The 133440-nt window shown below is 41.1% G+C and overlaps 2 protein-coding genes across 13 annotated transcripts; one reads left to right on the forward strand and one right to left on the reverse strand.

Moving 5' to 3' along the window:
- Positions 1–312: 312 nt before the first annotated feature.
- On the forward strand, positions 313–71367 carry Luc7l2 (LUC7 like 2, pre-mRNA splicing factor). Of its 11 annotated transcripts, XM_058575722.1 has the most exons (14): positions 3740–3889; positions 6519–6618; positions 9592–9716; positions 11515–11591; positions 14347–14417; positions 16005–16099; positions 40914–41012; positions 43966–44076; positions 48348–48491; positions 56879–57055; positions 58836–58927; positions 61850–61879; positions 66508–66699; positions 70382–71367. In XM_058575722.1, exons 5-14 carry the CDS (start codon positions 14360–14362, stop codon positions 70557–70559), a joined length of 1176 nt encoding a protein of 391 aa, XP_058431705.1. In that variant the 5' UTR covers positions 3740–3889; positions 6519–6618; positions 9592–9716; positions 11515–11591; positions 14347–14359; the 3' UTR covers positions 70560–71367. The 11 variants fall into 11 exon arrangements, with proteins under 11 accessions (XP_046290198.1, XP_046290189.1, XP_046290195.1 ...); XM_046434235.2 differs by lacking the exon at positions 3740–3889 and having other exon boundaries at positions 3954–6618; XM_046434232.2 differs by lacking the exons at positions 3740–3889; positions 6519–6618; positions 9592–9716; positions 11515–11591 and adding exons at positions 328–772; positions 3631–3714.
- Positions 71368–101821: 30454 nt separating this feature from the next.
- Klrg2 (killer cell lectin like receptor G2) lies at positions 101822–127517 on the reverse strand. Of its 2 annotated transcripts, XM_046434195.1 has the most exons (7): positions 127447–127517; positions 117415–118456; positions 110619–110720; positions 110133–110278; positions 104127–104230; positions 103560–103717; positions 101822–103341 (listed from the first exon to the last, which is right to left on the reverse strand). In XM_046434195.1, the coding sequence occupies exons 2-6, from the start codon at positions 118196–118198 to the stop codon at positions 103597–103599; spliced, it is 1257 nt and encodes a 418-aa protein (XP_046290151.1). In that variant the 5' UTR covers positions 118199–118456; positions 127447–127517; the 3' UTR covers positions 101822–103341; positions 103560–103596. The 2 variants fall into 2 exon arrangements, with proteins under 2 accessions (XP_046290151.1, XP_046290152.1); XM_046434196.2 differs by lacking the exon at positions 127447–127517 and having other exon boundaries at positions 117415–118505.
- Positions 127518–133440: the final 5923 nt, after the last annotated feature.

Below are 133440 nucleotides of genomic sequence, written 5' to 3' on the forward strand. Positions count from 1 at the left end.
GAGTCTCTGTCAAACTGGTGGGCACGGTCTCTACTTACTTCGTCGGGCTAACCTCTGGCACATTTTGCTAATTGGGGTCTGGCCCGCCAGCACAGCCCTAGTCTCACTGCAGCTGTGAGGTCCGGGTTTGGCGCCTCGGGGCAGATCCGGCTGGAGAGTCGGTTAAAGTACCAGAGTCTCGCGAGATCTAGAGGGAGGGGGAGGGGGCAGCGCTCGTGCACGCGCCCGCGAGCCGTTAGGGTGGAACCCTCGCCCCGGGCCGGGCGGGCGGAGCGAAGACAGTTGGACGCCAGTTGGTGGAGGCCCGCGGGAAACGACTCTGCGCGAGGAACGTGCGCGCTCCCGTCGCGACGACGGTGGCGGCGAGCGGCGTCACAGCTTGGAGGGGGGGGTTTGACGGCTTCTGGCGGGTGGCGGTGTTGGAGGCGAGAGCTTGCTTAGCCCGTGTCGCGTCTGTTCCTGGAACCGGACGGAGAGTGAGGGCACGAGGGTCTCTTTCTGGAGCTGCTGTCTTCCACGTACACGTCGTCGTGAGGAGCGCAGCCCGGACTCTCCCGCGACCCCTCCAGCTCTCCTTCCGCACGCCTCGAGGCGGCGGCTGCGGCGGCCACCAAGACAGCATCGCACCTCCCCCACCCCTTCCCCTCATCCCCCGCCCGAAAGGGCCTGTCTGCGCCCCACCCCCGCCCGTCCGTCCGCTACGTCGTCGCCATGTCGGCGCAGGCCCAGATGCGCGCGATGCTGGACCAGTTGATGGGCACTTCCAGGGACGGTAAGTGTCTGCCAGAGCCCTGGGGGTGGGGGAGGGGATGGGGCCGACGTCGGGAAGGGGTCCGAGGGCGCACCTGGGCGCGCGCGTGTGGCTGAGTAAGGGGCTCCCAGATTGGTAACACGAGGTCCCCGGCTCCCTTCCCATCCAATCAGGGCTTGGCAGGCGGGCTTGGGGGGCGGTGACCGTGCGGATTGGCGGGAATTGCTGCCAATGGGACTAGGCGGGGCCTGGGGGCAGAAAGGAGAGTTTGTGCTTTTAATGTTGACTTGGCTGGGATGGGAGAGCCCACGTCTCTCTTTGCGTAGTCGGGCGGCCAGTTTTGTTGCTGATTAGGTACCTGCGGACCGCTAAAGCCCCCGCTCCCGATCTAGTTCCTTAACCCAGAGCCTTGGGTCGTCCCTCGTCGCCGTCCTCCAGAGTCCAGAGAGAATCAACCCGCCCCCTCCCCCCGCCCCGGGCGAAGGAAAACCTTACCCCGTCCCAGAGATGCACCATCTATCCCCACAGAATCAACCATTTTTATGGAAAATCTGACCCAAACCATGGTTTCTTGAAGTGGGTGTGTTTGGCCCCATTTTGTGAAAAGAAAAAATGTTATGGCCTGTTTTTCCGAGAGACCTCCATTTTGTTAGACAATTTAATAGAGGCTTTGTTCAGTAAATATTGACAAATCTTACATGCGCCCCAAATAGGACCATTTTGGAAATTTGATGCCCAGTGAAGCAGATTCGAGGGAAACAAAGAGATTTTTAGGCACTTAGGTTAGAATCCGTACAGAAAGCAACTACGTGCTGGATTATCTTTTGTCATAGCGAATTTCTAAGTAAAACGAAGAAATCTGTTGCTTTTTTGTTGATAATAATTAGTAATATACTCTTTCAAATTCAACTTAAATTCACGACAACGTGGAGGAAAGGTCTAGTTGAGTACTTTCTTAAAAACCGAAAATCCTTGTTTTTATATGTTGATTGTTTTGGCAAATAGTTTCTTAGCCATTTAAATGCTTTTTTCTTGAGAAGTTATTCACGTTGCTTGACTTAGGAGAAAAGGCCCTTGAATTTAGTTTATGATAGTTGCTCTTATGATTTACTTGAGTGATTTGCAGCAAAATATGTGAGTAGGAAAAAGAACTTCATTGCATTAAAATATTTTTAGCAATGCTTATTTAGAATGGCATTTCAGCGTTAACGGTTCAGTGTTAATAAAAACCCACACTGGAAACTTTTCTTTATAGAACATTAGGATAAACAGGTATAGATGACAAACTGTGGTTGTATAGAGAGAAGGGAAAGATTGGGAAGAAAATAGGTTTATTTGTGTAGTAAACTCTTGAAAATTAATGTTAAATAAAAATGCCATTGGAGTAATTTAACTGTTATCATTTTCCATGCGTAGATAAGAATGGTTATAACTGCAGCATGTCTTTAACATTTCTCTTTTTCTAGCATAAGAGAGGGTATTGGGAAGGGGTTTCATCTAGGATCTTAACTAACACAATTTTTTAATAAAGTCATAAGACTTACTTTATGTGATCCTTTTAATCCCTGACAGATACCATTTTGGTATTTTCTGCATAGATTAGATTTTCTGATATTACTGGCAAGATAATAGTTGGATCAAGGTAACCATCACCTGAGAAATTTCTGAACTAGGCAGCTCATCTAGTATTGCAAAGTTAGAGTAACACATACATGCGTGTATGTTATTGGATGTGTAGTCCCAGCAGAAAACTGGATTTCTTCAAATCCATTCTGCTTTGTATACAAATAAATTTATATTATGTGTCTGTCACTGGACTTTTTTTCTTTTGTTTTTGCCTCCAGACTTAGAGGATTTATGAATGAATTTATGTCTACGAGTCCACAATAATATTTAACTGAAATAACAGGACTTTCACTGCTATATTGGGTCAGAAGTAAGAAATATACCACTTTCAAGGAAAATAATTTTTTTTTAATATATCCAAATTATTTTATTTATTTGATATAATCAGAAATTATTTTCCTTCTAACTAGATATTTAGTGAATTTTACACATTTGATATAATTCAGGATATTTAAATAATTAGACTATTTTTTTTTAGCAGTCAACTGCAAGTTATCCAGGGATAGGGGAACATGGAGACATCTCTGAATAACATCATGAAATTTGAAACCATATAATGAGAAGTCTTGTATTAGACACACAAACTGTTTCTGGGAAATGATGTTGGGTGTATTTGGAAGTGGAAATGGGGATCCAGGAGGTGGGAAAGAGATGGAAAAGATAGGTAGGAGGGCATTTAAGGCAGCTTGGTCCTATTTTTTTTTTTTTTTTTTTAAACCCCAGAGACTAACTATGAAGCAGCCATTTTCTTTTTTTGGTTAGTGAGGCTCAGGTAGCCATGATCCCCCTCAATCTTCAGTGTCCCATCCTTGAAAACAGCTGAAGTGGCACAGGAGTCCTGGGGCTCTGGAAAAATGTTAGTTTCCCTTCCAAAATATTTCTTCCCTCTCCCCTTCCCAACAGAGTTTTTAATCCCTTTTAAAATTCCTTGGAGATTTAAGTCTGTGAGTTAAATGTACCTTATCTTGAATTACTTAAATGAATTAATCGTTTAGATTACCTAAACTTCACTGGAATCCTCAGGAATAGGAATTTTGGTGTCAGGGAAATGGAGAGGTAATTTTTGGATCACTGGGCACTTCAAGAAAGGACAGTCTTGGGTGAGTGTGGAAGTGGGGGGCTTTGAACAATTAGTGGGCAGCATGATGGTGCTGGGAGGCTGGGCAGGGGGATGACCAGGAGGTGGGAGAGGAATGCATAATGGAGGTGGGAGGGCCAAAGACAAACTTTGCCTTCTTTGCAATTTTGCCTAGGGCCCTGGTGGTGGCAACCGCCTGTGTGCCACTGAAAATCGTGCCGATGCCTGGCATACTGCATAAATGGAAGCAGGGTACCGCGTGAGTTGAAACATTGGTCACACTATATAAAGTTTGTATATGTGAATCAGTGTAACTCATACCCATGTAACTGGGGGTCTGACTGTATTTGGATTTTTCTGATAAGGCATCATGGGCTAAGGAAAAGAGCACTGAGCTGAGACTCAGGAGACCTGGTCTCTAATTGTAACCTTGGGTAAGTCACTTAACCTTTTTTGCCTCAAGTTAAATCTGTAATTTGTTCTATGGGAAACCAAATATTTTCCTGTTAACCTCAGAAAATGTTGAAAAGTAAATACATTTATTAAAGTTTTTAAGAAGGGAGGACCATAAGTAGATATTAATTATTAGTATATTTTTTCATTCCAGGTTTAAGAGTCAATATATTTTGTGAATACCTTTCTGTTTTAGTTATTAGCATTAATAGGAAGGAGACAGATATTCCATTTGGTAGCAGGGAAGAGCCACATAGGAAAACCCAAGAAACAGTTTGAGAATTGTCTGCATAACAGTTGGAGAAACCCTGTGCCCTCGTACAGAATTTTTACCATGGTAATTTTTACTGGATTGAATCACTTGTAAGGGTATCCCTTAGCAGAAGCCCTTTTGCTAACATATAGTTTGATTATAATACATTTCTGGTTCTGATCACTGAAAGATCTGAGAAGATGCAGGGAATAGGAATTAAACAGGGTGTGAGAGTGTGAATTTAGATTACATCCTAAATTTAGAAATTAGATAGGTTACAGAGGATAATTTGTTCTGAGGGTTCCAGATCTCTTAGTTGCATTAAATGGGAGCAGAGTTCATCTCTTCAAACAGACCAGGAGTGAAAGTACACCCTCAAAATAACCTGTAGATTGACTTTAATAGACTTCTTTGGCATCATGTGTTGTCCATGACTAAGGATTGATTGCATTTGGCAAGTTAAAGCTTTCAGATAATTTTAGCTATTTTTGGTGTTAATCTTACTAAACTATATGATACCCTTCCTTGGTTAATAGAGGATATTAATTGTAATAGTCTTCACTAGTTATATTTATGTTATAGTTTATACAATATGAAATTGAAAGGATACTCATCTTTGGGGATACCCAGAAGATACAATTCAGGAAGTAATTTACCTACTTCTAACATATTTAGTTATATCTAACTTTATCATCTGTAGGACAACATAACATGACTGCCTTTCTGCAAAATCAATAAATCAGAGATTGAAGTAGTGTTTTTTCCCAGTGGATTTTCTTCTTTATAAAATCATCTTTAACCTGTGTTTCTTGACTTGTCATGAACATTGAATACATTTTCTCTTAATTTTCCTTCATTAATGTAATGAACCATATTTATTTCTTGGTTAGCTATAAGTCATTCTTTTATTCCACTTGGATCATTCATTTTAAGTGAAGGAGGCGTAGCCTTTAATGTACAAGCACACATTTTTTACATAATGGGTACATGTTATCCTAGATCTTGTAAATTATTTAACATAAAACCTTTGGCAGTGGAGCCCAGTGGCGCATGCCTGTAATCCTAGCAGCTCAGGGCTAAGGCAGAAGGATCAGGAGTTCAAAGCCAGCCCCAGCAAAAGTGAGGCACTAAGCAACTCAGAGAGACCCTGTCTCTAAATAAAATAGGGCTGGGGATGTGGCTCTGGACGAGTGGCTCTGAGTTCAACCCCTGTATCCCCCCAGAAAACAAACCTTTAGCAAACCTAAGGCTAAATAGTAGTGTCTCTGAATTTCTATAACTTTGACTTCATGGTTCCAGGCATATCCATAACATTAAAGCTCTTTTAGCACCCGTATAGTGAGTCAGTTAAATTTTTCCCCTCACTTTGAATTTTGAACTCTAATATTTTTATCTATAGAGCAGCCCAGAAAACAGTAGAAATATTACCTCATAGAACCCTGTGTTATCCTTGGATTTTGTACAGTTGTTTAGTTCTCCAGTAAGCCTATATTTTGAGTCATTATTTCAGGTAAAAAAATAAATTGAAACAAAATACTTATCTTTGTATAAGCTATAAGCAGGAAGTAAATGCTTTGATTTAGTTTAGATGTGATGTCGTGAAGAAAAAGAGCAGTGAGCTGCAGGTTCAAGACAGGGAATTCAAAGGCAAGTAGGTGACATGGGTCAAGGTCAGGTTTAATGAGTCAGTCTTTAGTCAGTGAAGCTTCAAGTTGCAAAAGGTTCAGTCAAGCAGAGGGACTAAGAAGATAGGTATCTTGAAAGTGAGGAACAGTAAGTCTGAGCAAGACTAGATAGTGAGCCAGATGCTTCTCAAGAATGGGATTCCAGAAAGGTGCTTGGAATGGACTGAATCCTTAAAGCCGAATGCTATATTAATATTTCTTGAAGAAATATAAATAGTTCTATCCAACTTAAATCAGTTTACTAAGAAATTGTAGACTGAGAAGATGAAGGAAGTTCAAACATCTTGTTGGTAATGGAATTAGGGAATAAAAAAGAATAAACTTATAGAAATCTTATAGCTTCAGCACCTGCAGAAAATTCATTGTCTTTTGGTTTAAATTCTCATGTACTAAAAGCTGTTAGGGCAGAAATTAGAAGGCATGGCCAAATAGATGAATTTTAAAAGATTGAGGATATAGAGAAAAGTAGTTTATAAGAACTCTGAAATGGTCTACAGATTAATGTTTTAACTGAATATGACTTTGAAAGGTCAAAGACATCAGAAAGGAATATGTAGTTTAGTCATCTGCATAAATGTTATAGTATGCTATTTAACATTGGTCAGAGAAAGGAATTTTAAAAACTTTTCTAAAAAACACTCACTCAATATTGATCCATATGTTCTAATTTAGTTGTGAACCATGTACAACTGATGTTTGACCTATTTGATTCAACGTGAAAAGAATTAACCAGCTGCCCTTGCTGAATCTTTTGTCATGCCTTCTGAATATGGTAAATCGTTTTGCTTTTTATTTTCTTGAGACCTCAGATTTCTGCACACTTAATTTTCTCTTTTAGAGTTAAATTTTGCAAGGCTTTGCTTTCCATTAGAAGAAGTCAGATATTTATTGGATAGCTTATATTGCATACCTAGTTCTATATGTATTCTACCCTAAGGATAGTTTACACTATATACACTTTTCAGTGCTTGAGGGTATGTTTTAGATAAGGGGCTGATTCTATGACTCCCTGCTGTTTGTAAATAAAGTTTTACTGGAACACAGTTTAGGCCCATTCATATACATATAGCCTATGACAGCTTTGCCTTACAGCAATCCAGTTGAATAGTTGGCAGTAGTTATATGGCAGGCAAGCCTAGAATATTTACTATCTGGTCTTTTATAGTAAAGCTTTTTTTTTTTTTGTGGTACCAGGAATTGAACCCAGGGCATGTAACCACTGGGCCATATTCCCAGCTCTTTTTTTTAAGACTTTTTTTTTATTTTGAGGCAGGGCTTCCTTAAGTTGTTTAGGGCCTCACTAAATGGCTGAGGTTGACCTTGAATTTGCCATCTTCCTGCCTCAGCCTCCTGAGCAGCTGGGATTATAGGAGTGTACCACTGCTATAATAGTTAAAGCTATAATAAAACATTTTAGTCACTGTTGTTGGTTACTGTGGTCCCCAGTCTAGATCCCTTAACATAACTTATGAAGTTATTAGAATTCAAATTTGGGGGCCTACACACTGACTCAGAAATTCTGGATATGGAGGCAAGAAGATCACAAGTTTGAGACTCAACAATTTAACAAGACCCTGTTTCAAAAAATAAAAAAGGATTGGGGATGTAGTTCAGTGGTAGAATGCTCCCAGCTCAATCCCCAGTATCCAGGAAAGAGAGGGAGGGAGGGAGGGAGGGAGGGAAAGAGAAAGAGAGACGCCTAAGTGATTCTAATGCATATTAAAAGTTTGAGAAGCCCTGTTCTAGGTAAATATTTCCCAAATGTTGGTTATGCATCACTCTTACTATTTTGTATTGTTTTCTATTTATTTAATGTTCTTTCTTTGCAACTCACTCTCTAAAATTTCAAGTTAATTTATAATGAAGCTTAAAAACTACCCTAAAAATAATTTACAGTGAAAACAAATGGTGTGTTATAGACATATAGGTAGACTCCATTGTCACTTAAGTGTTTCCTGGGCTAAAAATTAGAATTTTTTGCTGGACAGGGTGGTACATGCCTGTAATTCCACAGACTCGGGAAGCTAAGGCAGGAGATGCAAGTCTCTGCAATTTAGCAAGACCCTGTCTCCAGAAGGGATAATTGGTGGGAGAGGTGGTGCATGCCTATAATCCCAGCGATTTAGGAGGAGGAGGCTGAGGCAGGAGGATCCCAAGATCAAAGTTAGCCTCAGCAACAGCAAGGTGCTGAGCAAATCAGGGAGATCCTGTCTCTAAATAAAATACGAAAAGGGGTTGGGGATGTGGCTCTGTGGTTGAGTGCCCCTGAGTTCAATCCCCAGTGCCCACCCCCATTTGATTAAATAAATAATTACAGGTATAGCTTGGTGGCAAAGTACTCAGTATTGCAAAAAAGAAAAAGGAAGAAAAAAATAATTTATGAGGTTTATTAAATACATTACTGTTGCCAAATAGAAACGTCTTTCCAGACTTAATCATGATATTTATAATGTGGATGAACTTGTTCATAAAACACAAAATAATCTTTCTAGTTATTTGTGAGAGAGGAAACTGTTGAGCTATTGATCCCATAAATAGAAATGATTGGCTGGGAAATTCAAACCTATGAGATAAAGAGAGATCTCGGAGACTCTAGAGAAGAGGTCCTTCTTTTTTCTTTTTTTGTTTTGTGGTATTGGGGATTGGGCCCAGGGCCTTGTGCACGTGAGGCAAGTGCTCTATCAACTGAGCTATATCCCCAGTCCCAGAGGTCCTTCTTGACCTCCAGGGTGAAATTACCTCATTTGGCTTAATTTCTCACCTCTCTTTTAGTGTTTTGGTCCATGGGAGTCACTCATTCTGTCACCAGGTCTGGAGGATTTTACCAGCCAGTTCCACATGGGAGTATGAAAAGAACCCTAGAGTAGGAACTGCATTATGGACATGGGGAACAGTGAAGGACAAAACAGTTGATTCATCTCAGAGTCTACAAATCATGTATTAATTAGTATTGTGAGAAATTTCTGTGTTATACTTTAATTTGCCTCATGGTGTTAGAGTGAGTACTTTTCCACAGTGGTGTTTTATATATTGGTTGTACTTAGGAGTATAGTAATTATTAATAGCAGTGGACACTTCCCTTAGTATACCCAAGTTGCTGAGTTATTTTAGTCATTTCTTTCCTTTTCTTTAGGAATTATGGATGTATTTGCTTCTGTTTCCTTTTTGGTTCTATAATAAAATAATCCTAGAGGGCACAAAAATCTAATGAGGAGTAGAGATTTACACATAAACAGTTATGTTTATTTTCAGATGACACATTCTGTGATATTGGTTGTAGGTATCTGATTTTGAAAAAAGTACTTTACAAAGTACAAATGACAAATACCTACATGAATAAACAGATTTTGCTTTGACTATTTCTGTTAGATTTAAAAAAGTGAATAAAGCATTACAAATGAAGTCCCTTATGTTCCCCTTTATGGTCTCATTCCTTTCCAGAGGAAATACTTGTTGTGAAATTGGTGTGTATCCAGTGCGACACAGTATTTCTGCTGTGTTGTTTTTCTAGTTTTAAGGTTCACGTCTCCTTCATGGCCATCTGTTTTTCATTTTGACTTCCTTTATCATTAGGTTGTCTGTTATCTATGTCTTTTTGATATTTACATTTCTTTTCTCTTATTTCTTTGTTGGTTTTAGATTTGGGGATGCTTTTGTTGGTTTTTATAGCTGTAACCAACCAATGAGGACTTGTCTTTTTTTAATAGATAAGCGAGCCAATCACTTTTTCTTTGATTCTTTTCAGCTATTTCTTCGTAGCCAAAGATAGCTTTCATTACTTCTAATTTTGTGTATAGAAAATTCTGGATGATAGAAGGCACCCGATATCCAGAGTGCGAGTGTTACTGTATCAGAATTGCAGCTCTGTAAGTAAGTATCAAAATATAAAATTTAGCAGGCTGCAACTTTTTATTACATATATTTAAAATTTTGTATAATCTACTTTTATAACTTAATTATAATTTAATTCCTAAAGTTGCTGAAAAGCAACTTTTTAGGTTTTTATAGTGTCTCTCATATCTAAGAATAGAAATATGCTGTTAGCCTTCCTAAAGCAACTCTTACTCTTAACTCTTTCTCCACCTCCAGTATGAAGACATTGATCTCTGCTAGCTGCCAAGATGTTCCTTGTATAATGACAGAAGACAGATTTGGGGCTGGGATGAAATTGTATCTTGGAATATAGCTATATTAATATTTCTGTTCTCACGTTTCTGTCATTACCATTCTGTTAGTTCTTAAAGATCGTTTTTCTCCTACCAAGACTGTTTCCCAGTCTCATTCTTTTATAAATGTTGTTACATGAATTAAATTTTCATAGATGGGTGGGCTAGATTTCAAAATGTTAGTCTTTAACCGTATCCATCAAGAATGAACTTGTTTTGGAATTTTTTTTTTAAGTGGACATTAAAATTTTTTTGAACTTATCATGGGGATTAAGGTGGGATAATGTTAGTACCTATTTGTAATTACAAATCGTGAATCAAAGGATTAAGAGGGATTGTCTTTCTGAGCTTATAGTAGTTCCCCTTGGTTTTGCAATTTTCTGGAGGAAAGGAAAGCTGCTACTGCTACTCAGTTCAAAAAGAAATGATATTATAGTTGGAAGGCAGACTGTTAAAACTTTTTTGTTTTCTTATATAATGAATATATGTCTGAAAAGTATAATATATCAAGCTATGTTAAATGTTTTCAAAGCATCTGTGATTATATTATGTTAAGATACAGCAACGAGTTCTTTTATTATATATATTGAATCCTATACTTAGAACTGCTTAAATATGCAGTGGGTGTAACTGAGTATGTTTTTTATCAAGGAAACTTGGGAGTAAAGGAGTAATAAGTTTTTTTTATATAACAAAGTTAATTTTTATAAAAGGATTTGTGTAAGTGAATTCTAAAGGAACAACAAAGGTAGGTGGGAAAAGTTAGAGTTGGTGAGAAAGTGTGAGGAGAGTGCAAAAGTAATGAGATTGGTTCCTGAGTATAGTAGTTACCATGCAGCAGTAGTCGCCTGCATTTACCTTGGCTCCACATGAAGACACAGAGTTTACTTGTGTACTTCTTAGGGTCACTTCTGCCCTGGAGTAGACTAGAAACTGGCCATTGGTCTCTATGTAGTTCCCGTATGATCATGTGGACTCTGGAGATTATATTGGATGAAATGAAATGATAATGAGAGAGAAGGGATTTGGGGATTCAAAGAGTTGGGGAAACAAAGTATCTTTAAATTTTCAATTTTATCACTTCTCTTTCTAGCTCTAGCTATCCTGTCACTGAGAGTTATGGATCTTATGTCAGAGAGAAGGGACCTGGCCTGTCCCAAGCCAGTGGTGACATATGACAAGTCTATCTGTGGGAGGGCTTTGGTTGCCACACTAGAAAATGTGGGAGGGCTTCTCCCTTCCTGCCCCCATTTATAGATGTGGGGATGCATCTATTACTTTGTGTGCTGTTGCCTTTTCTCTTCCCTCTTTGTTTTCCCTAAACTGAGCTCTAAGCTAAATTCTGTACCAAAAAAAAAAAAGGATTGCTTTTATAAATTGCTTGCCATTAATGCCTGATAATATACAGTAAGATAGGAGTCTGCATACCATTAAATATGTCAAATATTACAAATTTTAAGGTTCTTTTGAAATTATACTAAACTCAGTTCACTTTTGCTTAGCCTTCACAGTTGTTGATCACATAGCATGGTCATCCACTCACAGCTTAAAAAAATACAGGGAGCATCGGACAGAATGGGTAAAGTAAAATTTTGATGTTTTTAAAATAGCACATAAATCTATGAAAGTTGATTTGGTTTATTGTTTGGGAGGGAAAAGGTGGGTGGGACTGGTGGGGAAGGGGTGGGTATTGGGATAATAGCATGCACCGTGTACAATGTGAGACATCACATAGGCTGAGGTTTAAGTTAGGTATTCCTACTAAAACTTAAGTATAAGTCAGTTTCAGAAAAGGCAGGACCATAAAAGGCAGTGTTGGGAATTATAATGTGATTATTTTGACCTCCAGATAGAGGATTTTGAGTATAGTTTGGACAGGTGCTGTCTATCTAGAGTGGCCAGTCTGTATTCCCTGAGTGAAATCAACTGCTTCAGTCCACCTTGGTCTCTGTTACATTAGTGAAGGACCTGGAGACGACCAATATGCATTCTAGTTTTTATTTTAAACCTATGACTCGGGATCTCAAATCAGGATTATAGTTTATGACACCCATGAAGGGGTTAGCAAAAGGGAAATAAGTGAATTGTAATTTTGAAGATAGTTTCGTGGTAGGAAGTATTAATAGGGCTTTCAGTGTTTCGAATGGAAAACTGTTCACGTGCCAAAGTTCTAAATCAAATTTATAATTTGAAAAACTTGGCATTATAGTTATATACAAAGCCTACTGAATTATTGTGGTGGTTATAGGGCAGAAAAGACCTCCATGTGCTTATAGGCAGTCTTGTTGACTCAAATAACTTGACCTAATTTTTGCTCCATTATTTAAAAAAAAAATTAGAGGGCATCAAATTTTACCCCCAAAATGTTGTTCTGGCCCTGACTTTGCTATTTCCCTACATGAAGCTCTTTGCCAACACCAGAATTTGTTTACTTGCTGTTCACCAAACCTTCATGCCTCTGTAAGCTTTGTCAAAAATATTAGTCCAGTGTGGAATGCTCTTTCTTCTTTCCTTTGCTCTAAGTCCTGTCCATCTTTCAAATATTGGCTTCTACTTAATGCATGAAGCCTTTTCAACCTTATTATGTCTTTGCTGCTCATTCTAGTCTTAAAATTTTTTAAAGGTATCTCACTTTTGGAAACACCCATTTGGCACTTGAATCAAGCTACCTGTGTTATTGTTATTTATATGTCCTATTCTCTAGCAAAATGATGGGTAGGGTGCTTGTCTTAGCTGTTTGTCTTAAGCTCTTGTCTAGCATGGAGGCATAGTGTCACTTAGGTTGATTCTGTGATTTGGATCTAATATCAGTGTGCCAAGGCACTTTTTTCCCATTTATGTATTATTTTTTTAATATATGAGAGGAAAATTATTGGGAAAATTGGCTCACACAATTTAGATTATTTTCATATGACTATATGCCCAGAAAACTGAAAGATGAAGTACATCAAATTTATAAAATTAATTTCTTATGTTATAAGGAGATTTGGTTCATATTTGTCCTTTTTAAAATTATTATTATTATTATTATTTAATGGGCGCTGTTTTTACCTAGTTTTCTTTTTGAAAAACATGGTTTGGGCCAGATACTATAATAGAAATCAAAATTACCAGTATTTTTATTTTAAAAATTCTTTGTTGATTTAGTTAAATTATGCTTCCATTGCATAAGCCCAAATAAATTGATTAAATACAGCATGGTTATGTAGCCAAATTGTTTAAAAAATCTTAGCCTTAAAAGTCCTTTAAACAGAACTTTAAAAATATCAGTAAACAGATCCTTACTTGCTAGTTCTTGGTATTTCTGTATCTCGATTTATTAGGAGTTTTATGATTTTTTTGTTTTAGAGATTTCTATAATGACTAATATTTGATAACTGTATCTGTTGTGTTTGCTACAACACATCATTTTCTATCAAATGATTATGGAGCACCCATTCATTTGAAGTGAGGATTTATTTTAAAATGCTTTTTGGCCTTTAAAAAGATTGATTTTTTTTTTTTTTTTTTTTTAATTTTTAAGCTCACCAGGGCTACCACTTGCTATATTCGTATTTGGAATTGTTGATACTTTATCTGCTAGAGTATCTTTAGGGAACATATATCTTATTATTAGATTTAATGTGATTTCTTATGCAAAAACAGTCACTGTGCTAGAAGAAATGTTTGATTAGTAATACTTTGGTGAATCTAAATTTTATTGTAGGCCTAGCTTATACCCTTGAGCCATAAAATTGAACAGAGTACTAAAATGACACTGCTGTTGTATTGCCAAAAAGCTTAGATACTTGTAGCAGGGAGACCCCTAGATATGTAAGGGTTGGGGTTCCCCCCCTTTAAAAAGTTCATAAACTTTAAAATCATTAACGTAATTAGGGTATAGATTTAAAAACAATTTGTTTTTCTTAAATGCCAGGGAGGAAAGAGCCTCTATTTACAGATTTACATTCTAGTGTGAGTTTATCTTAGTGTCCTTCCAACATGAGCTTTAGGCAGACACTCACCAATCTTGATGAAATATACTTTTTAGAGACACATTTAAAAAAAAACAAAAACCAAAACCCAGTTGGCCCAAAGGCCACTTCCAATGTGCAGCCTTGGACTTTTACTTACAGTCAGTCATATTCTTCCACACTTGTGAAGTCAGTATTATTATTAAAAATCAAACAAACAAAAAAACACAAAAGTATAAAACACCCTGATTTTGTTCACTTTTGTTTTCATATACAAGAATCTCTACAGTCAACATGTACTTCTAGATGCTGTATTGAAATTGCTGGCAGAGTCTATTCTATACAAACTGAACAATCTGGCCCCTTGTTTCATTTGTAAAGGTTCAATGTATCTATGCCTGCCTACTTCAATCTGCAAGGGAGTGTCAGAAAGGCCCCGCAATCGCCGAGCCGTGAGTTATCACTAACTTTTCAGATGTGTTAATGAATGTGGAACAAAAGCAGTTGTGTTTAAAAGGAAAAACGGACCATCAAAATAACCTTTATTATAGTAGCAGGCGTGAACACTAAATGGATTATTCCAAATCGTGTCAGAAATAACCTACTAGAAATTAGCCTTTAGAAAACCTACTGTTGAACTGCTCTGAAGCTACTATTTTAACTATAAATTATTGTTCTTAAAAATGTATATACCCTGGTTGCAAATTAGAATGATCTTTAAATCTTTTTAACCACATTAAAACAATTTAAACAAAATCTTACCCCATAGTATTGAATTTAAGTTACGCTCTTCAATATAAGACCATTTGAAGGGATAAAGTTTGAACCTTGTTACTTCACATGTGAAAATACAGAAATTAATTTAAATGATTGAATCACTTCCTAGATGAAAGTGTATGAAGTACTCCAGGCATCATGTGAACTACCTAGGTATTACAGTCTCTTTTAGTACTAACAATTTTTGCTTCAGTAATTCACCAGTAGGTTTTCATTTATCAATGATGATATCAATTTAAGGCTAAAATAAAACACCTACATTTCTTAGGGCTTATCATTCTATATAGAAAGAGGAAACATCTTATGAATTTTTCTTTTATTTTTCCAAAGAGATTCTAAGCCAAAAAAAATGTAACTAACATCTATATTTTGTTATTAGAGCTAGTTACCTTTCTTTTTTTAGATTCTTTAAAAGTTTTGAGTTGATAGCCATATTCGATAAGCAGGTTGGATGCTTCTGTTGATTAGGAGGTGTATTGTTTTATATGAAGACAGAATGAATTTAAATGTACCCAGTTTGGCAATATATAGCACAGACTACATAAAACTTGGAGGTATGGAACCTTTGGAGGCATTAAAGTTAACATTTCAGTTAGGCAATGTGCCTTTGTTTGACTGGTGTGTAAGTCCTTCTTCCAGGTTTGTACGCTCTTAAACGCGTTATTCTACCCTCTCTAACTCCTCCCGGCAGCAAAAGGGAGACACTTCAACTGGAACAAAATAGTGGAAGAAATGGCGTCTGGGGTTCAGTGGGGATTCGCAGTGTGTATGCAATGTTTGCAAGATTACTTTTTATGTTTTTCAATTAATGTAAATAATTACAAAATAAATCAGTGCTTACTGTCAAGAAGGGAACATTGTATACCAGTAGAAAATCTCTTAGTGGGTCTGTTGCAATTTGCTTAACCTCTTGGAGCCTCAGTTTCCTCACCTGCAATATGAAGGAGTTGGACTTGATAATCTTTAAGGTCCATTCCTGCTCTAAAATCCTATGCTTTTCTGAAGTCCTCTGTTTAACAGAATGCATTGCTTCCCACTTTGACTATTTGAATTACATGTGCAGTACACATATCGCAACTGCATGTTGTCTAAAATAGTTTTTCTGTAGGATGTTATGTAAAAAAAACTAATCCCTCTTGAGCTGATTTATAAATGTGTGTGAATAGAGCCACACATAAAAAGTTAGTGATACCAGGGCTCTGAGAAAATAAATACTTTCTAGTTGTCTAACCTTGAATGTTATTAACTTTTCTATATTACAGGAGATACTACTCGTCAACGAATCAAATTCAGTGATGACAGAGTATGCAAGAGTCATCTTCTCAACTGTTGCCCCCATGATGTCCTTTCTGGAACTGTACGTATTAAATCTTTCATTTGAAAATTGGTGTGCTACAAAAACAGACTACTTGATAAAGCCCTCATTTTTTTTTGTCAGATTATTAGGCAATAATTTTTTAACAGTGTCGTTAGAGGAATTTACATTCCTTACATTGTCTATTCGGATTGATAATTTAATATTTTTTAAAATTTTTTAAAATGTTTATTTTTTAGTTGTAGTTGGACACAATATCTTTATTTTATTTATTTATATGTCATGCTGAGGGTCGAACCCAGGGCCTCACACATTCTAGGCGAGCACTCTACCACTGAGCCACAACCCTAGCCCCTCGGATTAATAATTTATATCTGTAATAATAGTTTTGCTCATAGAGGTTGGTTGATATTTACAAGTTTTTTCATTCTTCAGAACAGTTCTTTAAAAGCACTTAATTGGAAAGTAGAGGCAGTTAGCATAATACAGCATTTGTACATTTAGTTCAGAAATACTATAGATGATTTTTTTTTTTGGTGCCAGGGATTGAACTCAGGTGTACTTGGCTACTGAACCACATCCCCAACCCTATTTTGTATTTTGATTTAGAGAAAGGATCTCACTGAATTGCTTATCACCTTGCCATTGCTGAGGCTGGCTTTGAACTCCATTTCTCCTGTCTCAGCCTCCTGAGTTGTGGGGATTACAGATGTGCACCACTGCATCCAGAACTATAGATGATTTTTTTTTTAAATTTTTGTTTTTAGTTGTAGGTGGACACAATATCTTTGTTTTATTTTTATGTGGTGTGAGGATCAAACCCAGTGCCTCACGTGTGCCAGGAGAGTGCTGCACCACAGAGCAACAGCCCCAGCTCCTATAGATGATTTTTAAAGTTTACTATTAAACAGAGTAGATTTTTTGGGGCGAGGCAGGGAGCACTTAATCACTGAACCACAACCCCAGTCTTTTTTTTTGGAGACAGGGTTTTGCTAAGTTACTTAGGGCCTTGCTAAGTTGCTGAGGCTGGTCTCTAACTTGGAATCTTCCTGCCTCAGCCTCTTAAGTCATATAGGCATGTGTTGTCATACCTGGCAAACAGAATAGATTTTTACCCAGAGTGGTGTACATTTTTTGTTAAGATTTGTGTAGATTTATAGCTGAGTGTTATGGTGAATGCCTGTAATCTCAACTACTTGGGAAGTTAAAGCGGGAGGATCCCAAGTTCAAGGCCATCCTAGGCAACTTAGGAAGACCATTCTGAAAATGAAATTAAGAAATGACTGGGGATGCAGCTCAGTAGAGTGCTTTGTTAGTGTATGCATAGGTTCGATCAACAGTAATGAAAAATAATATTTGTGCCCATGTATATTGTGGAGTCAGTAAGAAAAACATTAGTAAATACTTACATTCATACAGTTAACTTGAGAGTAGCGTTGTCACTTAAAATTTATCTGTATTGCTGACTCCTAATAGAAAGCTCAGTTTAGATTCAATGATTGGTCTTAAGATTTTCATCTTTTTTTTTGGTACCAGGGATTGAACCCAGGGGTACTTATCCTGGGTCACATCCCCAGCCCTTCCTTTTTTTGTGTGTGTGTATTTTGAATCAGTCTTGCTGAGTTGTTTAGGGCCTTGCTTAAGTTGCTGAGGCTGGGTTTGAACTTGAAATCCTCCTGCTTCAGCCTCTCGAGCCACTGGGATTATAGGTCTGCGCCATCTTGCCCAGCAAAGAGTATCATCATTTAAATTCAGAAGATAAAACACATAATGATGGATCTTTTAAAATGGAACAGGAATTGATTGCCTAACTTTTGGATTTGGTTGAAATGATATTGAGTTGCTTCCCTTTACAGATGCACTCAGTGGTAGTGGGGAGCTAGTAAGGGATAAACCTCAGACTGGCTTTATTTCTCATTTGCCAGAAATGAGTCAAATGAAGAAAAGATTTCCAGCTTACCTTTTCAGAAGCAGTGAGTTCACCTAGCTAAAGATGTCTAAATGAGTGGTTTCTTCTTTCAGAGGAAGATTTAAATTAAGGACATACTTCAAACAGAAAAGATAATTGGGAAGACAGTTGAAACTATGAGCCTAAAATGTTTTTAAGTAGAATACTACAGAGTAAGAAATCTGGTTTCTGAGCATGTGTATAAGAACTATGGCAGATAGTAATGGACAGAAAAGTTTCTATCTACTCAAGTTTCCAAAATTAAAATATTTTCTACTATGTTGTAATACATTTGAAATCTATGATTAATTATAATTATCTGTATATTCTGAGATTCTTCATACTTATTGTTTTATAAAATTTAACAATTAAAGTAATTTTATTTAATGGCTAAATTATCTCTTCAGATAATTTAAAGAATGAGATTAACAAAATGTCAGAATTTAGGTTTTTTCCCTTTTCCCTAATATTCTAAAGTCAACCATAGCAAGATTTGTACTTATAGTAATGATAAAAAAAAAATCTGTTATGCTTTACATCTCAAAATGTACATAATGCCTCTTTTGTGTGTGAACCCAGGGAGTCCTGCATGTTAGGCAAGATACTACTATTAAGCTGCAATGCCAGCCCTCATTTATTTCTTAAAAGATTTCTGTGACATATATTATCTGCAGTTTACAGATGAGAAATTAGCCTTAATGGTAATTAAGTAACTTAAAATCACTCAAGTCTGTTGATGTAAAGTGGAACTGGAACCAAACCCTAATTTTTTTTTTTTTTTTAACATTTGCAGTGTTTTTATTATTGAGACATTTCAAACATAAGGCAGATAGAATAGTATAATGAGCACCCATGGACCTAATACTTACCACTCAGCTTTAATAACTGGTGGCATTTGCCGCCTTTCTTCAAACTCAAGTTTTCGGATCTGAGTTTCCTCCCGCATGTTTTCTGTTTTGTTGGGAATTCTTAATCATTAATCATTCATCATGTAAATAAAGAGGATAAATGCTTGTTCTTGGACTTTCCTTTTTATAAAACTTACTGATGGCCAGGCATGGTGGTACATGCCTGTATCCCTTGGTTTGGAAGGCTGAGGCAGGAGGATCACGACTTCAAAGCCAGTCTCAGCAATTTATCTAGGTCCTAAGCAACTCAGTGAGATCCTGTTTCTAAATAAAATACAAAAAGGACTGGGGATGTGGCTCAGTGGTTAAGTGCCCCTGGGTTTAATCCCTAGTATTAAAAAAAAATTACTGATGAATTATAAAGTATACAATTTTTTAAAAAGATTTTTACCATCTCTGAAATATGGATCTTAAACTCCATGATTTAAAAAAAAAAAGAAAAAAGAAACCACCGTCTTAATTGGAAATAATTTTTCTTATGGCATAGAACGTGGAGATGAGGCTTAAAACTGAAGTGCTTTGTGTTATATGATAAGCAGTTAAGAAAAGCTCTTATAGGTAGGGTGCAGCTGAATTGTAAGGCACTTGCCTACCATGCATGAGGCCCTGGGTTCAAGCCCAGCACTGCCAAAAAGAGAAAAAAAAAAAAAAAAGAAGAAAAGCACTTTAAAGGCACCTGCAGAGTAAACTGGGAAGGAAAACTCTTGCTAGCTTGATAGAAAGAGATTGTCTTTAAAGTTGGAATTAAGTAGGTGTGACCTTCTCAGGAAGAGAGTTTTGAGGATGAGCTAAAGAATTTTTATGAGACTTTGGAGTTTTAGTGTGGTGTCCGTAAGAATTTGAAAATCATTGATGGTGTGATTCCTTGTGACCTTATTACTAAAAGGGACTGTTATTAACTTTTCATCTTCTGTATTAATGGCTTATAATTGGGGAGCTATTCTTTCTTTAGCACCGAAATCCTATAGGAAAATGCTTTTTGGTGACACAGTATAGTAGTTCACACTTCTTTGAATTGAAGATACCACTTTCCTTTTTTTTTTTTTTTCTTCAGTGCTGGGAATCAAACCAAGGCCTTTTATGCACTAGGCAGGTGTTCTACCACTCAGCTACATCCGAAGCCTTATTTATTTTCTTTTCACATGTTAGATGAAGAATGAAAGAAATTTAATTGAAAAGAATTCTAATTGTTGATTATATAATGCTTTTTCTTCTCTCTCTTTTTTTGTTTGTTTTTAACCACGTTACCACTGTAAAGTGATGTTTTACCTTTTTTGTGTGGTATCAGGGATGGGATTGAACTCAGGGGCACTCGACCACTGAGCAACATCCCCGGGCCTATTTTATTTAGAGACAGGGTCTCGCTGAGTTGGGTTGTACCTTGCTTTTTGCTGAGGCTGGCTTTGAACTTGAGATCCTCCTATCTTAGTGTCCCAAGCCACTGGGATTACAGGTATGCGCCACCATGCCTGGCTGGTGTTTCACCGTTGTGCTACATCCTCAGTCTTCTTTTTGAGACTGAGTCTCACTAAGGTTGGTAAAGGTTATCCTCAAATTTGTGGTCCTCCTGCTTCAGCCTCCAAGTCACTGGGATTATAGGAGTGAGCCACTGCACTTGACCTTTTTCCTTGTTTTTATAACTAAAGGATATTTGTTAGCTTTCTTAACTTTATTTCTTGGATCTTCCATTTCTAGCAGTATCTGGTTCAGAATCAGCAGAAATTAAGGCTCAAATAAATTGAATTGTCAAATCTTTCTCTCTCTCTCTCTCTCTCTCTCTCTCTCTCTCTCTCACCAAGGATTGAACTCGGGGGTACTTGACCACTGAGTCACATCACCAGCCTTATTTTGTATTTTTATTTAGAGACAGGGTCTCACTGAGTTGCTTAGCCCCTTACTTTTTGCTGAGGCTGGATTTGAACTTATGATTTTCCTGCCTCAGTCTTCCTGAGCTGTTGAGGTCACATGTCATAGTCAGAAAAATCACAGTATTTTATACCCAAAGGTATTTTAGATTTACTTAAATCTACATACTTAATTTTTTTTTTCATGCAACTGAGAAGTTGGGAATAGGCCAGTTTCTCCTATTTAACTAGAATTTCACATATTTTAAATATAGGTGTTTTCCATGTAGTTTTGTTTTAGAGATTCTGCTGCTCAACAATAGGGGAGTTTTAAAAGAACTGATTAGAAAATACTTAGGCACAGTATTAGGGACTTTGACATTTCAATGTCATCATTAAAATTTTATCTGTATTTTTCAGGTGATTAAATTTGTGAGTAGTTGTTATCAACGTTCTGAATTGGTTTTATGGTGCCTCAGTAGGTTCTGGGTTTTATCCAGAGTGTGGCTTTTATTAATTGAAACTCCTTTTATTGTTCCTGTAACTTTCCTGTAATGCATGGTCTACAAGTTGTTTGGTACATACAACTCTGAATTTTAAAACTGCTGTCTGTTGGGTAATAAGTATGTAAAGGAGCCGTGAAAATATACAGAAGCAGAACAAATATTAAGAAGTAGATCTGTTGGGTGTGGTGGCACACACCTATATTCCCAGCAGCTCTGGAAGGTGAGGCTGAAGCAGAAGGGTTGCAAGTTTGAATCCAGCCTCAGCAATTTAGCAACAACTGTCTTAAAAGAGCAGGGGATGATCTCTAGCAGTCAGAGAAATGCAAATCAAAACCACCCTAAGATACCACCTCACTCCAGTAAGATTGGCAGCCATTATGAAGTCAAACAACAACAAGTGCTGGCGAGGATGTAGGGGAAAAGGGTACACTTGTACATTGCTGGTGGGACTGCAAATTGGTGCAGCCAATTTGGAAAGCAGTATGGAGATTTCTTGGACAGCTGAGAATGGAACCACCATTTGACCCAGCTATTCCCCTTCTTGGTCTATTCCCTAAAGACCTAAAAAGAGCATGCTACAGGGACACTGCTACATCGATGTTCATAGCAGCACAATTCACAATAGCAAGACTGTGGAACCAACCTAGATGCCCTTCAATAGATGAATGGATAAAAAAAATGTGGCATTTATACACAATGGAGTATTACTCTGCATTAAAAAATGACAAAATCATAGAATTTGCAGGGAAATGGATGGCATTAGAGCAGATTATGCTAAGTGAAGCTAGCCAATCCCTAAAAAAGAAATGCCAAATGTCTTCTTTGATATAAGGAGAGTAACTAAGAACAGAGTAGGGACGAAGAGCATGAGAAGAAGATTAACATTAAACAGGGATGAGAGATGGGAGGGAAAGGGTGAGAGAAGGGAAATTGCATGGAAATGGAAGGAGACCCTCAGGGTTATACAAAATTACATACAAGAGGAAGTGAGGGGAAAGGGAAAAATAATACAAGGGGGAGAAATGAATGACAGTAGAGGGGGTAGAGAGAGAAGAGGGGAGGGGAGGGGAGGGGGGATAGTAGAGGATAGGAAAGGCAGCAGAATACAACAGACACTAGTATGGCAATATGTAAATCAATGGATGTGTAATTGATGTGATTCTGCAATCTGTATATGGGCTAAAAATGGGAGTTCATAACCCACTTGAGTCAAAGTGTGAAATATGATATATCAAGAACTACGTAATGTTTTGAACAACCAACAATAAAAATTTAAAAAGAAAAAAGAGCAGGGGATGTGTCTCATGTGATTAAGCACCCCAGGGGTTTAATCCTTAGTACTGCCTTCTGTCCCTGCCCCGAAAAAGGAGTAAATCTGCACAAAAGTTTTTCAACCTGCCACTAAAATGTAAGTTTTTACCAGTAGGGCTAGTGTTTTATTCAGTGCAATATCCCCCACATCTAAAACAGGGTCTATTCCTTGTATTGAATGAATGATTGAGCCATTCAAAAATAGAGCACTAAATAAACAAACAAATAAATAAATAAATGTTTCAAAACCTAGCTTTGTTTCAAAAATGAACAGTTACTAATGGCAAACCTCTTATCTTTCACCTGATAAGGAGCTGGAGAGTATTTTGGTGTTGTTGAATTGCTTATCAAAATATGACAGTAGGGGGCTGGGGTTGTAGCTCAGTGGTAGAGTGCTTGTGAGGCATTGGGTTCAGTTCTCAGCACCACATATAAATAAATGAATAAAATAAAGGTCCTTCACCATCTAAAAATGTATTTAAAAAATATAACAGTAGTGATTATACATGCAAATGTGGTTGTAAGTTCTATGTCAAAGGAACAGTTGAGCTAGAGCCAGTCCAATACATGCAAATATGAGAAATTAACTTATAGATTCTCTAGACGTAAATAATTCTTCCCCCAAAATAATTGTTTTGGGATACCTTGATATTACTTAACAGATTTCTTGGCATTAATCAAGATTTTTGGCTTGATTTTTTTTTTTTTTTAAATTTGTATTACAACATTTTTTTTTAGAAATTACTTATAGGTAACATGCTAAATAACCCAGGTCTTGCCACATTTGGCTTTGAAGTATATTGTGTCCTCTTAAGCAGATTTGTTGTGTTTAATTTTTTTCTATCTGTTACAAAAATATGCCTTCTTTAACAACTATCCTTATTTTTTATTTATTCATTTTTGGGGTACCAGGGATTGAACCCAGGAGCACTCGGCCACTGAGCCACAGTCCCAGCCCTATTTTGTATTTTATTTAGAGACAGAGTCTCACTGAGTTATTTAGCACCTCACTTTTGCTGAGGCTGGCTTTGGACTCAGAATCCTCCTATCTTAGCCTCTCAAGCCTCTGGGATTATAGGCATGCAATACTTCCCCCAGCCCCTTCAACAAGTAGTTTTAGAGACTGCCCAACCAAAAATGCTTTTGGTGTCTAGGAAGTTAGAAGTACATTAAAAGCTTCCCAATGAATAATTCAGGCTTTACTATTAAACTTTTAGAACCAAGTCCTGAGTAATTTAGAGTGTTTTTAGCAAATAGGCACATGAATACTATGAACTATTCAGTCTGAAGTAGTATGTTCTTTATTGTTTTATGTGGGTTTTTTTGATACTGGAGTTTGAATTTATACACTTTTACCACTGAGTTTCATCCCCAGCTCTTGGTTTTTGTTTTTTTTTTTTAATTTAAATGTTTAGTTGTAATGGACACAGTACCTTTATTTATTTTTTTATGTGGTGCTGAGGATCAAACCAGTGCCTCATATGTGCTAGCAAGTGCTCTACCACTGAGCTGCAGCTGCAGCCCCAGCCCACATCCTCAACTCTTTTTATTTTTTATTTTGAGACAGTGTCTCATTAAGTAATCAAGGCTATCCTCAAATTTGTAATCCTCCTGCTTTAGCCTCTTGAGTCCCTGGGATTATAGATATGTGCCACTGCATCCAGCTATTTCTTTTTTTTTATTTTTAAGGTGTAGATGGACAAAACACAGTGCCTTTTATTTTTATGTGGTGCTGAAGATCCCACCCGGGCTCTACCACCCGGGATCTTCCGATGAGCCACAATCCCAGCCCCGCATCCGTCTATTTCTATGCCCTCCCAAGTAACCCTTTTCTGTCATTCTGAATAATCTTATATCATTCATTTTATATAGTTAAAATAATATACTTGAGGCTTATGGAAGTGACCCACAGGCATACAGTTTTGTTTTGATTTAGTCTTTGTCTGTGGTTGAGTTTGGTCAGCAGGTCTGTTAAATGAATTAATGGTAGTGTTAATGTCTTCTCTTCCAAATTGAATCACAATTAGCTATTTTAAAATTCTTATTCTATATTATGAAGTCAATCAGAGAGGAATCATTTTTAACTCATTTAATAAAAATTTTACCTGGACATGGTGGCATATACCTATAAAAAAATCCCGGCTACTCGGGAAGCTGAGGTGGATTTTAAGTTTGAAACCCTCCCTAGCAGTTTAGTGAGAATTTGTCTTAAAATGAAAAAAGTTAAGTAAAGAGGACTGGGAATGTATCTCAGTGGTAAAGCACTTCTGAGTTTAATCCCCAATCTCAGAAAAGTGTTTATTTTTTCAAACATAAAAGTAGAGAGTTGTATAATGAACTTCCATGTACTCATCGTACATCTTCATTAAACACTTATGGTCTACCTTATTTAATTTTTTTTGAAATATTGATTTTTTAGTTGTAGTTGGACACAATACCTTTATTTTATTTATTTATTTATTTTTATGTGGTGCTGAGGATTGAACCCAGGGCCTTGCATGTGCTAGGCGAGTGCTCTACTGCTGAGCCACAACCCCAGCCCCATCCGTATTTAATTTATAATCACTTTTATTCTCTTTCTTTTGCAAATCTGAAATCTTTGACCTATTATTTAGATTGGCTGTTGATACGTGGTAGCAGTGACCAATTACTCCAAACAAAGCAGGAGGTCTGGAAGTCTTGTTGAAGACTTGTTGAAGCACATTGATTTTCATAGTCTTGTATTTATTTAATCTATTTCATGATCGTGTTTATTCTGAACAGTGATTCTCAATAAATGCTTATTACCTAAAAATAGGAACTATTCTTCAGTTTTCCCTGAACCCCTAGTTTTGTTTTATTTTTGAGTCAGAGTCTCACTAAATTGACCAGGCTGGCTTTGAGCTAGCTATCCTCCTGCCTTAGGCTCCTGAGTAGATGGGATTAGAGGGCTTGTGCTCTTTAGATCATTTTTAAGAGATTTTTCCAGTTTTATAAATTGCCCTTTAACAAGTCTGTGGAAACTAATGTGTTCTCTGAGGTAATTTATTAAAAAGGGAGGATGGAGTTATAAATGTGTCATTTGGAAGATATAGGATCCTGAACACAGAGCAAACACATGGTAATAAACAAGATCTTGGGACAAAAATAAAGTTGTGTACAGGTAGTTAACCACAAACACCAAGCACATTTACAAATTCTCCATCTTTAGGAATATTTTGTGAAATGTAATGAGTGCAGGAAGCAAAACCAGATGACTTAGTAAAATCCTTTTTAGTTTGACGATCCTTACTCATTAAGGAATCTTTTAAAAGGATTTAGTGTTTTGCTCCGACATACAGAATTAAAGCATTTTGGAAATGTGTTATCCTTTAAGCTTTTTTCTTTCATAGAATAAAAAATAAAGGTATATATTCAAATAATATAATCTGTAAAATTTCTTAGATGTGTTAAATTTTTCCCTCTTACTGTAATAGTATTGGAATGATGAAATTTATTGGAGTTAAGCAGAGGAAGAAATAGAAAGGGGTGAGAAGTATCTGATCAATGAATGCTGAATGGAGAAAGTTAAGGAGAATTCACTACTGTTTTTAGAAAAAAATACTTTTGCAGTATTAGGGGTTGAACCCCTGAGTGTTTTACCACTGAGGTACGTCCTCAGTCCTTTTTATATTTAATTTTGAGACAGGATCTTATTAAGTTGATGAGGCTGGCCTCAAACTTGTGATTTTCTTGCCTTTGCCTGCCAGGTAGCTGGGGATACACACATGGGCTACCGAACCCTGCTCCCTGAATCTTGCTCAGAAATGTTATTTTTTATTTTTTTAAAAATATCTTTATGTATTTTTTTGTTGTAGATGAACACACAGTATATTTATTTATTTTTATGTGGTGCTGAGGATCGAACTCAGTGCCTCACACATGCCACATGAGCGCTTTACCACTGAGCTATAGCCTCAGCCAGAAATGTTATTTTTTAAATCATCAGCAAATAAAAACCAACGTGAGCCAGTTGTGGTGGTACACACCTGTCATCAGTGGCTTGGGAGACTGAGATAGGAGTATCGCAAATTCAAAGACAGCCTCAACAACTTAGGCCCCTCGCAAGTTAGTGAGACCCTGTTTTTAAATACAAAAAGGGAAGGGGATATGGCTCAGTGGTTAAGCTCCCCTGGATTCAATTCCCGATACCAAAAAATACCCCAAAATAAAAATCCTCAATGTGAGCAGGGTGCCATGGAGCACGCCTGTATTCCCAGCTACACTGGAGGCTAAGGCAGTTTGAGACCAACAAAAATATAAAAAGGTCAGGGAATATGGCTCAGTAGTAGAGTGCCTTGCTTGGATTTAATACCTGGTCTGTCTGTCTCTCTCTCTCTCTCTCTCTCTCTCACACACACACACACACACACACACACACACACACAAAGAATGACTTTAAAAAATTAGTAATTTTAAATATAAAATTTAAAAGTTTTCATTAAAGAAGTGATTTGTTTTTTCATCTGAGAGTTGTATTGATTGCTAAGACCAGCATTCATTCATTAACAAGTACTTACTGAGTACTTACTATGTGCCATGGGTTATGCTAGGTGTAGGGATATTAAAGTAGACATGGTTTCTGCTTCAGAGGTGGGAATGTAAATTCAAATGCAGGAGCCACACCACCCAGTGTAAGAAATAATGTGGGGCTGGGGTTGTGGTTCAGTGGTAGAGCACTTGCCTAGCATGTGTGAGGTCCTGGGTTTGATGGCGTGTGCCACTGAGCATGGCCTCAGCCATTTTCATTGTGAGTCAGGTTCTTTCTGAGTTGCCCAGCTGGCCTCAAAGTGTGGTCCTTCTGCTTCAGCCTCCTGAGTATCTGGGATTAGAGGTGTATGTTACTCTTCCTGGTGATAATATAATCTTTGTGGGGCAATTCCTCTTATATATTTTTTCTAGTTATTTTTGTCCCTGGTCAGAAATGGATTTCAAAGTCTTTCCAGCTATATTCTTTAAAATATAGTGCTCTACCACTGAGCTACAGCCCCAGCCCACATCCCCAGCTCTTTTTATTTTTTATTTTGAGATAGTGTCTCGCTAAGTTGCCAAGGCTATCCTCAAATATGTAATCCTTCTGCCTCAGCTGCTGGGGAGATTGAGTGAGGAAGATTGCAAGTTCATGGCCAACCTGGGCAACTTAATGAGATCCATCCTGTCTCAAAAGAAAAAGTAAAAAGGGTGGGGGATATAGCTCAGTGGTAGAATGCCCCTGGGTTCAACCCCAGTACCAAGAAAAAAAGATGGATAGATTGACAGCAAGTAGTAGATGGATGGATTCACATGTTAAGATAAGTTGGTCCGGGCATGGTGGTGCATGCCTGTAATCCCAGCTACTAGGGAGGCTTAGGTAAGAGGATCAAGAGATCAAAGCCAGCCTCAGCAAAAGCAAGGTGCTAAGCAACTCAGCGAGACCTTGTCTCTAAATAAAATATAAAATAGGGCTGGGGATGTGGCTCAGTGGCCAAGTGCCCCTGAGTTCAATCCCCAGAACCCCTCCTCTGCAAAAAAAAACAAAAAACCTAAGCCTACGCTGACTTGGAATTTGTGTTCCTCCAGCTTTAGCCTCCTGACTAATAGGAACGACAGGTGTGTGCCACTGCCCAGCTTAAGTTACATGTTATAGCGAGTTTATGCCAATATTCATAAGCATTCTTCCTTACCTTCTCCTCCAGTATAATCTACTTTGACCTTGTGGGTCCTGCTGCGCCTTCCAGGTACTTTCAGTATTTCAGCTGTTGATGAATTGACCTATGGATATCAGACTCCATGTTTGGTTTTATGGTGCTGTGGATCAAAGCTTATGCTTGCTAGGCAAACACTCTACCACTGAGCCTCATCCCCAGCCCAGATTTCATGTTTTTATGTAATTTTTTTAAAACCATTTATTTTTTAGTTTTTTTAGGTGGACACAATATCTTTATTTTTACGTGGTGCCGAGAATCGAACCTAGTGCCTCACGCATGCTAGGCGAGCGCACTACCACTTAAGCCACATCCCCAGCCCCATTTTATGTAATTTTTTTAATGAGAGTATCTTAGAAAAATGCATGCTATAACTCAAGGAGAAAAATATAAAACTTTCTGCTTGGAAAACATTTGGATAAAGATCGCCTATAGTGAATGTGGACATATCTGTACTATACCAGACACTGCTACTTTGCTTTCTTGCAGTTTTGTCAAAGTCAGCATGTCCAAAACAAGACATTTTCCTTAACAAATCAATCCTCCCATTTGCTTCAGTTAGTTCTCTTTAGTGGCAACATTGTTTTCATGCTTGAAACCTTGAAAAAAACATCCTTTTTTCCTCTCCATACTTCATTTCTTCTTAGTTAAAAATCGTTGATTGTCACTATTATTGAGAGAATGTTGAGTTACACTAAGAATCTGATCAGATTTATAATTTGCTATCAATAGTTACATGACCTCTCTGAGCCTTCATTTTCAATATCTCTAGGAAGGTAGCATTGGAATTGATGATTTCAGAGATCCCTCTCATCTTTAAAATTCTTTTGTTTTTCTTTAGCACTGTAGTTTAGCTCCATCACCTCCTTTCTTTTTCCTCTTCTAATTTGATCCAGTGGCATTATTCCTGGGTGGTGGTAATATACGTTCTCGCCCTTGGTCTCTCTATTCTCGTCAACCCATCCAGTAGTGTGAATGATTCTAAAACAGATTTTATTGCGTCATATTTTTTCCAAGTAGTTAAGCATTTTTACTTATTTGTTTACAGAGTAAATTTTATCATTGGCTCATTTTCAGATTCTTTACTAATACAGTCAGAGGTTGCAAACAGATGGCCTATAGGCCAGAATAATCCTATATCTTGTTTTTCGACATTATTATCCCTTATCTCTATTAATAACCATCTGGTTTCATATAAATTACTGCTGTTCATCTTCCAGATAGGAAAAAAAATATTTTCCTTAAAACATTTGCTCAGGCTATTTCCTGTCTTTTTCTATGTAAATCATCTTTACTTTTCCTAGAAAACTTCCATATACATGGATGCAAAATAGTAGCCCCCTGTTATAAATTCCTTTACAATGGAAGTATTAGGAAGTATGTAAAGTTATGAGCCAAGAAAATATGCTCTTTTTAAAAAAATCATTTATTTGTTTTTTGCATACATGACAATATGGAATGCATTACGCTCATTATTACCCATTACAGCACAAGTTTTTGTAACTCTGTATATAAAGCATGTTCACGCCAAATTATGCCATATACAAGTACTTTTTGCATTACAATTCTTAATACACACATATAAAATATGTTCTTAACATAGTGCATCTATGATAATGTATGATATTGTATAGCAAAATATGGAGTGCCTTGTGTGGTGGGTTAGCTCTTTTATGGGTCTTGGGGATATAACAGTGATCAAGAAAGACTTCCTCATCAAGCTTATATCCCAGTGTAGTCAATCAGCAAAAGTAAGTATTTGACAAAGTGCATAAACATTGTATCCATACAGCAATCTTGAAGTACTTGAGAAAAGAAGTTCAGAATGAGTGAGTGAGTAAGTATAGTATTACCTATCAGGTTCTGAAAGAGGTAAAAGCTGGTTTTCTGACTTGATCCAGTGCCCCTTCTGTATTTCATTCCTTACGATATGGTACTCAAGTACAAGAGATACTCAAGTACAAGAGGATAAACTATAAAATATGAATGTTTCCTATTGTACCTCATCCCTGTTCCCAGTCCTAGATTTATAAACAATTTAGTGTACCTATTTTGCATTCCCTTCTGTGCATTCACAAGTGTGTGTTTTAACAAATGGCATTTATGTTTTTTTTTCACTTGTAATGTCATTTAGAGATTTCCATGTCAGTTGCCAACATTTAAAAAAATGCCTACCTAATATTTTATAATATGGTCTTCCTGCATATTATAATTATTATTATTTTTAAATTCTTTTTAGTTGTTGATAGACTTTTATTTATTTATGTATGGTGCTGAGAATCAAACCCAGTGCCTCACACATGCCAGGCAAGTGCGCTACCGCTGAGCTCTAGCCCTCTGCATATTATTTTAACCAGTGACTATCAATACATTAATAATTTTTATTTCTGTTTTTTTGTATACAATATGGCAATAAAATCCTTTTGTACTTCTTTGTGTACATTTATAGCTAGTGCCTTAATGTCTTGTTCTTTCTTCATTGAGAATGTAAATTCCTTGGTAGCAACATTTTTTATGTTCCCTATTGTTTTGTAACTCTGCTCAGGATCTATATCATACAAATGAGCATATGTAATATAGCAAAGCAATTTTTTTCTCTTTAGTTATACATGACAGTAGAATCTATTTTGATATATTTATATAAGTATGGAATATATCTTATTTTAATTAGGATCTCAGTCTTGTGCATGTACACAATGATGAAATTCACTGTGGTGTATTTATATATGTACACAGGAAAGTTATGTCAGATTCATTCCACTCTTTCCTATTCCTTTCTCCCCTCCCTTCCCTTCATTCCCCTTTGTCTAATCCAGTGAACTTTTGTTCACCCCCTCACCCACCCTTTATTGTGGGTTAGCATCTACATATCAGAGAAAACATATGAACTTTGTTTTTTTGGGATTGGCCTATTTCACTTAGCATGATAGTCTCCAGATCCGTTTATTTGCTGGTGAATATCATTAAATAATTCTTATTTATGGCTGAGTAATATTCCATTGTGTATATGCACCACAATTTCTTTATCCATTTGTCTGTTGGTGGGCATCTAGGTTGGCTCCATGGCTTAGCTATTGCAAATCATGATGCTATAAACATTGATGTGGCTGTGTCACTAAAATATGCTGATTTTAATTCCTTTGGGTATATATGGAAGAATGGGATAACTGGGTCAAATGGTGGTTCCATTCTTAGTTTTTTGAGGAATATCTACACTGCTTTCCAGGAAGGCTGCATTAATTTGCAGTCTCACCAACAGTGTACGAGTGTACCTTTTCCCCCATATCCTTGCTAACATTTATTGTCACTTTTATTCTTGAGAATTGCCATTCTGATCAGATTGAAGTGAAATATCAGTTTTAATTTGCATTTTTCTAATTACTAGAGATATTGAACATTTTTTTCATATATTTGTATATGATTTCTTTTTTTTTTTGGTTGGACTGGAAATTGAACCAAGGGCCTTGTGCAAGCAAGGCAAAGTGAGGCAAGCACTCCACCAACGGAGTACTTTATACCTAGTGTTTTATTGTCTTGCCCCCTGAGTTCAATCCCCAGCTCCAACTCTATTTCTTTTGAGAATTGTCTTTTTAGTTCCTTTGTCCGTTTTTTGATTGGGTTATTTTTGTTTATTTTGTTTGGTTTTGGTGTTAAGCTTTTTGAGTTCTTTGTTTATCCTGAAAATTAATGCCTTCTTATCTGAGGTGCTGGTGGCAAATTTTCTCCCATTCTGTAGTCTCTCTTCTTCATGCTCTTGATTGTTTTCTTTGCTAGAAAGCAAATGTTTTTACAATTACTTGTAACTGCTACCTATCTAGTTTATATCACTGATCTGTTCATTAACAGACTACTGCCATTAATTTACACTTGGTAGTCCTCTCAAATGTATAAACCAGTGTTTTGATTTGCTCTGCTATAATATCATTTTTATTTATTGGTTTTGGTGTGTAATTTTCACATGCTTCTGTTTCAATTAAATTGTTTTCCTCTAAAATTAAAAAGTTTCATTGATCCCTGCCCCCCCCAAGCCATTTTAAGATTGATATATCATCTGTCATTGCATCAACCAGTACCCAAAAGTTCAAACAAACCAACCTTGGGGCAATGTGTATTTCTGAATCACAAAAATGCCATTTTATTATATGTCTTTGCCACCTTAACAAGAATATAGCTCTCTCTTTTTGGTGTTGAGGATAAAACTAGGGGCACTTTATCACTGACCTATATTCCAGCCCTTTTAATTTTTTATTTTGAGACAGGGTCTTGGTAAGTAGCTATGGCTGGTCTCAAACTTGTGATTCTTCCTGACTCAAGACTCCATAGTAGCTTACATTATCTTCTGGAATATCTTTTTTTTAATGGTCACATAATATATCATTGTATTTCATGAAGTCAAACTCAAATTTGAGAGGCTCATAATGTTTCTCTTTTGTAAATCAAAAACAGCATTGTTGGGATTGAGGCTATGGCTCAGAGGTAGTGCACTTGCCTGGCATGTGTGAGGCACTGGGTTTGATTCTCAGCACTGTATATAAATAAATAAAGGTCTATCAACTAAAAAAAAAATTTTAAAAAATTGTTAAACTTAATGTTGTCTGTTTGCCTTTGTGTACTCTTTCATTGTTTCCTTAAATTCTTAGAATTCTGTAGTCCAATCATGTTCATTTAATTGTCATGGGCAACATGGGCTGTGCAAAACCTGGTCTGCTATGCAGTAGAGATAAATAGAAAAGAAAAAAGAAAAAAAAACCCTTCCCCCCCCCCCCCCCATGAAACTTAGAGTACATTTGAGGAGATAAAACTCACTTTCAGAAATTAAAAAGATAACGGTGGTGCACGCCTGTAACCCCAGCGGCTCGGTAGGCTGAGGCAGGAGGATCACGAGTTCAAAGCCAGCCTCGGCAAAAGCTGAACTCAGTGAGACCCTGTCTCTAAACAAAATACAAGATAGGGCTGGGAATGTGGCTCAGTGGCTGAGTGCCCCTGAGTTCAATCCTCAGTACCCCATCCCCCCCAAAAAAAGATAAAAATAACACTTAAAATAATCAACTTTATTAAACAGAAAGCAGCATAGAATGCAGGGGTTTTAAGAGAAGTTACTAGGATGAAGTAGAGTTATTTGTCTAAGACCTCTTCTTCATGCTCTTGATTGTTTTCTTTGCTGAGAAAGGAGGAATGGATTTGAAATGGAGAAGGCCAAATAAAGAACTGAATTCAGTTAAAAATAAGCATCATTTTTACCATTTACAATTTAACACAAAGTCTGTTAATTAAAATACTAAGAATAGAGCCAGGTGCAGTGGTAACACCTATTATTCTAGTGACTGGGGTCTGGGGGTGCTGAGGCAGAAGGATTGCAAGTTGGAGGCCAGCCTCGGCAATTTGGTGAGATTGTGTCACACAGTAAAAACAGGGCTGGGCTTGTAGCTCAGTGGTGGGAGTGCCCCAGGATTCAGTCCCAGACACTACCAAAATAAATGAATGCATACATAACATACATACCAAGAATAAACTTTTGGAAATAATCTAATTAAAAGTGTCTGGGCTGGGGTTGCGGCTTAGCGATAGAACACTAGCATAGCATGCAAGGCCCTGAGTTCAATCCTCAGCACCACATAAAAATAAGTAAATATAATAAAGGAATTGTTTTCAACCGCAACTAAAAAATATCTTAAAAAGTGAATTGTTCAAATTTTTAAAATTAAAAATCTTACGGTTTTTGTCATAAATAGATATTTAAAATCCACAAAACTTGTTAAACATTTTTTTTCAGTATTTAAGAGAAGCAGATGCAGTAGAAGCAGCAAATGTCTGAGACCTTGGTGTTGGAAGCATGTTGCACTGTTACTGATGCAGTCAGGATTGATCTGGCAGAGAAGCAGAGGCTCTGAAGGATTGGAATAGTTGATCTTGGGAGGGGTTCTATCAAGGTTCCCTCTGTGGTGACTATTTTAATTAGATGACTGGGATCATGAAGAATGTTCAAATCATACTTTCCCTTGTACTCACTTTTATAGTGGCAGATAGTTGTGGAGGATTCTTGGGGCTGCTTTGTTTTTAGAATTTTAAACTCCTCTGATTAGTTGTGTTGGTATGGACAGAGTAATATAGCTGATGGGTGTTTAGAATTCCGAAACTCTACTTTGGTACACTTACTGCTCTGCTAGGTCCCTGAAGAGGTGAGTTAAGCACAGAAGATATTCCAGACCAAAAAGTCTTCTTTAGTAGATTCTTGTTCGTAGAGTTTAGGCCCCCAAGCTACTGTGGATAGCCTGACTAGACTAAAAAGTTGCAAGATCAGTTGGCTAAAGTTAGTAATAAGCCCAAATAATCCACCTCTTAGAAGAGAGGAATACAGAGAACAGAGAGGACTAGTTCTAAACACTTAAGGAAAGGAGTCCAAGGAGGCTAAGATACCCTCCTTTCCTACCTGAAGCTCAGACCAGTTTTGTCCTGGGATGTTTCTTCACCATCTTCACTTGTTAGTAAGCCTGTGGCCCTCTGTCAGATTCTCTGTCCTCTTACTAGGTTGATTCATTCAGCAGGGTTTTTTTGTGGTGCTGGGGATTGAACCCAGGGCCTCGTGCGTGTCAGACAGGCACTTTACCAACTGAGCTATATCCCCAGACCCAGCAGATATTTTTAAAGGATTTCTGTGCCTGGTTAAAGGTACATAGTAGATAAGGCAGATAAGAATCCTTGTGGAACTCACGTTCCAGTGAGTTAATAATAATTTTTCCATGCCTATACGTTCCTCTAAGGCAGACCCCTCACCTCTACTTTCATCAAAAATTTTAGCCTACTACTGTGGAAATAATTATGTTTTTTTAATTTGTTTTGTTTTTGGATGGCATAATTGCTTTTGTTCTTTTGGTTGGTTGTGTGTTGTAGAATCTAACATTAAAAACAGGTGTTTTAAACACAGAAAAGTTGTTATTTTTATGTTTTTTTCTTAGAACAAATTGAGAAATAGAGTCAGGGGATAAAGATAATTTGTAAAAGGGAGCTTTGGATGTCTGCTGTGCAGATCTTTTTCTTATGGCATGGGAGATGAATATTATTGAAAAATACTTAAAACAATTTAGCACTAAAATATTGGAGTCTGCCTGGCAAAGTGGAAGAAATGTTAGATGAAGAATTGGTCTAACCGGGTGTACTAATAATACCCTCAAGCAGGTCATTTTTCCTGTGCAGGGGATGGGAATGAAAGTAGATCAGTGAGTGGTTGTCAGCACTACACACTATAAACACCTGGGTGGGTTTTGCAATTCAGTCTTCAAGTGATAGGGCTTGGGCCTGTTTCTAAAAACCATCAATGTGAGGTGAATGCTTTCCAGGTACAGGTTGAGAACCACATCTGACTGTGACATCTTTTTTGTTTTATGAAATGTGATACAGCATCCTGTGAACAACTATAGCTTGTGAAAATACGTAACATGTAAAGGGCATTGTTGGAGAAATTAATTTAAACTGCTGACTTATATTACAAACATTGACAACTTTCTTTTGCCATTAGATCTTTAATTTCTATTTTATTTTCTGAGATCTTGTTTTTATTTATTTATTTATTTTTGGCAGATGGACACAATACCTTTAGGTTATTTTTATGTGGTACTGAGGATCGAACTAATGCCTTACACATGCTAGGCTGGCACTCTACCACTGAGCTACACCACAGCCCCTGGGAGTTTTTTTTTTTTTTTTAAGAGTTTTTAACTTTTTCTTAGTAATATTGTTAATTTTAATTTCTACATATCCACTGGCCACTTCAGTTGCTGCTTATTGTCACTGGGAAAGTCCTCAGTATGTTAAATTGTAGACATTGGGGCCTGAAAAAATTTCTGCATGTTCAGTATAGCATTTTATGATGAAGGCTTTTGTAATTGTCATGAGAAGTCTTTATTACTTCTTGTCCCCGTTCCCCCTCCTTAAGTACCAGTGATTGAACTCAAGGGCACTTGACCACTGAGCCACATCCCCAGCCCTATTTTGTATTTTATTTAGAAAAAGGGTCTCTAGTTGCTTAGCGTCTTGCCATTGCTGAGGCTGGCTTTGAACTTGTGATCCTCCTGCCTCAGCCTCCTGAGCGTTTGGGATTACAGGCGTGCTTCCCCATCTTTATTACTTCTTATGTAATTAAGAACTGAGTGTAAGGCTAGGGTTGTAGCTTAGTAATAGAGTGCCCGCCTTGCATGTGGAAGGCACTGGGTTCGATCTTTAGCGCCACATAAAAAATAAAATAAAGGTATTGTGTTCATCTCCAACTAAAAAAATATTGAAAAAAAAAGAACTGAGGAGTGTAATAAGGTTTTACATAAAAAACAGTTTTTTAAAAGTAGTTGTAAAATTCTAGAGTTGGGGGAAAGATTAAATGCTACCTGGTTGAGGTTTTTCCTCAATTATACTAGATAAATGATTTCAAAACTGCAGGCTTGTTCCATCTTTAACACCAAGAGTTTAAAAAAAACGTCTCTATAGTCCCTTTGGACCATAATAAAACAAATTTTTGCCTCTTAATCAGAAATTCTTCCATTGATTGATGATTAGCTTCACATTTTGATTTTTCTCTTCTCTAATTACTTCTTTTACCTGGCTTTTCTGCATGGCTTGGTTTTGAGACATTTGGTCAATCTATTCATATCCCTTTTGAAGTACATTAGTGTACAGAATAATTTTTGGAAGTTAAGAGTTTTGCTTCTTTGTGTGTGGGTTGGAATTGAACTTGGGGGTACTCAACCACTGAGCCACATTCCCAGCCCTGTTTTGTGTGGTTTTTGTGGGGGTGTGGGGGTGAGGGGGAGTACTGGAATTGAACTTGGGGGCACTCCATCACTGAGCCACATCCCCATCCCTATTTTGTATTTTATTTAGAGACAGGGTTTCACTGAGTTGCTTAGCGCTTCATTTTTGCTGAGGCTGGCTTTGAACTTTGCATTCTCCTGCCTCAGCTCCTGAGCTGCTGGGATTACAGGTGTGCACCACCATGCCTGGCAGGGTTTTCTTTTAAAACAAGCCTTCAGTAGAGATTCCTCATTTGACTCACACTATATCCTTTCAAAATTAGTTTTAGTTCACATTGGTATATTTCAGTCATGCCATACTTTTTAACTAGTTATTTTTGTCTAATACTCTATTCATATCTAGTTACTTGTAAATTTTTCTCTTAGTCATAGAAATGTATGAATTCAATTTATTTAATTTAAATTTAATTGGCCTATTCTTTTGAATTTTGATCCAGTGAATTCACTGTCCTTTTTAGTTGGAATATTGCACAAAATTGATCACGTTCTCTGTTTTACACATGTCCAGATTTTTGGCAAAAATGTTAAGTAGGCAGTGTCATTTCTAGATTCCATTTGTAAAGCTAAGGCTCAGGCCTGTATGCTGTAGATACCTGTTACCAGAAACTTCCCCAATGATTGATATTACCATATTTCTTTTAAAAAGAGTTAAAAGGTTTATTTGCCTTCTATGAATGTTTTCTCTGATATGTGGATGCTAACACACAATAAAGGGGCACACAAATTGGAATGAAGGGAAGGGTCCAGGAAGCTTGGGAATGGGAAAGATAGTAGATGTATCAGACATACTTTCCTATGTTTATATATGAATACACAACCAGTATAACTCCACATTATGTTCAACCACAAGAATGGCAAGTTATACTCCATGTACATATAATATGTCAAAATACATTATACTGTCATGTACAAAAAGAATAATTAAAAAGATTTATTTGCCTTCTAAATATTTTGTAAAATTTGAAATTCTTTTGGGTTTTCTAAGTCAATTTGCTTTCACTCTTTACTGAATTTGCTGAGGCTGGCTTTGAACTTGTGATCCTCCTGCCTCAGCCTCCTGAGCGGTTGGGATTACAGGCGTGCTTCCCCATCTTTATTACTTCTTATGTAATTAAGAACTGAGTGTTAATTATCACAGATTATCACAGATTTAGTGCCATTTATTTTTGCAAAAAAAGTGGGGTAAAATTATTACGAAGTTTCTTTTTTAAAAATTGTGTTTGTATTGCTTAAAAATAATTTATTATTCATGGGCTGGGGTTGTGGCTCAGTGGTAGAGCACTTGCCTAGCATGTATGAGGCACTGGGTTTGATTCTCAGTACCACATATAAATACAAGTATATATAAAGGTCCATCAACAACTTAAAAAAAAAAGGCAACCCAGTGAGACCTTGTCTCTAAATAAAAATTCAAAACAGGGGGTGGGGATGTGGCTCAAGTGGTAGCGCGCTCACCTGGCATGCGTCCGGCCCGGGGTTCGATCCTCAGCACCACATACAAACAAAGATGTTGTGTCCGCCGATAACTAAAAAATAAATATTAAAAAATTTCTCTCTCTCTCTCTCTTTAAAAAAAAAATTCAAAACAGGTTTGGGGATGTGACTCAGTGGTTGAGTGCCCCAGTTCAATCACCCGTAACCCCCATACCCCCCACACTCCCCACCGCCCCCTCAGAAGAAAAAAGTAATCAGAAGTTAAAAATGCACTTAGCACACCTAAACCACTGAACTTTTCTGCTTAGCCAAGCCCACTTTAAACATGCTTAGAATACTTAATATCTGCCTAGAGTTGGGCAAAAAAATCATGTAACACAGAGCCTATTTTATAATAAAATCTTGAATATTTCAATAATTTATTCATTTTTTGCAATAGTAGGGATTGAGATCAGGGTTACTCTACCCAGCCCTCCCTTCCTTCCGTCCTTCCGTCCTTCCGTCCTTCCTGACAGGATCTTACTATGTCAATGAGGCTAGCCTTGAAATTATGATCCTTTTGCCTCAGTGATTTGTATACTTTTCTATACATGTTATATTTCTATAAAACTTATCAAAAGGTGTGAATATTACTGTTTTAAAGCCTATGTGTCTATTCACAGTGTAATTTTTTGTTTGTTTGTTTGGTTTTGGTGGGATGGGTACCAGGGATTGAACTCAGGGGCACATCTCAGCCCTATTTTGTATCTTTATTTAGAGACGGTCTCGCTGAGTTGCTTAGGGTCCCACTTTTTCTGAGGCTGGCTTTGAACTCTTGATCCTTCTGCTTCAGACTCCTGAGCCGCTGGGATTACAGGCGTGCACCACCAAGCTGGCTCCTTTGAAGTTTTTTTTAATTAACAGTCCAGAGACTGAGACATTTCTGGAGGTGGGGGTTACATACCTCCAATTGGAAAAAATCTCTTGCTTTTATGTGTGTGTGTATACACACTGGGGATTGAACCTAGGAGTGCTTAACCACTATGTCACATCTCCAGTCCTTTTTAAAATTTTTTTTTATTTGGACACAGGGTCTTGCTAAGTTGCTAAGACTGTCTTTGAATTTGGGATCCTCCTGTCTCAACCTCCCAAGCGGCTGGGATTATAGACGTGCACCACTGCACCTGGTACTTGCTTTGCTTTGATCACCCATTAATCACAGATGTATTTATCTTTGCATTTTACCCATTTTTTCCCCAAAAGGATTTTATCAAATTCTTATCAGCTGTCCACATACATGTAAAAATGGATAGATTTTTATTGATTTTGTCTCCGGTATGAGAAAAGCCTCTGGTTTTAAATAATGAAAATTGGAAATTTACACAGAGGAGGATTCTAGGTCAATAAGACTATTTTATTTCCCTGATAGATACTTGTGCACTTACACTGGGTCTTACTAGTGAATTATGTCTTCATGAGTTTACATGGAGTTTTGTCTAGCATCTATAAGAAGTTAACAGTCTCTGTGTGTGTATTGGGGGCGGGGGGCGGTACTGAGGATTGAACCCAGGGTCAGTCTTTTTTTTTTTTTTTTTTTTTTTTAAGGAATTTTTATTTGACAAACAGAATGCTCTTCAAAGAACAGTGACCCCCCCAGGCTGGGACTGTGGCTCAGTTGTAAAGCACTTGCCTAGCACGTGTAAGGCACTGGGTTCGATCCTCAGCACCACATTAAAAAAAAAAAAAATTGACCCTAATTCAGCAGTTTGGTTTACATAATCTTTCAGTTTTGTTTTAAATTAACTTTGAATATCCTCCTGTTATGGGAATAAATGAAATATGCTATAATATAGGAGCTTGAAACTTTAAGATTCTGAAAAGCTTTTTCTTACAGATATGTTCATAAGTTTAAAAATGTTCACTCTTTCGTTTGTAGCCAGAATTGGTGTAGTTCGTTCGTTCGTTCCTTCCTTCCTTCCTTCGTTCCTTCCTTCCTTCCTTCCTTCCAAAATCTTTTCTTATTTTTAGTTGGACAGAATGCCTTGATTTTATTTATTTAAATTTATGTGGTGCTGAGGATCGAACCCAGGGCCTTACATGTGCTAGGTGAACGCTCTACCCCTGAGCCACAACCCCAGCCCATTGCAGTTTCTTTGTAATACCAAGTTTTATACTTGTCTGTGAAATGTTGTAATTTGAAGATCCATAAGTAACGAAGCATACGTAAGGCTTAATGTATATTTAGAAGAGAATTGTAGTGATGAAGTGAATTTGTGAAAAAATGTTTTCTATTTCAATATTCCATAAGTAACGAAGCATATGTATGGCTTAATATATATTCAGAAGAGAATTGTAGTGATGAAGTGAATTTGTGAAAAAATGTTTTCTATTTCAATATTCTCTTTTTTTTTCCTCTCCCCTAGAGAATGGATCTTGGAGAATGTCTGAAAGTCCATGACCTGGCTTTAAGAGCAGATTATGAAATTGCATCCAAAGAACAGGACTTTTTCTTTGAACTTGATGTATGTGATTTTGCTTTAATGGATTATATTGTCTTTTGCAGCAAAATATCTTGAATATGAATCATTATCTTTAATAAGATAAACTCAGCTAATTATTTTTATATCATATCCATTTTGCTTTTTATACATATGTATATATACATATATAAAGACAGTATTTTAGTGTAAAACTAATAGAAGAAATAGGTATGCGAATGGGTTCCAGATGTAACTTGCATATTGTTTCTCGATTTATCTATTTATTTATGTATTTAATATGCAGAGCAAGGGCTCCAACTCAGGGAGTCACTATATGCTAGGCACTTGCTCTACACTGAGCTATCTTCCTAGCCTGTAATGTTACTTTTATATGAGAATTACTTGTCTAAAAATAGGGAAACTAAAATTTTTTTTTGCATTTTTGTGAGACATATCACTTAGCATTAAATAAAGCATATTGATGAGCTCATTTTATGGTTCCTTTTTCTTACTGGGGCTTGAACCCAGTGTACTTTACCTCTGACCTACATCCCCAGGCCATTTTTTATTTTGAGACAGGATCTTGCTAAATTGTAGAGGCTGACCTCTAACTTGTGAATCCTCTGCTTTTAGCCTACCTAGTTGCTGGGACTAAGCCCTGCTTTGTATTTCCTTTATTAGTGAACTAACAGTATACAACTTTTTTTTTTTTTTTTAGCTAATCTTGAATGTTGGCCATTTCTCATTGATTTGTTCTGTTTGCATTTTATGAAAATTTTTTCTCACATACATATTCCAAGTATTTTTTCCTGTTTTACATTTCTTTGGTGGTTTTTGGTTCTGCATATTTTTTAGTTGTCTAATTTATCAGTTTTCAAAAAAATCTATTAGATTAATTTGAAAGGCCTTCCCTATGCTGAGGTGAAAAGAGCCCTTTTTCCCTAGTACTCTTTTACTTCATTTTATACATTTAAATCCTTGCTCCATCTCGAATTTATTTGCTCTTTTAGAATTTATTCTACTTAGTATGTTTAGCTCCTAGTAACTGTTTAATTGACCCAACACTTATTTGTTGGTTGGTCTTTCTTTTCTCTTACTGCTTTAGGATCTACCCTCTTTTTTTTTTTTTTTTTTTTTAATTGGGGCACTGGGTACCAGGGATTGAATTCAGGAGCACTCAACCACTGAGTTACATCCCTAGCTCTTTTAGAGACAGAGTCTCACTGAGTTGTTCAGCACCTTTTTTGCTGAGGCTGGCTTTGAACTTGGGATGCTCCGGCCTAAGCCTTCTGACCCACTGGGATTACAGGCGTGTGTCACAGTACCTGAATTACTCTTATCTTGTCATAAGAAAATTCACATAGATTTCCATTACCATTTAAAAGATAAAGTTGACATTAAAAGAATTAAATAGCTATCTCTGTATCATCCCAGTTAGAAGAAACTTTTGAAATCATCCTTATTTCTTTGAAGAAGAATTTCATTTTTGTCCCTGTTCACTTTGAAGAAATTCTTGGGTTATCAGACTATTTTGGGGATTCCAGTATGTGCAGAATGACATTGTTAAAATTTTCCAATGGTTCATTTTTTGAAAAGTTTTTTTTTTTTTCCTGATTGTAACATTTTCATTGTGGGAATTTAAAAAAAAAAAACCAGAAAACGAGCAAAAATCATGAAATATTAAGAAATTATTATTGTTAACATTTTAACAATGTTAAACCTCTTTTTGTATATGGTTATCTTTCAATTTTTTTCTATGCTGCTTTGTTTCATAAATGTGGGATCTTATTGCATATTATATTGGTAACTTGCCTTTTATTTGTAAGTGAATCTTGAAGTGTTCTATGTCTTTAAGTATCCTATAAAAACTTTTTTAATGAAGGAAGACCAAATTTAGAATATTTATAGCTTTTTAATGCTCTAACAATGTAAAGAATGTGTTTGAATATTTATCTCTACATATTTTTGTTAATTTCTTAGAATAAAATTTTGGAAGTAAAACTACTAAGGGGATATTTTAAAGTTTTTTTTCCCCTATTTTTTTTTATTGGTGCATTATAGCTGTGCATTCCAATGGGATTCTTTGTTACCATATTTGCACATGCACAGAATATGACCATATAATTTGGCCAATGTCAGTCCCCAGTATTTCCCCCTTTCTTCGCTTCATCTTTCCCCTGGACCCTTAAAGGGTTTTCTTTCTATATATATATATATATATATATATATATATAGTTTTACTTACCACAGCTTTTTTTTTTTTTTTAAAGAGGGAGAGAGAATTTTAATATTTATTTTTTAGTTTTCGGTGAAAAACATCTTTGTTTGTATGTGGTGCTGAGGATTGAACCCGGGCCGCACGCATGCCAGGCGAGCGCGCTACCGCTTGGCCACATCCCCAGCCCTAACCACAACTTCTTGTTCAATTCTGGTGCTGAGAATCGAACCCAGTTCCTTACACATGCTGGGCAAGTGTGCTTCCATTGAGCCAAAGCCCCAGCCCCTTAAAGGGTTTTCAGTAAGAAAAATCACAGTGCCTTTTTATAAAGGCTGCATTGGTTTGTGCTTTCTTCAATAGAGTATGAAAGTGGAGGGTTTTTTTAAATAGCATTATCTTTCCTGTAATAATAAATAATTATTATTATTTAAATATTTCTAATTGTAGATGGACTCAATACCTTTATTTTATTTATTTATTTTTTTGTGTGGTGCTGAGGATCGAACCCAGTGCCTCACACAAGCAATGCAAGTGCTGTGATACTGAACTATAACCCCAGCCCCATCTTTCTGGAATTATTTATGTTTACTCTTTGCCAGTTTGGTGGAAGACAAATAATATTTGGGATTTACAATTGAAACTGCTTTTATTATTTTTTAAGATTTCCATTGTTTCTACTTATTAACATTTTAAAAACAAAGTATAGTTTTTAAATAAAGGTATTTCTGAATAAAATTAACTTTCTGGCAGTAATTATTTTTTAATTAAACATTTTAGGCCATGGATCACCTGCAGTCATTCATTGCAGATTGCGATAGAAGAACAGAAGTGGCTAAAAAAAGATTAGCAGAAACTCAAGAAGAGATTAGTGCTGAAGTGGCAGCAAAGGTAAGATTTCAGTCCTTTCATTAGTACAAAGTGTAGTTTCAACCCACTACTCATTTGTTTTACCTTTGTATTTTAAAATAATTAAATTTGTCGAGATTGCAAAGACATACACAAGGAATTCAATGTATTTTTTCTCTTGCCTTCCCCAGTCTTAAAATCTTACACAATTATAGTATATCAAAGAAATGGACCTTGGTTCAATTCTTACATTTCAATCATATTTAACCACTTTCACATGTTTTCGTGTATGCATGTGTGTATATGTAGCTCTGCAGTTTTATCATATATAAACTTGTGCATCCATTATCACAACTAAGATACTTAACTATATTAACATCACTATAAGACTTCCTTATAATTGGGCACCGTGGTGCTCCATGTAATCCTAGCAACTCTTTTTTTTTTTAAAGAGTGAGAGAGAATTTTTTAATATTTATTTTTTAGTTTTCGGTGAAAAACATCTTTGTTTGTATGTGGTGCTGAGGATCGAACCCGGGCCGCACGCATGCCAGGCAAGTGCGCTATCGCTTGAGCCACATCCCCAGCCCCATCCTAGCAACTCTTGAGGCCAAGGCAGGAGGATCATAAGTTCAAAGCCAGTCTCAACAACTTAGCTAGGCCCTAAGCAACTTAGTGAGACTTTGTCTCAAAATAAAACATAAAAAAGGGCTAGGTATGTGTTTCAGTGGTTAAGTGCCTCTGGGTTTGTTTCCCCATTACCTGCCTACCCCCCAAAATACCCAAACATTTCTTTATAATTCTCTGTATAACACACCCATATCATTCCAATCCATAACATTTAGCAATCGCTAAACTATTCTTCATCTCTATAATTAGTTATTTCATGAATATTAAATGAATGAAATTGTGCACTAGGTATCTTTTTTTTGAGATTGGTTTTTTCACTAACCACAATTTCCTTACAGTTCATCCACATTTTGTACATCAGTAGTTCATTTCTTTTTATTTTTGAGTAGAAGAATTCCACGGTATGGTTATACTACAGTTGAATCATTCACACATTGAGGAACGTTAAGGTTGTTTTCACTTACTGGCTAATACCAGCAGATCTGAAGTACCCATCTGCATATAGATATTTGTGTAGAAACAAGTTTTCATTTACTTGGAATAAATTAACTAAGAATGCAATTACTGGGTCATAATGTAAATCCATGTTTAGTTTTTTGTTTTGTTCGCAGGGGGGAATTAAACTCAGGGGTACTTGACCTCTCAGTCCTATTTTTGTATTTTATTTAGAGATAGTAAGTATCTCACTGAGTTGCTTAGCACCTCACTTTTGCTGAGGCTGGCTTTGAACTCAAAATCCTCCTGCCTCAGCCTTCTGAGCTGCTGGGATTATCGGCATGCGCCACAGTGCCTGGCCCATGTTTAGTTTTTGAAAAAACTGCCAAATTTGTTTTAGAGTGAGTGTACAATTTTACTTTTCTGCTACCAAGTGTGAATGCTGTAGTTTCTTTACATGTATTCCAGCATTTGATGATGTCATCATATTTCATTTTATCTGTTATGAGAGTAATGTAGTGGTTTTTTGTGGTTTCAATTTGTATTTACCTAATGACTAATGATGAGGTTTTTTTTTTTTTTTTCAGGTGTATGCTTGCCATCTGCATGCACTCTTCATTCAGTAAATGTGTTGTTTTATTCTTTTGCCCATTTTCTCATAGGATTGCTAGGTTTTTTTTTTCCCCTTAGTTGTCGATGGACCTTTATTTTTTATTTTATCTATTTATATGTGGTGTTGAGAATCAACCCCAGTGTCTTACATGTGCTCTTCCATTGAGCAACAACCCCAGCCCAATTGCTAGTTTTTTTAATGTTGCGTTTTGATTGTTCTTCATGTTTTGCCTAACTTGTTACTTTTTTTCATTGTTCTTTTTAGTTATACATGACAGTATTGACTCATTACTTTAAAAACACACAACAAGTTGGGAGAAAGGATAATGATACCCAGTGAATCCATCACTGAATTTCAAAGCGATCGGTTTTCTGTTATTGTTTCATTGTTGTAAATTCTAGGTGTCACATCATTTTGTCTCTTTATAAAACAACCACAATATCACATACATTAATCCTTTAATCCTATCTGATATCCAAATATGTTTCTTTTTTCCTGTGAGTCAGTTTGTAATAATCAGAATCTAAACAAGGTCCTATATATTGCATTTGGATGATTTGATAACTTAATATTTTACAACATAAATTTTGAACCATTCTGTATAATCCATTGCCTTTTACCAAAATGCAGTTCAAGAGTGTTCCTAAGGTAAAGTTCATATGACAGGATTCATATATAGTGTTTGGATAGTATGTGCAAAGGGAAATAGATTCCCTTGTGTGAAAAAAGGTTTACTTTCAGCTGGCCTTTTAAGCAGAGTTCTCTAAAGATAAGGAACTATTAAGATGGCCATCCTGAGCCGGGAGTGGTTGCATGCACTTGTAATCCCAGCAGCTCTGGAAGTTGAGACAGGAGAATAGTGAGTTCAAAGCCAGCCCCAGCAACTGCAAGGTGTTAAGCAACTCAGTGAGACCCTGTCTTTAAAAGGTCATTCTGAATTATAAGGGATATAGTATTTCATGGTTAAAAGAGATTGACAAATGCTATGTAGAGCCCAAGGTGAATTAGTTATACAGCATTGTATACTACAAAAGTGCTGTAAAACAAAACCACCTCAAAATTCAGTGACTTAGACAAGTCAGTATTTATTTAGTTCATTAGTGTGTAGTCAATTATGTAGATTAAACTTGACTATTTTTCCTGTCACATGTTTTATAGTCAGCTGGAGACTACTGAGCCATACTCAGAAGGCTAGCTTGGCCATGTTTTCATAATGGTGAAAGATGTGCAGAAACATTACACCTAGTCATAGAAGTGTTTTTCAAGACTTCCTTGGGTCATATTAACTGTCCTTCCTTTAACTGAAGCAATTGCATGGCCAAGTTGAGTCAGAAGACAATGGTACTTAGTTAACATGGCAGAGGGCAGGGATACTGGAGAGGGTGAAGCTCTGGGCATTAATGCAGTTAAACAGTGACAGATTTTTAAAGGAAAGTACTACTTTGATAAAGAGGAAAAATAGTGATAACAGAGTTGGGAATGTCTTCTAGAGAAGGAACATCTTGGGTTGAAGGAACTTTGAGATGTAAAGATTGTTGACCATCTAGTTTGTTGAGACTGGATGTTCACATCACATAAAAACCTTATTTGCTAATATGATTGGCCACATAGAGACTGAATACTTATTTTGATTCAAAGGAAAGACTGTCATGTGCCATTAAAACAGTATGAGGGAACTAGTTTCCCAGGATGATGATGAGGAAGAATATATCAAACCTAAGTCAAAAATGAATACCAATGGAAAACATGGACTCATGGAGGGAGGGTGACATGCAGGTGTTACGAAAATAATACTGCTTTGCAGTATACATACAAAGCATTTTTTTAAATTTTTCACAACTTCATGGGACAGGTATTATTCCTCTCAGATGAGGAAATGGATTCAGGTGTATCTAACTGGCTACAATTTCACATTCAGTAATTGGTTTATCAGCAATTCAGATATGGGACTTTTAAAGTATGTTCACCTCTAGCTTTACAGAGCATCCACTAGTTCATTTCTTTAATTCATATTTGAACTTATGTTTCTTGGACATTAGAGATACAAAGATGGGAAATTCAGACAGCTATCTTTAAGTTATATGATATGTATAAAAGTAATTGTGAAAAATGACACAAAGGAGAATATGGTCATTTGTGCTTACATGTTTCAGTGGGGCTGGCATGTGATGATTTTTCAGAAATGCTTCACAGAAAACACTCTTGGAATCAGATCTTGTTGAATGAATAGATATTCATTAGACAGGTAAGGGGGACATACCAGGAAGAGGAACAATCTGTGCAAAAACAAGCAGAAACAGGGTAAGTTTGGAAAACTAAAGATAATGTAGTTTATATTATGAGGAGAGGAAACAGCAAGAGATGATTTGGGAACATAGAGAGGTCCAGATCATGGGAGGAAAGGTGTTTTACACTTAAGTATACCTAAGCACAGGCTACAAAGTAGCAGTTCTATTGCTTGCTAGTATCTTTGACCTTCACTGAGGTGTAGGCAGGCAGCCTCAGAACATCCTAGTGTCCCAGTGGATGTGATCATATTTTCTTAGATAACAAATGTTTTCTGAGCATTTCTGAAATACTTTGAAGTTTAATATTCTTTTATTTTTTCATGATTTTCTTTTCTGTTTGTTTCTAGGCAGAACGTGTTCATGAATTAAATGAAGAAATTGGTAAATTATTAGCCAAGGTGGAACAACTAGGAGCTGAAGGGAATGTGGAAGAATCCCAGAAAGTAATGGATGAAGTAGAGAAAGCACGGGCAAAGAAAAGAGAAGCAGAGGTAAGTTCTTAATAGTAGTATAACCTTAGTGTCTGTTCATATGGTATATTTGACTAGAAATTTTTACAAAGTTTTAAAAGGGAATTTAAGCCAATTTGAAAATATTTAAGTGGTCTGTGCTATGCTGTTGGGTTTTATGTCAAAATTAGTGGTTTTAGGGAAGTTGGAGCCATGGATCTATTGAAATTTGTAACTTGTAGGTGTATTAAACTATCTAGTCACATACACTCAACAGTTATAGACACAGACACATGCATACTCTACAGATTCTTGGTTACTGTGACAACCTATCCCTCATTCACTCCCATGCTATAGTATTCTTGATTCTCTTCCCACCTTAGTCTAATCTGCGAATGCCTTGGAGCCTTCTCTCATTCTTTTTTCTTGGTTTCTTGGTGGTGTTTGGGATTGGGATCGAACCTCAGGGCTTCATACGTGCTAGGCAGGTGTCTTGGTATTGAGCTGCATCCCCAACCTCCTCCTTCTTTCTCAGCACAGGTCGAAATCTGATATCCTATAAAGTTCTGTTTTGATTGGAACATCTGATAGATTTTAGGAAATCAAATGTCTTTGGTAGGGATTATACTGTACTCTTTTGCCTGTGTCCACTGTTCCTAAATGATCACATCTGGTTTGCTTTACAGTAATCTGAATGGCTTCTATAGGTTGTCTGACTTATGATTACCTACTTTCAGTGTTTTTTTCCTCAACCCCAGGCATCTTCCCCAACTCTAATCTTTTTTTTTTTCTTAAACTTCTCACCAGTGAGGTTTAATTGTTAAAGAGGACAGGGTCTTTTGTGACCAGATCAAAAATGAAAAGGAAAGCCCTATCACTCAAACTGCTTTAGGGTGCCTATTCTTTTTCCTTCTTTCCTTCTTTTCTGGTATCATTGATGATCTTCAGACTGGAGAGGAAAGGCAGAATATAGGTAAGCCATTTTATTTATTAATTTAAAAAATTTTTGTGGTGCTGGGATGGAACCCAGGCCTCACACATGCTAGGCAGACTACCACTGAGCCATATCCCTAGCTCTTGGGAAGTTTTCTTTCTTTCTTTTTTTTCTTTTTAAATTTCACAGTGATTTTTTGATTTCCCACAAAATATGAACTAAAAGTATTATAGGAGTCCCAGGTCAGGTACAAAATCCAGGGCTGGCCACTCAGCCCAAATATCAAACCCAAAGGGTAATTGCAAAAAGCAGGAAAGTAACTTTAATTAGTGTAGCCACACTGGGAAGACATGTTTTTAGGCATGTTTTCCAGATGCTGACATGACCTGAAAGTTTAAATAGAAGGAGAAAGGGGCATTGGGGAAGAAGTATGCATTGTTAAGCGGTCTTGGTCAAGTTGTGGTCTGATGGATCATTATCTCAGTTCTAACACTGTAGGGTGGCTCCTGAGAAGTCCTTATCACAGCTTTCTTATTTTAGTATATCTCCTTTAGCATCTTTCCTTAACCTCCCTTAATGTTGCTGGTCAGCAGAGGAGAAAGGCAAGAATTGAGGGAGGGAGGAGAAAAGGAAAAACTATGGTGATTGCTCCTCATAGTACTCCTATAATGCCACCGTTACAATGATGACCCTGAACATCAAGAAAATATTGTTCAATATTCCTTATGATATTATGTGATTATAATAAAAATATTACTTAAAGGAAGGGAAGAAACTAATACATGTTAGATGTTTTCCACAGAAAGGAGAGAGTTGAAGGAAGACTTATGCCCAGTATATTATTTTCCAATCAGTCTTAAGTCTTTTTTTGTTTTGTTTTGTGTTGTGCTGGGGATCAAACCTAGGGCCTTATGCAAGCCCTCTAATACTGAGCCACATCCCTGGCCCCTCTAACCAGTCTTAATTCTTAATCACTTATTGATGTAAAAACTTTGTCTTTGGTTTGGTATCAGGGTAATATCAATTTATAAAACGAGTTGGAAAGTGTTTTCTCTTTCTGAAAATGTTTTTTTTCTAGAATTGGTATTATTTCTTGGGGTAGAATTTACCACAAACCATCTAGGACTGGAGTTTTATTTGTGAAAGGTTTTTTTTTTGGGGGGGGGGGTGGAACTTGGGATTTAGCCCAGTGGGAAAGCACTGGGTAGAGCACCACAGGGCTACATCCCCAGCCCTTCTTATTTTGTATTCTGAGGAGAGATCTCACCAAGTAACCCAGGCTGGCCTCAAACTTGATATCCTCCCGCATAGCTGGGATTATAGGTGCATGCCACTATATGCCCAGCTTTTCCTATTGATTTTCTATTTTGCTGTTTATTGAGAGGGGAGTGGATAAATTTCAGCTATAGTAATTGTGGATGTATATCTGTGTTTTTTTCGTTGCTTTCATCATCTGTTTTGAAGCTCTTTTATTAGGTGAATATACATTTAGGATTATGCCTTTTTGATGAATGGACCCATTAATTATTTCCAAATATCCCCCCTTATTGGGAATGTCCCTTGCTTTCAGTTCTATTTTATCTAATATTTATATAACTACCTAGGCTTTCTTGTAAATTAAGTTTCTGTTAGTTTTATACCATAAGCCCTAGAGACAATATTAGAGGTAGAAAAAAGAGCTATAGATAATAGTAGTAATAAAATGGAATTCTAAAAAAATACTCTAAAAGAAAGAAGCAGGAGCAAAGGAATAAATAATGTAAAGAACAAGTAGAAAATAAATTGCAAGATGGTAAATTTAAACCCAGTATACCAACAATTATGTTAAATTTAAATGGCCAATAATAATAGAAAGATAGAAAAAGATATACCATATAGCCATTCTTGATAATTTCAGTGTCTAAATATTTAGGGTTTCTGTAAGTGCAATTTTGTCAATCCAGAAAATAAACAGTAATTTTTAAATGAAAAGTACTTTATGGCTATAGCTAAATTATAGTTAATTTCCATGATGACTCTTAAGATAATCAAGCTAGTGAGCATTATTTCTTTTCCTTCAATATAATTGCCAGTTTCATGAATTTTTTTTCCCCTCTTTGGTACTGAGGATTGAACTCTGGGGCACTCAGCCACTGAGCCACATCCCCAGCCCTATTTTTTATTTTATTTAAAAACAGGGTCTCGGGCTGGGGATGTGGCTCAAGCTATATCGCGCTCGCCTGGCATGCGTGCGGCCCGGGTTCGATCCTCAGCACCACGTACAAACAAAGATGTTGTGTTTGCTGAAAAACTAAAAATAAATATTAAAAATTCTCTTCTCTCCTCTCTCTCTCTCAAAAAATAAAAATAATAATAATAAAAACAGGGTCTCACTGAGCTGCTAAGCACCTCGCTGTTGCTGAGGTTGCCTTTGAACTCACAATCCTCCTGCCTCAGCCTCCCAAGCCACTAGGGTTACAGGCGTGCACCACTGCACCTGGTTCTGTGAATCTTAATATATGTGTAGTCAGAGGTTTACTAATATTACACAGTAGCTTAACATTGTTAGCCTCTTATGCATATATTATTATCAGTTGGTTTTTACTAAGAATAACACTTTAAAAATTTTACTTTTCTATTATAGATTGTGCTCAGCTCTATATAATAAAAAAACTAATTTGTGGCTTAAAAGCCACAAATTTTCTCAGCTAATATTTAGGATTAGGGAAACATAATTTGACCCCATAATGCCATCCAACATACAGACTATTTCTAGTTCTATGTTTAGCCATCCTTTCTGTGTGGACTCATCTTGATGTTTATCAATTTGTGGCAGTATTGGTCTAAACTACAGCCTTACGTGAAGGAAGTAAAAAGATCAAAGCATTAAAATGGAGTTGACATGCCTTCATGTATCTGTACATGTATGTTTTAATTTAAAAATTTTTATTTTGATTTGTTTTCACAAAAGTAAAAAATAGTACAAAGACTTTCTCCTCTATCCTTTACCCCATTTAAAGTAACATTTACTTTATCATTTTTTCCCTGTATGTGGCTAAACTATGTCTATTTGTTACAGTTAAGATGCCTCTTGTCAGGCCAATGGCTAACACCTATAATCCCAGCTCTCTGTAGGCTGAGGCAGGAGGATTACAAGTTCAAGACTAGTTTGGACAACTTGGTGAGACCCTGTCTCATAATAAAATCATTTTTTTAAAAAAGGGCTGCAAATATTGCCTAATGATAAAGAGACTCTGAAAACAGATGCTTCTTTAACCCAAATACTTTGTGTTAAAAACAAAGATGTTTTATTATATAAACACAACACAATTATGAAAATCAAGAATTAGTATTTATACAAGGCTGTTAAAGACTTTGTTCACATATCATCAGTTGTCCCAATAATATTCTTTATTCTTTTTTAATATTTATTTTTTAGTTGTAGTTGGACACAATACCTTTATTTCACTTATTTATTTTTATGTGGTGCTGAGGATCGAACTCAGGGTCTCGCACACGCGAGGCGAGTGCTCTACCGCTGAGCCACAACCCCAGCCCATATTCTTTATTCTTAAAGAAAGAAAATTTTTCGTCTCCAAGATCCAGTCCAAGATTATATGTGTCATTTAGTTAGGCCTCTTTAGTCTCCTTTAATCTGGAACTGTTCTAGTCTGTCTTTGAAGAATACAGTCTTCATAGTTTGGATAAGTATTCATCAGTTATTTTGTAAAATGTCCTTTAGTTAGAGTTTGTCTTAACATTTTCTCGTAGTTAGATTTCTTTTTTCTCTTATCTTCCCTTTCTTGCTTTTCTTGTTTTGTCCTTTCTCCTTCCTTTCTTTTTTTTCCCTTCATGTACTGGGGATTGAAAAGAGGGTTTTGCACATACTGAGCAAGTGCTCTACCACTGAACTACATGTTGAGCCTCTCATGATTAGATTTTTATAGGAATACCACTGTAGTGATGTATCGTTTTGAAACATTTGTTAGTGGTTTTCCCCATTTTTGGTGATGGTACATATTTTTTTTTTCTGGGAAGTTACTGCGTTTCTCTTTTGTAACTAGTAAATATCTTGGTATTGACACTTTTAAGCCTTTGTAAATACGCTTTCTCATTCCTTTTTATCTGCAGGGTTACATCAGCCAGTGATGGGTTTTTATCTCAATTTATTTATTCTCTTTTGAAGAACTTTCCTATAGATTCTGCCTGGCAGTTTCCACTAGTATTTTAGGCAAAGTTCTGTGGAAGCTTGGAAAATGTCATATTTTTAGCTGGGTGTGTTGCTACCTCAAATAAAAGCCAGAGTCCTGTTAGTAAAGAAAAAAGAGGACAATATATAGGCAAACTCACCATTTTTTACTGTTTAATGAATTAATTCATACAAATGAAAATGTGTGAGTAAAAGATAATTTAATCTCGGGACACATTTTATCTCTTATCTTAGTAGAACTGTATTCCTTTTAGTGGGGAGACTTATCATGTGTATGCATATCCATATTTCCGAGGAGGGGAAAATAATCTTTGGGAAGGAAGTCTAACAATGTGGAAAACATGTACTCCTTTACAATTATAGGTGGCTTCTGTTTGCTTGACCCTTCACTGGTATGCAGTTTAGAGGCTGACCACATCACATTTTTAACAAAAACTATAGAAAAGAACATTGAGAAACCCTTTTCAGACTGTTGTATTTTGTATCGTGGTAGAACTATTAAGGTAGTTTCTTGGCAAAAGGTATGTGGACCTGTGACCTGTGACTTTTGACCTCTAGGGAAGTAGTCTAAGAAAGGATGTAGTGGACAGGGGGACAATGGAGAATGTATACTTTTCGTAACAAAATAGCCATGCTTTTATATTTTCTTGCATGCCTTTTTTTTTTTTTTTTTTTCAAGGGGTCAGTCTTAGAGATTTGTTCATGTACACAAACATTCTATTACTGAACCACATTCCTAGCCCTCTTGTTTGACTTTTTTTTTAAATTCTACGAATTTTAATTTCTAAGCAAGTAAATATCAGTCTCCATAACTCACAGAAGCAAAAGGCTTCTTGAGTCAATTTCTTATTATTTTGTTTTGTTATACTAGTGTTTAAACCCAAGGGTGCTTAACCACTGAGCCACGTCCACAGCCCTTTATTATTTTTTATTTGGAGACAAGGTCTCACTGAGTTGCTTAGGGCCTCACTAAATTGCTGAGACTGGTTTTGAACTTCTGTGACCCTCCTGCCTCACCCTCCTGGGATTGCTGGGATTACAGGCATGGGCCACCATATCAGCCTGGTCCTTTTTTAGATTCTTATCATGAAAGTCAGAAAGATCCTAGAGGCCAAAAACTGAGATGGGCACTGGGGTGACTGGGCCGTTTCCTGCTGTCACCTCATAAGGAGCCATTGTGAGGGAATTTCAAATACTGGCTGGATAAAAGACTGGCTGTTTTTATCTCTAAGTACAGAAAACTTTTGGTGGTGGTGAGCTGTTGGACTTCTAGATAGTGTGGTTGATAGTTGTGGTGTTTTGATATATATTTTAAACTTGGGTTTATTTTGGTTTTTTGTTTGTTTGTTTGCTTTTAATCTGGCATCCTTATTTGGTATTCCAGTGATAGGTAGGAAAAGTAGTCAGAACAGTGTAGTGCTGCAAGGGCCCAGGTGCTACAAGACCAACTTCATGGACATAATCGGATCCTAAGGGGCATTGGGCAGGGTAGCTTACATTGTCACGGAGCATGCACATGGGGGACAGCTATGGCACTGCCTCTTGGAGTCTGGTGGTATGTTGGAGGAAGAGACCTGAAGACTATGCAGGCAGGTCATATGTGTCCTGAGCTACTGCCACAAGGACGACATTGTGCACCTACACCTTAAGATAGAGAACATCCTGGAGATTGCTGGAGGCAATTTCAAACTTGTCCACTTCAGCCAGAGCACTGGATTCATGGCTGGGCAGAAGCTGAATGAGTTTGAGGGCACTCTCCTCTACCTTACCCCTGAAGTCATCCAGTGGAAAGAATATGAGGGCCCCACGGTGGATGTCTAAAGCCTGGGTGTCACTGATTTATGGCAAACACCACTAAGTGAAGAAGTTCATGCAGGCAAGATATGACAATCCCCTGCACATTTCCAAGGAAGCATGGAATGCTGATCAGTCAAATACTGATGGTGGACCCCACACAGAGGCCCACAGTAGAGCAAATAATGAGCCACCCATGATAGAGCCAGGGTGAGGAATATTTACCCAGCTATTCTGTTAAGCCTGGACCCAACAATTATGGCAATCATGCTTGACGAGGGTTTTGAGCCCTGTAATACCTGGGTGTCCCTGGCAAATCTAAATACAATGAGGAGTGGCTACATACCTGGTACCCCAGCACTAGATAATCCATGGGCATGCTTACACATTCCAGGTGAAGCCTATGTGTTGGGGAGTTAGGCCTTGCCAGGTCCTATATATCCTTTCAATATTCACTTAAAAGTGCCAGTGAGCCTGCCCTTTCTACCCTCCCTCTATCCCTTTGAGCATCAGCTACCCGAGATGGCTAAGCAAGAAGTCAGGTGGTGGATGTGCCAGTGTGCCTTCTATCTGTCTGTTTCCTGCATGTGAGGATCTCCACTCCCAGCATAGCCTCCTATCCACAGTAGTTGAGCCATAGCAGACAACAGCACATCCTCCCAAGGTATCTCTATAGGGCAGTCCATAACAACAGCAAGGGCTAGAAGGGGGTTGGTTACTAGGAGGGTAGCCACTTACGTTCAACAACTGTGTTGTTGCATGCCTTGGTTTTGTGAGCTGGCATTCAGAGAAAAAAGAGGGCAGAAACGTGCTAGATTTAGAAGCAGAGTGACTCCAATGAAAATACAGAGACAGACAAATCAGTGGACAGTGAAAAGACCCTGAGATCTGTGGATCCTGGTGTGTGGGCATCACTGTGACGTGCATGTGGTGTGCATGCAGTCTGGCTCAGGCTTTCTGCACGGATTCCGGCCAGGAGCTCGATTCTACCAGGAGTCTCCTGTCTCCACCTGCAAGAGACATCAGAGGCTCTTTTCCCTGGGACACTTTCTCCTGCCCTGCTGTTCTCTGTCCTTTCTTCATACTTCTAGGAGAATAGAGATGGTTCTTAATAAATTTCTGTTTCTCATACATTGTGTAATAAAACTAATGTTCCTAAGATTTTTTTTAAAAGGCAGATTAAAAAAAAAAAGTGCGGGGGAGGATTCAGAGCAAGGGCAATTATCCAGCAGCTGTGCTCTCCAAGGCTTCCCTCTCCTATGCAGTGTAGGTAGAGTCTTACTCTCATGGAGCCAGTGTAGACTGATTCAATTTCAGCTGGTTGCTTTGCTGTGAAAATTCTTTCTTGGTCTTCAGGCCCCTCCCTGAGGTGTGAGGAGAGGGTGGGTGACAGCTGTTGGTGAAGACACATCTGGCAAGGCATTGGAGACCCCAGAATGTTCTATGGCCTTTTGTTTGTCTTTTAATGAAATTTATGTTTTTGTTTTTGTTTTATCCCTCACTTTTGTTTAGGAAGTTTATCGGAATTCTATGCCAGCTTCCAGTTTCCAACAGCAGAAACTTCGGGTCTGTGAAGTCTGCTCTGCCTACTTAGGTCTTCATGATAATGACAGACGACTGGCCGATCATTTTGGGGGTAAACTGCACCTGGGATTTATTGAAATAAGAGAGAAGCTTGAAGAATTAAAGGTACTTTGGTAAATTAATATCACTGACTGTCCTATTTTGCTACTTATTTTTTGATCTGCTATTAGTTGTCTTTGGAATAGTATTCTCAGTTGTGATTTATGTCAACAGTTCACACTGAATAGTGTAGAATTATAAATGGAGATTCAGGCAGGTTTAATGGATGATGTCTGAGAAAAAGGCTTTTCAGTATTATTCTGTTATTCTGGGAGGTATCATTTTGTGTTGAATTAGTCATTTAAACTGGTTTCTAAACTGACCCTTTTCTACAAAATAACACCTTACCCTAAAATGTAAGGTGTTATCCTTTTCAGTAAAATCAATAATTATATATTCATATAATATTTATAGGAGAATTGAGAAAATGAGCCCAGTATGTGTTGAAATATTTTGGAGTTCTTTACTAAATATAAGCCTATAGAACCTCTAGTTTTGGGCTGGGGATGTGGCTCCAGTGGTAGCGCTCGCCTAGCATGTGTGAGGCACTGGGTTCGATTCTCAGCACCACATAAAAACAAAATAAAGATATTGTGTCCACCTAAAACTTTAAAAAAAAAATAAATGTTTTTTAAAAAAATAGAACCTCTAGTTTTGTCTACCTTCCTCCATTTCAGGAAGGAATTAGGACAGCCTATGAAAGAAGGACACTCACTATTAGTTAATATGTGTTATTGTAAAAAGGCAGCATAGTTCTTATCTCCCTAGTGCTTTTGAGGGAATAAGCAAATACATACACACAAAAAAAGTGAGGTATTTTGAAGTGGTAAAAGGCAGAGTTACTAGATATCAGTTTGCCTTTCAGCTATCTGATGTGGCTTATTTTTAAAGAATATGGTATTGTAGCCTTTTGTCACAAGTTGAAGACTGGCCCAAATATTGGCAACACTGGAGAGTCACTTTCCATGTAATTGTATCACTGGAATTGATCCCAAGATTCATGGCTTAACTTTTACAATAATGAGGAGTCAGAAAACACCCAGTGAAATCAGGTGTGGTAGTGCACATCTATAAACCTAGTGACTGGAAAGGCTGAGGCAGGAAGATTGCAAGTTCAAGGCCAACCTTCACAACTTAGACCCTCAGCAATTTAGCAAAATTCTGTCTCAAAATAAATAAAATTGGCTGGGGATGTAGCTCAGTGGTAAAGCACCTCTGCGTTCAATCCCCAGTACCAAAAAGAAAGAAAGGGAAAAAAAAAATAGGGACATAACCATATTTTCAGTATGCATTTATCCTCTCTCCATTTTTTTGAGTAGCTGGAATAAATCTCACAGTTTCTAAAAACTGTCAAAATGGGTTTCATTTTAACAGAGAGTTGATGGGCTCTGTTGATAACACTACATACTTGGGATTCTTTGCAGAAACAGACTTAGCAACAGAATCCTTTATCACTTTACTCATATCTTTAAAGGCAGCAGCATTAAAATGGTACCATTGCCTCATTGGAAATGATAAGGAATGGATATTTGTGATGGTTGATGTTCATTATAAGTATATAAAAATGCTGGGAAACATTCAGAAAAGTCTTATTGAAGTAATTTTAAAATATGAAGAAATCATGGAAAAGTTTGCGATATTGCACATTTTCCATAAAAGGGAGGAAGATTATAGAAAGTAGGGTGTGAGCTTAATAGTTACATCTGACAGGGTCAAATTGAATTTTTTTTCCTCAACAGATCTTGAAGTTAATTATACTATGTTGGGAACCAGAAATGGTAAAGTTTAAGGTAAAGATAATTAATAATTGACCTAGTAAATAAACTTCTTATTTATTGTTTTTAAGAGAGTTGTAGCTGAGAAGCAGGAGAAAAGAAACCAGGAGCGCCTGAAACGAAGAGAAGAAAGGGAGAGGGAAGAAAGGGAGAAGCTGAGAAGGTATGGCATGATAAATAGTCCAAATATTTGAAGTTAAGTTTCCTGGTTCTAAAAAGAAATTGACTGATACATGATTTTAGATGACATTAAGTCTCTTCTGGAGCATTGGAAAATTGCTTTTACTTTTTAAAAATGAAAGGCAGTTTTTATACAGACATACAGGCTGAGTATCCTTTCTCCAAAGTGCTTGGTGTGTCAGATTTGGGAGGTTTTATTTGATTTTGAAGTGTCTGCAAAAACCTTACTAGTTGAACATCCCTAATTCTGGATCTGAAATGCTCCCAAATCTTAAACTTGATGAGCATCATATCTGTGCTGAAAAAGTTGTGAATTTCAGATTAGGGATGTTCAATCTGTATTAAGCCTTAGCCATTAAACTAAAGGCAATTTATAGAATGTGTGGAAGAGTGAATAGAAAATGCTTTTTGTCTTTAGGTCTTATAAGATTTATAACAAAACTGTATTCTAGCTTTTTGGTTTTTCATATTGCACTAGATTTGTACTAGGTTGGCATAGAATTATATGAGTCACTTTACCCATTGGCAACTAAAACTGTATAGCATCATTGTGGCAACGTTCTTTGTGAGTTGTGTTCATAGTTTTTTAAGATGGATTTATGATGAACAGGCATGCTATAAGAGATTAACTTACGGTTCTAATAGGTGATGTTTCCTTAATCATAATGTGTATGATATCTCTGAAATTTTAACACCTCTCAGAGTTAGTAGATGTGCCTAACTTCATTAAAACCCTTTATAGTATGTGAGTAGATCATGCTAACTACTTCTAAGCTTTGAGCCTATTAAAGAAATTTTAAACTTTATTTGTGTTGACTTTTAACTGGTAATCCTTTTGCACTTTAAGAACAAAATGGAACAAAGCTGTGTGGATATTGTTTCTTTAGGGGAAATGCTGTCAGTTTTTCCCATTTCTCTCTGTATACACATACACAGCTAGCTATGAATATATATTTTTTTCATTTACCATAAATTTTACCTCAGACTTTTATCTGTTTGTTCTTTGGTGTACATTAAGTTCTTACGGGGATATTACTAAGTATTGTAATATTTAGGATAGAATAAATAGCATTTTATTTAACATTGGAATTCTGAATTTAAGATTCAACTGAGATGATAATCAAATGAGAACAAACATTTTTTGCAAGAATATGCTTTCACATTTGTAGATAATGAGAAAGAAAATCACCAACTCCTTTGCTTGCTGGCTGACCTTTTTTTTTCTACTTTGATTATAAAATGTATTCCTCTTTCAGGGGGCAGGGGTTATGGCTCAGTGGTAGAGCACTCGCCTAGGACGTGTGAGGCCCTGGGTTCGATCCTCAGCACTACATAAAAATAAATGAAGATATTGTGTCCAACTAAAAAATAAATATATATATTTTTAAATGTGTTCCTCTTTTAGCTGGGTGCGGTGACACCTGTGATCCCAGTGACTCAGGAAGATTGCAAGTTTGAGGCTAGCCTCATCAACTTAGTGAGACCCTAAGCAACTTAGCAAGACCCTGTCTCAAAATAAAAAATAAAAAGGGTTGGGGATGTGGCTCAATGATAAGGTACCCCTGGGTTCAATTCCCAGTGCAAATAAAAAGTACACCTCTTTCAGAAATGTGTAAAATTTTCCTCTGTGACCTTGAGAGAAGTGGTGTAATTAAATGCTAGTATAAAAGTTATAGGAGGGGCTGGGGTTGTGGCTCAGTGGTAGAGCACTCACCTACCACATGCAGGGTGCTGGATTCAATCTCAGCACCACAAAAAATAAATAAATAAAATAAAGGTATTGTTCCAACTACAACTAAAAAAAATATTTTTAAAAAGATTATATGAGAAGGGATTCTGACTTTGGTGCTAAAAAGGACAACTGAAAAACAATCCTTGTCACTTACTGGATGCCAGGCATTGTACTAAGAAATTCACTATACTAGGGCCAGGGCTGTGGCTCAGAGGTAGAGTGCCTGTGTAGCAATGCCCAGGGTCCTGGGTCTGATTCTCAGCACTGCAAAAAATTAAAAGGGAGGCTTGCAGAAATTCACCTTAATTAGTTTACCTAATCCTCATATACACATACCCCAATGAAATTTTTTTTTTTTTTGTATCCTTCTTTGTCACTGTCAGACTAATAAGCTAAGGGAGGATATATGTGACCCACTCACAGATGATGAGTGGTAGAGCCAGAATTAAAACTCATGTCTGCTGGACAGTGGTACACACATGTAATTCCAGTAACTTTTGGGAGGCTAAGGCAGAAGGATTGCAAGTTTGATGCCAGCCTGGGCAACTTACTGAAACCATGTCTCAAAAATAAAAAAAGTGACTAAGTTGCGGGTGTTGCAAATTGGTTGAGTGCCTTCCTAGCATGTGTGAGGCCAAGGGTTCAATCCTTAATACCACAAAACGCACACACACACACACATGTGATTGATTACTCATTGTGTGTTAACAGTATGCTGGGTCATGTGAAGATATGTAAAGTTGAGCTGGGTATTATAGGGATTATAGTATGAGTTTGTAGCCCCCAAATATATGCATTTCAAATCATAGAAATTTTATTCTTTTCCCAGAAGGGAAAAACAAGTGACAGAAGTATAAATAACATAATTTTTCTAGGCTAGCAAATGGTTTCTGAAGCAGTAAGGAGTGTGATATACTATTGTGTTAGTTTCCAGGAACATATTATTATTTTTTATTTAAGAGCCAGGTATCCAGTTAAGGGATCTCATATAGCAAGATGGGGAAGTCTATAATTGGTGGTACATTTGAGGGGGGGGGGAAGTGTGTGCTAAATACACACTTTGATGTTTTTAAACTAAAAAAAATTAGGAGTCAAGAAGAATTTATTTAACAGCACATTGCACTGTTTGTTAATTTATAGTCACTTTTCTAAAAATAGATATTCTCTTTTTAGGTCCCGATCACATAGCAAGAATCCTAAAAGGTAGGTATTTATACAAGATAGGTAGTGAAGTTGTGTTTTTCAACAAGTGAAGATAAATTAACTGTCTTATAAAAGTTAATGAGAATTAATAAATTATTACTGTTTCTTTGTTTTGGTTCAGTTTTGAACATTATCATTTTAGGAGAAACTGATCAAAAGATATTCTTGAATCACAAAGTTTATCAGAGTAAAATTATATACAGTACTCTGGAATTACAAGGGAAAGATGTCAAAATATTCTTAAATATTTCTTTAAAATCTTTTTCATGCTAAGTAAATATGGTAACTTTTAAAAAGTCAGTTTGTGTGGTACATTTAAGGAACAGCATTCTAAGAGGTTGTTGTACCTGTGGAAAATAGAAATACGTTGATTAGTTAGATAAATTTTTGAATGAGATCTCAGTAGGTAAGGGAAACTAAGCTATTTAGTCTGTGCCTCATTTTTGTCTTTTGTGAGTCTACCATTCTTCCCTTTGTATTGTGAGTACAAAAATATTTCAGAGGCACACTAACAGATATAAGGAGGGAAGGGACAGATAATACTTCCTTTGATTTTTTTAGTGGTAATATTTGGGGTATTTTTAAAAAGTCTTTTTCTAATTAATCGAAACATTTTCTGAGAAAGGTAGAGAAATGTGTTTTACTTCTTCTTTCTTGGTTCTTTTCTTGCTGTGCTCATTTTGTTTTGAGCCTTTCTTTATAAATCCATTCCCACCTAGAATGCCCTTTTTCATTCTTTTCCAGATTCTACCATTTCTCTTGCTCTGATTACATTACCTTTTAAAACAATTTTTGTTTCTTCTTTTTAGTTGTACATGACCATAGAGTGTATTTTGACATATACATACATGGAGTATAGCTTCCCATTCTTGTGGTTGTACATGATGTTGAGTTACACTGGTTATATTCATATTACATCACCTTTTTGAACCCTGCAAAGTCTTAAACTCCAGAAAGTAACTTTTTTCTAAGAACTTAGTCCTAAAAAGTAGAACATTTGTTGTTACGAAATAAAAACTTCATGTTTCTATTAGTTACCCCTTAGTATATTTTAGAATCTTTCAGTGATATTTTTGCTTAAAACCCTAAAAACAATCCAGGCATAGTTGTCCGTACCTCTATAATCTCAGCTACTTGGTAGGCTGAGGTGTAAGGATCACAAATTCAAGGTCAGCTGAGCCTTTTTTGTCTCAAAAAGGGATGGGTGGGGCCAAGGATGTGGTAAGTGTGGTAGTCAGTGTGGTAAATTACTAGGCGTAGTATATATTGGGGTTGAGGGGGAAACCCAAAGCAAACAAATCAAAAATTATACAAAAACTCAAGACATTAATAAAGGAACCATTTGCTGGGTGCGGTGACGCATGCCTGTAATCCCAGCTGCTTGGGAGTTTGAGGCAGAAGTATTGCAAGTTCAAAGCCAGCCTCAGCAAAAGCGAGGCACTAAACAACTCAGTGAGACCTTGTCTCTAAATAAAATAGAAAATAGTGCTGGGGATGTGGCTCCCTGATACCCCCCAAAATAAAGAAAAAATAGAAATCTGCCAAATTGAGGGCTGGGAAGGAAGCCCTCTGTAGAGGGCTTGGTTGGTTGGTTGATTGGTTGGTAGACGGGTAGGTAGGTAAGTAAATAGATGGCATTAGATCATCTAAAGGTTTTCCATCTCATTCATAGAAGTCAAAGTCTTTATTACAGTCTTTAAGTAGGGGGACCATAAATGCCAGTGTACCCTCTGATAGTTCTGTTGGATATTTTATTAATAACCCCCACCTTATTCTATATAATCGATCATTCATAGTGTCCTGGTTTGAATGGTAAAGTCATCCTGCTTGTAAGACCCTGAGGTTACCCCTACCTTAGTTAATTCCAGCAAAATAGGTTCCTCTGGTTCCTTCAGTATGCCAAGGCTTCTGCCACCTCAGGACCGTTGCATCTGTATGCTCTTCTCTAAAATGACTAATGTACTTATTCCCTTCTTTTAGTCTTCCTTAAAATGCTATCCTATCAGAAAAGCCTCTCCCTATTTTTTTTTTTTTTAATGGTTCTGGAGATCTAACCCAGGGATTCTCAAATACCAGGCCAGTGAGAATACCCCAGCCCATCTGCATATTCTTGTTTTTTTTTTTTTTTTTTTTTTGGTACCCAGAATTAAATTCAGGGGCACTTGACCGCTGAGCCACATCCTTAGACCTGTTTTGTATTTTATTTAGAAATAGGGTCTCACTTAGTTGCTTAGCACCTCACTTTTGCCAAGGCTGACTTTGAACTCAAGATCCTCCTGTCTCAGCCTCCAGAGCCTCTGGGATTACAGGCATGCCCCACCGAGGCCAGGTCCATCTGCATATTCTTTATAAAATATTACTTCCCCATTTCTCTACCCACCTTTACCCTACTCTGTTTATACTAGACAGAGGTCTATATAGAACTAAAGAGTATAAGCTCTTAGAGGCCAAGGACGTGTTTTTTTTTCTTTCTTTTTTTTGTGGGGTGTGTGTGTGTGTGTGTGTGTGTGTGTGTGTTTTGCAATACCTGTTGAACCCCAGGGTGCTCTACCGCTGAGCTGTGTCCTCAGACCTTTTTGACCCTTCTCTCCCTCGCTCCTTCTCCCCCCATCTATCTGTCTCTCCTAACCTCCCTCCCTCCCTTCTTTCCTTCCTTTTTTTTTTTTTTCGGTTCTGGGGGTTGATCCCAGGAGTGCTTTACCATTGAGCTACATTCCCAAACTTGTTATTTTTTGAGACAGGGTTTTATTAAAATCGCTGAAGGCCCAAGATGCAGAGACTGATATTAAAGTTGTGGGCCTCCTGCCTCAGTCTCCCAAGTTGCTGGATTTACAGACATATGCCACCACGCCCAGCCCCTCTTTTTACTTTTTTTTTGAGACAGGGTCTACTTAAATTGCCAGGCTGTTCTCAAACTTGGAATTCACGTGTCTCAGCCTTCTTAATAGCTATGATTATAGGTGTGTGTTGCTGTTCCTGGCTTGTACTTATTTTAAAGTTGAATAAAAATATGCATTGGAAGAAAGGATTCATAATAGGTCCAAATGAGTTTTTAAACAAAATGTTACTTGATAAAATTTTTATTTAGTGAATTTTACATTTCTTTTCCTCTGCTCCTTTTTGGAAATGCACTCTTCAGTTGTGGAAATATTCTGTTTGGCTGTGATGTTAGGTCCACATTACTTACCTTTCCTTGACTATAACATTGACAGAAATTGAAAGCTTTTCAACTTCATTTCTTATATAAAATAATCATTTGAAAATGAACTTAGTGTAAACTGTATCTGAATAATTTGTTTTTGAATGTACTATATCAAGTTATGAGAAAATATCACATTCTCAAGGCACTTTAAAAATTTAAACCACTTTATCATTTACATTCTATACCATAAGATTTACCTATTTTAAATTTGCATGTCAGTGATTTTTAATAAATTTAAAGCTATGCAACTATCACCACATACTAGTTTAGAACAACTTCATCACTCTGAAAGCATTTTTTTTTTTTTAAACTAGTGCACTCAACCCCTGAGCAACATCCCTATTCCTATTTTGTATTTTATTTAGAAACAGGGTAACACTAAGTTGCTTAGCACTTTGCCATTGCTGAGGCTGGCTTTGATTTCTGTATCCTCCTGTCTCAGCCTTCAAAACCACTGGGATTATAGGCATGCGCCACTGTGCCATCTGAAAGCAATTTTTTAAAAAGTTTTTCTTTTAATATTTATTTTTTAGTTGTAACTGGACACAGTATTTACTTATTTATTTTTATGTGGTGCTGAGGATGGAACCCAGGGTCTTGCACGTGCTAGGCAAGCACTCTACCACTGAGCCACAATCCCAGCCCCCTGAAAGCAACTTTTTAAATCAAACAGTACACCTTTCTCTCCTCTTTGTTTCCCTCAAATATTTCTGTTCTCTGTATGTCACCTCTACCCTTCCACGCAAGTGATCTGGTTGAAAATACAGAAGTGTTTTTCTGTCTCTACTCTTATATACTTATTAGTAACATCCTCCCCCACCCCAGTTTAGGTAAAGTTCTCAAAAGTGATTTTTTGCATGTTGTTTTTTTTTTTTCCTCTCCAGTTATGTGCTACTTGAATAGAGAACTACCTCGCTGTTTTAATTACACTGTGATCTATTATACTGTGGGTATTTAAAACTTACATCTGTGGTCATATAGCCTTTTCAATTCAGAGAGGATAATTTATCCCGAATAGTATTCTTTTCCATGCTTCTCCTTCCTTCTGTCCATGTCCATCAGGTACATAATTTAATTTCTAACATATTTCAAAAATTCTTAGTCTAAATGCAATTAAGTCCCTAAAGCATTTAGACATTATAATTCCTAGCATGTAGTAGTTGTGAAGATTGTTGCTCTCATTTGTTATATTCCTGAAGTAAATTTACACAATACTGATTGACCTCTCAGAATTGGTATTTTCTTGTTTGCAGGTGTTAACATATAGCAATTTATTTTAGTATAAATTGAGTTGATTTGGAATAAAATTGGCAGTAAGACAGGCTACTAAGGAATAATTTCTCTTTAAAGAATAGGCATTAGTAAATAATAAATGTATTGCTTACAACATTATAATAAAATGAAATAAAATCTTGTCTTTTTGTAGATCCAGGTCCAGAGAGCATCGCAGACACCGGTCTCGCTCTATGTCTCGAGAACGCAAGAGGAGGACTCGATCCAAGTCTCGGGAGAAACGCCATCGCCACAGATCCCGCTCCAGCAGCCGCAGCCGAAGCCGTAGTCACCAGAGAAGTCGTCACAGTTCTAGAGATAGGAGCAGAGAGCGATCCAAGAGGAGGTACTGATGTGCCAATCAGAGGATATGGAGCTACCTTGATGGTTTAGCCTTTTGTTTACTTATGTTACTTATGTTTAGAGTTTAGATTATTGGTTTGAAAACTTGCACCTGGTGATATGTACACATTTGTGTGTGGGTGTATACATTTTTTTCCTGATTATATGGGTAGTTCAGAAAGAATAAATTACATATGAGCCAGAGGAAGAAATTGAAACTGATATGTGCAGAGGTTACTGCTTTTCTCTGCTTAGTATGTCTTGAAAAAACGTATTTTACAGGCAAATAATTTTTAGATACTAATACTCTTCAGTTTTTTCAGTATGTATTAACAAATTAGGGACTCTGAGAAGTCCTTTCATTAAAAGAGTTGTTTAGCTTTGTTTGACTTACTATTTTCCAAACTTATTTGAGCTGGTGCGCTTTTTCAGAGCAGACACATTCTAGTATATTCTTGTTTAATCTGAAGTATAGGTAATGCATTGTTGTATACACTGTTGCTTGGTGCAGGGCAAATTCAGAATTTTAAGGAAGCTACACAACTTCTTGGTATAACAAAAACTACTTAAAAAGGTGCAAGGAGGGTAGGCATATTTAAGGTATGTTTAAGGACCTGAATATTTAGTGAGAACCTGAATATTTGGCTTAGAATGTGGTAGAGGAGTTTAGCACTCACAATCTATATAGACTAAACTCTCAAAACCTCAGGTCACATGGTAGCCCTCAACCCAGGTAATTTGTATGGAATATAAACCATACTGAAAATTGCTCTTTTTTTTTTTTTTTTGAACTTTTCTCCTTCCTTAATAACCATTCTTAAGTATATAGAGGATAAATATTTTTTGTGTTTCTAGTATACTTACTAATCTCACATTTTCTATGGAGTCCTTTTCATTAAATCCATACTGAATCCATGGAAAGCTGTTAAAAATATTTCCTTTATTTTGAGTCTCAGCTACCCATTCCTTGAAATCATTTACAAGCTTGAGTGATTAATAGGCTCTCAATCAATATTTTTATAATTATAATATTTCTGACCTTGTTCTAAGTAATCCTTAAGGTGACTTTATTAAGAATTATTATATACTTTCTACTACATTATGCTTAGTAAAAAAATAATATAACATAGTTGAGCAACCATGTTTAAGTTGCTCTAAGAAATTCTCTGTATGACAACACAGGACTGCCATCCTTGACCACAGATAGTGCTAACCTTGATATTATAGGGTGAGCCATCTAAGTTTAGATGAGGAAAATGCCAAAGTAATAAAAAAACAGCTTCAGGTAATCAAACTTGAATAAAGTAGATGTAATTTAATCAGGTAGGAAAGTTACTTATAATAAGGCCACTTCTCATACACTTTTGAAACTGGATATCTTGGAGGCCACCGTCAGTGCAGTGTCTAGAAATAGGCCTTTAAAAAAAATTCTCCATGAGTCTTAACCTGCACACAGAAATTTTGAGAATCATGCAGCTAGGCAGTTGAAGATCTAGATAATTTCTTGTGTTGACCTGCTCAACTGTCATTGTTTCTGGTGTTTGTGAACTCTTAAATGTCCTTATTGGTGGTGGAGATGGGAGGGCTGGGTGTGAAGTCTCCTTCTCTGAGATTGTGTCATCTTAGTCCCTGATGCTTCCTGCATTTGTGAAGTTGTATAGGAAATTTTCCCCATACTACATGATACCCCTTCACATCTAAGATTTTCAGCATGTTCATAAAGAGGCTTATTTTTGTAAAACTATTAAAAGTTTTGCTTTTCTCGAGAACTTCTCATCTTTGAATTCAAGTTACTCTTTAAAAGTTATTGTTTTAAACCAAAAATTAGCAAATAATTGCCCTTAAAACTTACTTGTTATTACACACAACATCAAGTTATTGCTACCAGTGTGGATTTAATTTTTGAAGGTTAAAGTTCCCTTTCAAAGTCTGACGTTGTGCTCTTTCCTTGCCCTGCTGTGAAGCTGTGAAGCACTGGTCTCTGATATATGTAGATTGTCTTTGTGATCTTTCCCTGGCAACATTTCCCGTGGGTCAGTGAGGACTATTTGTAGCTTTCTGCTCTTGCTCTGTGTAGAAATGAATAGTGCAGACTTCAGAGACAGACTCGGGTCTGGCGCTTTGCCCAATATCTTCATTATCCCTTCTGTCTTTCCCCATTTCTTAAGTAGAGATAGTACATATTTATTTGCTTTATTAGGATTATTGGTAGTATGAATAAAGTAGTGTATGGAAATTGCTCCTGTGTGGGACATTGTGATTTCTCAGAAAGTGTTAGTTGATGCTCACCTTCAGTTATTATCACTGACCTCTGGGATTTACCAGTAGGTAATGTCTTTATTCTTAGGTATCATTTCTATCATCTCTCTTCATATTTCATTCCCATAAAGGCTATGGATAAGACTAGTTTAAATTTGCAGTCACTATTCTTGCACTCTAATTTTTTTTAACACATCATTTTGAAATTAAGCTTACTAAAACCTTATGTAAAATGTTCAATGTTGATATGATAGAATATTTGAACCTTTTAGTTTAATCCTTCTTAACTGTATATATAAAATGGAGTATAATAGTATTTTTTTTCCCTGCCTTATGTCTTCCTGGAAGTCTCCTTACTCAGGGCTGGGGGTTTAGCTTGGCAGACACATGCTAAGTATACTCAAGGGCCTGGATTCAAATGCCAGCACATGAGAAAAGTATTATCCAGGTCTTGCCGTGCCTCCAGAACCTAATTTTGAACATGGATTAGGTGAGGTAATTATGTAAAAGTTCTGCATCACCTGTAAAGAACCAAATAAGTAATATTTGTTACTGATTAATTTAGATGTTGAGAGTATAGAAGACTATTCTAATCCCATAATATTCTTTCGTTTTCCTTCTAAATCTCTGATATGAACTTATTTGTGACGTATCTTTCTTACTGAGGATGGGGATGGGAAAGCAGAAGGTAATAAGAAACTTTATTATAGTGCGATCATCTTTTTTTTGTCTTCCATTCTGGTTTTAATGATCTAACTCAGGAGGAATAAAGCAGATTTTTAAGTTAACAAAATGGTTATTTACAAGCCATATTATTGAGTAGTTCTTTTGTCTGTGTTGGCAGACTGTTCCCTACAGGCCACACAAGGTCTATATCCTGTTTTTGTATAGCCAGCAAGCTATGGATGGTTTTACATTCTTTAAAGGTAGATGTAAAGAAAAGAATTCTACTACCATAAATACTGTGTGTCACCTGCAACACCTCAGATATTTACTGTCTGGCCAGATAAACAAACAAAAGATTTGCTGACCCCATACCAAGTTACTGATTTCCATCCAGTTTGGAATCATGTTCTTATATATTTTTTAAAAATTTGGTAATACCTTTTACTTTTTAAAGCTATTATCAATGTATTATTTTTATATTAAATACTTTTTATGAATTGGAGATGTTTTATGGTTGTCTCCAGGATACTGAGAATATCTTGACATTTTAGCTTATGCTTTTTGACCCTAGCTTTTGTTGCTACCTGTCTTGTTTTAGAGCCCTTATCAATGACCCTAATAGTGCTCTTTTCTGTCAGTAAACTGACTCCTCTGTCTTGGATATATTCTAATATATTTCTTCAGCTTTCTATTTATCCTATTCTTTAATTTGGATTTTGGGTTTCCCAACATATTTTGCTCCTCAAATTAATATTTTTCAGATCCTCAAAAGAAAGATTCAGAGACCAAGACTTAGCATCACGTGACAGAGACAGGAGTTCAAGAGACAGATCACCTCGTGACCGAGATCGAAAAGATAAGAAGCGGTCCTATGAGAGTGCTAATGGCAGATCAGAAGACAGGAGGAGCTCTGAAGAGCGCGAAGCAGGGGAGATCTAATTAGCTGTGTATATATCTTCAATCCTTAAGCTTCCTACGGAGTTACACACTATTGTTTAGTTTACAGCTGTTCAGGGTGACAGTGAGCAGTTCCAGACACTGATCCAGCCAGGCTAGATGTACAGTATCTAACTTGATCTGAACTGAACCTGTTTTCCTTGAGAAAGCCTAAAACTACATCCATAGTTTCTGGTGAACCTGTAATACAGTTCTGAGAGTGCAGTTTTTTATAATACGACATTGATCTCTTTATTCTTTCAAGTAGGAGTGATAGTGAATGAATTGTGTTACTTGCCTTGGGATTTTTTGAACATTTGTAAGACGCTGTCTTCCTTTCTACTCCAAGCAGCAGCTTTGGGAATTTTTCTTTTTAATTCTTCTGTCTCTGACTTTTGTATCCCTTAATACCTGTACCCTCCAACTGTAAGAGAAAGGGTCAGGGAAGCAATATAACTTCTGTTCTAAGGTTCTACTCCCATTAATTACTAGCTAATTACAGTTCAGAGCATTTATACTGGAATGTGTGCTGGAGAAATTAAAATACTGGGGTTTGTTGGATGGTGCCTATTTAGAGTTGGAAGTTGAACAGCTGTTGCATTACATACTTTTGCTTTTTTATTGAAGTTTTGAAATCAGACTTGTCTTGATTTTTCTGTTCCATCAAATTGCTATGTTCAGGATGTTCTGAGGGGGGTGGGGGCAGGGACTCTTTCGTAATAAGCACTTGTTTTATTTTGTGTGTGTGTGGAGTATAAAGGCTACACCCTTATTGTAAAAAATATTAATAATAAAATGAAAGAAACAATCACCACCACCATCATTAAACTGTAACTTGTCTAGTAAATTGTCACTAGAACTATTTCCTGTGGGTATTTCCTCTATTCTGTCACATGGTTAACAGGGCCTTACTGTGCAAGGCACCAAAGGAAGTGAATATGTATTTGCAAAGATTACAGAGGAACTGTGAACAGCTCTGCCTACACCCTTGCTGACTGTACTCCACTACTTCAGGGCTGTTTGTAACAGCTGCTGTAGAGAAGGACTGGACCTGCAGAAATAATGGGGGATTTCTTGTTTTCTTGTTTTTCTTATTCAACAAACCTGAATAAAACCAGTATGTAACCAACATAATGAAACCATCAGTTTCTGCATTAAAGAGCTATATACCACCAGGTGTGGTGGTGCATGCCTTAAACCCAGCTCCTCAAGAGACTAAGGCAGGACCATTCCAAGTTTGAGGCAGCATGGGCAATTTAGTTAGACCTTGTCTCAAAATAATATATATATTTTAAAGAGGTAGGGATGTAGCTCGGTGGGAGAGTGCTTGCCTTGTGTGAGGCCCTGGGTTTGGTCTCCAGCACTGCCAAAGGACAGTATACCCACTAGTGACTTAAACATAGTTGGCAGGTATCACTTGTAATTCTAGAAAGTGTGAGGAACACGGGAGCTGGGGTTGTGGCTCAGTGGTAGAGCACTTGCCTAGCACATATGAGGAGGCACTGGGTTTGATCCTCAGCACCACATAAAAAATAAAGTTTAAAAAAAAAAAGGCAAGAAATGACTTTTAAGACAAAGTATAAGGGAAAAAAATACATTAACTAAAATTAGTGTCTGTGAATATAATTAAGATAACCTTTCAAGAGCTGTTTCTGTGTAAAGCTTGTTACATTTGACATGACAGGAATATGGGCCTCTGTGAATATGAGAGAACAGGAAACTAATGCCATTCTAAGTAATAATAATATTTTTATGTCAAAAAGGGACGTCGATGGGGCTGTGGTTGGCTCAGTGGTAGAGCGCTTGCCTAGCATGTGTGAGGCACTGGGTTTGATTCTCAGCACTGCTTATTTATATTATTATATAAATAAATGGATAAAATAAAGGTCTATCAACATCTAAAAAAAAATAAGGAAAAAAAAGGGGGGACATCAGTGTTCCCAGTTTACCAAGTGATGCTTGAGGTTTTACACGTTTGTTTTATACAGAGTTTAGCCTGAGAGGCCTATCTATGTCCATGGCTCATTTCCCGCTTTCTACTTTAGGTTGCTTGTCTAAAGCCAAGCATGCATTAGACAAATAACTGGTTTGTGTCTGCTTTGTTCCCAGTGGCTTATGGTATTCTCCTAAATTCTTATGATGTCTTTGAATTTAGTGTCTTGGATGTGAATGTAAGATCAGAGGGATTAACTGGTAGTGCAAGGAAATATGTCTGTGACCTGAGCTGTTATAGTTGGTGATATATCTGGGGTTAGGTATTGAACTCTGAAATCATACTTTTAAAAATGTTTTGCATCCTAATTGTACAGTTGGAATCAAATACTTGGAGAAGTAATACGTATCTATTAGCAGCTGTTACTATATTTGTGATTTGGGGAGAGGGGGTAGTACAGGCCCTACAACAAATAGCTGTTGATCGCCAGTGTTACACCTCCACTGTGGATCACTTCAACTGCACGGTTCTTCATATAGATGATCCACTTTAAAAAATCCTTTTCGGCTTTGTACATTTTAAGTAAACATCCTTGAGACAGGCCAGTCACTCTGAATTAGAAGAACCCTAAACTCAGTATCTCTCCCACCTACACACACAATTTGCTACTTCTGTGGTAGCTGGTGGCTGAAATAGAAAAGTTAAATGAAGTCCTGTTTGACAAAAACCTTTGATCCTATAGGAGTAAAAACACGCCAAGTGTTTTTACCTTCAGCGGGTCCCTTCATTTCACCGCTGTGTTATATTCCCACAGAGCTCTTTTGATCTGTGCCAACAGCATCAACTGGAATAAAACCAAAAGGCTTCCATTGTTAAGTGGATTTGCTTTTTTCTGAGGTGTTTGTTTTGCGTTTCTCAAGCCTTTAACCAAAGGTAACATCTTTTTCAAGTTCCTTTCTCCCTCCAAGTAAAGTATTTAAAATAATAATAGTTTTCAAGGTTGGCCTATTGAGCTACACAAAGCCAAACATGCATTAGACAAATAACTTTTGCCTTGCAGTAAGTTCTCCTTTCAAAGTAGTTTTTAGGTAATGGGCCATCTATAACATGTAAGTTTTTTTCAAATTAGTACTAAAGATAATTACTAGAATAAGAAGTGTTTAAAGTTTTTTTTTTTTTTTTTTTTTTTAGTCGAAAGCCTAAGAAAATATAGCACAGTTAAAAAAAAAATACACATTCTCTCAACTGGACATTCCATTGTGTTATGACTGTACTAGTTGTAAACCATTGAAACATGTCCCTTCATCTGGTAGTCTCCTGTTCCCCTGAGTTTCAGTGCCTCCCCTGACCCTAGGCCATTCTCCCATCTCAAGGGTAATGACTGGCACAGCCTGGAGCCTCCTCCATTTAAGTCATGCTGTCCTGACTTAAATGTTTTGAAAAACATGGTATATTTTTAAAAATATTTTTTTAGTTGTAGATGGACACAATATTTTTTTATTTATTTTTATGTGGTGCTGAGGATCGAACCCAGTGCCACATGCATGCAAGGCAAGCACTCTACCATTGAGCTATAGCCCCAGCCCCAAAATATCTATTTTTTTGGTCTGAAAAAGCAAAAGCAGTGTGCACCATGATTTTATTATACCTCAACTTTTTTTTTTTTTTTTGTAATTGTAGATGGACAGAATGCCTTTATTTGTATTTTTATGTGATGCTAAGGATCAAACCCAGTGCCTCACACATGCTAGGCGAGCACTGTACCACTGAGCTACAGCCCCCAGCCCATAATTCAGTTTTTTAAAAATATTTTTTTAGACAGATGGGCCTTTATTTTATTCATTTATTTATATACGGTGCTGAGAATCGAATCCAGTGCCTCACAAGTGCTAGGCAAGTGCTCTACAGGCAAGCTCTCTAGGCAAGCCACAGCCCTAGCTCCTATACTTCAACTTTTGATCAGTAAAGTTTTCTTGGGTATAGATAAGGCAATATACAATAGCACTTTTTCAACATTTTTCATTTTCTTTGCCTGTTCTTATTTCAGAATTAATTCCTACTTTGGGAATTAGGAAAGTGGAGATGCCCCACCGAACAAGGTTTTGTGGGCAGAGGCCAACACAGGGAATGGGGAAAGGATAGTGGTCTACCAGAAGAATCATAGGTGGCAGGGTCTTGGGAAATCTGAGATTTCCAGGAGATGTTTCTGATCTCTGAGGTGCACTTATGTTTTCTCCAGTTAAGAGAGAAATATCTGTGTTAGAGGTTTGGGGATTGCAAGCGTGTTTGGGGATCAGTCAAGCTAATTACCAGCATAGTAGGATTTAGATTATAAACAACACATGAGGCACCAGAACTAACAGAGCTCCAGGAGGTGGCGCCAGCACCAGAATTTGCTCTCTCTTGAGGAGACTGATTCGTGGGTCCCAAATACAGTGCACTCCTGGCTATCTAACAGAAAATCTAACCCATATAGGCTTAAAATAATCAAGGGACTTCTGTTGGCTCATGTGATCAAGCTGCATGTGCCACCGCCATCCACAGCAAGGTTTCTTTCCTAGAAGCCTCAGGCAGCCTTTTTCTACATCTCTGCCTGGCAGGACACCCACACAACAATGGATGCTCAATAGATGTGGAATGAGTGGATGAAATACTTCATCATTTCAAATGTGTCCTCATCTAGTTGATTTCATTTGATTGGCACAACTTTTGGTTAGTAGAGGAAACAGTAGTCTGTTGTTTACAAGTGTGATGGTTTTACTAAGGACAAAGCTGAGCTAATGAGAAGTCATGATAACTAATATCTTTTTGATTCTGAGCCCCAGGTATAGGATAATGAAAGGCCAGCTGGGAGAGGCCAGAAGGGAGCATCAGAAATGTCCAGATGGGGAAAAGGGCCAATATGAATGAAGCAGAATGTACTATCCCATGTCTAAAACCCTTTGTTAGAGTCTGACTTTACTTTTACATTCTCTCTCAAGCTGAGAATGACAAATGAAAAGCCTATAGTTATCCAAATTGAGTTAATAATTTTTAGCTTGCTAAAAAAGAATTATTTTCCCCAGAAAGTTTGATACAAGTTACTGGAGATCATTGAAGTCTCTTTGGCAGTGACACATGAACCACATAATTCCTATCAAAAATACCGCAAAGTATTCCTATCAAAAAAAATGTTTATATTGAATCTAAACTTCAATTTACAAAGGAATGAAATAAATCCAGAATGTGTCATTCTGTGAAGACAACCAGCCTGGTCTCCAAAAAGTCAAAATTCTGGGTTAAAGGAGATCAAAGAGATAACCAGTAACAGTTCTTGAATTCTGATTGGGTCTGTTTTAAAAGGTCATGGAAAAACTGCAGGACTCAGGTAATGGACAGAATATGGTAGAATTGCAGTTACATCAAAGAAGTGTTAGGAGATGCTTGCTAAAGTAGGGGTGACATGTCTTGATGTCTGCAACTTATTTTCAAATGGTTCAATTTTATATTCACAGTCACACAAAGAGCAGGCAGCAGAACATTCACAATATTTAGATCTGGGTAGAGAGCCTGTGGGAATTTGTTTTTTCCCCAAACTTTTCTGTATTTTGAAGTTTTTTTACAAAATTGAGAGGAACTCTTTAAGATTTTCCATTTAAATCATCCTGTAAAGTGCTTTGTCCTGGCAGGAATAAATGTGGATGTTGTAGGCAAGTTTTCTCAGAACATGGTTTCTGAACATTATGTATCAGAATCACAAAAAGAAAATATATGAACTACCAGGGAGCACATTAAAAAAAAAAATGTTCAACATCAGTCATCATGAAAATGTAAATTTAAGACTACAATGAGAAGGGCTGGGGACGTGGCTCAGTGGTAGAGTGCTTCCCTAGTAGTAGATGTGCAAGGCCCTGGGTTCAGTCCAGCACCACACAAAAAATCCTACAGTGAGATACCACTGCACATCCACTGGAATGGCCCAAAGTAGATTGACAGCATTGAGTGTTGATGAAGATGTGGAGCAACTGGACTCCTGTTTTGCTGAGGGGATTGAGAAATGGTTCAGCTACTTCAGAAAGTATGTAGTATACTGCCCAGAAATCTTATTCCCAGGTGCCCAAGGAACATGAAAACCTCTGTTCACACAAAGGCTTATATTTGAATGTTCAAAGTAATTGTATTCACAATAGCCCAAAACAGGAAATAACCAAAACATCCAACAATTAGAGTAGATAAACAAATTGTCTTATCCTTATGAAGGGGAAGGCATTGATACCACAGCAACATGAGTAGATCTTTAAAACATGCTGAACTGACGAAGCCAAACACCAAAGACTGCTTATTGTACGATTCTATTCATGTGAAATTCTAGACAGGCAAAGCTAGTTTATAGAGACAGAAAGCCGATTTGCCTGGGGCTGAAGGTCAGTGAGGCCCAAGAATTGACTGCTATAGGACTTAGAAAACTTCTTAGGGCATTAGAGATCTTCCGTATCTTTTTTTTTTAAAGAGAGAGAGAGAGAATTTCAATATTTATTTTTTAGTTATCGGTGGGCACAACATCTTTGTTTGTATGTGGTGCTGAGGATCGAACCCGGGCCGCATGCATGCCAGGCGAGCACGCTACCGCTTGAGCCACATCCCCAGCCCGATCTTCCATATCTTGCTGGGCGCAGTGGCGCACACCTGTAGTACCAGCAACTCGGTATTATCAGTTCACGGTTAGCATTGGCAATTAATAAGACCCTGTCTCCAAAAAGGGTTGGTGATGATGTAGCTCAGTGGTAAAAAGCCTCTAGGTTCAATCTCCAGTACAAAAAAACCCTCTTGATTGACAAAAGGTTATATGGTGTCAAAAGACATTACTGAAATGTGCAAATTATGCCTCAATAAAGTTGATTTAATACATATATAGGTGTGCACACATAGACTGGCTGACAATATGGGACCTTTTAGATCATTTCTCAAAGTGTGGTTTCTGGGACTGGGGCGTGTAGTGATAGAGCACTTGCCTCTTCCCTGTGAGGCCCTAGATTCCATCCCAGGTACTGCCTCCCCAAAAGAAAAAGATCACCAGGCTTGGAGATGGTAAAAACCCAATTTTCAGTCTCCTGTATCACCCTGATCTATTGAGTCAGAACACAGGGTTTAGGGGACAGTGAACTACATGAGCTCAACCCAAGTGACTTTATGCAAGGCACATGTCCAGAGTTGCTACTTGGGTTTCTTTGTGAGAGCTGCTGAGCCAGTTTGAGTCAGGCTGGCCGCCAGAGCTCTGTGAAGGGCTGGGGTTGTGGCTGAGTGGTAGAGCGCTTGCCTAGCATGTGTGAGGCCCTGGGTTCGAACCGCAGCACTGCAAATAAATACATAAATGAATGAGTAAATAAATAATGCCCATTGATTTAAAAAAAAGCTCTGGGGCTGGGGTTGTGGCTCAGTGGTAGAGCGCTCGCCTACATGTGTGAGGTTTGATCCTCAGCACCACATAGAAATAAATAAGTAAAAAAAACAAAGATACTGTGTACAACTAAAATATTTAAAAAGAAAAAAACCTCTGTTAAGAAAGCCCGGGCAATGGCAGCATTAGATGTGGGAAGTGCCTATGGGAAGAGACCAGAAAAGCTACTTGGAGAAACTCCATGTAGGCCAACCTGCTGTGTGACTTCTCCCAACCAGCTATACTACTTAGCATTTATCCCAAAAGATAAGTCATACTGTAGTGATGAATGCATACCCATGTTGATAGCAGCACCATTCACAGTAGCCAAACTATGGAACCAGCCTCGGTGTCCATCATTGAATTGATAAAGGAAATGTGCTATATGTACACAAGAGAGTGTTATTCAGCCATAAAGAATAATAAAATTATGTCATTTGCAGGAAAATGGATGGAACTTGAGAACATTGTGTTAAGTGAAATAAGCCAACTTCTGTTTTGCAGAATTTTGAGAAATTTGAGAATTTACCTTAGAGTGCGCTTGCCCTTCATCTCAGAGCCCCTTGGATTTCATGTGGGCTTCTGGGCTCTTGTTGCTTGGGTTTTTCTTTTTAAAACGGACTGCTGTGACTCAGGAGGCTGAGGAAGAAGGATCACAAGTTCAAGGCCAGCCTCAGCAAGTTAGTGAGGCCCTAGCAAGTAGTAAGACCCTGTCTCAAAATAAAAAATAGAAAGGGCTGGGAATGTGGCTCAGGGATAGAGTGCCCAGGGTTTAATCCCTGATATTAAAAGAGAAAGAGACTTGGCAGCCTGCTTCTGCTTTTTTTTTTTTTTTTTTTTTTTAATAAAAGCAAATATAAATCTGCTTTATAAAAGCAGAATATCAGTGACCAGGAGCTAGCATTTGAGGGCTGACAGACTCAATTTGAGCACCAAATCTGCCACTTATTAGCTATGTGACTGTGGGCAATGTTAAGACTGAAGCCAGACCAATCACAGACTCCGCACTGAGGAACTGCCCCCCCATCTCCACCCATCACAATGACAAGCAGGAGCTGGATGTGCTCACATCCCCAGGTTCACAGATAAGGTTGTTGAAGTTTAAAGATGTCAAAAAGGCACTCAGGGAGTCTTGATTGCGCTGGGGGATTTGAATCTGGTTCTGATGAACTAGTGCCAGCAACTCTGTTTTTACTGAGTTTATTCAAAGTAAAACATAATATAGATGCCTAAAAATGCCTGTCTCTTTCAAAAGTAAAAAGCAACTGCTTTTTTAAGATGGAGTTTGCATACAATAAAATCTACCAATTCTGCAATGCCCAATGTTTTGACAAATGTTTCCCATTGTGTGACCCTACTGTAATTGTGATATAGGTTAGTCCCATCTCCCCAAAAGTTCTCCCCACAACCCTCTCCTCAGACCTCTGACTCCTAGTAACATGCATCTGCCCATGTGCTTTGGTTCTATCTTCTCTAGAACATTAGATAAATGAAATTATCAAAACACTCCTGAGCCAGGCGCGGTGGCACAAGCCTTGAACCCCAGGCTGAGACAGGATGGCGGCTTCAAAGCCAGATTCAGCAGTGGTGAGGCACTAAGCAACTCTGTGGGACCCTGTCTCTAAATAAAACACAAAATAGGGCTGGGGATGTGGCTCAGTGGTTGAGTGTCCCTGAGTTCAGTCCCTAGTAATCCCTTCCTTTCCCCCCGAATAAATGTACTCCTGGTCGCCTGGGCGCACATCCATAACCCCAGTGGCTTGGGAGGCAGGAGAATCACGACTTCAAAGCCAACCTCAGCAACTTAGCAAGGCCCTAAGCAACTCAGTGAGATCCTGTCTCTAAATAAAATACAAAGAAGGACTGGGGATGTGGCCCAGTGTTTAAGGGCCCCTGGGTTCAATCCCTGGTACCAAAACAAGCATACAAACAAACAAAACTGCACTCTTACATCTGGCTTCCTTCCTCCAATGTGATGTTTGTGAAATTAATCCATGTTGCGTATCAGTAGTTAATTGCTTTTTTTTTTTTACATTTATTTTTTGTTTATTTGTTTTAATGTTACACATAACAGTACAATGACCTTGACATACCATACATTTGAATCAGATGGGATATAATATCTCATTTTTCTGAGTATACAAGTTGCAGAATCACATTGGTCATGCAGTCACATATGTATACACAATAATGTCTGTTTCATTCTATTATCCTTCCTATCCCCCCACCCCCTCCCCTCCCCTCCCCTCAAGTCTCTCTACCTAATCTAAGGTTGCACAATTCTCATTGCTTTTTATATCCAAGTGGAATCCACTCGAAGGGTCGTACCACAGGGTTATCTATTCATAATTCGTGTGTGTGTGTGTGTGTGTGTGTTGTTGTTGTTTTCTGTGCAGTGTCCATCCGCTATCTTCCAGTGCCTGCACTTTTAACCCCTGCTGTACCCTGCACACTGTTTATCTTCCTTGAATCTCACCTGAGGTCTACAGGTAGGAACGCAAGCATGGAAGATGCCATTGCTTTCTCCTCCTTTTACCTACTGTCCTTTTCAGGAAACTGACCCCTGCAGTCATATTATAATGCAATGTGCAAGCTTTCCTTTTAATAACAGTGTGATTTCACTTTTGGTCACTCAGTTCAGTGGTCCAGAATTGGTATCCTAGACTACTTAAGTTGATCTGAATCCCATCTTGTGACTAGAAGTTTCCAGCTCAGATTAGCTGTTCTCTTGAGTTGAGTGAGGACCAGTAAGTTAGGAGCTTCTTGATGGACAGGTACCACCACATTACTGAGGTGCAGATAAAGTGGGCCAACAGTCGAAAGAACTGCTGGGCATGGTGGCACACGCCTGTAATCCCAGCAACTCATGAGGATTTCAAGTTCAAGTCTCAGCAGTTTAGCAAGTAAGTCCCTCAGTAATTCAGCAAGGCCCTGTCTCAAAAAATAAAATGGGCTGGGGATGTGGCTCAGTGGTGAAGCACCCCTGCGTTCATTTCTCGATAAAATTTTTTAAAAAAGAAAAAGAACGACATACAAGAAGAGAAGTCATCACTATAGTCACTTCTCCTTTCTGCTTAGGCTCCTTGGATTTGAACTCATAACTCAAGGAGTCCAAACTGACCATTAATAGGTCATTGTGGGGATTGAGTATGCTAATGTTTAAACACACTTACATGGAACACACCCAAGCTGCCAAAAGTGTAGCTTTGATGTTCCTGGATGGATGATCTTCTCAGCTGGAAAGGCCAAGCATTGCTACTGGACGCCCCATCTACTTCTAGGTGTCCTTGGAGTCCCACAGCTTCAATTGTATTGAGTGGGGAAATGCCCCAGGGGGTCAGAGCCAGCCTCTTTCCAAAGCAGAAATTGCCCACTGCTGGTCAAGCTTGACTTGACAGGGCTGAAGTACTCCTTAAAACCCTGCGAAGTAAGAAATGATATCTGAGAGAAAAGAGACCATTGTTCAGAATCAACTTATTCATTCATCTTCAGGATATTGGGGCTGATATTCCAAATTTCTTTTTATAAGAACATTAGTCATATTGGATCAAGACCCACACAAATTACCTCATTTTAATTTGATCATCTGCAAATACCTTATTTCCAAATAAGGGCATATGACAGGCACTGGAGTTAGGACTTCAGCATTTTGAGAGGAGATCCAGTTCAACCCACAAGAGCAGGCTCTGTCATAAATGCTGTCTTTATTAAGGACTCTCTTTGGGGCTGAGGACGTGGCTCAAGTGGTAGCGCGCTCGCCTGGCATGCGTGGGGCGCTGGGTTCCATCCTCTACACCACATAAAAATTATTATAAAGATATTTTTTTAAAAAACGCAGTGGTTTAAAAAAGAAAAAAAAGGACTCTCTCATCTAGCTATCTGTAAACTTCTCAACCAAAAACCGTGCTGTGCAGATTGTTTCTAAGGATATTGACATCTGTATATTTTTCTGTTGATCAGAGCTGTCCCTGGCTTGCTGCTCCCTAAGCTAATGCCTGTGGACAGGTTGAAGCACACAGTAGGTGACTTCCGGTTTTGAAATGCCAAAAAATGGAAAATGCAGCCTCCTCTGCCGCTGCTCTCCAGATCTACCCACAAGCAGCAGGGAAAACAGAAAGAGAAACTCAGACTGTAGCACCAATGAAACCAGGAGACATCTGCAACTCCTAACCACAGAAGCATGAGGAGAGGGTGCCAAAAGATGTGCATATTAAATAGGGGCATGGAAGGATGGCTGCAGATCTCGGAGCAGTCTAGGTGGGCAGTTGGATGAGCAAAGGCCTTGAGGCTGAAAGGGGGAGGTCTCAGGCAAGCCTTCTGTGCAGGAAGCAGTCTGTTGGTGAGGTTGGCGGGGGTGGAGGACTGCTGTGCATCACAAGCCTGCTCCTCATGATCTTAGTTGACAATGGAGAAGTGAAACCAGAGGACTTTGCTTCCACCAATCTTGGTGTCTTAGCAATATCTGCTGCCTGCAACGCAGCCCAGACCCTTTGTAACCATCAATGTCTTGCACACAGGTGGTTCTAGAATTGCTTCATTCAAAGTGGAGTGCTGGGGCACAGCTCATTGGTAGAGCAGCCCACCACTGCAAAATAAATGGAATAATAACAACAGAAATAATTGGAAAAGAGACAGAATGTATGCAACTGCAATTAAAAGGTGAAAGAAAATGGAAAAAGCAGATTGATAAAGTATATGCCATTAGTAAAGCGTTGAGAAAGAGATGGGAGGTTTTACCAACATGGCTGTGGGGGCACAGCACTTACTGAACAATCAACCCTTATGAAAAAGGGTGTAAAAAACAGTCTCACCCATCATTAGGAAAATGCAAATCACACCACACCCATAAGAAAGGCTAAAAGGAAAAAATACCAAGAGTGTGTAAGGATGGGTTGGGGGGCAGCTGGAACATTCATGTCCTGCTCCTGGGCGTCCAGACCAGAGAGGGAAGGAGAGTCTAATCCACATGTATCCCGTGGTCCACTCCTATATACCAATACAAGTGCATAGATAGGTCCACCAAAAGACATGCTCATTACATAACTAGAAACAAACCCAATGTCCACCAACAGTACAACAGGTAAATAAAACAAAAAGGTCTGGGGATGCCGCTCAGTGGGAGGCTGCTTGCCGCGCATGTGTAAGGACCTGACTTCAAACCCCAGCAACACACACACACAAAGCATGGGCGGAACTAGTGTGCAGCGCTGGAATTCAGAACAGCAGTTATCTTCGTGGTAAGCCATGAGCCAGAACCTGCAGGAGAGGAAGCTTCCAGGACATGAGTTAGTTGTATTTCTTGATTTGGTGGCTGCTTATGTTGATGAAAAATCATTGAAGCTGTGTATTTATAACATGTATAAATGGCATGGAAACTATACATCAATAAAAAAGTAAGTTAACTTTAAAAGAAAAGAAATTAAGTGCCTATCAGATGTGCAAGATCTCAGAAAAGAGATGGTGAAACGAGGTAAGGACTGGGGTGTAGAGCACTTGCCCAGAATGCATGAGGCACTTGGTTCTGTCCCCAGCACTAGGGGAAGAAAGAGAGAGAGAGAGAGAGGGAGGGAGGGAGGAAGGAAGGAAGGACGGGCATGAGGTTGCAGAGCTAAGGAGAGAAATGGAAATAAAACCATCACAGACATGCAAGTCCTCTAGATGCAGCTCAACTGAAAACAAGTAACTCTAAAATCAGAAAAAAGAAGGCAAGAGAAAAGCAAAACCGTCAAGGTGGGGGAAAGTGACAGATATGGTAATTGCAAGGAAAAGTTTAAAACAAATAGATACAAGTGACAAGAAGTATTCCGTAAGTGCTGCACCCATGTAATTAGTAATCCTGGAGGGGAAACCTGAAGTAATGGGGAAAATATTGGAAAAAAAAGAAGAAGCCAAGAGAAATTTCTGAAATGACCAGGATCAACATCCTGAAAAGGCGCTGAGGGGTAAGAACAGCCCTTCCCCCTCTGCTCTCACCACCATCTATACAGGCGACTTCTGTCACCAAAAGGTGTGGGGTCCTCTCCCCACAAACAAGCAAGCAGTCCTGCAGTGGACGCCGGTTGGGTGTCCTTGAATCCAGTTCAGCCCTGACACCCCCTGCCTGGGAAGTGTCACAGCCCTAGTGAGGGCCTCAGTCCCACAGGCTGTCCACCTTGGGTGCCAGTGGCAAGCCCCAGGTAGCTTCACCCGTGCTTCCAACTGGCTGCAAAGCGGGGTTCCCACACCCCCTCCTCCGGTTTCATGAATTGGCCAGCGGCTCCCAGAACACTGAACATTTCCCAGTTTATTTCAAAGGACATAAGGGGAAAGAAGTGCAGGGCACCGGGTCCCCAGGAACACGTCACCCTCCAGGAACCTCCAGGCACCTCCAGGCAGGCAGCTCTCCAGAAGCCGACTACGGTATAGTTCATCAGAAGGAGCTAAAAGATACTGTTTAAAGAAATAGAAAATTCAGGGCTGGGGCTGTAGCTCAGTGGCAGAGCGCGTGTGAGGCACTGGGTTCAATCCTCAGCATCACATAAAAATAAAAGAAAGAAAGGCATCCTGTCCATGTACAACTACAAAAAGAAAATTCAGAATGTTCTCTCTATAGCATGTAAATAGGTATGCTATGGACTGAATTGGGTTCTCTCCAAAATTCATCTGTTGAATTCCTACCCACCCACCCAGGGGATGGTTTTTGAAGATGGGACCCCTGCAGGTATTTAGGTCGTGATGGTGGGCCCTCATCGTGGGATTGGCACCCTAATAAGGAGAGGTACCAGGGAGCTTGCTTTCTCCATGTGAGGACAGAGCAAGAGGACAGTAATCTCAAAAGAGGGCCCTCACCAGGAACCGATCATAATGGCATCCTTATCTTGAACTCCCAGCCTCTGGAATTATGAGAAAGTACATTTTTGTTGTTTCAGCCATCCCATCTGTGGCATTTTGTTAGAGCAGCCTGAGCAGATTCTACTACAATATAAAAGGAATCTCTAATACAGTGACATAAACTCCCAAACTAGAAGACATATGTTCTCAAAGCAAACATAGACCAACTAGCAGAGATTTAGAATATAAAATGTGTAGTCAGAGCTATAACCAGACATTTTCTCTTATCCTTAAGTAAAAATGGATTAAATTCCACTATTAGGTCTTAGATAAACTCATAAAGCAAAAACTATATAAATTACATAGAAGAGATCAGATCCAGCCTGCACAGTGGCACATGCCTGTCATCCTAGTGACTCAGGAGGCTGGGGCAGGAAGATTCCAAGTTCAAGGCTGACTTTAGCAAATCAGTGAGACCCTCAGCAATTTCTGGGATGTAGCTTAAAGTATCAAAACAAGAAATAGCAAGGCAACACAACATTGCCCTGTCTGCTGCCAGGCTCAGCCTCAACAATTGCTGAAAACACTGGAAACAGAGAGGCGGGCCATTGACCCATGGTGAAGTGCTTTTATTGCAACGGTGGGGGCGGGGTGCTGAGGATATGCAGTCACGGGCACAGACACTGGGGGGCCTCGGGCAAGCTTCTGCTGTCTGAAAGCCAGGTCTTGACCACCCAGGGTCCATAGTGCCTGTGACTAATGTGGCAGACCCCCAGAGCCAATCCCAGGGATCAAGGACCATGTTGCACATGCCGCGTCCGGCCAAGGGAGCCGAGTCCGGCGAGGGACGGCGAGGTTAAAAGACACACAGGACACCAAGGTTCTTCATCCAGGAGTCAATAATCTTTATTGCTAACACACCTTTTTTTATACCCCAAGCAGCAGAAGTGGAAAACTACCCAAAAGCAGGAGGGAGGGGGGAGAAATTTAGTTTCAACATCTATTATTGTCAGGTACCGAAACCTCCCTTAACAATAAGTCCATCAGACCAGAAAAGGTCAAGGCATTCCCGTGGGATACATATGTCTCAGACGGATAAGCAGGAACAGAAAAACCGCAAGTTCGCCATGGCCTTGTGAGCTGGCCACACTGGCATGCAGAACAAACTAGTGGAGGTAGGGCTCCAGGGGCCAAGGTGGACCTGTTGCCAACAAGTCCCCCTCTTTTGTTTTTTGCATGCCAGTGGGAATCAAGTAGCCCCTGTCTTAGGTCGTTCACAGCCCTTGCGATGCTTACCCGTCTCTGGGAAGGCCCCGATTCCCTGGCTTAGGTCGCACAGCAAGCGTGAAAGTTGCCCGTCACTGGGTACTACAAGATCAGCTCAAGGTGTTATGACCTATCAAGACATTATTGCGGTAAACGCTTAACCGTCTCCACCCACGGGACCCACGACCATCACCGCCGAATGGCAGATGTGATTGGACCGAGAGATTAGACAGCAAAGATCCTAGTACAGGAAGGCAAGAGGGAGAGGTATGCATAGAGAAAAGATATGGCAGGAGTTCTTCTTTTAAGGAGGACACTCATCTTCGGATAGGTCTGAAGTATATCTCAGAGAGGCGATCATCCATCTTCAAACGTTGATAGTGAACCTGTATTGGCTTAGAGGCTAAGATATTAATTTGATCCTTAATGAATTGTACTATCTTATTTACAATGCAGGGTCCTATTGCCACTACTAGAAGGAGGCCTAACAATGGCCCCAATAAGGGAAGAAGATAAGGCAAAAATCCATTAAGTCCAGTCCAGAGAGGGTTCTCAAATAATTCCCTCCTCCTTTTTTCTAGGTCTTCTTGGAGTTGTTTAATTTTTGTGCGAACTATGCCAGATTTGTTAGCATAAAAACAGCACCTCTCCCCAAGGGCTAAACAAATTCCCCCTTGATTGGCAGTAAGCAAGTCTAAACCCCGCCTGTTCTGAAGAACTACTTCTGCTAGGGAGTCTATCTGGTCTTGTAAGTCTTTAATGGTTCCCGACAGGGTTTGCACATCATCTATAAGCTGTTGAGATAGGCGGCGGTAAGAATGTATAGCCGTACCCAATCCTGCCGTGCCTGTACCCACAGCAGCTGTTATTCCAAGGCCAACAAGGAGTGGTAAGGCCTGAACAGCTCTCTTGTGTCTTCTAACTAAGATGTCTAGGCTAGGAATGGGTAGGGGTTCATCTCCTGAGATAATCGTGATATCAGGAAGCAGTAATGCCAGAACGCAACCACCAGTCCAATTTGCTGGGAGCCTGGGAAAAGCTAAATTTCCACCACACATAAAAACTGTACCATTAGGGGGACAAATGGGCGGAGTAGGTGAGGAGTAATTCTTTACTAATGAGCAGTTTCCAAAGGAAGAGACTCCAACATCAACATCATAGGTATTATTTTGCATCATGCCTAGAAGGCATGACATAAAACCACCTAGAGGCTGCACCTTAAAGGGTAGCCCAGATTGACATGTGTTGTCATCATCAATGGTATAATTGATGGGAACCGCCAATGGCATGACTGCACCTGCCGTCATGCAGAGCCAGCAATCACCAGCAAGGGTAGGGTTGGAACTGTTAAGTAAAGAAAAGGTAGTTTCTAGGATATCTAATGTATTGGCATCTAAATCAGGAAACTGGGATTTGGGCAATATCAAGGGGTGGTATGTAGGCTTAGGGATCTCCGGCTTTAAAAGCTTAATCACCTGAAGGTGTTTGATAGCATCAGTGGGTCCCCCTCCATCAGAGATTCCAATGGGGGCCTGCATGGGCCAGCAGGAAGGTTTACCCACGACGCCCTCACATCCCGCCTCCGTTAACCGAGTCGTGATGCCTTCCCCTCCCCGGTCACCAAGAAAAGGAATATAATTATAAGTGGTCCCCCATTCTCCACGGGTGTTAGTTAGGATGGCCTCAAAATACTGTTTTCCTTGATTATTAACACAAATTGAGGCCGATGTATAACAGGAGATGTGCATTGCCGGGGTGTAATGACAAGTGGCGGGACAGCTTCCAAGAGTCTCGGTCGGATTAGGGACAACAAGTCCGGGCTTATTAACACATACTCATTTTGGTTGTTTAAATCCTCCGATGTTTTCATTGAGTTCAGCCGCCATGTAGGCTACTTTAGTCCCACAATCAATGCTCTGGATATAACCAGAGGGGGCCGAGTGCCGGGGCCCTCCCTTACACTCACAAGGGGCTCCAAAAAGATATTCATGAATATTCCCAGGTGGGGGGTCAAGCCCTCCTTCAACAAACCTGTCCAGAAGGAATGCCACAAGCGGGGTCCAGCTCATGAGATGTGTCTCGGCACTCACTTGAAGGGGTGAGAACAACAGTGGCAGGATCAGCCATCTTGGGAACTTCATTTTGTCTTGAATTTTCATTCACCGGTCTGGTGCAGCGCTCCGGGATCCAAATGGGCTTCTCAGTTCCTGGGGGAAAAACACATACAGCTCCCCTCACTCTAGCTAAGAGTGGAGCCGGGGGTTGCCACTTTCCGGTGGATAAATCTTTCCACCTTATTTGAGCATCTTGTACAGTGGGAGGGGAAAAGTGGCGTTGTGCAGCCGTGCGCCCTCCAGTGTCAGTGAGTAAAAAATTTAAAGTAAATAAGGTTATGCTTAGAAGTGCTTGTGGTCCCTGACAATTCCGGTATATCTCCCCCTCTTTTGTTTTTTGCAAATAAGTTTTTAAATGTTGATGGGCTCGTTCCACGATAGCTTGTCCCTGTGGATTATAAGGGATTCCAGTCTTATGATTAATTTCCCATTGGGTGCAAAACCGTTGAACCGCCTGACTTACATATGCGGGACCATTATCAGTTTTGAGGCATCGTGGGGTGCCCATGGAGGAAAAGGCTTTTAGAAGATGACTGATTACGTCCTTAGCCTTCTCTCCAGTATGTAAGGTGGCAAAAATGAAGCCAGAATATGTGTCAGTGGAAACATGTATAAAGGAGAGCTTACCAAAGCTAGGGAAGTGTGTAACATCAGTTTGCCAGACATCATTAGGTTGTAGTCCTCTTGGATTAACCCCAAGGGAAGGAGAATGAATAAATGGTGCACAGGTTGGACATAATGAGACAATCTGTAAAGCTTGGTCTCGTGAACATCCTGTGTGGAAGCGTAAAGACTGTGCATTTAAATGAAATTTGTTATGGAATTGTAAGGCCTTATCATATTTGGTCGTCACACAGGAAAGGCCAACAGCATGAGTAGCAGCGTCTGCTTTTGCGTTGCCCTCTGACAAAGGTCCAGGGAGCCCTCAATGGCTTCGGATGTGGCCAATGTATAGAGGATCTCCTCTAGCCCAAATGAGAAGCTGAACTACCTGTAGTTGTTCTGTGATGGTGGATTGCTTTCCAATATATGATGCTGTTTCTATGACTAGAGCCAGATTGGCTACATACAAGCTGTCAGTATATACATTAAGAGGAATAGAGCTATAGACTTTGAGAGCTATGATTAAAGCTTCAACTTCCGCCTTTTGGGCCGACTGACCTGACACAGGTTGTCGGAGAATTTGAGATCCATCAAAAACGACGGCAAATCCATTTTTGGCCCCATCTGTATATACAGTTTGGGCCTTTGGAATAGGTTCCCTTTTCATAATCTTTGGGAAGATAATGGGACACCTTTTAAAGCTCTCCAAAAGTCTATGTTTAGGGAAGTGATTATCAATCTGACCCTTGAAGCTACACAGGAAAAGACACCAAAGGTCATGTTCTTGTTGTAACTTGTGTAACATATCTTGAGTGTAAGGTTGAATAAGTATGTCAAAGGTTTTTCCAAACAATGCATCACCCAAATATTTAGCCTTCCAAATTAAGTTAATAACTAGCTCATAAAAGGGAGTCAATACCCGGGGGTTAGAAGCCGGCAAGTGGACCCAATAAATGGGACCCGTTTGCCAGAACACTCCTGTGGGAGTAATTTTAGAAGGTAGAACTATAAATGACAAGGGCAGAGAATAATCTATCTGCGTAATCTGCATGTCCTGCAGAGCCTCTTCTATTAGCCTCAGTGCTCGTAAGGCTTCTGGTGTAGGTACTCTACACGACGTAGGAGAAGGATCTCCTCGCAAGAGGTCATACAGGGGTTTGAGCTCTCCAGTTGGAATATGAAAGGACGGGCGCAGCCACTGTATTTCTCCGAGGAATGTCTGCCACTGATGTAAAGTTTTGAGCTGATTTATCTGGAACTGGGGTCTCTGGGGAAAGATTCCTATGTTATTAATGATGTATCCCAAATAATTGTAAGGGTGTTGAAACTGCACCTTTTCGGGTGCTATGACCAGCCCTGCCCCTTTTAGAAGGGATTGGAGGACTTCATAAGATTGAAGAAGACTTTTTTTCTTGGGCCCTGCCAGTAAGATGTCATCCATATAATGAATGAGGTAGAGCTGTGGGAACTGCTGTCGAAAGGGTCGCAAAACCTCAGCTACAAAATATTGGCACATTGTAGGACTATTAGTCATCCCTTGAGGTAGGACAGTCCATTCATACCGTTGGTAAGGTTCCCTAAAGTTTGTGGAAGGCAAGGAAAAAGCGAAACGCTTTCGGTCTCGTGGGTCTAAGGGGATAGAGAAGAAACAATCTTTTAAATCTATAACAATAAGATGCCAATCCTTTGGGATTGCAGTAGGAAAGGGTAGCCCTGGCTGTAAGGGTCCCATGGGTTGCATAGTTTTATTAATAGCTCGTAGGTCCTGAAGAAGTCTCCACTTCCCAGACCCCTTTTGTATAACAAAAATAGGGGTATTCCAAGGGGAGGTAGAGGGCACCACATGTCCTAACTTAAGCTGGTCTTGAACTAATAGGGAAGCGGCCTGTAATTTGTCCTTAGTTAGGGGCCACTGTTCTACCCACACAGGGTCATCTGATAACCAAGTAATGGACAGTGGAGGTGGCCGCACTTCAGTGGCCCCTAGGATAAATTTCCCAGTCCTCTCCGGTCTCTTCCCCGCCGGGTAACCTGTTCTGCTGGATCCACGGGTGATATTCTGCCCTCATGTCTCTTTCCTAGTCCCCTTCCAGGGATCCATCCCATGTCTAGCATTACATCATTAACAAAGTCATTATTTCCTTTCAAAGTCTGGGTAGTGAGAATAGCCCCCATTTGATGAAGCAAGTCCCTCCCCCAAAGGTTCGTGGGGAGTCCAGTCACTACATAAGGCTGGAAATGGCCACTATGTCCTTCACCATCTCTCCATTTTAAAAAGGAAGCACTTCTTTTTGGTCGGGTCTGTCCTATCCCCTGTAATATGGCCGAGGGACTCTGGAGGGGCCAGGCAGGTGGCCATTGTTTTTCAGAAATGACAGAGACATCCGCCCCCGTATCTAGTATTCCCTTGAAAGCCTTGTCCTGTATCTCAATGGTCAGGTTGGGACGCGAATCCAAATGAGCTACACAAAAGGCCTGGGGAGTTCCAGTGAAGCCAAAGCTGCCGTCGCCCCGGGACCCACGGAGGGTGTGCCCAGGAATGGAAGCTAAAGGTAGCAGCAGCAATTGAGCTATACGCTCCCCGGGGGGAAGAATAACAATTCCTTGGGTAGCTTCTACTACTATTTTTATCTCTCCCTGATAATCAGCATCAACAACCCCCGTAAGAATCTTCAAGCCCCACTGAGTTGCGCTACCTCGTCCCAACACTAGTCCCACCGTCCTCTCTGGCAGGGGTCCAAAAACCCCAGTAGGCAGCGTCTGAGGTCCCATTTGGGGAGTTAATACCGCTCGGGAGGTGGAACTGAGGTCCAGTCCTGCGCTTCCTGGTGTTCCCCTGGGGAGTTCCCAGATAGAAAGGGGTTGGTCAGTGGGAGGCGGCGGAGACGCCCACTCCCTGGGGCACTGTTCTGTCCCTGCACTGCCCCATACACTTTGGCTTCCGGGGCCCGGGGCGGGCCCCTGCTCCGGTTTCCCGACGGTATTGGGTTACCCTGGATGTCAAATTTTGACCTGCACTCACTGCTCCAATGATTTCCTTTATGACACCGAGGACAAAGTCCAGGCATCCCTCTGCCAGCACCCTCGCTCCTTTCCGGGCAGTTTCTCTTTATATGTCCCTCTTTCCCACATTTAAAACACCCCTTAGAGCGGGTTTCCCTGTTATCAGCTTTTTGCATTCCAGTCTTAAGGGCAGCAGCCAAAACCTGACCAGTAATATGAGGCCCATCTATATCTTTGCATGCTCGAATCATGTCATCTATACTTTTGGCCCGGGAGGACTTAATAGCAATTTGGCAGTAAGTGTTAGCGTTTTCATATGCCAGTTGTCTAATAAGTGGCATAGCCTGTTCCAGATTAGGGAATATTTTTCCTGCAGCCTGCATTAGGCAGGCTATAAAGTCCGAATAAGGTTCAGAGGGTCCTTGAGAGATCTTGGAAATTTTTGCTTCAGTCTTAGAAATGGGCAGGGCTTTCCAGGCATGAACTGCAGCTGAGGCTATTTGAGCATAAACACCTGGGTCGTAATTAATTTGTTGGCCTATGGTGGCATACTGCCCAGTTCCTGTCTAACATTTCAGCATTTCGCCGTTGATGGCCCGCATTCAGGTTAATCTGAGCCAGCTCGCGGCACCTTTCATGATATTCACTTTTCCACAATAAGAAATCCCCTCCAGATAACACAGCCCTGCAAAGTTGCTGCCAATCATTGGGTATCAGTTGACTGGCTGAGAAAGACTCCAAGAGGGTCAATGTGAAAGGGGCATGAGGTCCATAATTAATGACCGCCTCCTTAAGCTGTTTTATGTCCTTGAAGGCTAGGGGGACATGGGCTCTGGCCGGCTGTCCATCAGCATCTGCGTTTTCAATCATTGGAAAAACCTGAGCCGCTCTAGAACCCCAGTGGACCCCCGCCCGTCTAGTAGGGGTGTCCTCATTCCAATCAGGATTATAGGGAGGAGGTGCGGCAACTGAGGGGGCCCTAGGCACCCTCACATTTGCCCTTTTAAGGCGATGTTCTAATTCCTCTATCTCCCTTTCTAATCCCTCCTCTTCCTCAGAGAGAGAACTGAGGTCCTCAGGATCCTTTTTGGGCTTAGAAATCTGGAGGTGTTTCTTACCCCCTGAGCCCGAGTTCTCAAGAGGACCCTCATCCTTTAAGGATTCTGCCATTTGCTCTTCCTGCACCTGATTAAGGGCCTGTTCACATTCAGCAAGCTGATCCTTGATCTTTACTTTATCTGTTAATAAAGCATCCTTTACCAACCTCCATAAGGAAAAGGTGGCAACTGGGACACTGTCCGAGCCCCGGTCCCTCAATAATTTCTGAAGGTCATGCCTCACCAGGTCCCAGTCACTATTATTAAGAAATCCTCCTGTCAGAAACCAAGGACAAGCCTGGGCAATAATTTCAACGAATTTGGTTGCAGTCTTAGTTTTTATTCCTGTTCCTTGTGTATTTAACAGCTCTTTCAGTTCGTTGGCCAGACGAACCTTCGCTGTTGAGTTACCCATGGTACGTACCCTGTCTCTTTAAAATATCTTTAAACCAATCCTCCCCCTTCTTTCTTAGAAGGTGAGCCCCGTCCGCTTACCCCTGCTTTCCGGATCTCGGTGGGAGCCTCCAATTGCCGCGTCCGGCCAAGGGAGCCGAGTCCGGCGAGGGACGGCGAGGTTAAAAGACACACAGGACACCAAGGTTCTTCATCCAGGAGTCAATAATCTTTATTGCTAACACACCTTTTTTTATACCCCAAGCAGCAGAAGTGGAAAACTACCCAAAAGCAGGAGGGAGGGGGGAGAAATTTAGTTTCAACATCTATTATTGTCAGGTACCGAAACCTCCCTTAACAATAAGTCCATCAGACCAGAAAAGGTCAAGGCATTCCCGTGGGATACATATGTCTCAGACGGATAAGCAGGAACAGAAAAACCGCAAGTTCGCCATGGCCTTGTGAGCTGGCCACACTGGCATGCAGAACAAACTAGTGGAGGTAGGGCTCCAGGGGCCAAGGTGGACCTGTTGCCAACAGCACAGACTCCCTAATCCAAGACCAGGCAGAAAAAGAGGGAATTCATGGCAATGTCATTTGCCCTACAACCCACGTGGAGAAGGACTTCTTGAAACATGGCCTCTTAAGGAACAAATTTATATATATATATATATATATATATATATATATATATATATATATTTTTTTTTTTTTTTTTTTTTTTGCACTGAGAATTGAATCCAGGGGTATATTACCACTGAGCCACATCCCCAGCCCCTTTTATTTTTTGAGAGAGTCTCACTAAGTTGCTTAAGGCCTTCCTAAATTGCTAAGGCTAGCTTTGAGCTCGCGATCCTCCTGCCTCAACCTCCTGAGCCCCTGGGATTACAGGCGTGCACCACTGCACCCAGCCAAGTTGAATTTTGACAAGACTCCCCTCACTTTGAAATTGAGTTTTGTTTTGTTTTATTTTGTTTTTCTTGCTGGGGATCCAACCCAGAGCCCCAGGTAGGCTAAGTACATGCTCTACTACTGAGCTCTGCCCCTAGCCTGGGCTGTGGTTTTAATGGATGCTGCAGATCCTTGAATGAGGATCCTCTTTATGGGAGCAAAGTCAGCCTATGACCATCTGGTAGAGGCAGAAAGAGCCTTGCAGGTCATGTGACTGTGCAAACCATCAGACATGGCCTTAAGCCTAGACTCAGTTCCATAGAGAACACCCTGATTTGGTGTTCCCTTTGTCCCCAGACTGTTGGGCACTGCCATGGCACTAGAAGGGTAGATCTCACCAGCACTACCAATGGTGGCATCTACAACCCCTCCCACACTGGGGGGAAAGGCCTATGTAGCCTCTCTGGAAGATTCCCAGGACCACTGAGATCATACAGAAGTGCTGGGGACTAGGATCGGTTAACACCATAGAGCGTGTATATTAGCCCCAATGTGTTTCTTTTCTTTCTTTTTTCTTCATTTATTTGTGCTGTGTTTGGGGTTGAACTGGGGCCTTGTTCCTGCCAAGCAAGTGCTCTGCCTCCAAGCCACACCCCCGCCCTCCCATTGGGTTTCACGTTGTCTGTCCAGTGTGAGCTTGGGCTGCCTCCTTCTGGGCTGGCTGTGTCATCCCTGGGAGTGCGTGGCTGTCCCTGGAGAATGTCTACCTGGCCTGGGCCCATCACACAAACCCGTAGGCTGGGCTACTCACTGCTGAGTGAGTGGAGTGGTCTTATGCCCTTGAGCAGCCAAGGAGGGACTCCACGGCGACAACTGGATCTTGTGCAAACCTGGGAAAGGGAACAGCCCATGGGAGCAGGCACCTCAGACACCTGTGACATCACACACACAAATCTGCGTGATTGGGATGTGACCCTGCAGCTGTGGATGCGATGTTTTTTTCCTTGATCACGTCCTGCAAGGCCAGGCACGGTGTGCACAGCTGTATTCCCAGCAGCTCGGGAGGCTGAGGCAGGAGGATTGTGAATTCAAAGCCAGCCTCAGCAACTTTGCAATGCCCTAAGCAACAGAGACCCTGTCTGTAAATAAAATACAAACAACGGCTGGGGATGTGACTCAGTGGTTAAATGCCCCTGGGTTTAATCCTAGGTACACACACACAAAAAAAATGTCCTTCCGGGAGATAGCCATAAAGCCAGAACTTCTCCGAAGCGTTTCATATCCACTGAACATGGTGGTGCACACCTGTGATCCTAGTGACTCAGGAGGCTGATGCAGGCAGATCAGGAGTTTGAGACCAGCCTCAGTAATTTAGCAGGTTCCTGTCTCAAAAAAGAAAAAGAAAGAAAAGAAGAAGACTGGGATGTAGCTCAGTGGAGAAGCACCCTGGGTTTAACTCCCAGTACTGCCTAAAAATAAAGTATGTCACATTAGGCCAATGGGGGGTCATACTAGCAAGTGGAATGACTTGGAGTGGCCCACTCTCCCCTGCCTGCAGAGACGTTGGGAATAACATACCCACACTAAAGAGACACCAGAGACTTAGGCACCCTTCCAGCTGCCCAAGGCCAAGACCAGGGCACATTATGGGTTTGTCACACTGGGCTTGCAGGCCAGGAATGTGTTAGATTGTCCCAACTGTTAACCCACTGACTGTGTGGGCTACCTCTGGGCCTGGCTTCCCCTTGGGTGGCTTGGATGGTGCTTCCCCAAGGGGCACCACAGGATCTCGAAGCCACCCCTGTGGCCCTCAGTGAGCCCATCAAGGGGTGTGGGGGAGTAGGGCTGTCTTAGTGGGGTCACTCACCGAGTACTTGGGCTCCAGAAGGCTCTATTGACATCACATAGAAGGCAGAAGCCTCTCGAATATTCGCCTCTGCAGCTTTGACCCAGTGGAGTGCAGTTTGGAGCCTTGAACACAGGAAAAGCCACCATGAAGGAGCTGGGCAGAGGTGACAGCCGAGCAAGAGACACCGAGACCTGCAGGGTGGGTGTATCCCAAAGAAGCCACAGTCAGTCAACCCCTCCTTCATTTGTAAGAGCATTTACATCTCACTGATCACATGGGCCATGACGCCTGTGGCCTACAGTAAAATCATGTTTGGGGAGGGGGTCCTTGGTGGAAAGTTCTACTAGTACGCCTTGTAGGAATTGCGGCTCTGTTTTTATTTTAATTAATTTGTTTTGGTTTTTGGTGCTGGGCTGGAAACAACCCAGTGCCTTGAGCGTGCTGCACTCCTCCTCTGAGCTACGCACCCCAGCGTCCTTTGGGGTCTTATAACGTGCACGTGCTCACAGGGTTGTGGCTTTCCTTGCAGTGATCCATCAAGTTAGGGCTCCAGACTGCCGCAAGTCCGCCCTTTCCAGAGGTTCAGGGAACATCATGGCTGGGATGATGTTACTGTCTAGGGGTGCCAGGTTCCTTGTCTCTGATCAGCAAAGAATTGAAGAAAGGAGAGGCTGGGGATACAGCTGAGTTGGTGGAGTGCTTGCCTTGCATGCGCACAGCCATGGGTTCAATCCCCAGCACCACAAATAAAATAAAAATTGAACAGGACACAGATATAGCAAGCAAGAAGTAGATTTATTGAAGAGTTAGAGGTACAGAGATAGGCTTCTCTGAAGAGGAGAGGCCCCAGAGCCGGGAATCCGTGGGGGAGTTTGGGCCTGTTCTTTTTATGATCGCTGGAATTTCCTCCTTTCGGTATCTTCGCCCCTGTCCACGTTCTCCTCACTGTTATTGATTGGTGCCCCCTGTGTCCATGTGTCTGGTTTACTTTTTCTACTGGATTCCCCACTTAGGAACACGAGTACAGAAGTGTCAAGCAGGAAGTTGATGTCATCAGAAGACCCTCTGGATGCTCCTCTGTTCTGGCCCTGCCCCTGACCTCCTCACGCGCCATCTTGGCCTGGCCGCCTAAGCCCTGGTATGTCCACCTCAGTGGGAGTATGAGGTCATAAGAGCCAGTCAGAGGGGTGGACTGTGGGCCTTCCTCCAGTTCCCTTGTTCTCATTTTCTGTGTCCTAACCCAAAAAACATAGAGCACCTTGACAGCTCTGTGACCTGGTTGGCTGCATCTCTCCTGCAGGCTTGAGCCCTATCCTGGGCCTTGGATTTCCCAGGCACTGGTAACAGGACTTCAGGTTGTTGCCTGAAACACCAAAAAAACCAACTGACCCTGAGCCCAGTGTCTTACACCCTCCTGGAACTCCCTCCCTCCCCTACCCCAGTGGACATGCATATGTAGGTAGGATGCCCTTCTCATGCTGACCTCAGGAGGACACTCTGTAAGTTCCCCCAACACATACTCCCTCCAGCTGCCCTGGCCTGCAGGGCTTCCTGCTTTGGAACTGCAGCAGGCCCCATCTTGGGGCAGTTTGGGGCAGTCCCTTGTGGGAACTCTCCCATCTATGCAGTAACTATAGCTTTGGGTTCCATAGGGCAAAACAAATCATAAGGGGACAAATGTAGATCAAAGGTTCTTAATATTTTTTTAGTTCACTGATCCATTTGGCAGTTGTCTGTTCTTACAGGCTGAAGTATTGTTTTAAGAGGGAATCTACAGGCTTCACCAGACAACTGCCAAATGGATCGGTGAACTAAAAAAAATATTAAGAACCTTTGATCTACATTTGTCCCCTTATGATTTGTTAGTAGAGGATAGGAAAGGTAGTAGAATACAACAGTTACTAATATGGCATTATGTAAAAATGTGGATGTGTAACCGATGTGATTCTGCAATCTGTATTTGGGGTAAAAATGGGAGTTCATAACCCACTTGAATCTAATGTATGAAATATGGTATGTCAAGAGTTTTGTAATGTTTTGAACAACCAATAAAAAAAAACAATACTTCAAAATGCATAAAGCAAATTACGTAGGATTAAAAAGGAAGCCAGTTGTATTGATAACTAGTTATAAAAATTCTTCTAAAAACTGTGATCCAGTTGAACGGTGTCCTGTTGCTGCTGTAACAAAAGAGTGTAAATGTAATGTCTTAAACACACACACACACACACACACACACATATCTTACTGTTGGGGTCACCAGAAAGTCCAAAGTCAGTTTTCCCAAGTTGTGATCAAGTGTTGACAGCACTGTGTGCCTTCTGAAGGCTGCAGCAAAGAACCTGTTCTTCATCCTCTCCAGCCTCTAGAAGCTGTATTCCTTAGCGGTGGTCCTTTCTTTTGTTGTCAAAGTCACAAGCATGGCCCCTTCAGGTATCCTTCATTCTCTGCTTGTGCTAGCAATTGTCCTTCTCTTATCTCTGACCGACCTGCTTCCCTTTCTTATGATCATATTGAGTCCACCTGGAGAGTCCATCTCTCTAAATTACAACAGACCAGGATAGGAGAAAAGGATTTTTTTAAAAAGCAAAAGTTAATTAATCATTTTTTAAAGGCATAGACAAAGGTTATTTAGAAAGTGGATAATACATTCAAGGGAGAATGTGGGTCATCTCCACAGGGAGAGACAGACAGCAAAATTAAAAAAGAAACAGTCTACAGTCAGCACAAGGCTCTTCAAGTTAGTCCTCAGTTGTTTGCTATAACATGCTTCCCTGCTCGACCTGCCAAACATTCCAGTGGCTTTAAACTACTCCAGAACTTAGGGGGGGGGGGGGAAGAAGTCCTAGATTCTATCAATGAAGTTGCCATAACATTACAATCAAACTTTAACAGAGGAGCATTAGAAAGAGAAAACTTCAAATCAAATACATTTAAAATATTTCTGCAAAACTTTACCATGAAGTTTTGGCAGATTAAATAGCATAATCAAGGGAGGTTTATTCCAGAAATTAAAAGATGATTTAATTTTAGGAACTCTTTCATTATAATCTATTGTATTAAAAGATCAAAAAAGAAAAAGGATGTGATCACTTTCAGAGATGCTGAAAAGATATCTGATAAAATTAAACTTCTCTGAACATTTGTAGCTTTGCTCATACAAAAGAGAACTCCCTAAAATAAAGGGAGAACACTGAAAATCAGACAAGGAAGCACAGGAAATAGTTTCTTTTCTTTTTTTTTCTTTTGCTCCCCCACCAGGTGAAACATTAGCTTGGTGAATTACGGCCTATTTTCATACTTATGTGAGAGGGGAGCTGTAGTCTTGGACCAACACAAGATTAGTCCATTTAAACCCAGAACTTTGAGGGGTGTTCCTCAGGGAAAGGTGGGACTAGAAAATGGCACCCACGAGGAGGATGAGGAGGAACCTCCTTGACCCCTGCTTGGATAAGAGTTTCCACTGATATGATGCCCCAGGGCTGGGTATCCTTTGGCAGGGGATTGGAACTTGGATGAACTTCATGGTCCAAAAACTTTCAACCTGAGAAATTAACATCAAAATTGCCCTGGACTTGCTGATATCCATGGAGTCCTTAATATAAATCAATGCAAACCTGCACTGAAGAGGTGTTCTCATAACCCACTGGGCTAGAAATCCATATGGAATGGTAAGAACATTCTAAAGTTGAGCACACAGCCAAGTGTGGTGGTGCACGCCTGTAATTCCAACTACTTGGGAGGCTGAAGCAGGAGGATCACAAGTTCAAGGCTGGCTTGAGCAACTTAGTGAGACCCTGTCTCAAAATAAAAATTAAGGCTGGGGCTGTAGCTCAGTGGTAGAGCGCTTGCCTAGCATGTGTGAGGCACTGGATTCGATTCTCAGCACCACATATAAATAAATAAAATAAAGGTCCATTGAGAACTAAAACTATATTTAAAAAAATTAAAAAGGACTAGTGATGTAGCTTGGCAATAACGTGCCACTGGGTTCAATCCCCAGTACCAAAAATAAATAAATACATAGAACCAAATAGAATTTCTGTAAACAAAAAATAGTTTGGGGCTAGGAATATAGCTCAGTTGGCAGAGTGCCTGCCTGGCATGCATAAGGCCCTGGGTTCAATCCCTAGCACCCCCCAAAAAATAAATAAATAAAATAGTTTGGCCTTAAAAACTGAGCAGGCTGGGGCTGGGATTGTGGCTCAGCAGTAGTGTGCTTGCCTGGCATGAGCAGGACCCTGGTTCGATTCTCAGCACCACATAAAAATAAAGGCATTGTGTTGTGACATTTACATCTTAAAAAAAAAAAAAACTGAGCAGGCAAGTTAAATAAATTAGAAACAGTTGAAAAGTTACATGAACTAGAAGATAAATGTGAGGAAAATACTCAGAATGTATCAGAGATAAATATAAGAAATGAAAAGGTAGGAGACATAGAAGACATGCATAGAAAAAAAGATCCATCACAACTGCTATAGGTTTTTTGACTTTTTCTGCACCATAGATTCCTTTTTAGAATTAGTTACTTATTCATTCACTTAGTGGTCCTGAGGGTTGAATCTAGGGGTGCTTTACCACTGAACTACATCTGTATTCCATTTTAAAATTTTTGAATTTTGAGACAGGGTCTCAAGTTTGAGGCTGGCCTCAAAGTTGTGATCCTCCTGCCTCAGTCTCTGGAGTTGCTGGGATTACAGGCAAGCAACACGATGCTTGGTGCAGAATTATATATGTATATATATATAATATATAAATTATATATATATATATATATATATATATATATATATATATATATATATATATAGAGAGAGAGAGAGAGAGAGAGAGAGAGAGTTTGGGGAAGGCCTACTGGGGATTGAACTCAGGGACACTCAACCACTGAACCACATCCCCAGCCCTATTTTGCATTTTATTTAGAGACAGGGTCTCACTGAGTTCCTTACCACCCTGCTGTTGCTGAGGATGGCTTTGAACCCATGATCCTCCTATCTCAGCCTCCCAAGCTGCTGGGATTACACGTGTGCACCACTGCACTCAGCCAGAATTATATTTTTTAAAGTATAAAATAAACATAAAAGTATGAAATTCACAATTATAGTGAAGTTCTATTATCAATATCCTTTAAAATCAACCTATTTGAAATACAAATTACATATATAATACATGCATTTTGAGTGTAGTCTGATGAGGTTTTTTTTTTAATATTTTTTAGTTGTCAATAGACCTTATTTATTTATATGCGGTGCTAAGAATTGAACCTAGTGCCTCACACATGCTAGGCAAGCCGCAATCCCAGTTCAGTCTGACGAGTTTTGATAACTGTATGTACTCATGTAATCACTACTAATCAAGGTTCCTGGACCCTTCTCATTCACCCCTGGAAAAGTCCTCACCAGAAAAATTTGTGATTTGCTTTATCACCATATATTAGGGATATTTGTAACATACTATTCATATAAGAAAAAGCAGGTGAGGTGAAATATCATGACTTCTTTGCATTAGTTTTGGACCCAACAGCCTAATTTCTCTTGTTGGTCCTTATTTTCTGATAGTGTTGAGTTTTCCAGATAATCATGCCATCTGCAAATAATGGTCATTTTACCTGTTGCTTTCCAATTGGTGCTCAAATTTCATTCTACCTTCTAACTGCCTTGACTTTTATCCTTGGGACAATATTAAACAGTAGTGACCATGGTCAATATCCTTACTTTTTCTAATGGAAATAATTCTGTTTTCCAGTAAAGCATGAAGCTTGCCTTGGGTTTGTAATGTGTGTGTGTGCGTGTGTGTGTGTGTGTGTGATGTGTGTGCATATATATTTAAGGGGTTTTTCTTTTCTGTAAGCAAAGCTGCACATTAATAATTATCTGGTTGGACTCAAAAGTGCCACAGAACAGTTTTTATTTTGGAGCAGGACACAGAACAAACCATGACAGACCCAGATTGAAAAAATACCACACACTTGGGCGAGGAAATTATTTCTGATAAAAAGCAAGTCAAGGCTCTGTTTTATACCAGAGGATGGTGGGTAAGGCCAAAAGTTCTTCAAGAGTTGGAGTCCATTTCTCTTCTGCTTGAGGTTGGCTGGCCTTGTTTCTTATTTAGGCCAATAAAATATGGCACATGGGACCCTGAGAAACTTCCACTGCTGCCCTCAGGAGATCTAGCTCATTCTGTCCCATCTTGGGGGACAGGTCTTCTTAGAGCTGCCATTGCATGAGGAAACCCAAGCAGCTGCATGGAGGAGGTACATATGCAGAAGCGCCAAGACCCCCGCTAGGAGGCAGTACAATGCTTTAAGCCAAGTGAGCGGACACTTTGGAACTTTTAGCTATCCAGGGGCTTGAGCCAATGCCACCTATAGCAAAATATAACAGAAGCAGTGGGTGATCCTGAGTGTGAGATAGCTCAGGACCTCCTCCCCCTCAGTGGCCACTGACATCCTGGTTTTCTCCATAGTGTGTTGGAGAAGCAAGAGTGTGGCCTTTGGAGTCCACAGAACTGGGTTTTGTTTTAATCTTTCCTCTTTCTGACTGAGCAAGCTGCCAGAATTTCCCAAGCAGATGGGAAGTTTCCACCTCCCTTTTTGTTGTTACTGCCCAAGAGTGGTGAGAGGTTCCATCCATTCAAGACTGTCCATCTCTTTCTCCCAGACAGCCCATAGCAGTTACTGGTTCAAATGCTCAAGAAAGGCTTTTCTGCCTGCGTGGTCTGACTTCAAGCAGAGACTGCTGGTTTGCACAGGTCACACACATCGTGGAACTAAGACTCCAGTGGTTTGGGGAGGTGTAGACAGACTTTCAAGACTACACACTCTTCTAGCCCAGCCTCTCGCTCTCCCACTGGCCCAAAGGCCTTCACTGAACCCTAACACGTTTTCAAGGTGGTTGTCCCCTACAGCTTGGAAGAGCTGTCCCCAACCTGCCCACATTTCTCTTCATTCTTTCCTCACTGGAGCAACATACTTCTCAGCAACGTCCGCCTACCAAGCTGGGGAGCTCTCTTGGCCTTACTTACCCAGGAGGCCCATTGCTTCCTCCCAACCTGGGGCACTGGCTAGCTGGGGGCCCCCGCCAGCCCCACGTGCTAGACCTCCAAGCAGGTGCTTACTGTCCACCAGCCTCTCCAGCTTGCAGGGTGGGGAAGGAAAGCTCCCCTGCCCTCCTCCAGGCCCGCCCACTTGGTTTTCTATGGCACTGTCACAGGCTGGTCACCTGTGTCAGTGTACATCAGCTGCCTGGAAATGGAACCTGAGCAATGATGCCAAAGTCCCTGCCAAGTCCCTTTGCCACATCACTTGCAAGACTCATGTCAGTGGGATCAAGAGGGAACCCAGACTGGAATCATCTGTGGTTGTTGATTGGCTCCTTCCTCTGGGTCTGGAAGATGGGTGGTATGATGAAGCTGGTCAGGGAGAGAAGGGAAAAGTCCATGTTAATGAAGGGTAAACTGAGGCCCAGACATGCTAGAAACCGTCCCCAAGTGATGGAACATATCAGCAAATTGGAGACCAAAATTGGCACTTGACCTGAGGCCCAAGCAAATCTTCCCTTCAGATGGGGCCACTGTGCACTGGAAGTCCCAGTCCCTGGGGTTGGTGAAGAGGCTGCCCCCGATCTCACCTTGGCCCCCAACAGGCTGGGCAAGATGAAACCCAAATCACTTGGTCTCCTTGGCACAGATCCAGGGTCTGGGAGAGCTGCAGTCTAGAGCCAGGAGCTGGCCTTCCTCCAGGACCCCGCAACTGAGATCTGGGTTGTCCTCACCCTCCTCTGGAAGTCTGGGAAGGGCGAGAGGGGAAATGGGAGACGCTCAGGATATCAGGCCTCCTGGCTGGCATGGGCCCGCCCAGCTGCGTGCCCAGTCCCTCCATGGACCCAGATACTGTGTAGGTCACTGCACAGAGGCAGGGGGCTGTCTGGAAAGGACAAAGGATGTCCCCTGTTGGTCAGCTGTGTGGCACTGGTGAACACCGAATGGCTCTGGCTGTAGACTTCGTATCTGTGAGATGGCAGTGATGGTCCTGCTTGGGTGAACGCGCTGGGGGACCCACAGGAGGGGTGGAGAAAAAGGGACGAAACTGATGCCAGGGTCCTGGGTGGGGTGGGTCTCCCTAATGGCACTGCAGGCTGGGTGGGGCATGGGAAGATCCCGAACAGCAGAGCGGGAGGAAGCCCACGGTCACTCACAGCTGGGTTGGCAAGGGGGTCCCATCGGTCCAGTGCCAGCCCTGGGGGCCTCGCCGGGCCCCCACCCAGGAACGTTTGGTGATCTGGTATCTGCTCAGGAAATCCTGGGGAGGAAAGCACACTGTCACTTTTCTTTGGACGTGGGCGTGGCCTACCAGGGCGCTTCCCCGGGGCTTCTGCAGGAGAGAGCCAGGTCAACGCGCGCGGCTTGCAGAGATTACGGTAATGATCAGAGCGGAACCGATGCCTGGGGTTGCTGGATATGAGGGCCATCCCGGCGCAGCCCTCGAGGGGGTGAGAACCACAGTCACCACTCAGAAACGAGCATGGGCACAAAACTGCTCCGAGAGGACCTGCGTCAGGTTGGGAGGCCCTGAAGCACGTCCAGGTAACCGCAAAAGCCTGGTGGGGCTGAGGCTCGGGCTGGCGATTGACTAATAAGCAGGGGAGGCCGGGGAGCAGATGGCTGCAACGAGAGAACTAAGTACCTTGCATGGGTTCAAGGCAGTAGTGGTCACTTAACACAAAAGTGCGTACAAAGGCCAAGGAGCCACATGGGAAAAGCAGTATAGCTCATGAAATGAAAAAGCTGAGTCAGCTGGGCACAGTGGCTCAGGCCTGTAATTCCAGGGTCTTTAGGAGGCTGAGGCAGGAGGATTGCAAATCAGAGGCCTCAGCAACTTAGCAAGATCATAATAAACAATAAAAAGGGCTGGGGATATAATTCAGTGGTAGGGCAGGCACCCTGGGTTCTTATACCCAACACTGAAAAAATTTTCAGAAAGCCAAAAAAAAAAAAAAAAAAAATCAAAACTGTGGCATGACTATAACAATAAAAAAAGTGTGCGTGACATAGTCACACAAAGAATGACAAAAACCAAAATCAGTGTGTTAGTGTTACTAAAGATGAATTTTTCTTTTTACCTTGTGTTTGTTGTCATATTAAACAGTGAATTAAAGCAAAAAAAAAAAGTGTTTGTTTTAGAAAATGAATATGAGTTTTTCTAACTGAGAAAAACAGTTTGTCCCAGGGTGAGGACTTGGGGGTGGGGGCAGTGATGATGGTACAGCCCACACCAGTTTTCCTTCTGGGACATGTTTTGGTGCAACATAACCCGAGCAGCAGTGCCATCCTGTAGCTCAGATGGGTGACTCCACTTTGAAGAGTAAACCAAGAGTAAAAAGGGAGACAGAGAACTTATTCAAAGACAACACAGTGCTGTTAGACCAAAAAGAAAAAAAAAGAACTACTCAAGTGCCCAGAAATCAGGAAACAACTAGGCAGATTATGAGATATCAACATGATGGAAAATTACAGTGCTAAACTGATAACATGAGATCATGCTTAGTTAGGGGGGTGGAAAGCAGGGGCCAAGGGTGTGGCTCAGTCACAGAGCACTTCCCTAGCATGTGGGGAGGCCCTGGTTTCCATCCTAGCACTATTAAAAAACAAAACAAAAAAACCAGAAAGTAGCCAGGTGCCGTGGCACGCACCTGGAAACTCAGTCAGGAGGCTGAGGTAGAATTGCAAGTTCAAAGCCAGCCTCAGCAACTTAGCAAGACCCTGTCTCAAAATAAAAAAAATAATAAGGGCTGAGGATGTTGCTCGGTGGTAAAGTGTTCCTGGGTTCAATCCCCAGGGCCCAAAGTAAGTAAATGAATGAATGAATGAATGAATGAATAAATCAGATCATACCAACAAATACATATCGCTGATGGCAAAGAGGCATATATTCACATTGACGGAGACTAGAAGTGGCCTAGTATAACTTAATTTAAGCACCCGAGTTGTCCACAGTTGTACCCTGGGTGCGCCTCACCTACCCTTCAGGTCTCAGGGTCAAGATGACTTCCTACAGGGACACCTGGCTGATCCCTCCAAGGTGAGCTGGGTGACCCTCCCTCCCACGGCCTCCTATAACCTTCACAGAATAGAGCTGCCGGGCTGCTTTTTAAGGGCTTGCTCACTTGAGCTTGGTGAGAGCAGGGGACCTGTTGTACCCTGAGACCCAGCACACAGTAGGCCAGCTCAGCAAAACTGCCAACAATCAGTAGAGGCCACAGGTTCAGGCTGGACCACTATGGGCCCCGCAGGGGTCAGTGCAGAGCCATCTTCTGCCCCCTAGGGCCAGCACCAGCTGGTTATCAGCCAGGAGAGGAGCCAACAGCAGCTTTCAGGCTCTAACCTTGACCTTCAACCCCAAAGACCATGTGTGACCACGTGTGACAATGGGGAGCAGTAAGTGGTCAGACCAGGTGAAACCCAGTGGCAGGCTGCCGTTTCCTCCTCTGCTGGACTCCACGGGCCGGGCTGTGGGAGGGAACCCTGGGGAGGGTAAGAAGGGCCCCCACGGTACTGTGGTGTGAGTTGGGGCTAAGCAGTCCCAAAGCTTCTCCCTGCCTGGTCACAGATCTGCCAGCTTCAGCCACTGACGGTGTCCCTTTGGGAAGGCACATCAGGGCTTGGCTGATGCCTGCCCCACACTCAGACTGGGGCCATCACTGTGCGGAGAACTCTGGTGCCAGGACACCCCATCTTCAAATGCAGTCCCGTGACTTGTAAGTCATGTGTCAAGGCATCCAGCTTTTCGGAGCAGCAAGGTCCTCTGTGAACACGGGGAGGCTGCATTATGAGGCTGAACATGTAAATCTAATGGCACATAGTACATACTCATTAAATGCCCTTGCAACCATGAAATCTGTCCCTGTGGTGTGATGGGTAAAACTTTGTCCTCACTGCCAACAAATGTGACCTGGTTTGAAGTTTATGGTCACCCATGTGGGATACGGGCTTGTTTTTTGTCCAAGTCCAGAGCCATCTGGTTCTCCTGCTCCTCCTCATTTTGCCTCCCATTGACAGGAGCTGATGGCCTGTCCCCACCCACTCCACTCCAACTCTTCATTCCTTGCAGTTCGGAGTCCAGTTTTCATTGTTAGCAGAGATTATGGTGCAGGAAAGGCATTGTCCGGAGTTAAAAATAAATTCCAGGAACCAGTGAGTAATTGATGGCTTAAAGAAGTGCACTCTCACGAAGGTGGGGCAGATCCCGGGCCTCCAGGGCCTTAGGCTGCAGCTTCTCCAATTTTTACCACGAATGTGGGCAGAGGGGTAAAGTGGCAAAGGGCAGAATGGACTTGAAATCTGATGATTTACATCCTAAAATGAAGATGAATCATTCGCAATGCTTTCTTATATTTCTTTTTTAAATTTTTGTGATGAAATATGCCACATAATAAGACAGCTACCTTTTTTTCTTTTTGTACCCGGGATTTAATTCAGGGGCACTCTTAACACTGAGCCACCCGCCAGCCCTATTTTGTATTTTATTTAAAAGACAGGGTCTCACTGAGTTGCTTAGTTCACTGGCTTTGAACTCGTGATCCTCCTGTCTTGGCCTCCTAAATCGCTGGGATTACAGGCATGTGCCACCGTGCCGGCTTGAAAGTTACCATTTTAACCCTGTGTGTGTGTGTGTGGTGCTGGAGATTGTACCCAGGGGCATGTGCATGCTACACAGTCTACCACTGGGGCCCTCTCCTGGCCTCCATTTTAATCCTGTTTAAATGTACAGTCTAGTGGCATTAAGTGCAATCACATGACTGTGCAGCCATCCTCACTGTTCACCTCCAGAACTTTCTTACCTTCGTAAAGCGAAACTCTGTACCCATGAAACACTGAGTTTCTGTCTGCTTTCTCCCCTGCGCCTGGCAGCCACCCTTCACATTCTGTCTTTATAGCTCACTACATAGTGTGCACAGAGAAGATTCAAATAATCCAGACTACTGAATTTTCTTAATTTTTTTTTTTTTGTACCAGGGATTGAACTCGGGGGCCCTCAACCACTGAGACACATCCCAGCCCTATTTTGTATTTTATTTAGAGACAGGGTCTCACTGAGTTGCTTAGTGCCTCCCTGTTGGTGCGGCTGGCTTTGAACTCTCAATCCTCCTGCCTCAGCGTCCTGAGCTGTGGGGATTACAGGTGTGCACCACCTCGCCTGGCTGAATTTCCTTAATTCTAAGATGAATATTTATGCACGGTTTTATCTTTCTGAAAATCGAGACGTGGCTTCCATTCAGTGTTACTGTTAACATGGCTCCTCCCTCCCCGCACCCGGCAAAACACCTGCCGTCAAGCCCAGGGGAGTGAGCTGAATGATCAGTGGCACAGACAGCACTGAATTTCCTCCTTTTTTCTAACTCTGGGCATAGTCAGTTCTTAGGGAAGATGAGCCGTTTAGCCTGCAGCGGTGGGGACCCCTGAGAGCCTGTTGTGTCCCTGGGTTTGTGTACCCACTTATGCTGTGTTCCTGCCACACACACCTCTGGAGGTTCTGGATTGTTAACTGCCTGGATCGTGAATCTTGCTTCAGTCTTTTTGCAGGGATGGAGTTTATCTGTTTTCTGCATATTTACTTGTGTTTCAAATGATTGATCTTGTATACTTAAATCTCAAGCTGTGTTTCGACATCCCCCATTGCAGATGCACCAGCAACAGGAAGCAGACAGGCTCAGCCAAGGTCCAGGGTCATTCTGGGTAGAACCTCCTGATGGGAGAGGCTGTGGGGAAGGAGCCCTGCTTTACTGGCTTCCTGGTGGCACCTGCAGCACTCAGTGCTGGGCATGTGGTGCAGAAGCCTGGGGCCGTCTCTCTACACGGCCTGTTTTTACCTAAACCCTAACTGTTGGCCTGGCCCAGGCCCTGGGCAGAAACTGCTGTGCTGAGCACCTTTGGCCTGGTAGGTTTCTATTCCTCTAGCATCTTCTTCCAATCCCAGCATGTTTTATTTGCAGAATTCTTAGAAAATAGGTTTTTTGGGTTTTGTTTTGTTTTTGTACTGGGTATTGAACCCTGGGGCACTTTACCACTGAGCCACATCCCTAGCCCTTTTATTTTTTATTTTGAGACACATTTCACTAAGTTGCTTAGTGCCTCACCAAATTGCTGAGGCTGACCTAGAACTTGCAATCCTCTTGCCTCAGCCTCTTCAGAGTGTGCCACCACACCTGGTTAGAAAACAAAGCTTTAAAGAAGAAAATAAATTTAGCCATAATCTTGCCTCCCATTGGTAACCACTATTAAAATATTAGTATGTTTTTCAATCTGCCTTTCAGTTTTTTTTCCTGTGTATATCATATTTATCATATTCAGATCATGCAGGGAGCAGAGAAAATTTAAAAAACACTACAATTAAGTTCCACAATAAACCAGACACAGTGGTACATGCCTGTAATCCCGGCAACTTGGGAGGCTGAGGCAGGTGGATCATGAGTTCAAACCCAGCCTCAGCAACTAATGGAGGCCATAAACAACTCAGCAAGACCCTGTCTCTGAATAAAATATAAAAAAGGGCTGAGGATGTGACTCGGTGGTTAAATGCCCTGGTACCAAAAAAAAAAAAAAAAAGATCCACAAGAAGACAAGATATTGCATCCATGAAATAGGAAGAGAACACCATAAAAACAGGAACATTTGAAGGACCATCCACTGACCAGCCATCCAGAAATAAATGCTGGGCTGGGGTGGTAGCTCAGTGGTAGAGCGCTTGCCTAGCATGTGTGAGGCACTGGGTTCGATTCTCAGCACTGCATATAAATAAATAAAAAAGATCCATCGACAACTAAAAAAAAAAATATTTAAAAAAGAAATAAATGCTTGTTGTTAGAAGTTGTTGAAATTGAAGAGTTTGGGGGTGATTTGTTACTGAGCCCTATTATAGCAATACCTGACTAATACACCTGTTAAATTGTACTTTATTTTCCATACCACCTTCTATAGAGGACAGGTCTGGCTCCTGAGCACACTGGTAACTTTGGGACTGACAGGCAGGGTGGTTGGGGATATCCCAGCTTCTAGATGAAGCCCTTGGAGACCTGATATTTGGTCCCCCTGCATGTCACCCTATTCCTGTGGCTCTTGGTGACTTCTAGGACGTAGAAGGACCTCATCTAGGATTCTGGGATCTTGGATGACATGCACATTCCTCTTATGGTCACCTGTCTCACCTGGGTGTGGCTCAGCAGGGGCAGGGTAGCATGGTGGGCCAAGCAGAACGCCTGGCTGGCCTCCCAGTCCTGTGCTTCTGAAGAGAGGTAGTAACAGTGCTCCCTGGACCATATCCAGTCCTGAGGGCATGGCCGGCACCTGGCTCCTGCAAGCACAGAGACCCTGGTGAGTCCTGGGGTAACTATAAGGAATTAAAATGTGTACACTGAGAAAACCTGGCCATGACCTTGACAGAGGGGAGATTCTAGGGGCTGGAGCTGGTAAACCCTGGGGTGGCAAGGGGAGGTGAGCCAGGACCAAGAAGGCCACACAGTCTCCCCAGAAGGACTCAGCAGGGTATAAGCCGTGTCCAGTGAGAAGACAGAATATTTTTCTTATTTCTGCCCATGTCTTCATGCCACACCCCCCCCTGGGACATCTCATCCTAATTATAAGGGCTGGAGGTGGCCCTGGTGGAGGAGCAGAGGGGAGCAGGGACACTGTACCTGCTCTAGAGGCCAAGGCCACAATGGTCACCGTGGAGACTGCCAGGAGCACAGCCATGACTGCCAGGGCCCAGCGCAGAGACTTCATGTACATGGGCAGCCCTGGGGGTGGGGACAGGCAGAAGGGAGATGTGACAAGAGACCACCCAGCCAAGGCCCACCCAGAACTCCGCCAACTCCTTACACCAGTGTCATGGCCTCCTTGGCCCAAATTCAAGTTAGGTCATTTGGGAGAAAGATGCTAGAAGATGGTTCTTTTCTCAAATCGTTAGAAGTTGTAAGGTTCTATAAAAGAGTGGGAACAGATGAGGTCAGCAGCCATTCATTGAGCACAGGGCATTCGACCCAAGCACAAGTAGAATCGGGCAAAGCCCTACACCTAGTGGGCGTAACAGGCACCCAGGGGACACTGCCCACTGAGAAGAACAAGGGCTCCGCTCGCTGGAGTTCACCCAAATCCTATGGTCTCAGCACATAGGGCCTGCGGCTCCAGGACAAGTGGATCAGAGGGCTGGGGCGGGGCTGCAGGAATGGAGGGCACACCAGGTGGGGAAAGCAGGCAAGGGCACAGAGCAGCAGCAGACAGCATGCTTCCTAGTGCCAAGCCTCGCCCTGTTAAAGGAGTAACTGGGGAAGCCAGCAGAGTACAAGAAAAGAGGCATGATTGCAAACGCTTCATCACAGCCCGGGATCTGGAGATTCACACCCCAACTGAGCATTCCTGAATTTGATCTCTTTGAGGACACAGCTTGAAATCAAGCAAGAAGAGCAGTCTCCTCTCCCAGAGCCTATGCTGCAAGGGCCCCAGGAGTCACTCAAACCTCGGCAAGGAGGACCAGTAACCATCACACTTCCCAAAGCCTGGAAATATCGGAGGTAATTCTGCAGTGGTATTTTACCATTTTGAAAAGACCAACTGCATCAGAACAACACCACATGTGTATTAGCATGTTTCATACCCACATGTACACATACCTACACAGAGATGGACACGTTTCCAAGATATTTAATAACTCATTATTCATCTTTTCAGACAGAAGCACTTTGAAATCCCTATGTTTTCATTTGCTTTGGAAAAAAAATACCTGCTTCAAAAATCAGAAAAGGATTAAAAAATGACAAAATCATAGAATTTACAGGGAAATGGATGGCATTAGAGCAGATTATGCTAAGTGAAGCTAGCCAATCCCTAAAAAACAAATGCCAAATGTCTTCTTTGATATAAGGAAAGTAACTAAGAACAGAGTAGGGACGAAGAACAGGAGAAGAAGATTAACATTTAACAGGGATGAGAGGTGGGAGGGAAAGGGAGAGAGAAGGGAAATTGCACGGTAATGGAAGGAGACCCTCAGGGTTATACAGTGGAGGGGGTAGAGAGAGAGGAGGGGAGGGGAGGGGAGAGGTGGGGAGGGGGGAGGGTGGATGATGGGAAAGGCAGCGGAGCACAACAGACACTAGTATGGCAATTTGTAAATCAATGGATGTGTAACTGATGTGAATCTGCAATCTGTGTATGGGGTGAAGGTGGGAGTTCATAACCCACTTGAATCAAAGTGTGGAATATGATATGTCAAGAAATTTGTAATGTTTTGAACAACCCACAATAAAAAATTAAAAAAAAAATCAGAAAAGGAAGTGTATTATGTTGATATGTGAAAATTTAACATCCACCTGTAAACTTGTTTTTTTTTTTTTTTTTGTACTGGGGATTGAAGGGGGCAGGGAGGGCTTAACCACTGAGCTACACCCTCAGCCCTTTTATTTTGAGACAGGGTCACATTTAATTGCTGAGGCTGGCTTTGAATCTGAGATCCTCCTACCTCAGCCTCTATAGCTGCTGGGATTATAGGCATGTACCACTGCACCCAAGGGATTTTTTCCTCCCTTTTTTATGCTGGAAATTGAACACAGAGCCTTAAGCATACTAAATATGCACTCTACCACTGAGCCACACCTTTAGTCCTACATTTAAAACAACAACAAAAAGCTACACATACAATTTGCTTCTTTAAGGGATTTAACCCACATTTCCATCAATATGTCAATGGATAAAAAAGACATGGTATGCCATATCATAGAATATTATTCAGCCCTAAGAAGAAATGAAGAACTGATACTTGCTACAACATGGATAAACCTTGAAAACATTAAGGGAAATACTCCATATACCAAATAATACATACTATATGAGTCCATTGATATGTTCCAGACAGAAGGTTCAGATAAAAAGATTGGTGGCTGGTGAATGGGGTGATGGCTGAAGGGTACAGTTTTTTGGGGGATGATGAAAATGTTCTAAAATCGACAGTGGTGATAGTTGCACAATTTTGAGAATATACGACAAACTATTGAACTTCAGATTGGTGAATTTTATGGCATATGAATTATATCTCAATAAAGCTCTTACCTAAACAAGGAAGAATCTGGAAATGCTTGGTATAAAAGCTACATACAAAAAGGGAGTCTTAAAATAATAAAAGCTTGGAGAAGACAAGGAAAATAAATCTACCCATCACCTAGGTAATAATTATTGTGGCTGAACACTACATTTAGCTCTGGCCTTTGTAGAAAACAAAGAGGTAAAGAAATTCAGCCTCCCACACAGGAAGGAGGACCCACTTCATTCCAAGCTGCCCCCTGCAGAGCCAAAGGGTAGTCCCCACCCTCTTCAGAAAGAAACTCTTAATCACAAAGTAAGAAAAATTACCCTCTTGGAAAAAACTGAAAACACAGATGAAGATAAAAGCTCTTGAACTGTTTTTTTTTTCCCTCTAATCCTGGAACTTCTTGGCTTTAAATCTAATTCTGTTTGCTTCCAGCCAACACTTCCGGATGGCCAAGGGACATTCCTATGAGAGGATAGTGATAATATGACTGTATCCATGTGTACCTCTTGCTCTCTGGCACCTTCCCTCAGGCCATTCTCTAGTTTCCAACTGATCTTGATTTCCTTGTCAATTCAGAACTAACACCTCTGCATCCTTTCCCACTGTTCCCACCTGCATCTCCTATGTTTTGACTACAACAAGGACTTCCACCTAGTAAAATACCGTGACTGGGAGGATCCCCCAGGTCTTATGGAACTTCAAGTTTATTCAGTTTGGGGCCATCTTCGTTGCTTTTCTTTTCTTCTTCTTCTTCCTTTTTTTTTTTTTTTTGGTACTGGGGAGTGAACCCAGGGGTGCTTGACCACTGAGCCATATCTCCAGCCTTTTTATTTTTTATTTTGACACAGGGTCTTGCTAAGTTGCTAAGGCTGGTCTCGAACTTTCGATCCTCCTGTATCAGCCTCACAAGTCACTGGGATTACAGGCATGAGCCACCAGGCCCAGCTGGGGGCCATCTTTAAAAAATTATACAAACTTCCAAATACTAAGGGGCCCCAGGGGCTCATGCCAGTGAGATGCCTGCTTTTGTGTCATGGACGTTGGGTAAACTTCTGCCTCTCTCTCCACCTGGGGACATCAATGTGTTCCTGTCTTGCTTTCCTCCAGGCACTGAAGACAGCAAGTTCTTGCTTCTTACCTCCATCACCCCTGAGTTCCTGTGCTGCTCTCTTCTCTAGAAGACCCCTCATCCCTGCTGCCTCTGCTCCCGACAGTCCCTCCCCCTCGAGGCTACTCCAGGCTGCCTGTGCTTTTGCTCTCTGAATGTTTTCCCTCTGCCTGGACGGGGACTCCTGAGAGGGGTCCTTCACACCCTCCTCCAAACCTTGGTGTGCCAACCCATGACAACAACTGAGATCAAACTCCCTCTCCTCTTTCTCCAGAGAGGACCAGGGACTAAGAAGTTCCGCCATGGACTGATGGCTCTGAGCAGACCCCGGTGCCAGGAGTTAAGATCCAGGGTGTCTGTCACCTTCCCTGCCCCCGCGGCGGGGACATTTACAAGGAGGCAACCTTAAGCTGAGTGAAGAATGCTGCTGTTGGGAAGCGCAAGGACAATGAGAGTATGTGACAGGGACACCTAAGCTGGCCTCCGGATCATAGAAGGCGACTCCAAACCAAGAAGGAAGAATATTCTTCATCTGAAAAATCTAGCTCTTACTTCACTTTTTTCAAAAAATATTTTTTTAGATGTTGATGAACCTTTATATTATATTCATTTATTTATAAGCAGTGCTGAGAATGAAGCCCAGTGCCTCACACGTGTTAGGCAAGCGCTCTGCCACTGAGCCCCAGCCCCAGCCCTTTCTTCACTTTAAGCTTTGCAAACTCTCCTCTCGCCTGCCAGATGCCTGCAGGAGGAGAGCCGCCAGTCAGAACACTGTGTGTGTGGTGCCTCTGCTTACACCTCTACAGTTCCTTTGGGACACCTGCCTATGTAAGCGAGGGATGAGACCAAGTAGTGACATCCCCGATGCTCTCAAGGGTGACTCTTTCCTCTAAGTTCACGAGGAAACGAGCAGCGGCTGGGATGGGGCATCATCATGCTGGCTTGGGTAAGTCGCCTTCGTTTTCCCTTCTTGTTGAGGTGACCAGCCTGTTCCCACAGGCAGAGACCACTCAGCAGAGCTCCTCATCCGAGAAGAATCCTGTACACCAAGCCTCAGTTCTCTAACTTCCCATTTCCCAGAAAAAACCAAAGCACCAAGGATGGCACCCACCTGGCAATAGGTTCTGTCTGGCATCTGAGCCTGCCACCCACTCTGCTTCATACCCTCTGGTGACGTGAAGTGATCACCGTTTGTGGTAACTTTCCTAATCAGCCCCAGAACTGCCTCTTCCCTGAAGCCTCAGTGCACATTTGACACAATCGGCCACACTTTTCGTAAACTCCCCCTTTTCTCTGTGTCTCCTGATTTCCCTTCTATAGCTCCCCACGCCCTGTCTCTGTGGCTAGCTCCTTTTCCTCTTCCTTTAAATGACACCTCTATTGGGAGGTCCCGAAGCCATTTTCTCATTTATTTCTCCAACAACACCTTTTCTGGTGTTCTCCACTGTGGAAGGATACACAATCCATTACCCAGTTACCCAAGTCAGAAACAGGGGTGACATCGCCACTCACCCAGTTAGCTTACCTTCATCTGATCACAGGTCCAGCCCATGAATTCTGCCTCATGAGCTCTCCCTCTTGCCTCTGCCATAGATCAAGCCTCATCATCTCCAGTTGAACCACTGCTATTGCCTTCTAAGCGCCCCCACCTCAATCTCATCCCTGCCCCAGCCTTCCTCCATAATGCTATCAGAGCTCACTTTCTCCGTGTGTGTGTGTGTGTGTGTTGGGAGGGGTGTGGATAACTGGGTATGGAACTCAGGGCCTTGTACATCCCTAACCCTGTCAGAGCCCTTTTTCTAGAACGAAAAACCCGACCATGTCACCTTGCCTCACTGGCTCTTCCTTCTCAGGCTACCCTTCCTAGTCATGGCTTTTTTTTTAAAGAATCTGAAAGAAAGTATAGACTGATATCATTGTAGACACAATACTGTATTCCCAAAGATGTCCATGTCCTAATGCCACGACAAAGGGAAATCAAGGTCGCTCATCAGCCAACTTTGAGAAAGGGAGATTGTGTTGGATTATCTGGGTGAGCCCAATGCAATCATGAGGGTCCTTATACATGAAGAGGGAGGCAGAAGAATGTGAGAGTCAGAGAGGTGGCAGCAGGAGAAGCATTCAGCCTAACACTGCTGAATTTGAATACAGAGAGGGCCATGAGCTAAGGACACGCTGGCCCTTAGAAACTGTAAAAGGCAAGGAAAGGAAATCTCCCCTGCAGCCCCCAGAAAGGAACATGGCCCCGCCACTGCCAGCATCTTGACTGCATCACACTTCCCAGGTACACAAGTGTAAGCAAATAAGCATGTATCATTTAAAGTCACTAAGTGTGTGGAAATGTGTTACAATAGTAACAGAAAACTAACAGTCCATCATGTAGAAAATGTGCTCAGACCAAAGGCTGCAAAAGTTCCCGAGTGAACCAAGTCTGGAACCCTCCTCATATCTGAGAACCCGGGAACCCCTTGGGATTTGGTGCCTGACTCCACCTATCTTTCCATATCAGATCTCCTGCTTCCTCCTACCTTTCCATATCACATCTCTGGAGCTTCAGGCAGGTTGCCTGCTGGGCAGGGCTCTAACCCCTCCTGGCTTCTGTTCCTGCAGATGTGGCCCTAGAAGGAGCCCTTCCCATCTCAAGTCCTCAAGATAACTACTTCAGCAAGCTTGGCCCGGCCAAGTTCACCAACCACTCCCGACCGGTTCCTTATCCAGGGTTGTTTACATCATTTCTGGGCTTTCCCCATTTTTGTGCCAAGCGCTCCACACCTCCATAAACAAAAACACACAGGCATATACCCTAGCATATACCCGTGGTCTCCACTTAGTACGTGCTGAATGGATAAGTGGAGGCCCACACTCCGCAATATAACGGAGAGGAAGGAGCCCGGGCCTTGGAAAGTTCCGTCCATGGCAGGGTTGTGGGCTCTGGCCCGGCTGGAGCCTGTGTTCCTGCCCTGGCCACCACCGCCATGCGATCCTGCATCACTTCCCCTCATCCGGAATTCTTTCTACCTCTCTTTCTGGAAGATGATGGGCACACTCAGAAGGAATGCGAAAGTTCTTTGTGGGTGGGGAAAGTTCTTTATGGGTTCTTTGTGTATTCTTTTATCGCAAACACTTTGAATTACATTTAGGTAGACCAAAATTTATTAACTCGAAGGCAGAGCGAGCAGGTGGGGTCGCGGCATCAGGACAGCCTTCGGGCGCACCAGTCCCTCCACTGCAGTGTTCTCGTGCGCGCGCCTCACCTACCCCGACCTGGCAGCGCCGACTCCTGGCGCCAGTGAGCACTTACCTATGAGTGTGATAGCCCGGGGCAGTTTTTTACCGTCCATCCCAGCACGCTGCAGCAGCGCCGCGTCCTCCTTTCCCAGTCCTTGCTCCTGGCAGCGGCAGCGACACGTTGGAGAGCCCGGGCGCCCATCGGCCGGGCTGTCCTGGCGCTCCACGTGGTGGTCACGCTCGGTCTGGGTAGCAGCCAGCGGCGAGCAGCGGCCCAACGTGACGCCCGGAGACGGAGCTCGCTGCAGGGTGCAGGAGCGGCGGGAGAAGGCCGGGGACTCCGGTACCGGCACCGTGAGGAAGCGCGTGGAGGGCGCGGGCGAGGGCGCGCGACTGCCGGTGGCCGCGCCCACGGGCTTCACACGCACGTCCACCTGCAATTCCATGGGCGCCCAAGGGCCGGGCGCTTGCTCACCAGGGGTGGACCAGGGCACCAGCTCGCATCCAGTTGCTTCGCCATCCCGGGGTTCTTCCGCCGAGGAGGGGCCAGGCGACGGCGGCTCGCGGCTGGCTGACCCCAGGCGGCGGAAGGCACCGTAACCCAGGCTGAGTGGCGGTACCCTCAGGAGCCCGGGGCGAGGGGGAGGCAGCTTCTTCTCATCTGGAAGGTCCTGGCCCGCGCCCGCTGCCTCCTTCACGACCCGGGCCAGGCTCGGGCTGCTTTCGGGACTCTCAGGCTGTTGCGCCTCCGCGGGGACGTGCGGCTGAGCTGGCCCGGGGATCTGGCTTCCCAAGGGCTCCTTTGGGAAGCCAGCCTCGGCTTGGCCTCCTCCCGAGGCCTCCTGCGTACGCTCCATCCTGCGCTCTGAGCCACCGGGAGATGCAGAGAGGACCGCACCTGGGCCCAGGTAGAAACAGCGTTGGCCTCCGGGGTCGGGATTGGTCCAGTCAGGAGCTGAAGTTGTCCAGCCACGCCCCTCTCTAAGGGCCTCGCTGTAATTGGCTGTGATTAAGTTCTGTTGGCCGCGCTCCTGCAGGACACCAACCCCGCCTTAGTAGTTTAGGTCACTGGCAGGAGCGGCAGGGCGGGGCCGCGGGGCAGAGTGGATCTTTCTCTGGAGAAAAGCAGAAGAGTGAGCCTGAGGCGTCTGGGAGGGAACCCTGCGCCCCGCCGGATTCCTCCCCTTTCTTTGTCTCTTGCTCCACCCATTTCCCCCTCCCGCCCTCTGCCCCCGTGGGATTTTGAAAGTTACAGCTTGGGCGGGGAATGATTAGCCCTTCTGGATCCTAAGAACTCAGAAAAATCCGTGAGTCCAAGGGAAAATGGGCGGCCTGCGGAAAAGTGGCAGAAAGCCACTCGTTGTCCCCACAATGTAGGGGGAGGAAAGGGCACCACCCTTGAGTGCATTCCCTCTGGCTGCAGTGGGGACACAGCAGCTCTAGAGGCTTGGCCAAGCACGAACAGCACCCACCAGCTTGGTGGGGCAGATTGATCAAAATCAGGTTTTAAAAATACAGGCTTGGAGGCTGGGGATGTAGCTCAGTAATAGAGCACTTGCCTAGCGTCTGCGAGGCCCATGGTTTCATTCCCAGCACCACAAACAGAAACCAGAGTTTGGGCTTGGCGGCTTCCCGACCTACTGAATCATGCCTACAGATGAGACCTCTGGTATTTTTAACAAAAGTCCAAGTCCCAAGGTTAGCAGATAAAATACAGGCCACTCAGTTAAATTTGAATTTCAGATAAACAAGGGGTAGTTTTCAGTATAAATATGTTCCAAGAGTTGAGTTTCTGTTCTAGAGACTTCTGCTGGAGTGGTTTTAGGAACGGCATTTGAGGGAAGGGGAATAGAATTTAAGGGAGTAGTGTTAAAGTGCCCTGTGCACTTGGCTCAGGCCTTTAATCCCAGCGACTCAGGAGGCTGAGGCAGGAGGATGGGAATTCAAAGCCAGCTTCAGCAATTTAGCGAGGTCCTAAGCAATTTAGTGATTCTCTGTCTCTAAATAAAATATAAAAAGGGCTGGGGATGTGGCTCAGTTGGTTAAGGGCCCCCACCCCCCACGCGGCTCAGTTAAATTGCCAGTACCTGGAAAACAATTGCTGGGCAGGTAGCTTAGTGATACAGTCCCCATACAAAAAAAGGGAGGAGTTAAAACTACTCTTCAGGGGGGCTGGGGCTGGGATTTAGTGGTAGAGCGCTTGGCTAGCACGTGTGGGGCCCTGGGTTCGATCCTCAACACCACATAAAAATAAGTAAATAAAATAAAGATATGTGTCCAACTACAACTAAAAATATATTTTTTAAAAAGCTACTCTTTTTTTTTTTTTTTAGAAGCATTGATCTGGCTCCCACCATTATTGGTTTTTTTTTTTTTTTTAAAGAGAGAGAGAGAGAGAGAGAGAGAATTTTAACATTTATTTTAGTTTTCGGCGGACACAACATCTTTGTTGGTATGTGGTGCTGAGAGAGAGAGAGAGAGAGAGAGAGAGAGAGAGAGAGAGAATTTTAACATTTATTTTAGTTTTCGGCGGACACAACATCTTTGTTGGTATGTGGTGCTGAGAGAGAGAGAGAGAGAGAGAGAGAGAGAGAGAGAGAGAGAGAGAGAGAGAATTTTAACATTTATTTTAGTTTTCGGCGGACACAACATCTTTGTTGGTATGTGGTGCTGAGGATCGAACCCGGGCCGCACGCATGCCAGGCAAGCACGCTACCGCTTGAGCCACATCCCCAGCCCTAAAAAGCTACTCTTAAGGATGTAGGCTCCATGAGAAAAATAATGGAGAGATGTCTAGCACAAGTGCCATATGAAAACATCTTATATTTAATTCCTTTAAATGCCAAGACTGTGTATTTGATGTGGATATTACATATATGCATTTAAAAAAGTGTGGAATGCTTCATACCAAACTGATAAATAGTGGATTTTATTGTAGATTGTTTGGGGACTGGGGAGAGTAGGGGAGGAGACTAGAAACTCACTGATAATGTTTCCACTTTCTCCAAAAGGAAAATATTTATGGATATTCTTAAGTTAAAATTTAGTTTTTAAGAAGATTGTATACTTTTAAGAAGATTGTATATTTATGGTTTATTATAAAAAAATAAAGTTTATTATAAAAAATAAATAAAGTTTATTATAAAAATAAAAACTAATCAAAACAAGGGGCTGGAGTTGTGGCTCAGAGGTAGAGTGCTCACCTACCATGCGTGAGGCACTGGGTTCGATCCTCAGCTCCACATAAAAATAAAATAAAGAGGGCTGGGGATGTGGCTCAAGTGGTAGCCGGCTCTCCTCTGCTCTGTTCTCCTCTCCCTTCTCTTTTCCTTCCTTCCTTCCTTCCTTTTCAGCACTAGGGATTGAACCAGGACTGCTTTGCTACTGAGCTACCTCACCAGCCCTTTTTATTTTGAGACCGGGTCTTGCCGAGTCACTAAGGTGGCCTCAAACTTATATCCTCTTGCCTCACCACACCCAACCATCACCATCTATCTTCTCTCTCTCCCTTTTTCCTGGTTCATTCCCATCATCATTAAACATGCTCAAGGTGTGTGTGTGTGTGTGTGTGTGTGTGTGTGTGTGTTTGCAATACTGAGCATATAACCTGAGGCCTCAAGCATGCACACATGCTAGAACACTACCACTGAGCTACATCCCAACTCCAAACAGGCTCAAATTTTAAATGCCCCCTGGGACCCAGTGTCCTCCTCCAGCTGAGACCCTACCTGTTTCTTCCTTGTTACAACCAACATTTTCAACAAGAGACTGTCCACTTGTCCCCTTCTCTCTGTTTCCACCATGTCCCAAGCACACCTTAAACACCTCCTAGTCAAAATCCTCTTTCTAGCAGAAGCTCTTTGATGCTTTCTATGTAATTTCTCCTGTTTGAACCCCCGCTCATTTGTGGCTTTCTTAACACCACACTTTCCTGGTTTTGCTTCCATCTCCTTGGTTCTTCCTAAAGTGGCTGCCAGAGGTTTCTCATTGACCCTGAGTCAGTGATTCCCAAGCCCAGAACTTTCTACCGAGTTAAGCTGTAACATTTATGGTGTGAGCTGAATGATGTCCTCCCCTGATTCCAGCAAATTCCTATATTGAAGTCCTCACTCTCTGTCCCTCAGAATGTGCCTTTACTTGCAAATAGGGTCAATGCAGATGTACTTAGTTGAAATGAGGTCATATTGGAGTAGAGTGGGCCCCAAATCCATGGCTGGTATTGACATAAAAAGAAGTGATTTGCACATGGAGGAACTTGCACAGGGAAAATGCCAGGCAGACATGGAGACAGAGATTGGGATGTGCCTCCATAAGCCAAGAAACGCCAAAGATTGCCAACAAACCATTAGAGCTAGGAGAGGGGCACGGAACAGATCCTCCCTCAGAGCCCTCAGAAAGAACCAGCTCTGCCAACACCTTGGTCTTGAACTTCTGGCTCCAGAACTGTGAGAGACTACGCTTCCACTCTTTAAGCCACCCAGGCTGTGGTACTGTGCTGTGGCAGCCCCAAGACACTAGTACAAGCTGCTTCTCCAGAGGTAACTTGTACCAACTCCAGACGTCACCACCTCCCTGGGAGGGCTCTGGGGCCTGTCTGTACTAGGTGCCACACACCTTTCCCTGTGGCTCACTCAGCTGGCCAATCAGATTCTCCTTCTCAGGGGTTTGGCACTTGATCTAAGAGCCCCAGAGCTGGGAGTGTCAGAACTCCCAAGGGAGCAGATATAGGGAGATGGTCTGCAAACTCTCCCTCAGATCCCCAGAGTTCCCTTGGTGTTAGCCCATCCTTTGGCTTATTTGTTCAATTCCATGGGTTTCCTGAGAAGCCCAGTGTCCTTCCCATGCCTTCCCCATTTATTGCTTCATATTAGTATATATTCATGACTCAATCTCGGGTGTCAGAAAACTAAGTCCCACCTCAGGCTTCTTTGGGTTCCTTTAGGTGAGAGCTAGGCTTAGGCACTGTCCTCATGGGCCTTTGGTAGCATAGCTGCAGCAGCCCCCAGGTCAGAAGGCCTTTTACAGATGCTGTGATGGGACACCTGAGATAGGTGAATTACCCAAATGTTTCAAGGGGTGGGGGTCCTATGCTAGTGAACCCCCAAGTATCTTCTGCAGTCCTTCCTTCCATTCTTCTTATTTTCCCTCACTTAAAAAATCCTGTTTTCTGCTCACGGCAGCAATACTCTTGGGATTTAAAACTTGAATACTACCTGGGGCTGGGGTTGTGGCTCAGTGGGAGATCACTTGCCTAGCATGTGTGAGGCCCTGGGTTTGAGTCTCAGCACTATGTTTAAATAAAGCAAAGGTCCATTTACAACTAAAATAAATATTTTAAAAATGAAAATACTACAGCGTGTAGAAAATGAAGCACCTCAGTATTTCACACCCCAGAGATCTCCATTATTAGCATTTTAATATCTAGTCTACTGGATTTTTAGAAATGTAGACACTAGCTAAACTGTTATGTTATCTCTTTCTATATATATCTCTATTTCCAAAACTTCACTCCTATTAAATGTATACCTATACATAATTTTTTAAAGCAGTCTCCTATTGGTGGACATTTGAGGTGTTTCCAGGCAGGCGACATGATTACAATGGTGCTAAATGTAATTATAATGTTATAATTACACTCAATGACCATCTGTGTACACTATTTTTTAAAAAACTCATCTATAATGATACTTCAGAATAGGGTCATTGAAATGAAATTGCTAAAATAAGAAAGGAAGAAGTCAAATTATCCCTGTTTGCAGATGATATGATCCTATTTTAGGAAATCCAAAAAGTTCTGCCAGAAGACTGAGAGCGCTAATAAACAAATTCAGCCAAGTAGCAGGTTGCAAAGTCAATAGGCAAAAATCAATAGCTTTTTTTATCCACCAGTAATGATTCTGCTGAGAAAGAAATCAGGAAAACAATCCCATTCACAATAGCCTCAAAAAAACCCACAAATACCTAGGAATAAATCTAACCAAGAAGGTGAAAGACCTCTACAATGAAAACTACAGAACACGGAAGAAAGAAATCGAAAAAGACACAAGAAGATGGAAAGACCTTCCATGTTCAAGGATAGGCAGAATTAGTATTGTTAAAATGGTCATTCTACCAAAAACAATATACACATTCAAAGGAATCCCCATCAAAATACCAGTGACCCTCTTCACAAAATTAGAAAAAAAGAATCCTAAAATTCATTTGAAAGAATAAAAAGAGCCAAACTAGCTAAAGAAATTCTAAGTCAAAAAAGCAACACTGGAGGCATCACGATATCTGACTTCAAATTAGGCTATACAGTTGAAGTAACAAAAACTGCAGGGTAAAGACATAAAAACAGACACATAGACCAACAGAACAGAATAGAAGACACAGAGACAAACCCACACAGACACAGTCATCTGATCCTTGACAAAGATGCCCAGAACATACATTGGAGAAAAGACAATCTTTTTAATAAAATGGTGCTGGGAAAACTGGTTATCCATATGTAGAAGAATGAAACTAGACCTTATCTCTCAGCCTGAACAAAAGTCAACTCAAGATGTATCAGAGACCTAGGAATTAGATCAGAAGCTATGCAACTTCTAGAAGAAAACTTAGGGTCAACACTCCAAAGTGTAGGCACAGATATTGATTTTCTCAATAGGACCTCTAAAGCTCAGGAAGTAATTCCAAGAATTAATAAATGGGATGACTTCAAATTAAAAAGTTTATGCACAACAAAGGAAAATTAAGAATGTAAAGACAGGGCTTGGGATGTGGCTCAAGTGGTAGCGCGCTTGCCTGGCATGTGTGAGGCACTCGGTTCGATCCTCAGCACCACATAAAAATAAAATAAAGATATTGTGTCCATCTAAAACTAAAAAAATAAATATTGAAAAAAAGAATGTAAAGACAGAACCTGCAGAATGGTAGAAAATATTTGCTAGCTACTCTTCTGACAGAGGATTAGTTCTTAGACTATATAAAGAACTCAAAAAGCTTACACCAGAAATCAAATTAACCCAATTAATAAATGGGCAAATGAACTAAATAAATGCTTCTCAAAAAAAAAAGAAAGAAATACAAAAGACCAACAAATATGTGAAAAATTTTCAATATTGTTAGCAATTAGGAAAATGCAAATCAAAATTACACTGAGATTTTGTCTCACTTCAGTTAGAATGCAAACAATAATAAATTCCATCAAGAATACAAGTAATAATAAATGCTGGAAAGGACGTTAAGAGAAGGGAACATTTTTACACTATTGGTAGGAGTGTAAATCAATACAACCACTATGGAAATCAGTATGGAGATTCCTCAAAAGACTAGGTATGGAACTACCGTATGACCTGGCTATACCACTTCTCGGTATTTATCCTAAAGAATTAAAGTCCTCATACTGTAGTGGCATATGCATACCCCTGTTTATAGCAGCACAATTCACAATAGCCAAATAACAGAACCAGTCAAGGTGTCCTTCAATGGATGAATCAATACATAAAATGGGTATCTATACACAATGGAGTTTCTTAAATATATTTTTAGTCGTAGGTTGATACAATACCTTTATTTTATTTATTTATTCTTATGTGATGCTGAGGATCAAACCAGAGCCTCCCATGCGCTAGGCAAGTGCTCTACCACAGAGCTACAGCCCCAGCCCCACAATGGAGTTTTATTCAGCCATAAAGAAGAACAAAGTTCTGTGATTTGCAGGGAAATGAATGGAACTTGAGGACACTATGTTAAGTGAAACAAGGCAAACTCAGAAAGGGTCCTATATTTTCTCTCATATGTGGAGGCCAGAGAAGAAAAAGGAAAAGAAAGAGGTGTGGGGGGGTGTCTCCTGAAAACTGAAGGGAGATGTGGAGTGGAGGAAAGGGGGCGGGGGAGGAAGGCGGGAAGGGAAAGGGGGAACAGTGGGGGATGATACAGCCCAAATTATATGGTATCGTGTCCATGTATGAATATATGGCAGCAAATCCAATCATTTTGTATAATTATAGTACGCCAATAAAAATATGGGAAAAAAAGGAAATGAAATTGCTGAGTGGTCATAGTTGGATGGGTAGATCTTCCACAGGAGGCTGAGCAAGCAACGTGCGAGAGGCCTGTTCTCTTAGTCTTTACCTGACTGATGGGTGCAAATATTGAATTTCAACTTGCATTGAAATGCTGGATGAGGCTGAGTGTCTTTTCATTTGTTAATGATGTTCCTGAGTAGTGTCTTGGATTAACTCATGACCCTGAGTTAAAGCGCCACTGAGATTGCCCCCCAATGCCAGTTCCAGGTCACTGGCTGGTTCCAGGAAGTGGCCCAGAAAGAACCCATGTCCCCTCTCCTGCCCCAGCCCCATGGAGTTCGCTGGTCAAGGGAGGCAGATGGTATCTGACCTGTCTGAATGGTCAGACCGAAGAGCCCCAAGAGGGTAAGTGAAACCCAGCTCCGTTCCCCAGAGAGGAGCAAACAGCCCACTCTTGGTTCTTGTCTGATGTCATCCCCCTCCCCTGTGGCAACCTGGAGCCTGCTAGGGCCCCTGGCTACACAGATGAGGACAGGTTGGGGGTTTCTGCACAGCCAGCTCCCTGACACAGCCCCTCCTCAGCCCACAGCCACCTGCTCAGAGGGTCAGGGGGTTCCCAAGTCAGTGTGACACTCCAACCCACCCCACCCTGGGTGCCCTGTCTCTCATCCCTTGTCTTCATAGCACTCAGAACTGTCACCACCTTCACATGTTTGTTGATCATTTAATGCTTATGTCTGGCCCTTTAGAAGCCCTTTCTGTGTCCCCAGATCAGCCATGCCCATCCCTGGTTCTGGGCTGATGTTGTCCCCATGGCTTGAAATATTTTTATTAAATAAATAATGCCAAGCAGGGCATTGTGCAGGGGGCTTGATGTACCTTGCCCTACATATTATTTTCTCCCCAAAATTATAAACATTAAGAAAAATGGAAGGAGTTTACACCAGTCCCACAGATGCCCTCCCCGGGTTCAGTATGGTACCTGCTCTTCCTCTCTGTCTCCGTGCAGACACACTTTCTCTCATTGTTGGGCCCTTTGACTGTGAGTCCAAGACCTGACGAAACACATCCCCTGGCCTTCTTTTTGATACTGGTGATTGAACCCAGGAGCTGTATCACTGAGCTATGTCCCTGACCATTTTTATTTTGTGTTTTGAGACCAGGTCTTGCTAAGTCACCCAGGCTGGCCTTGAACCGGTGATCCTCCTCCCTTAGCTTCCTAAGAGTCTTTCCTTTGAAGCTTTAGCACAATCTCCTAAGAGTACAAGCATTTTCCTTTGTTAGTACCAAAGAAACAGATGGTATCACCACACAAGATGATATTCTAGAGACTGATTTAAATTGCTTTCTCTCTCTCTTTTTTTTCAAACCAGATCCTCATCAAGGGCCACACATTGATTTTTTTTTCCCCCATGCTGGGGATCAAACCTAGGGCATTTATGCCTGGCTACCACTAGTTACATCCTCTCAAGGGTCACGCATTGTATTCTGGTATATATCCACTTACTCTTTTTTTATGGGGGGGTACTGGGGACTGAACTCAGGGGCACTCAGCCACTGAGCCACATCCTCAGCACTATTTTGTATTTTATTAAGAGGCAGGGTCTCATTTAGTTTCTTAGCACCTCACCATTGCTGAGGCTGACTTTGAACTCACGATCCTCCTGCCTCAGCTTTGGCTGGGATTACAGGCGTTCCACACCGCACCCGGCTTCCATTTACTCTTTGTAATAACTCTAGGATGAAGGCCCTTGTTGTGATTTGAATGTCCCCCTGTATTAGTCAGCTTCACATTGTTGTGCCCCAAATACTTGAACAATTTAGGGCCAGTGCAGTGGTGCACGACTATACTCCCAGTGGCTTGGGTTGGGAGGCTAAGGCAGGAGGATTGTGAGTTCAAAGCCAGCCTCAACAATTTATCGAGGACCTAAGCAACTTAGTAAGACCCTGTCTCTAAATAAAACATAGAAGTCTTGGAGATGTTGCTCAGTGGTTAAGCCCCCCTGGGCACCCCTCCCCCCCAAAAAAGGAACACCTTAGACGAAGAAGGGTTTATTTTGGCTCACAGTTTCAGAGGTTCATTCCATGCTCACCAGGCTCCATTACTCCGAGCATCATGGCCGAAGGGCATGGTGGAGGAAAGCTGCTTAGCTCATGGTGGCTGAGAGAAGGAGAGAGAGGAGAGAATGAGAGGGGAGGGGAGGGCAAGAGACTCTGCTCACCAGGGACAAAATATAAATTTAAAAGGTGCAACCCCCAGTGACCCACTTCCTCCAGCCATGCCCCACCTGCCTATGGTCACCACTCAGGATAGTAGTGGTTTCAAATGATCAATTCACTGAATGGAAAAATCTACCGATTTAGGTGACAGCTCTCATAATCTAACCATCTTACTTCTGAACATTTCTGAATTTACATAGGAGCTTTGGTGGGTGGGCACCTCATACCTATACCATAATACCTCTAAATTCACGTTTTGGTAAGCTAATCCCCCAATTCCTATGTTCATGGTGTTTGGAGGTGAGTCCTTTGGGGGGTGATTGGGTTGCCCTCAAGAATGCATGAATCCACTCACGGACGTGGGTGATCATGGCAGCAGCTTTGTTGGAAAAGTGAGCTCTCGCTGGCATGCTGGCTCCGTCCTGCCTTGTGATGCCCTCTGCCATGCTACGACGCAGCAAGAAGGCCTTCACCAGATGCGAAGCGGATGCCTGTGCCCTGCTCTTGGAGTTCCCAGCTTCTAGAACCCCAAGCCAAATACACTTCTTTATAAACTATCAGTTGTCCAGTTTTTTGTCATAGCAACAAAGTGGACAAAGACGTCCTTAACATTTCCTCTTGTTACAGGTGAGGATAAAGATCCAGAGAGGTTGAGGAACATGCCCAGCGTCCCATGACTCCTAAGGGGGAAAGCCAACATGGCAGGGAACATCTTTGGCTTTGGAACACATCATTTCTCCGTTTCATGGCTCTGCCTAGTCCTCTTGGTTCCCCAGGCATTTCATTCCCAATCTGACTTGTCTGGTCCAGAAGGTCACGGGCCAGGGCACAGTGGAGGTGCTGACCTAGTTACTCAGCCTACTGGGTCTCACTTTTGGATTCCTCCAGCCACACCCATCACAACCTTATCTGTTGTAACTCTCTGAGGCATGCACTCTCAATTGGGAGCCAAAAGCATTTCTTTTTTGATAGAGGATCCACTTGAAGGTAGGCTGGGCCAAGAAGAGACAGAATGTGGCTTTCCATCCCATGTGTAGGTGAGGCAGCACTGGGCCTGGGAGAAAGTTCCAGCTGAATGTACACAAACTCCCTGCAGGAGACTTGGAGAAGAGCCATAATGTGGAAGGAAAAACCTCTCCCTGAGTCACCTGCATGTAGGAACAAAGGTCCTCCCTCCTTGGGAGCTCCACCTCCCAGAATTCTTAACTCGGCCCTTATAGGACAAACTGATGGGTGGAACGGACAGCTCTGACTCAGTGATATTGGAGCAGCCCTACTCTCTTGTGGATTAATGCCTCAGATGTCACTGATCTCTCTGGATTTGAGGCTCAGCACTTGGAAGACCTGGATGGGGGCAAGTGGAAGGGCCAGGAGACCCAGGGGAAGGAAAGGAGCGCAGCTGGCCAGAGGAACATGGGGCAGGTTGTGGAAGCCTTTCCCAGCAGGCTGGGGAGGAGACCCGGTGCCAGAGTCTAAGACAGCAAAGGGAGGAGACAGATTTGGAGATTCAGGGATGCTCTTCCCCTCTGAGCTGAACCAGCCATGGTGGATGAGACTTTCTGGCCCAGGAGTCTTTAAGAAGAGAGTAGCTCCCAAATCCCATGGGGCCTGCAAAGATCTGACAGAAGGGCTATGAGTGCATCAGCCAGGGGTCACAACTCAAGGTGGAAATCCGGAGTCTAATCAGATAAGTAGCAGTTGGAGAATATGTATTTCGGGACAAAGGTGGTAATTAATTATAAAAGCAAGAAGCAGTCATTTGCAGGAATAAGAGGTGGTGTGATGGTAGAGAAAAGGGTGGACTATAAGTGAAGATCTCTCAGATATAAGGTCAGCAAGTTTTTCCAGCACTGGCCCAGAAGCAAACACCAGATATTCCAGTTCCCTGAGATGTGGGGGCCCCTGCCTGCCCACCCCACTGCTGCCAAGTTCCTGAAGCAGTGTGGGAGGGAGCCCTTTGGGAGAGGTGGGCCCAACCGCCCTGAGGAGCAGGTGCTGACAAGTCTCTTGGCTTTCCTGTCTCACCCCCGGCAGGGCTCTTCTGCCTATCTTTGCTGGAGTCCTGGGTCTCACTTTTCATCTCAGTCCTGCTGAGGTCTTCAGCTTGAATTGGAAGCTTGGCCCCAATGTCAGTCCCCTTGGTTCCTGCCCCACCCCCACCATCTGCCTTTCCTGTAGACATATTAACCCCCACAAGAGATACTTTCTGCTTCCTTCTCTTGAGAAAGCAGTTGAACTTTGGGGCCTAAAAACTAAAAGTGTGCCTAGTTCCTGGGGTGAGTTGATTTGTTTCTAAAAGCCTAGACTCATAAAATAATAATACAGGAGGTTTGGGGGAGGAAGGTCCTGCACTCAGTCTCCAAAAGAGCCCAAGGGGAGAGGAGGCTGGGTGGGGACAGACGTAGGGATGAGGGCTGTCTGTGTCCACACTTGAAGGGGAAGGTCTTGAGCCCTAAAGAGAAGACTGCTCTTTGGAAGTGCACCTGCATCAGACAGAAGAAGCAAATGGGCAACCATGACACAAGAGTGAGCGGGCTCTTTCAGGTCACTGAGGAGCCCTGGGGTTCTTGTTTATTCAAAATATTTTCATTAACTCTCTGGACAGAGGGGTTCCTGGAAATGGGTTCATAGTGGAATTTTCATATGCCTTCATCAGAATTGGATGAATATGACTTAGGGGAATAAATAAAGGTGATATTTGTTGTACCTGAATGTCCAGAAGCCCCTTAGGGCCCATTACTGACCATTAGGAACTCTGTCCCTCTAAGGGAAAATTGACAGGACTCAGCTGATGAAGAGTTTGTCTCCAAAGCTACTCCCTAAAGTAAAGGGATGGATTCTAAGAACGCGAGGGGGACCTGTGGGATGACAGTCCCCAGACATAGTAGTAGCTGAACCTGGATATATCCCAGCTCTTACTCAAAAACTAAGTGGATGGCTACCAGATCACACAGGGACCAGAGTACAGGACTGTTCATACAGGTGGGGGAGGTACTGTCAGTGTGACCGCTCCTCCTCTATGTTCAGCTATCAGGATAGCTGAAGGACCTGGTGGTGAGGCCACTCACTGAGACCACTGGAAAACAGAAGGTTCTAGACCCACCAGGCAGGACCCCATCTGAGGGGCCAAGGGGAAGTGGATGGTATTCAAAGGCAGGTTTTTGACAACAGACTAAATTTATTTAGGTATTTATTTTTAGCGCTGGGGATTGACCCCACAGTTGGCTGATTTTAAACCAGGTTATTTCTGCCCATGTGTTGGGTATCTCTTCTGTGCTGTCAGGAGCAGGGATATGGAGTCACTCAGGTCCAAAGGTGTCATTCAGAGCAGAGACAAATTGCACGCACTGGCTGGGTCCCAGAAGCCTGGTCAAGGGTCCCTTTTCAGGAGCCTAGACCTGGACACCACTGGGAGACTAGACTGTGGGGAAAGGGAGGGGGTCTCCTGGCGAGACCTGATTACCTGGTCTAGGCCAGACTGTGGAGAGATCAGTGGGGACAAAGAGAATGAGTTCATTTCAAACCCAGAAGACTCTGGTTGCACCTGGTTCTAAAAGATTGGTTCTCCCTGGAAGTCGGGTTACTCCAGCAAGGCCGGATGCAGGACTAGAGAGCAGGGTTGGAGGATGCAGGTGGCCCCGGGGCTGCTGAGGAGAAAAGGTCAGACTCAGATTTAAGGCCTCAACAGCTCCTAAGATGCCTGGGGTTCATCTTCCTGGACTTCCTTGGGCTTTGGACTTGGCCCTCTCAGAACCGAGGTGCCTCTGCCTGTCCCAGGGTGGACTCTCCTGCCTGCTCATGGCCTCGTCCATCTCAGTTCTGTCCTGGTTGTGTGATGGCTCACTTTCTGCCTCTTCCACCTGTTCTCGGTCTCCTCTGCCCACCTCCAGGACAGGTGGACATGCTTCCTGAGACCTGTCCAGGTATTGAAAGGGCTCCAAACACTCAAGGACTTGCCTAAGTGAAAGAGTGTCACATGACCTCTGTGACTCATCAGGGACACCCACATCAGCCATACTGGACTCCAGAGAGCCTCCACACCCTGCTCCCAAATCCAACAGCTAGTGAAGAATGGATGTCTGATGCGGAAGTTATGGAATGCCTTTGGTGTGAAGGAAATATATATTTTTTGACAATATTGAAAAATCATTACTTATTTGACAGATAACTTCTGAATTAATATAAAGAAATGGCAATAACTTGTATATACATTTATTCAAAATATTTTCATTAAGCACCAAGAAGAACAGTTTCTGATCTTTTCAGCAAAAACACTTTTATCATTGAAAGACTGCCTCAAACTTAGTTTATTTTGGGGAGGGGTGCGGGGGAGGGAACACCAGGGATTCAACTCAGGGACACTCAACCACTGAGCCACATCCCCAGCCCTATTTTGTATTTTATTTAGAGACAGGGTCTCACTGAGTTGCTTAGCTCCTGCTTTTGCTGAGGCTGGCTTTGAACTCTCAATCCTCCTGCCTCAGCCTCCCAAGTCACTGGATTACAGGTGTGTGCCATCACGTTGGGCATTATTAAGTTTTTAATCAAGAAACCTAAAGCTGCCAATCAGAGTTTTTAACTAGCATGAGATGACCAGGTTAAAACTCTTATGAGTAAAAAATAACTTTAAAGTTTTGACCTATTCGTTCCAACCAAGGGGAGATACGCTGACCTCAAGCTAGTCATCACAGGTCACAGGTCCACAAGCCAAGTATCATCCTCACAGCTCACAAACAAAATGAGTAATATGTATACACAAAGTGAGTATAAAATACATGTTCCTGTATGTTCCAGAGGAATAATGCCTGTTTCCCATGAGCATACAGTGCAGCAAGGGGCACAGAAAAAGACACCATTCACTAAGCCACAAGACAGTGGAAGGAATAAAATCCCTGTGCCCTGGAATGGAGTGGAGGCTTTGAGGATTAGGTGGCATCCAGGCCACACCAGAACATGAGTGGACATCGAGGCCCATGGGGAGGGAGGGATCTGCAGGGTTGGAAAGGACAAAATGAACCAAGACACAGCCACAGCCCTCTTGACTATTCAGAAGACAGAGGAGTGTTCGTTCTGGCTGAGGGATATAATCCAAGAGTCGCATAAAACAGAGAAAAGAAAACCTCTTCTGACAAGAGGGCAGCATACCTTCCCCACAGAGGATCCACAGGATCACTCTGCAGGTCACCTCCCCGCCAAGGCTCTAGGCTCCTGGAATCAAATCCACTGAACAAGAACCTTCCTTCATGTAAACTGCCTTTTCTCCAGAAAGTAAAACAAAAACACAAGCAAACAAAACAAAACTCAAAAAGAATCAGACCAAGCTTTGACCCCTTGTCCATCACTTATGTCCCAGCTGTCACGCTAGGGAGACTAGGTCTGCTGTCACTCACACTGGTTCATTACTGCGAGGCTTCCTGCATGAGTGCTCCCAATACAGCTCCCTCAAGACAGCAAACACCGCACAACACATCCACTCACCCAGACCAAAGGCAGCATCTACTCAAGGATCTACTGAGATACTACTATGCTAACCTAGCATACTTGAATCCTTTTTTCTGATTTATATTTACAAACTATCTGTACTTTGTACTGCTACGGTGTCACAGTCTGGCTGGGCACAAAATAACAGAGCCGCCACACAGCCTTGTAGGTTCAAAACAGGAACTCCTTTATTCTCCACACTCCCCGCTAAGGCCACGCATGCGGCCTTCTCCTGGACACACCACACACCAACTGGAAATCCCTCCTCCGGAAATCCCTCCTCCAGCACTTCCCCAACCAACTCGAACTCCCTAGGAAGCCCCACAAGAACTCCAAAGTAGTAGCAGGCCAAGGTGGACAGCAGGGGTCTAATATACAATTGAATA

This window comes from Marmota monax, unplaced genomic scaffold (genome assembly GCF_021218885.2).
Source record: "Marmota monax isolate L192 unplaced genomic scaffold, Marmota_monax_Labrador192_F-V1.1 WCK01_AAM20220418_F8-fsc00122, whole genome shotgun sequence".
Lineage (NCBI taxonomy): Eukaryota > Metazoa > Chordata > Mammalia > Rodentia > Sciuridae > Marmota > Marmota monax.

Coding starts and splice junctions, on each gene's coding strand:
- Klrg2 (XM_046434195.1), bottom strand. CDS start 118,198: ATGGAGCGTACGCAGGAGGCCTCGGGAGGAGGCCAAGCCGAGGCTGGC. Junction 104,231..110,132: donor CCCTGCTGAGCCACACCCAG/GTGAGACAGGTG, acceptor TTTCCTCCCCAG/GATTTCCTGAGCAGATACCA. Junction 103,718..104,126: donor ACCCCCTTGCCAACCCAGCT/GTGAGTGACCGT, acceptor CGCCCTTCCCAG/ACTTCCAGAGGAGGGTGAGG.
- Luc7l2 (XM_046434232.2), top strand. CDS start 3,677: ATGCCTGGCATACTGCATAAATGGAAGCAGGGTACCGC. Junction 3,715..14,346: donor AAATGGAAGCAGGGTACCGC/GTGAGTTGAAAC, acceptor TCATTTGTAAAG/GTTCAATGTATCTATGCCTG. Junction 14,418..16,004: donor GGCCCCGCAATCGCCGAGCC/GTGAGTTATCAC, acceptor TCTATATTACAG/GAGATACTACTCGTCAACGA.